We start from the raw sequence: 144179 nt of genomic DNA, 5'->3' as shown, positions 1-144179 counted from the left end.
TCTGCATCTCAGTGCTAGAGGTGTCACTACAGACACCCTGGTTTGAATCCAGGCTGTATCACAACCGGCTGTGATTGGGAGTCCCATAGGGTGGCGCACAACTGGCCCAGTGTCTTCTGGGTTTGGCCGGTGTAGGCCGTCATTGTAAATAAGAATTTGTTCTTAATTAACTTGCCTGGTTAAATAAATAAATTGCCCGTTCATTGTAGGATAGCAAATGGAGAATGCTGTAGTAAGTACAAGTTTTACAAATATGTACAGTTCATTTGGAAGGTATACAGACCACTTTACTGTTTCCATATTTTGTTAGCCTTACTCTAAAATATATTCAATTGTTCCCACATCAATCTAAACAAAATACCCCATAATGACAAAGCAAAAACAGGTTTTTAGAAATGTTAGCAAATTTATTCAAAATAAAAAACTGAAATATCACATTTACATAAGTATTCAGACCCTTTACTCAGTACTTTGTTGAAGCACCTTTGGCAGCAATTACAGCCTCGAGTCTTCTTTGGTATGACACTACAAGCTTGACACATCTGTATTAGGGGAGTTTCTCCCATTCTCTGCAGATCCTCTCAAGCTCTGTCAGGTTGGATGGGGTGCGTTGCTGCACAGCTATTTTCAGGTCTCTCCAGAGATGTTCGATCGGGTTCAAGTCTGGGCTCTGGCTGGGCCACTCAAGGACATTTAGATACCTCTCCCAAAGCCACTCCTGCATTGTCTTGGCTGTGTACTTAGGGTTGTTGTCCTGTTGGAAGGTGAACTTTCGCCCCAGTCTGAGGTCCTAAGTGCTCTGGAGCAGGTTTTCATCAAGGATCTCTCTGTACTTTGCTCCATTCATCTTTCCCTCGATCCTGACTAGTCTCCCAGTCCCTGCCACTGAAAAACATCCCCACAGCATGATGCTGCCACCAGCATGCTTCACCGTAGGGATGGTGCCAGGTTTCCTCCAAACGTGATGCTTGGCCTTCAGGCCAAAGAGTTCAATCTTGGTTTCATCAGACCAGAGAATCTTGTTTCTCATGGTCTGAGAGTCTTTAGGTACCTTTTGGCAAGTGGGCTTTCATGTGCCTTTTACTGAGGAGTACTCTACCACAAAGGCCTGCTTGGTGGAGTGCTGCAGAGATGGTTATCCTTCTGGAATGTTCTCCCACCTCCACAGAGGAACTCTGGAGCTCTGTCAGAGTGACCATCGGGTTCTTGGTCACCTCCCTGACCAAGGTCCTTCTCACCCAGATTGTTCAGTTTGGCCCTGGTCGGCCAAAGAATAATGGAAGCCACTGTGTTCTTATGGACCTTCAATGCTGCAGAATGTTTTTAGTACCCTTCCCCAGATCTGTGCCTCGACACAATCCTGTCTCGGAGCTCTACAGACAATTAATCCAACCTCATGGCTTGGTTTTTGCTCAGACATTCATTGTCAACCGTGGGACCTTATATTGACGGGTGCCTTTCCAAATCATGTCCAATCAATTGAATTTACCACAGGTGGACTCCAATCAAGTTGTAGAAACATCTCAAGGATGATCATTGGAAACAGGTTGCACCTGAGCGATTTTGAGCCTCATAGCAAAGGGTCTGAATACTTATGTAATTAAGTTATTTAAAAATAAAAATAAATATTTGTAATAAATTTGCTAAAAAAATAAAATCTAGAAATCTGATTTCGCTTTGTCATTATGGAGTATTGTGTGTAAATTGATGAGGAACATTTTTGGTTTAATCCGTTTTAGAATAAGACTGTAACGTAACAAAATGTGGAAAAAGTCAAGGGGTTTGAATACTTTCCGAATGCATTGTATATACAAAAACAAATAAGACTGACTGAGATGTCTTATTTAATGCCAATTATGTACCAAAACTATTTATTTCGAAGGAAAGATCAGCACAATATGTAATATCCCCCTGAAACAGCAGCATATAAATCCTCAGTTGAAGTGATCCTTGACACCAGTGTTGTGGCGCAATCCTATAACTCCCATGAGGCTGTAAATTACCCTGGCCTAGAACGGAGGCCACAATGCCTCCGGCTCTCAGGGATGACAAATAGCTCCCTCCGTCCAACAGATCACGCCTGACATTGAGCTCACCCTGATGCTCCTTTGTTCTAATAGGCCTTTTTGGAACCGTGAGATGTATTTCTCCAACTGCTTCTGATGATAAGGATGAAATAAAACAATAATAAATGTGTTGTAGCATTGGACGGCCCACTCTGTCTAACTAACTGAATTGGTAAGAAGAATAAGGAGACAGTCAAGCCTGCCAGGGCTCAACATCCAGTGTCTCATATCAAGTTAAAACCCTTCTGTCCCCTCACTCACTGAAAGCCATGTCCAAGTGGATTAGAACAGGGCAACTCAACCCCCCATGATCTTCCTGAAGCAACTGGACAACCCTCCATTAACTCCTCGTGATCCCTGAATCGTTCCAATATATAACTTGGAAAGTTACTTAGGCTAGTGGTTAAGAGCGTGGACCAGTAACCGAAAGGGAGCTGGTTCGACTCCCCAACGTGGAAGAATCTGCTGTTGTTTCCCTGAGTAAGGCATTTAATTGCCAGCAACTGCTCCCTGGGCACAGATGATGTCAGTTAGGTGTGGCAGCCCCTGCACCTCTTTAATTCAGAGGGGTTAGGTTAAATGTGGAAGATACATTTCAGTTGAATGCATTCAGTTGTGCAACTGAATAGGTATGTATCCCTTTTATCTAAACTATCATTGTAATGGAGCAGTGACCGTTTGATCACACCCCAAATGTTGTAAATATCACCCAAATAATGTAGTTTCTTACCCAGCATTGCATCATTATGTCTCCTGTCTATACATAAAGTAACACATAATGCAGAAAATAAGAGAAATCAACACAAAATATTAGCATAAACAGTAAACAGTTTTGTATTCCATAGTTTTATGTAATATAGAGCCCTTTAACCCCCTCAGGTCGACGTCCGCTTCCCCGCAGAAATCAAATTAGCATAATAAAAAAATCCCCGTTAAAATCTGTCAGTTTAGGCTGAAGATCAGTTTTTTTGCATTGGATGCTGCTGTCTCAATCCACCGCATTCGCCTATGTAACACTTCCGCTTCTCCAGTGAAAGGTGACAGTGCTAGAGCGGTGTTTGTCAGACCATGAGATATCCCAAAAATCGTCTGAACGGTTTGGCCCCTCTATGGAAATATGAGACTCTCACGAACACGATGGTGTTCTCCGTTTTGCTCCACCACCCCCGCAAGCGTCTTGGGACTCGTCTGAAGTAAGTACAGCCGAACTGCCAACTTCTGTCTGTAGTGTCCAAACCGTTTGGGCTACACACTAATATGACCCCTCTGTGTAAAGGTGAGACTCTCATGAACACGTATATGTCGGTTTCACTCTAGGACACCCACAGGCCTCGCAAGACTCGTCTGAAGGTCCCCCAGTACCAGTCCAAAAAATGTATGGTAGTCTATATGGAGACTGTTTAGTAAAAAAATAAGGGGTTAAATACATGTAAAAATATATATATAAATGATAATAATTCCTGGTCTTTCTTATATCTCAGAACAAGCTTCCTTTTGAGACTCTGTTGTTCCAGCTCTTATTCAATGTGTTTGTATGGGCTAAGGTAAAAAAATAATTGTTCATCAAATATTTTTTTTCTATATTTTTGGGACACTTCAAGGGGTCTTAAAATTCTAAATCAAATAGCAAAATGATCCTTGTTATGACCTTATTAAAACAGTTCCAACAATTCCGGCTTAGACAGGGCTTAGACTCTTATGGCCCTTTAAGGCTGTAATTTTGTTTTTCTGTAATTGATAAAATGTTCAGAGCCCATGGTATTGAGGGGATCAAGGGAGAGAAAGGGGGGAAAGAGAGGGAAGGAGAGAGAGAAAGAGATATAGAGAGGGAGGGAGAACGAGAGAGAGTACAAACTACGATGGGGTTCATTAAAACACAATTACATTAGAGAATGAAATCAATCTATCATGCATTAGATTTGCTGATCATACACAACTAATTCATATAAATGTTCCACATCTCCTTCTTGTTATTTTTAGAACGCTACATAAGTATTCCATGCAGCTCCAGTCAAATAAAGTTTCATCCACAGTTCAGTGGCTCAATGGACAACCATCTGGCCTCATTGTTGGTCATATATGCTTCATCTGAATCCTTGTCCCCTTTATGTTCAATAGCCTGATTTTCTGTTTTTTAATTAGGTGATGTTTACTGCAAAAATTAACACCATCCCAACACCAAATTGAGGTGATAGATTTCACAACTGAAAATAGACCAGTTCTTGGGAAAAGAGGGGTGAGAATTGGCAGGAAGCGGATGGTAGCATCCACTATGATGGAGCAGGAGTGGACAAGTTAATATTGATTCTCAGCAGCCTAGTTTAATTTGAGGCCAGATCCACAGACACATGGCAGATATGACCAGCTGGATGCTGAGGTTCCTGTGCACAGTAATAACCTTGGTAATATCCAAATTAAAAGCTTATTCAATTTGGTACCTGATGATTTGAAAGAAGTCATCTATTTTCATAATTCATAATCATTTTTAGTCTGTAGCAGCACACAGGCTTGATAATAGGGAATAGTTGCTAATGGTTACATTGTCAGTGAGATTACTGGCTAAAAAATAATGACTTAGAAAAATAGAGAGAATTACATTGTTGGTCCAAATAAGGGTTTGGGAGTATTATTGCTGTATAAAACAATCCAACAGGAGAAAACATGAAAGACAGGGCTTAGCTAGAATGACCACCGAGACTGGCAGTCATTGTCTTCACAGTTTCCCTGACCCCACCCCGTTATGTACCTTTTCCTCTACAGACACATGCAGACCCAGAGTCCAAATCCCTTTCAGACTCCTGTTGCTGTGGAGAAGAGCAGTGTTGCTGACTGCAGGCAGGCAGCCCTAAGTAATTCCTTTAACACTTCCACTGGGAAATGTAATTTTCCTGCCACCACATGGTCCCTGCATGCGGAAATTTACTAAAGGAGAACTCATCAGCCACCACATATGACAGCGCCTGTCTCTCAGGGAAGTCATAAACTAGCACAACAATTTATAATCAGAGCAGGCAATATGGAAAAGGCTGGTGGGGGGACGTGGAAGCCTAGCACAGGGAAACAGCAGGACAACACAGAGATAAAAACAATAGCAACACTGTTATCAGGTAACCTGGCACATTAATGGCACAATGGGCTCTATTTTCGGCTGGCGCTAAGAAGGTGCAAGTGTCAAACGTACGTTAGTTTGTAATTTCGTAATGTAAAAACTGCCGCACTGACATTTTACAGCCCTAAAGCCAGGTTCGGCAATTTATCTGTGTAACATCAGCTCGCTTGGGCTGAGGTGGGAGGGGTGGCAATATTTGAGGTGTGCCCTTAAAAACAAGCACAAAAGTGACAATTTCATGCAGTGCTAATGGGAAGTTTTAAGACCCACAAAAAGCAGGTCATAATGGTAACACAGTTGATAATGGATTTTAACAGCGGGAGCGCAGCCTATCCAGTCATGATGCAAAGTGCCCACATAAGGAGAAATTTGCCTTTTGTGCCAGTGAACCTAATATTTAGAAACATTTAAAAAACTGTTTAGTTTAATTTGATTCAAAACAAGCAATAGCCTCCCCTCCCCTTAATCAAGGCTGGTTTAGCAGCATCGTAGGTGTCTTTATCCTGGCCATTAGCCAAGTAGCATATGAATACAGGGGTTTTAAATGTACTGATAGTGCTTTGAAATATTTGAAGTTTTGCCCTCTTGCTTTTTCATTATACACAAATCACATACCTGCATACTTCATGCAGCGCCCCTCATCCGATTTCCAAAGACACACTACCTCTAAAGTCCAAACTATTCATTCCTCCTATAATGCCATATCAACGGCAGATTTTTATTTGAGAATCTGCCTTGAAATAGGCAAAGATACAATTGACAGGAGCCTATTATTTTGTATTGAGGTGAATGTTATACGTAAAGACATTTAGGCCTACATGTGCACACTGTGCCATGGAACGAGAGGAGCGATTTATGATATCATGCTTCTGACCCCATCCTATTTAGAAATATTGTTGTTTTAAAAAACAGATTGCTTGTTTTCCGTTTCATATCAAGCCCTCCATAGGCTACCCTTACCCTAGGCTACTAAGGCTGGTTCCATGAGTACGGTGCAATTGCGGCCCACAATTCGGGGAGGAGGCGGGGGACGATACCAACATGCAGGAACGCCCCTAATTGTGGGCCGCAATCACACACCATTTTGTTCAACAGCAAACGGTCATTCCATTTTTATGTTGGCCTTGCAAAGTAGCATATCCATAAAAGGCTGTTTATGCTAGAGATATCTGTTTTTTTTTGCATGGTCTGCATCTCAGTCCACCGCATCCGCCTATGTTGCAGTTCCGTATCTGCTGAGACATCCAGAAAATCGGTCTTCTCACAAAAACTTCTGTAGCATCCAAACCGTTTTGGCTACAAACTAATATGACCCTACTGTAGAAAGAGGAGACTCTCACGACCCCCACAATGTCACGGGACTCATCTAAAGGTAATCCATACAAATGAATGGAAGTATGGGGTTAAATATGTTTTGACTTGTTTCGATTCAGCCACGAGCATTAGTGAGGTTGGGCACTGATGTTGGGCGATTAAGCCTGGCTCGCAGTCTGCGTTCCAATTCATCCCAAAGGTGTTCAATCAAATCAAATCAAATGTTATTTGTCACATGCGCTGAATACAACAGTATTCAGTGATATGCTTAACCAACAATGCAGTTCAAGAAATAGTTACGAAGATATTTATTAAATAAACTAAAGTGAAAATAAATAAATAAATAAAATCAAAAAGTAACACAAGAAAATTACATAACAATAACAAAGCTATATATATAGGTGGTACCGGTACCGAGTCAATGTGCAATGTACAGGTTAGTCAAGGTAATTTGTAAAGTGACTATGCATGGATAGTAAACAGCGAGTATCGGCAGTGTAAAAACAAAGGGGGTTAATAGTCCGGGTGGATTAATTTTTCAGCAGTCTTATGGCTTGGGGGTAGAAGCTGTTAAGGAGCCTTTTGGTCCTATACTTGGCGCTCCTGGGCCGTACGCACCACCCTCTGTAGCTCCTTACGGTCAGATGCAGAGCAGTTGCCATACCAGGCAGTGTGCAGGCCAGTCAAGTTCTTCCACACCGATCTCGACAAACCATTTCTGTATGGACCTTGCTTTGTGCATGGTGGCATTGACATGCTGAAAGAGGAAAGTCATTCCCCAAGCTGTTGCCACAAAGTTGGAGGCACAGAATTGTCTAGAATGTCATTGTATGCTGTAGCGATAAGATTTGCCTGCACTGGAACTAAGGGGCCTAGCCCGAACCATGAAAAACAGCCCCAGACCAATAATCCTCCATAAAACGTTAGTTAGCACTATGCATTGGGGCAGGTAGCGATTTCCTGGCAAACGCCAAACTGAGATTTGTCTGACAGATGGTGATGCATGATTCACTCCAGAGAACGCGTTTCCACTGCTCCAATGGTGGCGAGCTTTACATCACTCCAGCCGACGCTTGGCATTGCGCATGGTGATCTTAGGCTTGTGTGCGGCTGCTCGGCCATGGAAACCCATTTCATGAAGCTCCCGACGATTCTTGTGCTGACATTGCTTCTAGAGGCAGTTTAGAACTCGGACAAACTATTTTTACGCGCTACGCACTTAAGCACTCAGCGGTCCCGTTCTGCCTACCACTTCATGGCTGAGCCTTTGTTGTAGACATTTCCACTTCACAATAACAGCACATACAGTTGATCGTGGCAGATCTAGCAGGGCAGAAATTTGACGAACTGCCTTGTTGGAAAGGTGGCATCCTATGATGAGGCCACGTTGAAAGTCAGTGAGCTCTTCAGTAAGGCCATTCTACTGCCAATGTTTGTCTACGGAGATTGCATGGCTGTCTGCTCGATTTTATATACCTGTCAGCAACGGGTGTGGCTGAAATAGCCAAATCCACTCATTTGAAGGGGTGTCCACGTAACATTATATAGTGTATGTACCCATTGATTCTAGAAGAATATAACGTGAAAATGCCTCATGAGTTTAGTTCAATTGGGTTCATCAGAACCCAAAATATAAGCTTGTTTTATGCCAATGTTTGTCAACAAAGTAAATGTAAACAAACACTCTAGCCTCAAAACATGGGTAAAAATATAATTTCAATATCATGGATGATTCTCCAGCCCCATGCCTCTCTTTTTTTGCCCCTTTAAATTATTTGGTCCAATAATGCAGTATCAAAGGTAGACCTAGGCTATATTTTGCTTATTAAGGATGTGCCTCACACATACAATACCATTTTTGGGAGCCTAGTATTTTTTATTAAGGAGAAGCGTGATGCGTTTTATGAAGGCAAGTCTTGGCTCGTTGAAGCCAATTACAACAATGTTGACTGCTAACACTCCAAACATTATTGAGCAAACGCTGGATTTCTTTGTTGAACTGTCGTTATTACACTTTACTGTAGCCTATGCTATTTAATCAACTGTAGTATCAATCCACAATGGATCAGGACAAGAATATTCCGTGCCCATGGCCGAATTGGAGTATATGATAAAGCAAAGACAATCAATAACCCACAGAACTTGCATGCAGTATTAAGGCATGAAGCGTGTTGATCGGCCAGTGAGTGGCCAAGCCCTCATCACACCTACTTGTTTATTCATCAAAACCCAGCCCTTTCAACCACCACCGGCTATTGCACTCATAATTCCAGCTGTGAAAATAGCAAAAATATTTCTGACACTCCCCAGACCTATAGTGCTACCGCCAGCGATTAGATTTAAAATGGTGTTAGGTTTGTTAAAGTAGTGTCAAAACCTTGTCTTCTTCCTCACTTGACAATCTGATTATCTCCTACGAAATACTACAAGAGGGGACTGAGTAGACAATCCCACAAACTTCCTCAGACGTGAATATATTCACCATGAGCCATCAAGCTTGTTGTTGTTGGAAGAAGTGTTTGTGTGTTCTTACATTCGATGGCTCTGATCTTTACAGTTGCCCCTCTCCTGGCTTTGACTCCGCTGTGAGTCATGGAAATGTCCTAGCCTTTCCAAAGCTGACACTGACCTCTGCTACTGACCTCTAAGCTAACCAAAGGAGCACACACAGCAGAGAGACTAAGACAGCAGTACTGTTATTTCTATCATCTGGAGCCTGTGAGCTACCATAGTTCTGCATGATGGCTTGTGTCAAAAACACTCAGGTCAGACATTGTTTCAAATATTTACTTGAACTGACTTTTTGTGAATTTAGTTTAAAGAGATAAGTAATTCCAATAGTTTAAACACGGAACAAAAAACTGTAAATGTTTTTTTAAACAGATACCATAGCTATTTCCAGAAGAATACCCGTGATAAACAGAAGTTGTTTTTACACAATGATTTATGACAATGACAAATGTAGCAAATGCATCTGTCCAAATCAAGACTGATATGGCCCAGTAAAAGAGGAGGAAAAGCCCACAGTTTATAACTTGGAGGGAGAGAATTATGTATCACTCGGAGAAAGCCAGCTGAGACAGAGTAGGCTTCATCAAACACTGGTCCTCTGAGCTGTTGTATTATAGGATCTCGTTGTGGAGGAGAATTGATTGCACATTCGTAATCACCGAGCAGTCACAGCAAAATTGCAGCTGCCAGGGTCATACTTCAGTCTCTACCTAACCATTCCTCTGATTTACACCACCACAGGGAAGAAAATTGGTCCATTGTAAAGCATATTGGGCTCTGTTTATTCATTCCAATCATTCCACTCCGTGAAACAAATGAGCACTAGACTAGGCCTATTTGCTAAAATCATCAGTGGACCAGGTCAATGACTTTCAAATATGGATCTTCAGCACAGGAGGTTGGTGGCAACTTAATTGGGGAGAACAGGCTCGTGGTAATGGCTGGAGCAGAATAAGTGGAATGGTATCAAACACATGGAAACCATGTGTTTGATGCCATTCCATTGACTCTATTTCAGCCATTATTATGAGCCGTTCTCCCCTCAGCAGCCTCCACTGATCTTCAGATACACAAGACGTTACAACATTTAAAAGTAGAGATGGTTGGCGGGTTCAGAGACTGATTGATACTGAACATGGGTTCTAATGTACAGTAATACTGGGTCCTTATGCCAACTCTCCTGTACACGGGTGACTAGTTTGCATGGAAACCATCTTCTATGGCTTGAAGACTGTGTGTGAATGGCAGTGCTGGTACCCACCTGTCCTGTGCTAATCAGTTGTATTGTCCACAGATCTGCCAGTTCCTCAGACTTCGCAGTCAAATACTGAAATATAGTCGCACCGTGTTGTAGAGGAAAGCACGGTTGGTTCACCCGCCTTTCAACAAGCCTTAGTAATACGCCTCATTACTTTCTATTGTATGTTTAACTGGCAGGTGATGCTGCAGACTCCTCTACTATTTTCACCAGAACTTGTAAAGGCTTGAGGACCTGATGATAGCAATATTTTGACAGACAATCATTATGTGAAATTTATCATTTTCTTTGCATGCCGTAGTTGCCTATTATGAATAGATTAACTTTCTGGGGTGTTTTCTCAGACACAGATTAATCCTAATCCTGGACTAAAAAGCGAGATCAATGGTGATTCTCCATTAAAAATGCTTTTTTTTTGTCCTGGATCAGGCTTAATCTGTGTCCTGGAAACCAGCCCTTTATTTCCAGAATTTACACTTTGTGAACAGTGACAGACACTTCACAGATTTACAGTCTCTATAGCGCCATTATATTCTTATACCATAACTTTGTTAAATAATCCAATCTAATTGGCTGAAGGGCATTCTATACAGTAGGTGTTCATTATCCACATGGTTACAAGAGATAGTAGTTTCAGCACAAAACGTTGAACATTTTGCAAAGCAATTGGCAGTTAATAGCTCAAACAATGGCTTATTTTGTTGGAAAGCATCTGCCAAATAAATAGCCTTGAAGTTGAATGTAATTGATCTCTGGCTCACTGTTCCTATAGCTTTCACTTGTACAGTTATTTTCCAACAACAACTGCATCTGTACACAAGCTGAACTGCCCTTCCTGACAACTGATGATATTTTTACCAGCTTGGTTGGACTGTACTCTCATTAATGACTCTGCCAGACATATGACCTTGAGACAGGCCCGACGACAACAACCTGTCCACATTCTCACTAGTCAAATAAAACAATAAGACGAGGGAGAAGCCAAACGCCATGATAACATTAGAGTCCTCTCCTCGGTCTAGTAGTCTGACTTTCAGAATTACTTTATTTTGCTGAAGTGTTTGACACAGCCAAGCCAGGACCAATGTCAACCCATATAATTCTAAAGTAATTATTCAAGCACTGTTCAATCAACCACCTGTGAGGAAGGCAGATCCATCCAGTGGAGCTGCATCAGCTTCACCTTTCAGTTTCAATGCAATCAGCATAACATCATTTATTAATGTGACATGGATTTTTGTGGGCCAACTCAAGCCATCTCGAATCTATGAATAACATCTACCACATTGCCTGTGGGTCTATTGGCTGGAATATTGGTTGACAGGATACTTTGCAATGCCCTCTGTTACCTCTGGCCTCTCTTCCTACAACTATAGATGGTGACACAGAAGACTGTGTCAAGCTGTTACAGTGAGAGGATGAGAGGTGGGAAGGAAATGGATCAAATGAGACAGAGAACCAACCAGTGTGCTGATAAGGTTGAAGACCACCAACAATTGAAGACCACCAACGTGTATGGTGTTGTGTACTGTGTTGTACAAAAATAAAATTAAGGTGTCATTATTTCAAACCAGTGAGCATTTAATAATCATAACTGTTTACATGTAGCATACAATGTTTGTGCTTCCTGATACAGCAAACCTTTGGATTGCCATCAATCTTTGTAAACCACAGACCGTAGTCAGAGGCTGAACATAATGAGCCAACATTTCACAATCAGGATGAATGGAGCAATGGTTATCTTTGGAAAATACATTATAAATGTCTCTTTGTGAAACATCATTTGTTCTAATTTCACTGCGAGATAACCTGACAATTGACACACAGACAAACAGATTACAATTGCCTCATGTTGACAAAATCATGTACCCTTCTGTCATTGGTGATTCTGTTCCTGATTAAACAATGGTTTAATTTTACCAGTGTACTAACTCTCTCGCATAGCACACAAGAATAGGACATAGGACGGAGTATAAATAGCATTATGTCTGGGAAAGCAATGGCATAATCAAGGCCATGGGAAAATAAATGGTAATACAACTGATAAGAGCTGTGATTACATTGATACATGCTTAAACTAAGAATAAAGTAAGCATGTGCTGAAGAAAGAAATATACCAGATGAGGACTTTGTTTGAGGGCTAGAACTAAATGATGGATCATGCCAAATCAGTTGGAAAATGTCTGTCTCACATGTCAGGAAACAATGTAAACTGTATGCAAATGAAAGCTTCCCCAGGAGATGAATGAGATTGTAAAACCAAAGCAATAATACCTTGATACAACAGGACAAGCAGCCTTAGGAAACCTCTGTATGAGCTTGTGCAGAGCTGAGCTCTCATTATCAAGCTAGAACAACCTACAATGTCTAAACAGTTTGATAATATCTTTCTGAAATTAAAAGTATTTATTTACATTTGTGATCCAACTAATACATGACTAATACATGCAGTATTGATATTGCACTTATGAATTCAGATTGTGTACAGGCCATATTGTTAATCATTATCATTACAAACATTGCATTGACTGACCATGACCACTGACTGACCATTCAAATAAAACATAAATAAATCTCTCTCCAGTTACATTGATCAGTAAAATGGAGATTAGAGAACATATTTGTCATGAGAGATTGAGGATGTGACATATATAGAATGAACCTTTAGCTCTGTGGGAACTTGATGAGATCTCAAGGGATATAGTCTGGACTCTGGATGTGAAATAGAAATGGCAACTTCTGTCTTGAATCCAATGGAGGCAGCTGGGAACATTGGTATTCATAACACAGTAAACATGGATGTGAATATCATTTGCCATACAAAGTTGCCAGGTTGATTACAGTCCACAATAACTGTACCACCATATTTGCTGTAAGCAACAGGTTCTTTCTTTGGAAATGATCTAGCTAAATGTCAGATTTTCTTTTTCTTTAAATTACATTTGTAACAAAAACATTAGTTAAATCCACAGAAGTCCACTCCAACAGACTTCCATCATGTGATCATAAAAAGCATGTCATTCTGTTTACATTTCTGTGGAAATTCTCCAGTAAATGGGTAGAATCTCAAAAATGCCCTGTCTAAAATAGAGCCATTGGGCGCGTTTGAGCGGATCACTTTTGTCAAGACGTTGACCATCGTCGGTCGCCACCTTTCAAAGTGTGTTGCATTATGGACAAAAAAAATGGTCCGACATCCGACTACTCGTCGACTGCATGAACTTTACAAAAATCATGTGATCAAAGGTCATGCAGATTCTGATGAAGTCACCTTCAAGTCGCTACCATGCAGCCATCACCTGCATTATTGGATGCACTATTTGTCAACCAATCATTAGAGTGTTTTTTAGGGACGGGCATTCCAAGTCTTTTCGATGAGCTGGATCTTTTAGATACTTTCACCTAAAAGAGTAGTTAATTTGGCTCCTACACGGGTCTTCGTTCAGTAGTGCATAGAAATGGATGAAAAAAACATGAAAAATGAGTCGCTCTCCTCACTACCTATTGTTCCTGCAGTGAGGAATTAACATCTTCACAGAATGTTTTTCTAATTTATCCACAGATAATCGTTGGATGGAGTTCAAAAAGCAGTAGTAGCAGTATGCAAATCAGGGAGCCAAATGAATGGCTCTTTTCCGGATGTTGACCAAAAAGATCCATTCAAAATGAGAAGTTGTTTTTTGTTTGACGCATGCGAACGTGGCCAAAAACGTGACTCAAACAGGAACCAACTTTGCCCCGATTCTGAAGCTACAAGGTATACAAATCATCTCTAACCAATAAATTGTACACACATTGTTTTCAGTTTGTGAGTGTGTGGTATGGGGTGATAGAAAAGTTTATTTCGACATTTATAAAGAAGCACTTTTATCAACAATGTTAACACTGCCGTGCTGATTTGAGGTTTGCTGTTGGAAAATCACTAGTGTCCCACTTTCGGCAGTCACAGATGCAGCTCCCCCGACTTCACTGACAATTTTTGTCTAGGCTTAATGCTCGAACACACCCATTGACATGAACACAGGGTTGATAGAGAGGACGTTTGTTTGAGGAAAGAGCGCCCTCTTCTGGTAAGTCAACTAATGGGCATACGTTACATTTATTCCGCATCTGCCACAAACAAGAAGTACATTTCCTGTAGGCTATCCGTTCTTTTATATCTCAGTGAGACAATCACATATTGTGTCGCTTAATTTACATTTCAGACAAGCCTACTCACATTACATAATACCCTGTATAGTGCACAGGTGACAGTCTCCCCTCAGTTTCTTTCACAACATTAGCACGAATCACTGTGAAATCCAGCACAATAGGTACGCTATGCATTATTTCTGTAAAACAAACATTTAAGATAGTCATGCTTTATCATCCACTGACATTAGTGCGCGCAGAAATAATATTGTCCACGGAAATGACCTCACACGAAATGGGCGCATGAATACCTGAAAGAAACGGTAAACACGGCTGGCTAGCTAGGTATTTTGTTTGTTTTTCCCCCTAGTTATTTAACCACATTGTTCAAATGGTAATATTGCTTTAGTTTCAACTAATCGAAAGTGAAAACAACGTAACTATTTTTCAACCGACTTGTAATTGCAGAAGACTGATATCGCAGAGCTGTGTTCATGTTAGCTAGCTACCTTGCTGCTACGTTCGAAACGTCTGTTTTTCGAGAGTTCTGCTACACAGCGTGCTTGTGTAATAATGACTCATGAACTAGCTAGGTAGTATATAGTATATAGCTAGACCATCTTTGGGTAGCTCTACCATTTGTCACGTGATGTCTGTTTATGTTGGTGTCGTGATGGGTATCAGAGAGGAATATCATAGGAATTCAATATAGCTAGTCATAAGAAGTCAATTATGTTATTCACTAGCTAGATAACTAGCTATTAACCTGGTGGTCTGTCACACTACTACTACCAGTGTAGTTCGTGATTTACATTCGTCTTGCTAGATCTTCAGATAGGCCTAATATAAGATTATAAATGGAAGAAGTATCTAGCATGATGTGTGCATGGGGTGTTAGCTAGCTAGTTATGCAACTGTAGCTACATGATTGTCTTTATTTTTCCCTTTCATGTTTCATCTCACCCAACCACATCAGCATGTGAAACATCATGGGAAGAGTGAGTATTAGCTAGTACTAGTGTGCCTAATGTGAGACAAGGAATAATCAGCAATGGCCGATGATGGGGAGCTGAACCAAATGGGGAGCCCCACCAGCTCATCTGGTCAATGTGGCCGCCAGACATATCGAAGTTGTGCCCATTCCCGCAGCCTGTTGGATGGGCTATTTGGCCTGAGGCAGGGTGGCATCCTGTTTGACGTAGTGCTCATGGTGGAGGGCAAGCCCCTCCAAGCCCATCGTATCCTCCTGGCTGCCGCATGTGACTACTTCAGGTAGGCCTGTCTGCCTGACACTACTTTCCATCTGCAAGACTTTAGTCAGTTCTCCCCTCGTCTTGCTTTGGGGAGAGGCTATTTCTCCCCTAACGATGCCTGTGTTTTCTCCAGAGGGATGTTTGCTGGAGGTCTCAGAGAGACGCAGCTGACAGAGATTCCAGTGCATGGGGTGACCTACACTGCCATGACCAAACTTCTGGACTTCATCTACACATCGGAGCTTGAGCTAGACCTGGACAACGTGCAGGAGGTCCTGCTTGCTGCCACTCTTGTACAGGTATGTTCTTTTTTTTGCATCCTTTGGATCAAAGTCATATATATGTCTTGGGCTGTATCCCCCGGTGACCTTTGGATTTAATATTTTGTAGATTGAGGAGGTTATTGGCTTTTGCTGTGACTTCCTCTTTTCCTGGCTGGATGACAGCAACATCTTGGAAGTTGACAAGCTGGCTGATGTGTATGGGCTGCAGCAGCTGGGGGCCAAGGTGCACTCCTACATCCTGAGGAACATTCAGACGTTCTCTCGCACAGAGGTGTACCGCCAGCTTCCCCCAGAGAAGGTTCTCAGTGTGCTGAGCAGTGACGAGCTGGAGGTCAGCTCAGAGAACGAGGTGTACGAGGCAGCTTTGCACTACCACTACAGCCCAGAGCAGGTGGAGACAGATCAGGTGTCCCTCCAGGTAAGGCCAGCCGGTTAGTCAGCCACTCGCTTTGAGACATTTGAGGCTGTTTGCCCATGGTACTGCCGTATATCAGAAGCAGTAAAAGAATGCATGCCCTCCGCTGGCAATTTTGTATTATATGAAAATTCAATAACTTTGAAAGCTGTGTCACGTTTGACCACCAGGCTTGTATAGATACATGGCTAGTGAATGGCACCATGATATCAGAGATGAACAAACTCAGATGGGCCTTTGTGTAGGGATGTGTGGAACAGACTGTTCTGCACCATTACTCATTCTCCCCCTCCCCCAGGACAATCTGAGGATGCTCGAGGCAGTGCGTTTCTGCCTCATGGACAAACAGGTGTTGCAGAGACTGTTTGGGCGGCTGAATCAGTGTCCACTGAAGGACTTTGTGGCAGCTGCACTGCGTTACCACGAGCAGGAGCTTTGGCAGCCCATCCTGCAGGGCCCCCTCACCCAGCCCCGTTCCAACTTCAACTGCATCCTTGGCTTCGGAGGTATGTTCTCCTCTGGCTCACTGACTGAGAACGAAGAATTGTTCCAGGTCTATCACCCTAGCTGGGGTGAGTGGAGGACACTCGCGGCTGCTCAGGCCCCCCGCATGTCCAACCAAGGTATCGCTGTGCTGAACAACTTTGTCTATCTGATTGGGGGAGACAAGAACACCAGCGGCTTTCGTGCAGAGACTCGCTGCTGGAGGTGAGACCCAATAGCATAGGCAGTTCCACTCTAACAGAGTATCGATCTGATCATTAGGCCTGCTGTCATGATCTACTGTGTGATTCTCTTAACTATCTACCATACAGAGCAGAATGCAGTGTCTAACAATGAAAGAAGCCACTGTATAGAAGTAAAACTGTATTCTGCCCTACTGAGCAAAAAGGCAAAAATAAAAAATAACTGCTCATAGTGTGGAGAAAAATGCTTTTATTTACCTTGGTTTCACAGTAACTTTATGCAGTTACTGCTAAAATGACCCCCATTTTCTCCAAAACACAATACAATAGAGGCAGGATACTTGTCCACCTGATTAAGCATGTATTTAAAGTAGCAAAAATGACTAACTCAATTTCAACCAAATGTGCAGTTACTGCCTTTTTGCTTGGTAGGGCAGTATAGGGGCGGCAGGTAGCCTAATGGTTAGAGTGTTGGGCAAGGTTGCTAGATTGAATCCCCAAGCTGACAAGGTAAAAGTCTGTCGTTCTGCCCCTGAACAAGGCAGTTAACCCAAGGCCGTCATTGTAAATAAGAATTTGTTCTTAACTGACTTGTCTAGTTAAATTAAAAAATATATATGAATTCCTATCATAAAAGAGTAGGCTACATGTATAAAAACAGACGGGTGTCAGCTCAAAATGCCATCTGACTGATAAGTTGTTCTGTGTTGAGTTCCCATGTAATTGAATTTGAACTCTAATTTCCTCAAAAAAGTGTTTACTGCTGACTTAATTTGTCCTTGTAACAGTCAGAAATCTTGTTTTTCTTTGGATTTAAATCACTGCAGTTGAAACTTTGCAATCATTTTGCATGACAAATATCACAAAAATGCACGTTCAAAATATTACTAATTGCCAATTAATTAGCATTCCTCTTTTTGCCATTAATTAGCATGTCCTCTTTTTGACATTTGACATGAATTAATGAAAAGACGTGATATTTGATCTCAAGCACTGTCTCCTCCTCTCAGATATGACCCTCGCCACAACATCTGGTGCTCCATCAAGCCCCTTCAGCAGCAGCATGCAGACCACTGTGTGTGTGTGCTGGACGGACACATCTACGCTATTGGGGGGCGCGACTACAGCAATGAACTGGAGTGTGTAGAACGCTACGACCCACACACCAACACCTGGGAATATGTGGCAGCCCTCAGGAGAGAGGTACAATCACGTCATAAAGAGCAAAACCTCTAAGTATGCACTCATATTGTCCATAAGAGGGTGCTAGATATTCACTGATATCTATTTGTCAGTGTATCAAAGTATGGAGGGAGAAGGGGATTTATGAGGAACCTTCCCTTGAGATAAACAACAAGTAGGACCAATTCACCATTTGTGAGAATGGTTTTCCTCCCTGAATGAGCTATTCTTGATATTCCGTGGCCCTTTGTTCTTATTTTTTTTATGTTGTGCCCATCCTATGCCTGAATACTAGTCTAGTCTTCCCTCTAGGTGTATGCACACGCCGGAGCAGTCTTGGATGGCAAGATGTACGTCACTTGTGGGCGGCGGGGAATGGCGTACCTGAGAGAGACCTACTGTTATGACCCCCAGCACAACCAGTGGGCAGCGTGTGCAGAGGGGCCGGTGGAGCGGGCATGGCATGGTATGGCTGCTGTCAATGGACGAGTCTATGTCATTGGTGGCAGCAATGATGAGCGCGGGTACCGCCGAGATGTTCTCCAGGTACCGTACCTCCACTTACCAATGGTATTCAAAGTGACTGAGCAACAGTTTGTAATGCAACAAAGGCTTAGATGTAAAGTAATGTACTAAGTTACTGGTCTCTTATCCAGGTGGCATGCTACAGCCCAGCAGATAACTCTTGGTCTGTGATGACTCCTCTACCAGCTGGTCATGGGGAGCCCGGTGTGGCAGTACTCGGCAGCCTCATCTACATACTAGGTGGGCGCTCTCATGACAAGAGCAACCGTATGAAATACGTGCACGTGTATAACACAGAGGCAGACCTCTGGGAGAGTGGGACAGCATTCGACGACCGTATCTCCGGCCTGGCAGCCTGCGTGGTCCTCCTCTCCCGTGCTGTGATTGATCAAGCCAAGAACTGGGAGCAGCGCACCAAGGCATCCTGGGAGGAGGTGGATTTGGACAACTCTGAGGACTGACTGACTGACGTGGTCCTGACTGTGGAGGAGGAGACTAGAGCGGTGTTCAGAGGTGGCATTGAACTGAATCTGAGGGGAATCTGTTATTTGCTGAATCTTTTATTTTGCATGCAAGGCTGAATGAATCCATGTGGTATTTCCCTAGCTTGTTTGATACAGTGGTGATGGGAGGGTAGTCTCTCCCTGCATGTTGACCACGCTGAGTGCCTCTGAACCAAAGTGTTAACAAAAACCTTTTGCCTCTTTCTCTTGTGTTGTTGCTCCAACATCTGTACTTCTGTAGGCCTTCTCCCGTCTTTGCAGCTTGCCCTCACTTTGACCTGAAGACGTTTCTGCGTGTGTGTCTGCCAGATTGACAGATTAAGGTGACTTTACCACTTTGGTCTATCACTGCTGTTCCCCCTTTATTTTATACAAAGAGGAGAAGAAAGAAATAGCCTTTTTTTGGAACACTTCCTCCACAAAATCATACAAATGTTTCACAGCTCTTCAACTTAACATTACACCCAGTTCAAATGAGGTACAGAGGGATATTCATTGACTATGCAATAATTTGATGAGGAGGAGTACTCGAAAGTGATCACGGTTAACAAAATCTATAATCTCATATTTAGTTTGACATTTTAGACCTAATAATAACCTTTGCTATTACAGTATCATTAGATATATAATATTTAATTTGTTTAATGTTGCACTTGTGAAGGAAACAGGCCATTCATTTGCCAGCTTGGAAACCGAAACTGTTTGTCTAGTTCTGTTGAGCCTGATTCATGGTTTATGTTCCAATATTGACCCTTATAACCACTGGTTATTACTATGATATCATGAGAATGGCATTTACTCATCATGCACTTAAAAGGAATAATGATTAATTTGTCTTATTTCCACACTGTGCCTTGTTTTCTCTGTTACACTTAAGACAGGGTTTCTTGTTTGGTTGGAAATGGGCCTTTAATAATGTGCCTCTTCTATCACAGTTTATCAAATTGTTGTTTATGAAAAAAGTCACTAATTGTTGACAGTGGATTTGAATAAAGATGTAGTAAACATGTGATTATACTACAGTTGGTATACATGAAATCATCCAGAATATTTTACCCTGCATCTCAGTAATAAAAATAAGATCATATTCTAAACCACAAGACAACCGTTTGACTATATATGTGACTTTTTACAGAGCAGCAAATAATTGTAGAGAATGATTTAGTGAATAATTACTACTAATTCATGTAGTAATCATTTATTTATTTGCAATTCCCTTTATGTCCAAAGGAATTCTTCTATATACTGAGATTTACATGGTATTGACCAGGCCTGAGTGGTTGTCTGTCCTCTCAACGTGGTTGTTGTTGCCTATATCCTTCATCCCTCCCAGTCTCAGCTAGTTCCTCTCCATTTGGTCCTATAGCCCATTGACTTTATGAAGCTTGACTGCTGCTTTCTTCTCCAAGGCTGTTTCATCTGCATCTGCAAACCCCCATCATCCCCCAGTCAGTGCCTCCCTCTTTATTTCACACTGTCATGCCAGTCCCTGGTGTGTCGTTTTGGTCTGCTGATGTGCCCTCTTGTTTTGGACATCCAGCTCAGCTCGCACAAACTGCTATGTTTTCATGGTGTCCATAAACAGCAATCTATTCATTCTGACACCACTGACCACCTGGGGAATAATGAAGACATATGTCACGTATTTGGCATTGTCAGAGAGAGCTGAGGCCTTTACACACTTTAGAGTTAAGGTCGATTTAGAGCTCTTTGCTTGTCCATTATCAGAGCTATTAAAATGCTGAAATTGCCCGGGTGATGCTGTCTTGAACAGTTTATGCAGAGTGGAATGTTGGACCTGAGTGTCTTGGGGGTTGTTACATAAGATAAGTGTTTGTGCTCTGAGCCCTGTCCTGTCCTACTGCTGGTGATGAAAGTGGAAGGTTGAGACAGACCTGGGGAGGCAGCTCTGCACAAAGGGTCCTGCTGACCATTTGACATCTGTCAGGGGAGGAAGTGGGCCGGGCCTAAGTCCAACCCCCAGAACATCACACTTCTCCACCCAGTTAGGTCATGTTGAGGAGCATGCATGGATGTAAACTATCTATCAGCACTAACATCAGCCTGTCTTCTGATTATCTCAGTCGACTATACAGCCCAGGGCATGTGTTCTGTATGACGGTTCATTGATAGCTGTTTGGCTGTAGAAATGGGCACAGTATTTAGATTATCGTCCAATAAGACAAGTGCCCTATCAGTTCTTTAACATCACAGATGTTGCTTGCTAATCTAATATTATTTGTAAAATGAGAACACTGGGGGAGTAATTCTTTGTGGAGATTTGGGTCACAGTTATGCAACACTAGGTCACTTCGTTTTCCACTGCACTCCCTATGAACTCTGGTTATTGAACCTAAAACATTGTGTATTTTGACTTCCAAGTTCATTTTCATCATGTTAAATCAATTTAGTATATTGAAGAGGTGTTCTTAAATCAGTATTTGTTTTTAATTCCAGTAGCTGTGCATACCCGTACTTATGTCTGTGGTACTTCTGATAGCCCTGTCCTGACAAAAAAAACACAAACAGGATATTGGGGGAGTTAAACTTTTTTTTTTTAATCTTCTTCCTGTATTGTCCTCAGTCAGCCATAGCCCAAACCATTTCCCACCCTCAAGTACCAACAGTCTGCTGACTCAGCGTCTCCTCCTAGAATAAAGGATGGGGAATGGAATATGCTCCTGGCATATCTCTACTAGACCAGAGAATAGATCAAATAATGTTGCAATTCGCTCCAAAGTGCTCTCACTTGGATTGGATCTCATTTGATAGCTGGGGCCCCAGCGATCTATGACTGTCCAGGATATTTTAATTTCATTACAGTGATCTTCTCTGCCACCACATTTCCCCCACATCAAATAATCAGTAATGACTGGGATGACTACTGTGACATGACTCACTGAGATGGGAGATCAATTCTAAAGTTAAATTGGGACCTTCTTTATACAGAACGTCCTCTATTCTTCTCCCGACACCAACACTGTCAGATAGGGTATACAACATGTGCATCATGTATCAGCTGGGTAGAGTGAGTGTTCATCAGGAGAGGGGCGGGAGAAAGGGAGCCAAAGATTTGCCCCACTAATGTCACAAAGAGCCTACTAATGAATTGAGCTGAGTAAAAGCCCTTGGCAGCATTGTCCCCTGGAGGAAGACTCCCACCCTCCCTCCCCCGCTTTACGGCAGTCATTAGCAGCTGACATCCGTGAAAAAGGGCCATCAGGCTGCTCTGTGCTTGCTGCTGTGAAAGGAAGCCAACTGCCCCCAATTTTCATGTTCTTAATGCTCGTTCAGAGGGAGAAAGATGACCGTGGCATGTTTTATTACGCAAGTGGGTAAACCTCAGCAGGTGAAGTCACTCCCCTGGCCAGAGGCACAATAGTGCAGGGTCTTTAATGCATGCTGAGCCAAGGGAAACCGGAGTGTGGTCCTCGTTAGGTCTCAAAGGTAAAATACAAACACCAGTGTAGGAACTATTGCTATGTGATTTTCAAAAGTGCAAAGACACAGATGAACAAGGTTATGGAGTGTGGATAACAGTGTACCATCCTTAATTCTATATCCTATCAACCTGGACTTGATTTTTGACCTCAAAATCTGACAGCAATAATCAAATCCGAGATAACTGTCATCCATTTTGACCTCAAAATCTGACAGCAATAATCAAATCCGAGATAACTGAACTCATAGAAAACAGCCAGTGGAACGTCCTGATATCCCAAGGGAGATTGATCAAGGCCCAGATTCAGTTCAAGGCGCGTTATTGCGCTATGACATACTTTTTTAAAGGTCATTTATGCTTGAGCCGACCTGCGCAGAGTTTACCATTAATGTGATCTCCACAAACGTTAAGGAAAATGCCTTTAAAAGTTGCGTTGACTGCTGTATTGTCATGCACTATAATGCACCAGGCCCCCCAAAAATGTATGCTTCATTAGCTTTGAAGTAAACAGTGAAAAACAGTTATAACTTGTTGATTTTCTTTTTATTCCATACAGATGACATTAACATATCAGTAAAGCAATTTATTACACACAAAATGTTTTTATTTTTTACAAAAATATTTACCAGGGAGAAACAAAATCCAAACATGAAATAAATAGACAATTCAGGAATAAACACACATTTCACTGGGAAGAACGCATACATTTTTCAGGCCTTAGGCCTAAAGCCAGCTGGGATATCAGACCAGTCCACACCACTACTCTGGCAAGTCATTCTGAAGTATATTGTCTCTGTTCCACTCCATTATTCTCTCTGCTGGTTGGCGTTTCTCCTGACCCAGGTCCTTCTCTTTCAGCCCCAGCATACGGTAGCATGGCCGTGTGCTCTGGATCAGCAGTCAGCAGGGTGTGGTGCTGGACTTGGGACAGAGGAAACACAGGTATGACGGCATAGTAGCATTTATGAGGTCTCGCTGAGTCACTTGTGAGACTGCAGTCCTTCTCTTTTGGGAGAAACTGAGGAAATTGTTTCACCAGCACGAGTAGGAGAAGAGTGGGTACTGGCTCCACTCAGCCACATTGCCATGGTGATATCCGTGGTGCACAGCCGGGGTACTGTAGTCAGAGGGCAGGTGGTGAGGGGGAGGGTACTGGACAGGGCTGGGGCCGCTCCACTGGCCCAGGGTCTGCTCGGCGCTGTAAGGAGTGTAAATGTGGTGGCTGAGGACCCCTGGCTTGCCTGCCTGGGCCATGTTGAGAACCCCTGTGTAGTCCTGGTGATGTCCTGCAGAGGGCTGGGGGCCACAGGGAGATGGTCCGATCTCATGGGTAGAGGGCTTGGAGGCCTCATGCTCTGGGACTGTGGCTACATCAGAGACTCTGGACTCAAAGCTGGCCCGTCCAGAACCCCCGTTGCTGCTGCCTACGCTGGAGGAGGGAGATGGAGACTTCCCGTATTCATGGAACCTGAGGAAAGAAGAGAAGGCAGGGTGGTGGTCAGTGTTATCTGCTTTGATGACAATGTGGCAGTGAGATATACAGCAGAATGAACATGACAGATAGCATGCTGTGCTGCCTACCTGTAAGGCTGGTATGAAGCTGGGGCTGGTACTAGCTGCTCTGCATTGTACATTTCTCTGGCGTCAGGTCCAGGGGGTGAATCTGTCCGGACGTGGTGGCCATGCTCCCTCTCAGGCCCCCAGGGGGAGTAGCGTTCCTCTTTCACCACTTCCTCCTCTTTGGTTTTGGGGAGTTCTGCCTGCTCTCCTTCGTATCCCTCAAATGATGACCTGCGGAAGTCTGAAAAACATACATGACATCAGACCCACTAAGCTCAGGGAATAACAATTTCTACATGAAGGGATGAGTAATTTGGTCACCAAGTGGTGAAATCCAATACCAGGAGGACTGTCCTCATCTGACTCTCTGCTTAGACAATCAATTTTCTTTGCTTTCTTCTCTGGGCAGGCTGGGTTTCTGTTAGCGCGCCTGCAGCGGGAAAGATAATAGGGCCGATCATCAGTGAACTTATATTCAAGACAAGCATATAATAGAACAATAGGTATAGTAACTATTCTACCTTTTTGTATTAGTTCCTTCGTCTCTAAAGCCTTTCGCAAATGGGTTGTGGTCGATTTTCAGCTTGGTTATCTAGGGGAGAAAGAGTTGCTTTAAACACATAGTGCCTTGTTACCAGATGCTTGCTTGGGGAAATAAAGGGTAGTGCCCTGCTCTGCCAGTGACTGCAGTGAGACTGACCTTAGTGTTCTGGTAAGCAGTGACGGAGGTGAAGGAGGTCTCAGGGAAGGTAAAGGTCTGGAATACACTCCAGCGTACACTGTACATGTCGTCTGCCTGGACAATGTGGAAGCGCGGGTGGTAGCGATGCATGGAGTGCAAAATGATCTGATAGAGATAGAGATGCAGTTAGTTTAGTCACTGGAACAATGACAACACTTAATATCAAAGTTAAATAATTTGCCAGTGCTCTATAGAAGAAGTCTATATCTATTATTACAGAGCTTGACAATGCCTTCTTACATGGCCATGTTGGTCTAGGGTGTTGTTGGTAAGCTTGAGCTTGAGGAAGGACACGGTCTGTTTCATCCAGTGGCTCCCAGGGGCTGGAGAGTCTGGATGCAGGTACGTCCGGCAAGGGGGTTGTGGCTCCGCTTTCCCAGCCACTTCCCATTTCTCTTTATTCCACTGGTAGGAGCCCAAGAAATTGAGTTAAAACATAAACAAAGTTTATCTGTCATACAAGGAGGGTGAGGTGATTTTCAGAGGATCCCTGCCTAACTTTAAGGAGGCTAAAAGAGAGAGTGATAGTTTGGCTTGCACCACCCACAGAGAGAAGGGGGAAAACAGCAGGGGATAGAACAACAGGAAGAGATAATGCCCTGTGATGTCCAATGTCAGAGGGGTGATGAGCAGAGGGTGGAGTGGAGCTGTATCTCGTCTGGAGATGCTGGCCATTAGAGAAAAGCTATCGCTAATGTCAAGATTGTTTTTTACAAGCCAGGGTTGTGTCATTTCTAAATGTAAAATTCTCCCTGATTTCAATGATTTTGCTCATGACAGACAATGGATATGTATTAAAGTGCAAACATGCTAAAGGTTCTTACCTTATACCTGAAACCATCCACAGGAACCATGTCAACCAGCAAGATGTACTTGGAACAAGGCATCAGCCCAGAAAGGTTGATTTTACAGTGTGGAAACATTCTCCTGTAAAATACAAGGATAATCATTATCATGACAGCCCACCAAAAAATGCTACTTCTTGAAGCATTTTCGATCAAGTACATTGTAATTGATCATGGCAGATAGAATTGGAAGTTGTGGTTATCTTACCTGCCCGGTTTAGTGATAATCATCTCTGTTCCAATTTCATGGAAAGACTTCCAGAGTTCTGGGTCCTCCAGAGTCATTCTGATGTTGCCTTGGTGATAGGCGTCGGGACCACCGGGAATAGAGGACGAGGGTGGAGCAATAAAGTTGGACTTCATGTCTAAGATGTAGATGTGGAAACCATCATTAAGACGCAGTCATAAACCAAAACTGATGGATGACTAGCTGAGCAAGATGAGAACTGAATATGCCGGGATAAAGAGGAACATTTCATATACCCAGAGTAGACTAAGAATACAACGCGAACTATTGATATAGACAATGAGAGCTTATGACTTGAATGTGTGATGTCCATTGGGAGTCCAAGGGAGGTTTGATGACAAAAAAAGAGCTTGAGGACCAACACTCACCTCTGATGGACTGCATTCTTTAGATGAGTTGGTGCAACAAGAAGAGGTGCGCCAAAAAATATCATGTATCAGTAAACTGGTTCAGTGATATCCAAAGTAGTTCACAGTCCCTCCTTGGTGCTGCACATCTGTCTTGGGCTTTCAGTATATTCCACTGGTGCCGGAAGCATAAATTGAGGGGTGGTAGGTCCAATAGTGTTCTAACAGCAATCACTTCGGGCACTCTAGAACTGTTCAACTGGAGGACAAGGTGTCCCTGACTTTTAAGGAGATCCCAGGGGTGGGAGTGGCCAGAAGAGAGAGCCATTCCCAGGCTTTGAAGTGGCACAATGATGAGTCAATGTCCCACTGTGATTGGAGGGTTGTGGAAATCAAAGGGACTTAACAGGGCCTTGATACCGTCTCCACAGGAAGGGGGACGGAGGAAATGCATTTTTATTAACTGCTAAGAGACTTTTAAACAAATATGGACGGGCTTCCCCACTGGAGAACGGGGCCTGCAGCGGCACCAAAATCTGTGTAAATATCATTCACACAGACGTAATCACACACAGAAAGTCCATTTAGTGTCCTCATGCAATGTGGTAAAATAGCCATTATAATTCATTTGACACAGTTAATACAAGTTCAGGGAAGTGAGATCAACCCTCACAAATATAACATTTGAGTCAGGGTTGCAAAGCTACTGATAAAATTAGGGTTGCAAAGCTACTGATAATTTTCCAGAATTATCAATAATAACAATAATTACTTCAGTAAAAAAAAAAAATCCATATATAGTATTCATTTTTGTATCTGTGTCCATATTGTCCATCAGTTTCTAGTAGATAGACCTTATGGTTCAAGAGAAAATAACCTAATAATTAAAAAAGCATCTAATCAACAATTATTATTTTGTGCATTATTGAAATTTTATGTGTATTATTTTTTATTTAACCTTTATTTAACTAGGCAAGTCAGTTAAGAACAAATTCTTATTTTACAATAACGGCCTACCCCGGCCTACCCCGGCCAAACCCTCCCCTAACCCGGACGATGCTGAGCCAATTGTACGCCGCCCTATGGGACTCCTGATCACGGCCAGTTGTTATCCAGCCCGGGATCGAACCAGGGTCTGTAGTGATGCCTCTAGCACTGAGATACCAAAACATAAAAAGGACATAACAATCCTTGAAAGATACCAAAATTCTGGTAGTTTACTGGTAAACTTTGAAAGTTTCCAGTAGTATATATATATATACACTGCTCAAAAAAATAAAGGGAACACTTAAACAACACAATGTAACTCCAAGTCAATCACACTTCTGTGAAATCAAACTGTCCACTTAGGAAGCAACACTGATTGACAATAAATTTCACATGCTGTTGTGCAAATGGAATAGACAAAAGGTGGAAATTATAGGCAATTAGCAAGACACCCCCAATAAAGGAGTGGTTCTGCAGGTGGTGACCACAGGCCACTTCTCAGTTCCTATGCTTCCTGGCTGATGTTTTGGTCACTTTTGAATGCTGGCGGTGCTTTCACTCAGGCAAGTGGCTCAGGTAGTGCAGCTCATCCAGGATGGCACATCAATGCGAGCTGTGGCAAGAAGGTTTGCTGTGTCTGTCAGCGTAGTGTCCAGAGCATGGAGGCGCTACCAGGAGACAGGCCAGTACATCAGGAGACGTGGAGGAGGCCGTAGGAGGGCAACAACCCAGCAGCAGGACCGCTACCTCCGCCTTTGTGCAAGGAGGAGCACTGCCAGAGCCCTGCAAAATGACCTCCAGCAGGCCACAAATGTGCAAATCAGTGTTGCTTCCTAAGTGGACAGTTTGATTTCACAGAAGTGTGATTGACTTGGAGTTACATTGTGTTGTTTAAGCGTTCCCTTTATTTTTTTGAGCAGTGTATATATACCCTCCCTTTGCAACCCTTGTCACATTCCTTAATTCATGTTTTTGCCAAACACCAGCCCAGACACTTTGTTTACTATAATGCTGAGGGATGGGGCTGGAGAAATTTAACCATTCTCAAATTCATAGTGACAGTTCATGAGATCAACATTATAGTTTTGAGCATATTTGAAGCTATATATTGCTTGTTAACAAAGACATTGTTTACAAATAATGTAGTAACCTTGTATTTTGGGTTTTGATGGGGTAAGACAGTTATATTCTTCCAAAATTAATGGGTATATATCATTGATTGAAATTACCATTGAACAGCAGTAACTATTGCTGAATGTAGCTTTAATTCCTTTTTTTTTATGAAGATCAAAATAGTCTGTTGAATGAACTTGTTCACTTTGAACTTGTGTGCTTCCGACAATAAAATGTAAGAAATGCTATCCCATCTTGAGTCACTCTTCCAACACAGTTATAACATAACTGTAAAATACACATGTGTCATACGTATATCATTTGCACTATTGGTTGAAACAATGACTTAATCTTGTCCAAACAGGGTCTCTGCCATGTCTCATTCTCCATCTGAGAAAGTGAGGAGTGTGTGAGGGACCAATAAACCTATAATGGTGTAATAACTTACAATAATACCGGTGTCTTTCTCCAGGTGAGTCTTACCTGGGGGTGAGCCAGGTTGGGTGTTGGGGCTGGAGGCAGTGCCCCGGGGTTGTGTATTGATCTGTCTAGACAGGACAATGCTCCGAATGATAATCTCATTAGGGCAGTTTCCCTTGCAGGCCACAGTTTCTCCATGCGGAGAGGCACTGTATGGGCCAGCAATTAACAGTCAGTTAGCACCACAGGGCCAAGACACCACAGCTTGAAAGAGACAGAGGCAGAGACAGAATGAAGGCTGGGCACAACCTCCCCTCCATTCCAAAGGAGCCCTCCCTTCCACAATCGCCATCTTCCAGGCAAATCCACAAGCGTCCATTGGCTATGTGTCCTCCTGCATTCACCTGTATTCACCTCTGTTACCACAGGCTAAACAAATGCAAAACATAGAACCATTCGCAGCACTTCAGCAGAGTTCCTCCTCATCTCCACTTCCTCTGGCACTTATAGTACCTCAAATACCCTCAATAGATCTACAAACATGTCTCACTCAGCTTTGTTCTACAAAACCAAGCAGTTTTCATACAGTCCCTATACAATTAGTCAGTCTCTCATTGTATGCTTATGTGTGCATATTGCATACAGTTCCTCCAGGGGTAGTATTGTATGGTCCAAGTTTCCATAGTATTATTGTGAGCCCAATTGTCTTTGTAATTTGCGTCTGTGAATCTGTATAAGCCTATCACAGGAGGTTGGTGGCACCTTAATTGGGAGGACGGGCTCGTGGTAATGGCTGGAGCAGAATCAGTGGAATGGTATCAAATACATCAAACACATAGTTTCCATGTGTTTGATTCCATTCCATTTACTCTGTTCCAGACATTATTATGAACTGTCCTCCCCTCAGCAGCCTCTACTGAAGCCTATGTTATCATGTGGGAGACCATACTGTAAGTATGGAACCCCATTTGTGAGAAATACTAGAATCATTCAAAATTGATCTTGATACCTTAAAAGGGCCATAAAGTTCCAAAGTTTCCTTTGGAAATGGCTGTACTAAACCTGGCAACTAGAGAAACATCCCTCTAAGGAATAGCAGTTAAACAGGCCACAGGAGAGGTTTACAACTAGAAAGCCTGGGCTGTGAGAATATTGACTGGCTAGTTTAAAGAGCTTATGTTGAGTCAGTGTATATTTCTCCCATTACACCAACAGACCCACTCAGAGAGACCTGCATTGGATTTTCACAGCACAGGTCCTCACGTTGACACTAAAAGGCTATTTTGGAGGGGGGAAAGACAGATGCCACATGCATAATTGGTTCCACCAATCCCCCTGCATAGAGGGCCAGCCTGCTAGTAGCACTCTGAGCTTTAGGAAGTGTGATGTGGTTTCACTCTCCTTATATGTGAAACCAATTGTTGCTGAGGAGTTATTAATCACAGGTTCAGTGTTGCTCTCCTCACTTTGTACTTCTGAGGACAAATGCATATTCCCAGGGCCTCTTGTGCCGTCTCCCTCTCGAGAGCTTTCCAGCAGGGGCTTACTACCAGTCACCCAGCATCAGTCCTATCAGAGCCACGTCATGAGCTATCAAAACAAGGATGGCGCAGCTCTTTGTGTGATTACAAGAGTGTGTCTATTTCAGGAAATGGAGAAGGGACCAATTTTGATGTGGAATATTTTAGGTAATCATGATTTAAAGGCTTACAGGGAAGGCTAATGTGAGCATGTCACTTTCAGAGCTAAGGTGTACATTTCAGTGGTGGCGGTGTCAATCCCATTACGCAGTGAAGATGGAGGTGATAGCCAGGTGTGATAGCCAGGCTGTTGTCCGTGGCAGAGGATACAGGCCAGTCAGGGTGGGTAACGTGGGTAACACATCAGGGGAATTGTGGCCTTGAAGACAATGACTGAGTTAAGAACTAGTGTAGCTAACTATAATCACAGTGAAGTGACCCAAATAGTTGTTATTCAATCTCTGAATGATTTCAATGAGTCAACACTGAAGCACTGGGTTGTAGATCTATGACAAAATATGTCAAACAACAAACATTCCCTTTATTCTCAACATAACGTATGAAAAGACCATCCCTAACATGATCTCTACACTGGATGTAATAAAGTTGTAGAAAGTAATACCATTGCCATAGCAGACATGGCATAGAGATTCAGAGAAGGCAAACAGTAATTTACAGTATATAAAAATGAACTCAAATCAAATTTTATTTGTCACATGCTCCAAATACAACAGGTGTAGACCTTACAGTTAAATGCTTACTCACAGGCCCTTAAACAACAATGTAGCTAAGAAAAATACCTACAAAAATAAAAAATAAAAGTAACAAAGAATTAAAGAGCAGCAGTAAAATAACAATAGCGAGGCTATATACAGGGGGCACCGGTTAGTCGAGGTAATATGTAGATGTAGGTAGAGTTATTAAAGTGACTATGCTCCAAGTGACTATGCTCAATCACCAAGTTTGTGTCAATAGAGCTAATGTTTCTTGGCTGTTCTCCAAGTCCGATGAGTCTACTAGGGCCCAACCTTCCTGCAAAGCATTGGTCCTCAGTGCGGTGTATGGCGGGGCCGCTGTCCAGGCCACTCTGTCTGCTCACTGATAACCTTTACCACTGATGCTCTACCTCCCAGGTGTCAGTCTCTGGCCATTTGTTTTAACTGTGCAGATCCCCTTGTGCTGAATAGTTAACAGCTGCCAATACACAGCCAGGCCCAAGGATCAGACGGCTATCCTCCAGCCCAATAAAGAGCCCCTGCAGTGGGCTGACGAGAAATCTCACACCTTTGGCCCACATTAACTATGCAGCATGCCCTTTTGATGCCTTAATTGGTTACTTTGAGGGGTTTGTATAGGTAGCAGTCGCTGGCTAAAGACAACCTGATATCAGTGGTGCTCCAATCCCTTCTGATTCAGCCTACATCACCTCAAACACTGGAAAGACTCACATTTGTTAAACCTGACATCAGGGCTATTACATAGTCATTTTGTGATTGTTGGCTGACAATTTCATCTCAAGTGCAGTTTAATGTTTCAGCTATAAACAATAACGACTATGATGTTCTTAATCAGTGAATCTTAAAGATGATTGCACAATAACACAGGATACATTCTCAAAGGATTACATTGATCTAACATAGTGACAACACTCCCTTTTTCTCTGCAAAACACTGAGCACAGAAGACAACTTTGTCAGAGGCACTTCGGAATTTGTTTAAAATGCAATGTTTTGGTGAATTACATTTGCATTCTTTAGATAAATACAGTAGATAATATACAGTCAGGCCCATAATTAGTCACCCTTGATATATTGTATGCTCATAACATTTGGGAAAATATATTATATTATAATAATACAATTGCTGAAAGAGATTTTGCTTCTGTTTTTCAACACCTAACCCACCACTACTGTGTATGGCCAAAGAGCTGTATTGTCATGTCATCTGAGCATAGCACCGGTTCCAATCCAAGTGCCAATGTCGTTAATCAAACTCCAGACGGTGCTATGGTCAGATGACATGAAAAACAAGCTTTTTTGGCCACGTACACACACCAGTAGTGGGTTTGACGTCGAAAAACGGAAGCATATGCAGAAAAGTACCTCATACATATGGTAAAATATGGTGGTGCATCTTTGATGTTATGGGGATATTTTGCTTCTACTGGTCCTGGGGTCTTTGTTAAGGTCAACGACATCATGAACTCTACCAAGTACCAGGACATTTTAGCCCAAACATGGTTGCATCTGTCAGGAGGCTGAAAATTGACCGCAAGTGAATCTTCCAGCAAGACAATAACCCCAAACACATATAAAAATCCATAAAGAAATGGTTAATTGATCATAAAAATCAACATTTTGCAATGGCCATCTGTCTCCGGACTTGAACCCCATTGGAAACCATGAACCCCATTGGAAACGAGTGGCGCAGCGGTCTAAAGCACTGCATCTCAGTGCAAGAGGCGTCACTACAGTTCCTGGTTTGAATCCAGGCTGTATCACATCCGGGCGTGATTGGGAGTCCCATAGGGCGACGCACAATTGGCCCAGTGTCGTACGGAGTAGGCCGTCATTGTAAATACAAATTTGTTCTTAACTGACTTAAATAAAGGTTAAATTTAAAAAAACGTTTGAGAAAAAGGCTGTTGTTTTCTTTGTAGGGTGCTAGAGTACTGAAAACAATATACTTTTAAACAAAATCTTCTCTGAGCAGTTGTATTAGTATAAAATAATATGTATACATTTTTTTGAGCATGCAATATAGCTCAATATTTGTATTATTTATTTTAATATTTTTTGCTAATTTTTATCAAGGGTGACAATTATGGACCGGGCTATAGGTAGGTACAGTTGAAGTCGGAAGTTTACATACACTTAGGTTGGAGTCATTAGGTTGGAGGATTTCAACAGCTCCACAAATTTCTTGTTAACAAACTATAGTTTTGGCAAGTCGGTTAGGACATCTACTTTGTGCATGACACAAGTAATTTTTCCAACAATTATTTACAGACAGGTTATTTCACTTATAATTCACAATCATAATTCCAGTGGGTCAGAAGTTTACATACACTAAATTGACTGTGCTTTTAAACAGCTTGGAAAATTCCAGAAAATGATGTCATGGCTTTAGTAGCTTCTGATAGGCTAATTGACATAATTTGAGTCAGTTGGAGGTGTACCTGTGGATGTATTTCAAGGCCTACCTTCAAAGTCAGTGCCTCTTTGCTTGAAATCATGGGAAAATCTAAAGAAATCAGCCAAGACCTGTTTTTTTTTGTTTTTTTTAGACCTCCACAAGTCATTCATCCTTGGGAGCAATTTCCAAACGCCTGAAGGTATCACGTTCATCTGTACAAACAATAGTACGCAAGTATAAACACCATGGGACCACGCAGCCGTCATACTGCTCAGGAAGGAGACGTGTTCTGTCTCCTAGAGATGAACGTACTTTGGTGCGAAAAGTGCAAATCAATCCCAGAACAACAGCAAAGGACCTTGTGAAGATGCTGGAGGAAACAGGTACAAAGTATCTATACCCACAGTAAAACGAGCCCTATGTCAGCACAATCTGAAGGCCGCTCAGCAATGAAGAAGCCACTGCTCCAAAACCGCCATAAAAATGCCACTGCACATGGGGACAAAGATCGTACTTTGTGGAGAAATGTCCTCTGGTCTGATGAAACAAAAATAGAACTGTTTGGCCATAATGACCATCATTATGTTTGGAGGAAAAGGGGGAGGCTTGCAAGCCGAACAACACCATCCCACCCGTGAAGCACGGGGGTGGCAGCATCATGTTGTGGGGGTGCTTTGCTGCAGGAGGGACTGGTGCACTTCACAAAATAGATGGCATCAGGATATATTCAATATATATATATATTGAAGCAACATCTAAAGACATCAGTCAGGAAGTTGAAGCTTGTTCGCAAATGGGTCTTCCAAATGGACAATGACCCCAAGCATACTTACAAAGTTCTGGCAAAATGGCTTAAGGACAACAAAGTCAAGGTATTGGAGTGGCCATCACAAAGCCCTGACCTCAATCCTGTAGAAACTTTGTGGGCAGAACTGAAAAAGTGTGTGCGAGCAAGGAGGCCTACAAACCTGACTCAGTTTCACCAGCTCTGTCAGGAGGAATGGGCCAAAATTCCCCAACTTATTTATTTATTATTATTTTACCTTTTATTTATACAGGTTTTTCTCATTGAGATAACATCTCTTTTCCAAGAGAGACCTGGTCCAATAGCAGCAGGGGGAACAACGTTTCAGACAAAACAACTTACATACACTAACACAACATTAAAGAAAACTATAAGCACACATACAATACAACAAAAACATTTTACATTTAAAGCACGAAAGTCTTGACAAAAAACAGCTGGCCTAAAAACAATTACACTCTTCTGTGATATATACATCGATCAAGTGTTTAAACTCCACCAACGAAACTAGATCATCAAATTTTAAAATGTTCAGGAGAGAATTCCAGGACCACAGAGCTAAGTAACTAAAACTATTTCTACCATGACCTGTTCCAATTTTTGGTACTGTTAGAAGCATAAGAGAATGGGACCGTAATTTATATTTATTTACCGACCTGACTAAAAAAGAACAGAGATAAAATGGCATTTTACCCAATATGGCCTTATAAATCAGTGTATACCAGTGTTTAAGCCTACGCAAGGTCAATGACGACCAGCCAACAGCGCTGTAGAGATCACAATGATGTGTTAGACGTTTCTGATTTGTAATGAACCTGAGGGCTGCATGATACACTGAATCAAGTGCTCTCGGGGTAGTGGCTGAGGCCTGCATATATATAACATCACTAAAATGTAAAACTGCCAGTAATGTACATTGTTCCAGCTTCTTCCTGGCCTCAAAAGAAAAACAAGCCTTATGCCGGTAATAAAAACCTATTTTCAGCTTGAGCTTCCTTATCAAGTTCTCTACATGCACAGTGAAGCTCAGCTTATCATCAATCCACACACCCAAATATTTGTACACTTTAACTTGCTCTATAGTATGTCCAGCCAATGTAGCAATGACATTAGTAACATGCCTGGCATTTGAAAATACCATGCATTTTGTTTTACCCGAATTTAGAACCAGCTTTAAATCATACAGATTCTGTTGTAGGATATTAAATGCTCTTTTGGCATTTTCAAAAGCTAAAGATAAACTACTACCACTTGAATAAAGAACAGTATCATCTGCATAAAAATTAACATCCGCTGTTTCAATAAGATCCCCAATGTTGTTGATATACAAAATGAACAACAGTGGGCCCCAAATAGAACCCTGTGGAACACCTTATTGTGGAAGGCTCCCCGATATGTTTGACCCAAGTTAAACAATTTAAAGGCAATGCTACCAGATACTAATTGAGTGTATGTAAACTTCTGACCCACTGGGAATGTGATGAAAGAAATAAAAGCTGAAATAAATCACTACTATTATTCTGACATTTCACATTCTTAAAATAAAGTGGTGATCCTAACTGACCTAAGACAGGGAATATTTACTCGGATTAAATGTCAGGAATTGTGAAAAACTGAGTTTAAATGTATTTGGCTAAGGTGTATGTAAACTTCCGACTTCAACTGTAGTTAACTTCTTCCTGTTGACAGACAAGACAGAAAAGACTGAACAAATCACTTACCAACCCCCTCTGCCCTAAGGCTTGGAGAAGAGAGATCTCAAAACGACAACTTAGGGGATGGGGATCACACATTTGGTTCACCTCATAAGAAAACAAACCTCAAATGTTGCTTTCCTGACAAAGGGGCAAATGACAAACTCACAGCACTTCATAAGAAACTTCTGGAAGTTGCTAATGAAGGCTAATGACTTCCCTCGTGTCAGAGACTTCACACTGAAGTGTACGAGCCCTTTGACTAAAATGTCAGAGAGAGACAGGGTGGTCTCAGCTAGAGGAGATTGTGGAGATAGAAAACATGATTGATACACAGGGGACATGTTGGTGGAAAGAGTGACACTTTGCCACAGGTTGTTTTGTTTAGGTCAAACTTGACTGGAATTGTAGTCTGTAGAACTAAATGACATTGAGGTTGTCTTGCCAATTGGTCTAGACTACTGTATACATACAGCTTTTGCAACCAATACATAACCATTACAGCTGCCAGAGGTTGAAGTTCAAACTAAATATGAAAATGTAAGTAATGGAAATAAGAGTTAAAGAGCAAAGACCAGGTATGAGTGTATCAAGTATATTTTTGTTGTGACATCTTTAATGTGGCAAGTCAATATGTAGAGAACAACTCCCCAGCCTGAGCTAAGGTTGAAGAGCAGAAGAAAAGCCTTGAACCCAAAGTCACCTTTCAGCCATTCTATATTCCCATAAGAAGCTCAGCAGTAGAAATACAAAACAGTATTTTACACCAAAAAATACAAACATCCATTTACAGGCAGTCAAGCAAGACTTGTTTGGGCAATGTCCTTTACAATTATTAATTCATAATTTCTTCCTTTTTAAAAAGTCTTGTTTTTGACAGTAAACATACAGTACATATCCTTCTTTTTATAGAAAACAATCTGTAAAAAACATTATATTGTCTTCTGTACAACTGACTAGCTATCCCCTTTCCGACTTTACTTTGAATTGAAACCTATTTACCAAAACTGATCCATCGAAGGCATTTTGTCTGAATTAGGAACATCCACACCTTCCCTTACAATGCCGGTGAATTCAGTTAATTAAGTGAAGCACAACTGATTAAGTTAAATTGAATTTGTTTCCTAAATTGACTAGAATGGAGATGTACTTGACCCCAATGCTAAATAAACACCCGAACCCTATAAGAGTTGCCTCATTGGAAAATATGTTTTAAGTGTGATGTACAAAAGCTAATTCAGGCTAATCCAAAACATCTCTCTGTCTATTATCCTGAGCAATGCTGGTGACAAGACCTCTTCCTGGTAAAGACTCCTCCAAGCTACAAATCCACACAGAAACAAAGGACAAAATCAAACGAGACTTGAAATAATACAGTGGAGTACAAAAATAGAACAAACAAAAGACGAATCAAAGACATCACACGTGAAAGTGCAAACATGTCCAATCTGCTACAGGTTATTAATAAGCTTTGGAGAAGTAGGTTCCTCAACATTGCGTTAGGAGGCCCATATAAAAGCCTGGTTTGCAGCTGATGGTCCTCAGTAAATCGTAGTGTCCATGAAATTACAGGTCACATACAAATGTGGGTTTCTTGCAGTTTAGGTTCTTATATCAATGTGTATGGACAAAAGTTGGCTGGCAACAGTCATATGTTGCCATGGCACATATGTTGAAGTACCTCAGTGTGGGATGTTGCATCCCACCAACAAGGATGTAGCTGCAGTTGAAATATAGTAAAAGCAGGCTGAATTTTTGTCCCCATTACTTGTGAAAGATGCATAATCACAGCCAAGGATGCCAATTGCATTGCAGGCTAAGAATGTGTCTGCATAGCAACAATCCACAAATTCTTACCATGTAACTTACAGTAAGTGTTGGTCATCATTCTACACCCTTTCCCATTTTCATGTGAAAGACTATGGAGACCGTCGCTACCTGGCAGGTGTGATGAGTGTAAAATGGCACTTTGCTAAATTGTTGTTGAACTAAAAACATCCCCAGTCATCCACAGTGTGACTTTCTAGAGCTTTTTCCCATTCAATACAAGATAGACTGCACCAACACAGAGACACTAGCTGCAGTGACATGTACCATTCCATTGTTTCAAGACAAGGTGGAAGGGTTGGTGGTAGTCAGGTCTAGCTCAAATGAGCAGCCTGGGTTTGTTCACTCTTGTAGCTGTGAGAAGGGGACAAGGGGGTGGGGGGGGGGCACAGCTGGTCAGTAGCTCAGATGTCCATGTAATCATCCTCCTCATCCCCATCGTCTGATTCACTCTCCAGAGAGGATTCCTGGCTGGAGGTCTCCTGCACCTCCAGGGCTGGCTGGCTCAGCGTCTCCTTCTTCACTGTGGCCGCCGACTGGGAGGACAGGATCACGTTCTGCACAGGGGATAGGAACAGGAACAGGGGACAAAGAACAGGAGGGGTTTAGTCTGATTGACAGACAGATTAACAGACAGCGTGAAAAGATAGAAAGTGGCCAGAGATAGATCAATTGATGGAATCGATAGAAGGGGAAAGAGAGAGGAAGCGGGAAAGTACCTTGAGTCTCTGCTTGGTTTCCTCTGAGATACTTCCTTTGGGGGAGAGCAGGGTGGGTGTAGGCGGGGTGACGGTAATTTCCGGGGGGAACTTGGTGACGGTGGAGGGGATGAAGAGCTTTGGCATGTTGGGGGGGATGCGGGAGCGGACACGACTGGGGTCCAACATCTTAGACTGCTCACTGCTGCCATACAGCTGCTGGTCTGAACATTAGAGATATAGAAACATTATGAGAACTTCTAACAAGAATCCTCTCCTCCACTTACTAGAATTCTTACTTTCCCGCTTGGTATTTCCTGGTTGTAAATGTTCTTACCTGAGCAGGGTTGTGTGGTACTACAGGAAGCAGGCTCGTCATGGTGCCAGCCTGCAGCCTCCTGCCCTGGGGACACAGTGGCCAGCTTCATCTGTTGGCAAAGATGAGACTCCTGCTGTCTGTAGGACAGTCCCTCTGCGGGCTCCTCAAGTTCATCTGGAGAAACAGCCACGTCACATGACCTGGCTGGGTCACAATCCATACATCATCCAAACACACCAGCATAGAGAAGAAAGACAAGATGACAGGTTCTCACTCATACTTCTGGGGTTAGCAGAATAATCAATTTCAGACTGATTTAATATGCAGTGCACTATACTATAACAACAATGTTTGTAATGACCAACATTAACATGAGCTTACTGGAACATAAATGTCATTTCTATACACAAACACTGGTTTCAAATATTGTTCCAGGCTGCCATAACAGACCCCACAATGAACGCTGGAGGCAGATAGGATATATGAGGGAGGGTAATGCCTCAGCCTACCTGCCTGTGAGAATAACATCCCCATGTGGCAACGTACAATAGCAGCACTGACAGCAAATACAATAATCCCACTCCCTCTCTACCGAAACTCTTCATTCAGGTTGCCTGGGAAACCATTGGTAGATTGCAGTGCCAAGCTGCCCGATGCTGAGCACTGATCTCCTTAACCTCATGTATGTGTGTGTGTGTGTGGATGATATCCTTCTTGAATCCTTAAATATTTCATGTACTCAACAATCAGGATTGTAAACTAAAGAGGCTTGACACAGTTGTGTCATACAGAAACAATGCATCATCAGGAGAACAGTGTTCCAAGTTAAAGACAAATCATTATTTTATACTCTTCCATCTGTAAGTGTCAACAGATGTACTATGTACTAGGGAGACATAAGTGACTTACTAAAACAGAAACCATTCAACCAGTTCATAGTGTACAGTAGTTACGTAACACAGCTCTGAGTGGCCAAGTGTGCCCCCTGCTGGCTGTCTATATAATTACAGCAAGAGAGAGCAGCTTAGACAGTCTCATTTATCCTTCTCCCCTAGAGCAGCAGGTACCACGCAGGGAATCATCAACTGCAGATACAGCACAGTGAACACAACCAGTTTGCAGCGAAATTACTACGGGTGTTACAAATCAATTCACATTACACTATTCTCCAAAGAGGAACTACGCAATTGTATTTAAAATGTTTGATGATCATGTCCTCTTTGTAGCAGCATACTTTAAACTGCTTTAGAGTGTTTTCAAACAGAACAGGCAGTTTCACTGCTGTGCATTGTGAAATGTACTGAGATGAGGAGGGATGAAACTGACCTGTTTGGGGGTTGAAGGCCATAGTTGAAGCAGGGTGGATGGGCAGGGGGGCTCTCCTGTGCTGGGGCTGCTCGTGGGAGCCGCTGGCTGGAGGTCTGGGCACCTTGCCCAGGGGCTCGTACTGGAGTTTGGCTTGGCTGTCCTGGATCTGGATGGACAGAGGGTGGCAGGCAGTGTGGCTGAGCAAGACCGGGGTTGGCAGAGAGGCAGGGAAGAAGATGTCGTGGTTATCCTTAGTGTACTTGGGTGTTGTCGGGGCATCACCGGCAGACTGAGAAAGATAAAGACAGAGTGTGGTAATAAGGAGAGGAGCGCCTGACCTTGAGTGCCCATCTGCAGTAGAATCTTCTTTCCTCTGTACAGATACTGTAGATAGAGCGCAGATAGAACACTGAGAAATGCATATCTGCTTCCCTGGAGGGAAAATGTCCCAGACATAGAACCACCGTAGAAATAGGTTGAGTCATCATAGCTGATACCATCTCACTGTTTACACAGTCAGATGGTACTATTACGCTGGCTTTATGCTAGAGCAGTGTCCTGTGGAGGTCTTACTTCTCTGTGTTGCCAGAAGACACCGACCCTACCGGGTCTGAACACAATCATGGTTACATTAAGACACCGTGGAGCCGGTGCGAGACATGGGTCCGAAAACATACCTCAATGCAGGGATGGAACATGCCACGTTACTCCAAATTGTACCTTCTCAATGCATCAATGTAGATAAAGGTAACATTTGAAGTACAGTGGCATATCCCATCCCTGCACTGAAGTACGTTTTCCGACCCATATCTCATGCCGGCTCCAAGGTGTCTTAAAGTAACCATGATTACGTTGTGTCCCCAGTGCAGCTCAGTGTAAATGGTCGGTATCTTCTGGCATGTTTTGAGGACCACTCATAAACACAAGAGCTGCACAAACAACCTGTGACAACAGCCGCCCTGCTCTCACAACTGCTGTCATGGCAACCAGGAAGAACACAGCCAATGGCAAACGGCATGAATACAGATTCTGTTCAGTTTTCCCTCTGAAATAGGAGAGCATTGAACTGAATACCATATCTTCTTTTAAAAGTAGCCGAATAGGAGGGAGACATTGGATAACTGGGAAGGAGGAATTAGAGGCAGGGCACTGATAATGATATACAGAAGTATATAATAGTATCATGACTTATTTCCAAGTTGTGGCAATGTGACTACCAAGCACGGCCGTAGCTACATATCAAGTTGAAGGCCGACCGGACTAAATTATCCTTATCACTGCGATTTAAAAATAATCGGTTCAAGGGCATACACTGAGTGTACAAAACATTAGGAACACCTGCTCTTTCTATGACATACAGTTTCCCGTGTGTATCAAGAATGGTCAACCACCCAAAGGACGTCCAGCCAATTTGACAACTGTGGGAAACATGGGAGTCAACATGGGCCAGCACACTGTTGAACGAGTCCATACCCCAAAGAATTGAGGCTGTTCTGAGGGCAAAATGGGGGTACAACAACGCAATATTAGGAGGGTGTTCCTAATATTTTGTACACTCAGTGTACATCTGGTGTATTAGAAGCAATTAAATTGTTTACGACACAATACATACACATACAAACGACAGCATGCAGACGCATTCAAACATCCACAACATCACCACTGCCCAGACCTGCCTGCTCACACCCACATCTCCAGTGCCCGCATCACTCTCTGCCACATGGCCACAAACTGCACCATTTAGTGTCTCTCCATCGCCCACGCATTTTCAACATTTAGATAATAAAGCATTTGACCTATACATAGTGTTAACGATGGCGGATTGGTTGATTTCCAGTTATCTATCTATGTTTTTTTCAAGATGATTGACGAGAAAAGTATCATCCAACCCATCGGGTATCTCACTGCACCCTCATATGCCATGTCTTGAAATATGCCATGTCTTGAAATACGCAGACAGACGGATTAAAAAGTACATTTACATTGTAATACTTCTGACAGCCAACTTTCTAGCTCCGCTCATAACTTTTGGACTTTATAACATTCCCAGAAGGCATGGATTATTGAGTCATTGCTAGTTTTACACTTAAGACATGGCTGCCATTGTGCTGTAGAATTTGTGAATTTTGTCTCTTGTAAAATCAATTATATACATTAGTTTATACTGGATTAAGTGTGAATTTTCAATAACTGTAGTTTGTAAGTTATGTTCCAACATTCCCTCCATCTTGTGCCAATATCAGTTATTTTTTGTCTTGGTTCCAATAGTTTATATTTTTTCGAAGAGATTGTCAGTTGGATAGGCTCTCTGCAAGGTTTTGTATATCTTACCTATTACATGAATATCCTTTCTCTGACTCAAATATGATTCCCTTAAGATTGCTCTGATGTCGAAAAGATTTCACATCGAAATTGTGATATAAAACATTTAAGTTGCATGTACTTGAAAATATGTACCTTGATCAGTCCAAAATTGATTTTTAATTCTTTAATTGAAATAAATGTATTTCCTATTACCAAGTCATTTACTGTTTCTATGCCTTTAGTTTTCCATGTGGACCAATTTATCCGTGAATTCTGAAAAGATATCCAAAGATTGTTCCATAGGGTTGTGCTTTTAGGGAGTGATATTGGTTCCTGTAGAATAACGTGTCATTTTCTTCCATATTGTTATAGTGTTGTTAACTATTAAGCTGTTAATGTTTTTAGCTTTATCCTTTGAAAATAGACACGTGAAAACATTCTGGGGATGAGCATGCACATGTTGCTCCTCTCTTTAGTGCAAGTAAAAGCCTTAGCGAGCTGATACAATTCCAAGTCTGGAAGGTTAAAACCACCCTCAGACTTAGGAAGATGTAAAACTTTCCTTTTTATTTTATGAGTTTTATTTGCCAATATTAAGTCTTATGACCGAGTATACTTTTTAAAGAATATCTTCGGTGGGGGTAATTGGTAATACCAAGAACAAATATAAAACTTTGCGAGCCAAGCCATTCTGAAGAGCTTTATTCTACCTGTAAGATTTATGGGAAGATTGTTCCATTTAATTAGATCTGCTTTCATATTGTTGAGTAATGGGATAAAGTTATTTTTATATATTTGTTGTCACTTATTAAGCATCCTAAGTATTTAATATTTTTGTGGTCCATTTAAAGGATTGCTGTAGATTAGTTATTATTTTTCTTATTGCCATTATTTAGTTTTATTTGTAATTTGTAATTTTTTTTTGTATTCAGAATTATTTTTTTTAGCAAGGGGTGCATCGAGTTTTCAATATTGGTCAGGTATATCAGGAGATCATCTGCAAATAAGTTTAGGTTATATTCATGTTTACCAATACTGATACCTGTTACGTTTGGATCCTCTAATTATTTCTGCAAGCGGTTAAATTGCCAGTGCAAACAGGAGGGGTCAGAAAGGACAACCCTGTCTTGTGCCCCTTTTTAAAGCAATTTCATCAGATGTATTATTTGTGTATATTTCTTCTTTAGGACATTTATATAATATGTTTTATTTATTTATTATTTCAGCTGGAAAGTTGAAAGCTTTATAATTTTTGAATAGAAAAGGCCATTCAAGATGTTCAAAAGCCTTTTCGGCATCAACAGCCATTATTGATAAATCTATATCTCATTTCTTAGCGTATTGTATTAAACTGAAACATGTTCTTGTATTCGTTTGGGTCCATTCTTAATAAACCCTTTTTGAATTATATGTATCAGGTTTTTATTTTTTTAATTTCTCCTTTATTTAACCAGGTTGGCCAGTTGAGAACAAGTTCTCATTTACAACTGCCACTTGGGCAAGATCAAGCAAAGTGGTGCGACAAAAACAACAACACAGAGTTACACAAAAAGAAACGTACAGTCAATAACACAAAAAAAAAGAAAAATAGAAAAATCTATGTAGTGTGTGCAAATGTAGAAGAGGCGGGTTGCAGGAGAGTATGTTCAGTCCGTAGATGGAAAATTAGATAAAAAAATATATACAAAGAAAATGATATATACAAGGGACGGACAAGACAATCAAAACAGACATCCCACTGCTACGCCATCTTGGAGGTCTGGTAAGACTTTTGCCATTGTATTGCTTACGAGCTTTACAATAACTTCATTGTGACAATTTATTAAACTGGGTCTGTAAGCAGCAGGGGACTCTCCAGATGTTCCTGGTTTTATTATAACTGAAATAACTGTTTGATACATGGAACTAGGAAGCACTGAACTGAGTGACATGTGTGCTGTCATTTGTGTAAATAGGGGCACTACTTTGTCCCAAAATATTAAATAGAATTCTATGGGAAAGCCGTCCATTCCTGGGGCTTTTTTCCCACGCAAATCTTTTAACAGTGTCTAATATTTGTTTTTGGGTGATCTCCGTTATTCTTTTTTGTCAACTGATAATTTCTTAAGGGTTGTTGAGTCTAAGAAGGCTGTAGGATCAGTCAAACGGTTGTTTAATTCTGATTTATATAGATTTTCATAGAACCTTTTAAAATGGTCAATACTCATGTATACTCTGTGAATAACTTTAATTACAGGTGCATACTACTAGACGATGGAAACTGCATGAAGCAAGCTCAGCCTTATTTGTTCTATTGTCCAATTGCAGTTGTTCCCCCCTTTTAGTCTCAAATTCATATGAACAAGTGCAGGGTTTCTGTAATTCGACGGGTCATTCATCCTCCATAGGGTCTCAAGTTGGAAACCTCATAGCCCACTGAGTGTTTTACAATGTTATGTTTGTAAACTGTCCCATAGACATCTAAATGTCCTTTCACTATTTACAGGAGATCAGCTATTTTTTTTTGTATCTTATTTTACCAGGTAAGTTGACTGAGAACATTCTCATTTACAGCAGGGGGATGAATGAGCCAATTGGATGCTGGGGATGATTAGGTGGCCAGATTGGGAATTTAGGCAGGACACCCCAACTCTTACGATAAGTGCCATGGGATCTGTAGTAACCAGAGGCAGGACACCCATTTAACGTCCCATCCAAAAGACAACACCTTACACAAGGAAATGTCCCCAATCACCACCCTGGGATATATTTTTTTTAACCAGAGGAAAGAGTGCCTCCTACTGGCCCTCCAACAACACTTCTCAGCAGCATCTGGTCTCCCACCCAAGGACCAACCAGGAGCTACCCTGCTTAGCTTCATAGGCAAGCCAGCAGTGGGATGCAGGGTGAATCAGAACCATGCTACGAGGCTGAACAAGAATTGGTCCACTACACCAGGGTACAGAGAGGGATGAGACACCTTCACTGAGTCTACACCTTCACATTTCACAGTCATTCCCTATTTTCTTCACACATTATATATCATCCTGTAAAATAAAGTACATTTTGTGCATGCTCTCTTTTCTTTATCTTTACATTAGTAAATGTTGCATTAGATATACATTTTAGGTTGACTTGATGAAAGATTATTCATATCCCTTTTGGTTTTGTTGTTCATACTTGCTGTAGTCTGATATTTTGGGGCCAGACTATGATCTATTAATGTTTAGGGTACTTCATGTTCATGCATTGCCATAAATTAGGGGGCAGCGAGGAAACTTACCAGAATTGAACATACAGTTCATTTTACCTTCATTTAAGTAGACAAGTCAGTTAAGAACAAATTCTTATTTACAATGACAGCCTAGGAACAGTGGGTTAACTGCCTTGTTCTGGGCAGAACGACAGATTTTTACCTTATCAGCTCGGGGATTCGATCTTGCAACCTTTCGGTTACTAGTCTAACCACTAGGCTACCTGCCGCCCAGTTCACATCATTGCCCTACTATGTAAACAGAGGACATTCTGAAAAGGAAAATGAATAACTTCAGTGGGGTAAGGAAATGTTCAGCCTATAACTAGTTGGTTATAAATTAACACATACATTTGATTAGCTAGACGATTTTGAGTTGATAGCAAGCTAGCTGGTAATTAGCTGGCTGGCTTTCTATGGGCTGAACAATGCTAGGTAACATTAGTTGCAACTTTTTTTTTTCATTAGTTGCTACTTGCTAGCCGCAAGATCGTAATGTTTAACAGGTTGCAGTTGTCTAATATGTCACTCGTTTTAGTATAGACAAGTTGTTATAATGTTTTGAAAATGTGTGTGATGATTTGTGTGCTCTATTCATGTTAGCAGCAAACGATGCCCAAACTCCGAAGGGTTGTGCTAGCTACTGTGTGTGTTTGCTTATCCTGGAAGTGCTGGCTTGAAGCGGAAGGGCTGGGACGGTCCTATGTAAAACAATAGATCCTGATTCATTCAACCTTGAAGTCTGAGGGCACAGTCTCTTCCTTATCGTCACTTCGTGCCGACACATCGAAGCAGCCGTTCCAGAACTCAAGTCAAGGACGTAGAGAGGCTAGTGTTAACAAGACTATGCAGTACCGCGGTCGACCTTAAACTTCCGTGGCTTCAATGAGAGGGGACAGGGGCCCTGACCTCAAGGGGGCCCCCATTGATTTTGTTAGTCACTCTCACTCAGATATCATATTAACATGGCATAAGTCATGGCAAAATGTGTAGAATTGCAGGAAATTAGCTATAAAACTTCAACAACAAAAAGTTTTGCAAAGCAAACTTTTGTTAATATAATACCTTTTCTGCAAACAGATCCCTCTGTACTTATTAAATTATAGTTTTTAATCCCAGTGCAGAGTTAATGTGTAGCAGATAGTTGTATAGCTAATAGGCTGTGTTTGTTGATCAACTGTGGTGAATGAAGCAACCAATGTGATAATGGCTGCAATACTTGTTTCTTTTTTTTGCTGTTTTCCAAATAGCATTTTATAGATTTTAAATTGTTTAGAAATGCAGTAAATGAGCATTCAACTTTCCTAAAAGCCCAGAACTCAGTAAAACTCAGACCCTGGCTACAAGGTTGCCACAAAACAACGGTTAGTCTGGATAAGTCAGCTGATCTACTGATAACATAGCTCACCACAATGGTATTTTCTTCTCAGGATCCCACCGCAGGGATTTCTAGTCAAATCCTGCTCTGAGTCATTAATAACGAGGCTCCCTGGGGGATTCAACAAACAAACCAACCAACCCTCCAAACTCCAACTGCAATAGACCCACCACACAGCACAGCTCAACACAGACCAACAGCAGCAACTCCTACAGGTTTCCACCACTAGCTGTAAAGCTTCTTATATCAGCAATTATACATAAAAACATTGGAACAAAATAAAGACCCTTTGCTCTGAGAAAAAGTACCTGAGAGCATTGCAGCAGACTCCGTGTAGCCTAGTTCGTTTCCACCATTCGTTGTGTATCATATGAAGACTGCTTACAGCCAGACTGGTTTCAAAGTCAGATTCAGACCATGGATGGTCCCTTCTGCAATTACTGAGATGGGGTTTGAAAGCAGCTTATCAGTTCTGTGTAGGTCATCTCCTGTTCTGATCATCTTTTTATTATTATCACATTTTAATGAAATTGCCTCTCTAAATAAGTTCGAGGGCTATCATTGTTTCTTCGAGAGCCGAAGCTCCATATTATTCCTTGACTTAGTCTGTGAATGCAGCAGGTGGCACTGAAGTGTTTGAGATATGACCGGACTTCTTGGTAAGGAGGGCATAACTCTGAGCAGAGTACTAATGAGACAATGGTCAGAGGTACAGGTGAGGGAAAACAATGGACGGACACAAAATACCCCCTCACAAATTTGTTCAAATAAGTCCAAAGTAAATTAAATGGCAGAAACGGCAAGATATTATAATGAATCCTCTCAAAACACGACTAGCAGATCCTCCCACCCACACGAGTAACGCCCAGGTCCCTGCAGGGGAGTTACTTAGCCTTATGCCAACCTCTTCCCAGGTGTGAACTCGGACTCAACAAAGAGCCTAGATGTACAATAACAACTTCTGTACTTTAAAAGGTGCTATACATAGATTATTTTTTTAATTGTAATTACATAAAATGTCAATATATCTGCAGTTAACTCGGGCTCTCGAGTGGCGCAGTGGTCCCAGACACGGCATCTCAATGCAAGAGGCGTCACTATAGTCCCTGGTTTGAATCCAGGCTGTATTGTATCTGGCCATGAGTGGGAGTCCCATAGGGTGGCGCACAACTGGTCCAGCGTTGTCTGGGTTTGGATGGGGTAGGCTGTCATTGTAAATAATAATTTGTTCATAACTGACTTGCCTAGTTAATAAAATAAAAAATAGTGGAATGATTGTGTTTCACAGTATTACAGTGTTGTGATATTCGCCAATTGATTTCTCCGGCCGGAGCGGCATCTGAAAACAAGCACTGAATAGTGTAGGGAATCATTGAACCATCTAAATTGCTGTGAAATATCTTGCAATAGGCTGCATTCTAACAAAATCTTATCCTATTTCCGCGTAACATGTCGGAGACTTACGCTTGACCCTTTATTTTCAGTTTTGGTCCATCAGCTTCAAATATATTTTTGGGTTATTGAAAATATATTTCACAGCGATGTAGATGGTACAAGGATTCCCTACATTATTCAGTGCTTGTTTTCTCACAAACTGAAATTGAGCGAACAGCGTAGCATTTTATCTACCAGGAAAAGACAAAGCGAATGCCACTAGATAATACTGCCACAAAGTCAGAACAGCTTTCCCATTTTGACAAGAGATGACTCTCCAGCGGGAGAAATCAATAGGCAAATATCACAGCCAATCACAACACTGGCAGGTAAGTAATACTGTGAAATATCATTCCACTATTACTGCAGATAGATATTTTATGAAATTACAATGCAGAAATAAAAATAAATCCTGTGTAGCACCTTTTAAAATGACAAAATTAACACCCCCACATGCCAAATGTGGGTAGATTTTGGCATTGGCGGGTAAAATATTTTACCAGCCACGTTGGCGGTTGGTCAGAGCTCCACAATTCGAGCATTTGTGAATAAAAATAGTCAAGTATTATCACATTTATAGTAAAATAAATGCTGGAGAAGCTGTTCTCAAAAGTATTTCTGACGTTTTGTTTTATAGCTGGTGAATGAATCGCACAGTCAAAGAACTACGAATCCTATATAGCCCAGCATCCCCCTTCCCCCTTGCGCTGCAACACTGCCTGGATGGGGTCTATACTCAGGTGAAGAAATAAGTGAAAGATACAATTTTAGAAGTGCACAAGCATAAAAGTTGGTCTAATTTACTTGAAACGAAAGTCTACTAAAGTGAGACTTTGTCCTTGTGTTTCTTGGCTATTTACACTGTTTTGTTTAGCAGCTAGGTTGTTTTTCTATGTTTGAGTTTCAACTGCTAGGGAAGAGAAGACAACGCTGCTACTAGTCCTGTGGTCACCAACCTAGTCGATCGCCAAACATTTATGTAAAAACAATAATGCCTTGTGTCCTATATTTTTTATTCGTCTCGAGCTGTTGGCATTAGGTGCATCCGATTCATGCGCCGGAGAGGCAAACTGTTGCCATTTTGAACAATTTCATGTGTCTGAAGGTACAAACTCTGCCTTCCCTGCGTGCCCAGAGAGCAAATCAACTGCACTATAGGTCTACCGCTGGCCAATCGGATGGTTCAGATCACCGTGTCTGCAGTAATTTAGAAGGCATAAAAGAAAGCAACAGAAAAATTGATACTGTGAGATTTCAAAACGTTTAAAACCATCACTAGAGTGAAACTGTCAAGGAATACAGAAAATATCTGTTTTTATTTATTTAACCAGGCAATTCAATTAAGAACCAATTTTTATTTACAATGACGGCCAAACCCAGCCACCGCCCTATGGGACTCCCAATCAAGGCCAGATGTGATTCAGCCTGGATTTGAACCAGGGACTGTAGTGATGCCTATTTCAATGAGATGCAGTGCCTTAGACCGCTGCACCACTCAGGAGCCCAGTGAGTTGATCTTTTTAAGTTATAAACTCTGCACTGTCAACACTTTGTATTCAACACTTTTATAAGCCATGAAATGTGCATTCTTCCTATTTCCACTCAGCTCTACAACAAGCAGTGCAGCAGTAATGAATGAGTAGGCAAGTGTATTTATAGGCTTGCGTTGCTGTTATTATTAGCAGTTTGGTTATTTTTTAATATCGAGGAATATTTCACTTTCTCTGTTCATAGGAGTAACAACATTTTAGCATTAAATAAAGCAGTGCGACAAGTTTCCCCATCAGCTGGAAGACGGTGTCCCTTTTTGGTCAGTGTCAGTGGAGGAAAGGGAGAGCGGAGGGATGTTGAGGGGTGGACCCTCACTCTGCTGCTCTCTCCCTCCGCTGAGACTGACCATCAGATGCAGACACCATCAGCCCAGTAAAATAAAAAGCTAATTATTTAAATGTATGCTCACTCAGCTGTGCCGCACAAGTAATACAACAATGGATCTATTACCAGTGTGATCATATAGCCTACCTCAAATTTCAAAATATAATTTCAAAAAAATGTCCGGAACAATGCATCGGCAGGGCAATTCAAGCAAAGCGAATATGCGGTGATAATGTATTGGGTCTATAGCTTACTGCACAATCTTCATTGCTACAGTACTGTTTTTAAAATGGTTAATGTTGCATATGCTTATGTTTAAAAAAAATCTGAGCAGTAGATCTCAGCTTGCAATTTGACTCAGAAAAGGTTGGTGACAGGCACAAACATGACTAGTCACGCTACCACGGTAACTTCCCGCCCTTTCAATGTATTTTTTTATTTAACTAGGCAAGTCAGTTTAGAACAATTCTTATTTACAATGACGGCCTAGGAACAGTGGATTAACTGCCTTGTTCAGGGGCAGAACGACAGATTTGTACCTTGTAAGCTCGGGGATTTGCTCTAGCAACCTATCTACCGCCCATAAACAGGCAGGTGAACATTTTTGTCTCATCTGTGATATTTTGGTTAAAAGACTCGGGTCACAAAAAATGTAATTAAACAATATACCACATTAGTCACTGCTTACTAGTAATACATGTAATTGTTTTAGAAACATGTTGATCAGTTTGTGTGTTTTGGCTGGTACAAAATCTGAGTGTCTGGTAGATATTGAAATCTATTGTGTTTTCCTTTGAATTAAGACCTAGACAGCCAGGTGAGGGGAGTTTTTTACTAATTCATGACTTAATTAATCAATCAAGTACAAGGGAGGAGCGAAAATCTGCAGACACTCGGCCCTCCGTGGAATGATTTTGACACGTGATCTAGGGCAAGGTTTCCCAAACTCGGTCCTGTGGGTCCGTTTTGTTTTTTGGCCTAGCACTACACAGCTGATTCAAATAGTTAAAGCTTGATAATGAGTTGGTTATTTGAATCAGCTGTGTAGTGCTAGGGAAGGAAAAAAAAGTGCACCCAGCGGTGGCCCCCCAAGACTGAGTTTGGGAAACCCTGATCTAGGGGATGCTAGGCTACGTTGTAGGAATCTTCCGTCTCAGGTGTAAACAGGTGACAGGGAGTAGGTTGCAGTGAGCAGAGGATCACACAGAACAGTCATTTTCTGCTCTGCTGTATTATCCCTTCCAAATCATAACCACTAGAATAGTGACTAGACCTTGAATACAAACGATAATGTCAATTAGGTCTAAACATGGAGAAGTGAGAAGAAACCCATGGGTAACCTGGATGTGGTGTGATAAATGGGACAAACTGATTACAGCGGACCTCATGCACACTTATGAAACCCTCCTGCTTGGATCCAGCATCAAAATCGTATCTACATCATGACTTGTAATGCACACGCATACACTGAGCTTTTATAAGGCCATGAGTCATGACCACAATCCTCATCTGTATAAATTATGCTAAATAACTCAATTGCGAGCTATGGTAACCTACCCATCGTTTTCTCCCTCCAGTATAGTGTGGTTTACGTCACCACGACAACAGGATGAGAGATGCCGGATGCGGAGGCAGGGGTGTGGGGGGGGAAAAAATCAGTGACTGCCACAGACAGAAAAATAACTGATGATTTTATAAAGAATGTGAGAGATGAACACAAAGCTCAGCTGTGATGATTATAGGTTAGGGTTAGCATCACACCTAACAAAGCTATTATAATGGCCTTTTTTCTAGTTTCACGTTGGATATAACTTTCATCTTAATGAATTGAAAATCACTGTTGTGTCTAGAGTTTCTGCATCTGGCTGCAGAAGAAACTTGTGTTAAACTTTCCCCATAGAATTCAATGTAGCATTGCCTTTCATGTGCAAATAAGCAATGCTGTGCATACCAATGAAATATACAGTTCAAACCAATAAAAATTTCTGCAAAGTGTGAAGACGAAGAGGACAAAAGGGAATATTCTTACTGCACCTGAGGTTATTTTAAGCACTGGCAGGTTGGTACAGAGAAGACTTCAAAAGCCCTGGGATTTACCCAGCTAGTCCAGTGGCTGAGAACACTGCTCATCTTACTACAGACAGAGACTGCATGTTAATGGGCCACACTGTCTCACGTGCTCTTTGAAAAGGGAGAAGAATGCCAGTGAGTCCATTAGGAAACTCAATACTCTGATCTAGTTGACTTCTTCTGCAGTCAGTCACTGCTGCGCTGCTCACCCATGTAGCTCTGCAGGCATCAAAATCAAACAGTACAGCACCCAAATAATAAGGGCAAACAGAACTAGCACATCTCCCTCAGTTAGGCTACAGTGCTAAACAAGGTTACAGTGAAAGGGTCCAAACAACTGTCGCCTTGTGTCATCAAATCATCTTTGTTATTACTACAGACGTCTTTCCTATACAGCAAGTCACTAGCAGTCAGACATTCCCAGTAGTGTATTATTTGGTTTGGCTAAAGTAATTGAAACTCAACTGACACATATTCAAACATGTGCTTTGAAAACAATGGAAAGGGGTCAAAAGATAAGTTACAGCAGGCTTAGGGGAAAAGAGTGAAATGGCATGGAATGTGCACTGCAAACAGAGTAGAGGAACAGACATGCTTTAACATCTAGAAATAAACAAACATGCATCAAAATGATTAAGTATTTATTTAAAAACGGTTTGTTTCCAGATAGCAAAGAGGAGGTGATAGAACAGAATATGTCATGATTAACAATCACTGAATCAATGCTGTTCCAATATTTATTGAGTACTGTATCATTCACCCAGGGCATCTATCCATGGCTGGCAAGTAGAGCTGCACAATTCATCAAATTCACATCGAAATTGCAATATTGACAACTGCAATATTTAAGGTTGAGCGGTATCCAGATGTTCATCTTAGTAAGGCAAGATGGCGCCAACAGAGATGGTCGCCTCGCTTCGCGTTCTTAGGAAACTATGCAGTATTTTTTACTTGTTAGATATTACTGTACGGTCGGAACTAGAAGCACAAGCATTTCACTACACTCGCATTAACATCTGCTAACCATGTGTATGTGACCAATAAAATTTGATACTGTCATACCGTTTCTGTACCATACCGGGGTAAACAGTATTACCCAATGTGCACACAAGGGGTGATATGTTTTGATGCAAAAAAACGATTTATCTTGATACAGGAGGGGATTGAATGTATTTGCTGTAACCATTTTGATTTCGACATCTAGCCACTTAGCTAGCAAGTTAGCAAACCAAATGCATAGCTGTAGCCCTGAGATGGATATAATCTTAGATTTCTTATATACTAAAAAATAAATAAACGCAACATGCATCAATTTCAAAGATTTTACTGAGTTACAGTTCTATCGATCTATGGATTTTACATGACTGGGAATACAAATATGCATCTGTTGGTCACAGATACCTTAAATAAAAAGTAGGGGCATGAAAACAGAAAACCAGTCAATATCTGGTGTGACCACCATTTGCCTCATGCAGCGTGATATCTCCTTCGCATAGAGTTGATCAGGCTGTTTGTGGCATGTGGAATGTTATCCCACTCCTCTTCAATGTCTGTGTGAAGTTGCTGGATATTGGTGGGAACTGGAACACACGGTCGTATGCGTCGAGCCAGAGCATGCCAAACATGCTTAAATGCGTGACATGTCTGGTGAATACAGTGCATTCGGAAAGTATTCAGACCTTGACATTTTCCACATTGTTACCTTACAGCCTTATTCTAAAATGTATTAAATTCATGTTTTCCCCTAATCAATCTACACACCATAACGACAAAGCGAAAAGAGTTGACATTTTTTTGCTAATTTATTCAAAATAAAAAACAGAAATACTTTTACATAAGTAATCAGACCCTTTGCTATGAGACTCGGAAATTGAGCTTAGGTGCATCCTGTTTCCATCAATCATACTTTAGATGTTTCTACAACTTGGAGTCCGCCTGTGGTGAATTTAGTTGATTGGACATTATTTTGAAAGGCACACACCTGTCTATATAAGGTCCCACAGTTGACAGTGCATGTCAGAGCAAGCCATGAGGTAAAAGGAATTGTCCGTAGAGCTCAGAGACAAGATTGTATCGAGGCACAGATCTGGGGAAGGGTACCAAACAATGTCTGCAGCATTGAAGGTCCCCAAGAACACAGTGGCCTCCATCATTCTTAAATGACCAACTGGCAAGTGTTTTCACTGACATTTTCAGTCTAATACCAACATGTTTCAAGCAGACCACCATAGTCCCTGTGCCCAAGAACACTAAGGTAACCTGCCTAAATGACTACCGACCTGTAGCACTCACGTCTGTAGCCATGAAGTGCTTTAAAAGGCTGGTCATAGCTTACATGATCACCATTATCCCAGAAACCCTAGACCCACTCCAATTTGCATACCGCACCAACAGATCCACAGATGATGCCATCTCTATTGCACTACACACTTCCCTTTCCCACCTGGACAAAAGGAACACCTTTGTGAAAATGCTATTCATTGACTACAGCTCAGTGTTCAACACCATAGTGCCCTCAAAGCTCATCAATAAGATAAGGACCCTGGGACTAAACACCTCCCTCTGCAACTGGATCCTGGACTTCCTGACGGGCCGCCCCCAGGTGATAAGGGTAGGTAACAACACATCCGCCACGCTGATCCGCAACACGGGGCCCCTCAGGGGTGCGTGCTCAGTCCCCTCCTGTACTCCCTGTTCACTCATGACTGCACGGCCAGGCACGACTCCAACACCATCATTAGGTTTGCCGATGACAACAGTGGTAGGCCTGATCACCGACAACGATGAGACAGCCTATAGGGAGGAGGTCAGAGACCTGACCGTGTGGTGCAAGGATAACAACCTCTCCCTCAGTGTGATCAAGACAAAGGAGGTGATTGTGGCCATCAGGAAAAGGAGCACCGAGCACGCCCCCATTCTCATCGACGGGGCTGTAGTGGAGCAGGTTGAGAGCTTCAAGTTCCTTGGCGTCCACATCACCAACAAACTAACATGGTCCAAGCACACCAAGACAGTCGTGAAGAGGGAACGACAAAACCTATTCCCCTCAGGAGACTGAAAAGACTTGGCATGGGTCCTCAAAAGGTTTTACAGCTGCACCATCGAGAGCATCCTGACGGGTTGCATCACTGCCTGGTATGGCAACTGCTCGGCCTCCGACCGCAAGGCACTACAGAGGGTAGTGCGTACGGCCCAGTACATCACCGGGGACAAGCTTCCTGCCATCCAGGAGCTCTATACCAGGCGGTGTCAGAGGAAGGCCCTAAAAATTGTCAAAGACTCCAGCTACCCTAGTCATAGACTGTGGTCTCTGCTATCGCACGGCAAGCGGAACCGGAGCGCCATGTCTAGGCCAAGAGGCTTCTAAACAGCTTCTACCCCCAAGCCACAAGACTCCTGAAAAGCTAATCAAATGGCTACCCAGACTATTTGCATTGCTGCCCCCCCCCCCCCCCCCCCCCCCCCAAATTACACCGGTACCCCCTGCACATTGACTCTGTACTGGTACCCCTGTATATATCCCCGCTATTGTTATTTACTGCTGCTCTTTAATTATTTGTTATTCTTATCTCATACTTTTTAGGGATTTTCTTAAAACTGAATTGTTAGTTAAGGGCTTGTAAGCATTTTATGAAACCAAGATTGAACTCTTTGGCCTGAATGCCAAGCGTTACGTCTGGAGGGAACCTGGCACCATCCCTGTGGGGATGTTTTTCAGCGGCAAGGACCGGGAGACTAGTCAGGATCGAGGGACAGATGAACGGAGCAAAGTACAGAGAGATCCTTGATGACACCTACTCCAGAGCGCTCAGGACCTCAGACTGGGGCGAAGGTTGAGAGGATCTGCAGAGAAAAATGGGAGAAACTCCCCAAATACAGGTGTGCCAAGCTTGTAACGTCATCCTCAAGAAGACTTGAGGCTGTAATCTCTGCCAAAGGTGCTTCAACAAAGTACTGAGTAAAGGGTCTGAATACTTGTGTAAAAGTTACATTTCAGTTTATGAGGTACTGTGTGTAGATTGATGAGGAAAACCTTTTTTTTTTAAATCAATTTTAGAATAAGGCCGTAACATAACAAAATGTGGAAAAATTCAAGGGGTCTGAATACTTTCCGAACGCACTGTATATGCAGGCCAGGAAGAACTGGGACATTTTCAGCTTCCAGGAATTGTGTACAGATCCTTGCAACATGGGGCCGTGCATTATCATGCTGAAACATGAAGTGATGTTGACGGATAAATGGCACGACAATGGGCCTCAGGATCTATTCCCGGTATCTTTGTGCATTCAAATCACCATCGATAAAACTCAAATGTGTTCGTTGTCCTTAGCTTGCGCCTGCACATACCATAACACCACCGCCACCATAAGGAACTTTGTTCACAATGTTGACATCAGCAAACCGCTCGCCCACAAGACACCATACACATGGTCTGCGGTTGTGAGGCCGGTTGGATGTACTGCCAAATTCTCTTAAACGATTTGAGGCGGCTTATGGTAGAGAAATGAATATGAAATTATTTGGCAACAGCTCTGGTGGAAGTTCCTGCAGTCAACAGGGAGCGTGCAACTGGCATGCTGACTGCAAGAATGACAACCAGAGCTCTTGCCAGAGAATTTAATGTTCATTTCTCTCCAATAAGTCGCCTCCTGGCTCCCCAGTGGGTGGGGCTGGCTCCCAAGTGGGTAGGCTGCGCCCCTGCCCAGTCATGTGGAATCCATAGATTGGGGCCTAATGCATGCATTTCTATTGACTGATTTCTTTAAATGAACTGTAAATTGTTGCATGTTGTGTATATTTTTGTTCAGTGTAGTTTTACAGACAAAAAATACCTTTGTGTTGGAGTGGTGTGGGCGTACCCCAACAACAGATAGGTGTGAGCGTATACCGGTCATAAATAATATGAACGCAAGTAGACCACTGATTGGCCAGATCATTTAGATCTTAACATCTCGTGGATGGGAAAGACAAGAGGCAATGAACCTGAAGTTTCATTTGAATTGTGTGACTTCTCCACACATCCCTCGAATAGCTTCAATCAAAGCCCAGATGTATAAATGAGAGGTCCTGGCTTTGGACGACGTCTCCAGTCAGATGAACAGATGAGAATATGATATCTGGGGCAGATCTATTTGTGCAAAGTGCTTTGATTCAACTCCTGGGATGTGATATACACTCAGTGGCTAGTTTATTAGGTACACCCATCTAGTACCGGGTCGTACCCCTCATTGCCTCCAGAACAGCCTGAATTCTTTGTAGCATGAATTCTACAATGTGTGGCGTTCAAATGCTGCTCAATTGGTATCAAGGGACCTAACGTGTGCCAGGAAAACACTCACCACACCATTCCACTACCGCCACCAGCCTGTACCATTGACACCAGGCAGGATGGGTCCATGGACTCCCGCTGCTTACGCCAAATCTGGACTCAGGATCAGGATCCAGGAATTTGTTGAACCAGGCAATGTTTTTCCACTCCTTAAATTGTCCAGTGTTGGTAATTGTGTGCCCACTAGAGCCGCTTCTTCTTGTTTTTAGTTGATAGGAGTGGAACCTGTTGTGGTCGTCTGCTGCAATAGCCCATCCGTGACAAGGACCGACGAGTTGTGTGTTCCGAAATGTTGTGCTGAACACCATTGTTGTACTGCGCAGTTTTTGGCCCGCCTATTAGCTTGCACGATTCTTGCCATTCTCCTTCAACCTCTCATCAACGAGCTGTTTTCGCCCACAGGACTGCCACTGACTGGATGCTTTTTGTTTGTCATATCATTCTCGGTAAACCCTAGACACTGTCGTGCGTGAAAAGCCCAGAAGGCCGGCCGTTTCTGAGATCCTGGAACCAGCGCGCCTGGCACCAACAATCATACCACGCTCAAAGTCGCTTAGGTCACTCGTTTTGTCCATTCTAACGTTCAATCGAACAGTAACTGAATGCCTCAATGCCTGTCTGCCTGCTTTATATAGCAAGCCACGGCCACGTGACTCACTGTCTGTTGGAGCAAACCATTTTCATGAACGGGGGTGGTATACCTAATAAACTGGCCACTGAGTGTATGTACCACAGGAGGTTGGTGGCACCTTAATTGGGGAGGTCTTTTGATGCCATTCCATTTGCTCCGTTCCAGCCATTATTATGAGCCGTCCTCCTCTCAGCAGTCTCCACTGGTATGTACATATTGAATGTTTACATTTGTGAGTGTTGTATTTGTATGGGGTCCATGTAGGTGTAGGGTATATGCATGAAATGTAATGTACTTCGTGTTGATGTGTATGTGCACTGTGTTTGTGGCCCAGGTCATCCCCCATACCTGTCGTTGTGCTGACGTGGCCATCTGTATCTGGCAGAACTTCACGGCTTGGTCCAGCGCCACGTCCTCATCCACCTGTCCACACCATGCGGGAAGAGAAGAGAACAGAGACAATCAGAGCAGAGCAACACACCGTTTACACAGCCACCTTAGCACCACTGATGCTGCTCTGGGCAGCTAACAGACATGGAAAAAGGCCTTTCTCAGAGTGAATGTGGCCGTGGCAACAGGAGGCGGCGGCCCTCATTAGGCCTCTCTCTGTGAAGGCTGGCTGCTCTCTATCTGCCAAACTGTAGATGTCTGTGTGAGAGTCAGGAAGCCACATGAAAGTTAGCCTCCAGGTTCACCTCTCCCTCAGACACGCTATACTATTATGTGGTGGTGTGGTGGTAAACGCTGTTTGGTTCTGCATTGACCACACGCAGTAGGTGGAACCCTATAGGTTGTAACATGCTGCTGCCACAGGAAATGGCCTGTGGAATGAGTCTAGGGCTGTGACAGTCATGACATTTTGTCAAGCGGTAACTGTCATGCAAATAACTGCCAGTCTCACGGTCATTGACGTTAATTAATATAAACCAGTTTAGCGTTGCTGGGCGTCCACCCATAGCCTACAAGCCACTGATGCAGACCTTTGGAACATCTACAATTTAAGAAGTCGAAAAAAATCTAGAATGAATACAGCCTACACCATCAATAAATCCATTGTCTCTTTTAGGCAGGTCTAAAGAAACAACCTATGATATGAAGAACATTTTACCTATTTCAGAAGAACAGAATAGCATATTCTGAGTAATCCTTACGTTAAGCCCTGATCTGGCTATGCCATATGGCTGAGGGCTACACTAGTTAATTTACACTAGTTAATTACAAGATTTGCTTATAATTCCTGTGGCATTATTTTATAGTACGAAGACTACAATTGAAGATAGCTGAATAAAATGGAAAGGATATTTTTCCCAAAATGATTTCTGAGGGACACATGCGGCTATTGTGTTGAGCGGTTAACAAATATATATGCTGTATGCTTAATTTAGTTATTTATGCAACTTTAGTTGTGATACAAACCTTAGGATATATTAGAAATTAAAACATGTAGCCTAAGGCTGCATGATGTAACTAATGACAATTTGAAAAAAGTTGCATGAAAGGAATGCGCTCGCTCTGCTTCTTGCACAGGCTGCACACACTTCATCAGTCTCTCATTCACAATTTGACAAGTACATCAGACTCATCTGAATTAATTCTGGTCTTTACATATAGCCTACTAATATGTGTGGAATTATTTTTGATTGATGTCATCCATAGCCTGCACTTAAATAGTGAATGGAGGTTACGTTTTTAATATGCCAGGTAGGCTACACCGGTTGTAAAGTGGATGAATGTGCTTAATTTTAAGAATGAATAAATAAATAAATATAGCAGCATGCGAAAGCTGGAATCCTCTTTTAAATAATGTCAAGTCAAAACTCTGTTTTCATACGCGATTGCGCAATGGCTGGGCTTATAAGAACACGTTTCACTGGGCTCTGTGCTCTCCAACCCTGTTCCAGGGACCCTAGGCCTATAGGCTACGCTAAGAGTTATTTGGCCACTTTAGTTGTCATAAGAAAAACGTATCAACATATATTAGGCCTTTGCTACATGATGCATGAAAGTTTAAAAAAATGCATTGATATAGTGATGATATTCTTACCCATCAGACTATTTTCGATTTAATCGTGCCTTTACAAACAGTGCATTAGGAAAGTTCAGACCTCGACTTTATCCACATTTTGTTACGTTACAGCCTTATTCTGAAATGGATTAAATAGTTGATTATTCCCTTATCAATCTACACACAATACCCCATAATGACAATGCAAAAACAGGTTTAGACATTTTTGCAAATGTATTAAAAATAAACTTAAGTACTCAGACCCTTTACGCAGTACTTTGTTGAAGCATGTTTGGCAGCGATTTCAGCCTCGTGTCTTCTTGTGTATGACGCTACAAGCTTGGCACACCTGTATTTGGGGAGTTTCTTCAATTCTTCTCTCCAGATCCTCTCAAGCTCTGTCAGGTTGGATGGGGAGTATTGCTGCACAGCTATTTTCAGGTCTTTCCAGAGATGTTCAATTGGGTTCAAGTCCGGGCTCTGGCTGGGCAACTCAAGGACATTCAGAGACTTGTCCAGAAGCCACTCCTGCGTTGTCTTGGATGTGTGCTTAGGGTCGTTGTCCCGTTGGAAGGTGAACCTTCGCCCCAGTCTGAGGTCCTCTGGAGCAGGTTTCCATCAAGGATCTCTGTACTTAGCTCTGTTCATCTTTCCCTCAATCTTGACTAGTCTCCCAGTCCCTGCCGCCGAAAAACATCTCCACAGGATGATGCTGCCACCACCATGCTTCACTGTAGGGATGGTGGCAGATTTCCTCCAGACGTGACGCTTGGCATTCAGGCCAAAGAGTTCAATCTTGGTTTCATCAGACCAGAGAATCTGGTGTTTGTAAATGTTTGTCAAGGTCAGAGTCCTTTAGGTGCCTTTTGGCAAACTCCAAGTGGGCTGTCATGTGCCTTTAACTGAGGAGTGGCTTCCGTCTGGCCACTACCATAAAGGCATGATTTGGTGGAATGCTGCAGAGATGGTTGTCCGCCTGGAAGGTTCTCCCATCTCCACAGAGGAACTCTGGAGCTCTGTCAGAGTGACCATCGGGTTCTTGGTCACCTCCCTGACCAAGGCCCTTCTTCCCCGATTGCTCAGTTTGGCCAGGCGGCCAGCTCTAGAAAGACTCTTGGTGGTTCATTTAAGAATGATGGAGGCCACTGTGTTCTTGGGGACCTTCAATGCTGCAGAAATGTTTTGGTACCCTTCCCCAGATCTGTGCCTCAACACAATCCTGTCTCTGAGCTCTACGGACAATTCCTTGGAGCTCATGGCTTGGTTTTTGCTCTGACATGCACTGTCAACTGTGGGACCTTATATAGACAAATGTGTGACTTTCAAAATCATGTCCAATCAACTGAATTTACCACAGGTGGACTCTAATCAAGTTGTAGAAACATCAAGGATGATCAATGGAAACAGGATGCTCAATTTAAAGTCTCATAGCCAAGGGTCTGAATACATACGTAAATAATGTACAGTTGAAGTCAGAAGTTTACATACACTTAGGTTGGAGTCATTAAAATTCGTTTTTCAACCACTCCACAAATTTCTTGTCAACAAAAACTATAGCTTTGGCAAGTTGGTTAGGACATCTACTTTGTGCATGACACAAGTCATTTTTCCATCAATTGTTTACAGACAGATTATTTCACTTTAATTCACTGTATATTAATTCCAGTGGGTCAGAAGTTTGCATACACTAAGTTGACTGTGCCTTTAAACTGCTTGGAAAAATTATGTAATGGCTTTAGTAGCTTCTGATAGGTTAATTGACATCATTTGAGTCAATTGGAGGTGTACCTGTGGATGTATTTCAAGGCCTACCTTCAAACTCAGTGCCTCTTTGCTTGACATCATGGGAGAATCAAAAGAAATCAGCCAAGACCTCAGAAAAAAATTGTAGACCTCCACAAGTCTGGTTCATCCTTGGGAGCAATTTCCAAGCGCCTGAAGGTACCACGTTCATCTGTACAAACAATAGTACGCAAGTATAAACACCATGGGAGCACGCAGCCGTCATACAGCTCAGGAAGGAGACGCGTTCTGTCTCCTAGAGATGAACGTACTTTGGTGCGAAAAGTGCAAATCAATCCCAGAACAACAGCAAAGGACCTTGTGAAGATACTGGAGGAAACAGGTACAAAAGTATCTATATCCACAGCAAAACAAGTCCTATATCGACATAACCTGAAAGGCCGCTCAGCAAGGAAGAAGCCACTGCTCCAAAACCACCATAAAAAAGTCAGACTACGGTTTGCAACTGCACATGGGAACAAAGATCGTACTTTTTGGAGAAATGTCCTCTGGTCTGACGAAACAAAAATAGAACTGTTTGGTCATAATGACCATCGTTATGTTTGGAGGAAAAAGGGTGATGCTTGCAAGCCAAAGAACACCATCCCAACCGTGAAGAACGGGGGTGGCAGCATCATGTTGTGGGGGTGCTTTGCTGCAGGAGGGACTGGTGCACTTCACAAAATAGATGGCATCATGAGGGAGGAAAATTATGTGGATATTTTGAAGCAACATCTCAAGACATCAGTCAGGAAGTTAAAGCTTGGTCGCAAATGGGTCTTCCAAATGGACAATGACCCCAAGCATACTTCCAAAGTTGTGACAAAATGGCTTAAGGACAACAAAGTCAAGGTATTGGAGTGGCCATCACAAAGCCCTGACCTCAATCCTATAGAAAATTTGTGGGCAGAACTGAAAAAGTGTGTGCGAGCAAGGAGGCCTACAAACCTGACTCAGTTACATCAGCTCTGTCAGGAGGAATGGGCCAAAATTCACCCAACTTATTGTGGGAAGCTTGTGGAAGGCTACCCTTAAACGTTTGACCGAAGTTAAACAATTTAAAGTCAATGCTTCCAAATACTAATTGAGTGTATGTAAAACTTCAGACCCACTGTGTATGTGATGAAAGAAAGAAATAATTCTCTACTATTTTGACATTTCACATTCCTAAAATAAAGTGGTGATCCTAACTGACCTAAGACAGGGATTTTTTTACTAGGAGTTAATGTCAGGAATTGTGAAAAACTCAGTTTAAATGTATTTGGCTAAGGCGTATGTAAACTTCCGACTTCAACTGTATCTGTAAAAAAGTTTTTATAAATTAGCAATATTTAACAAAAAATGTTTCACTTTGTCATTGTGGGGTACAGTGTGTAGATTGACGAGGAAAAAATGTATTTAATCAATTTTAGAAAAAGGCTGTAACGTAACAAAATGTGGAAAAAGTCAAGGGGTCTGAATACCAAATGCACTGTACACTAAATAATATTTATAACAAATTTGTTTTGACTTATCATGCACCTGTTGGAACAGTGGCAGGGGGAAAAAAGACGTAATCCGTATGCACTTGAATAGCTAATGTAGCACGCTTTTCCCGCGGTTCATTTTCATGCCAGCCAAGTAGGCTACTCAGGTTGTGAACCAATGTTCTTAATATTAGGAAAGTTGAGAAATAAATATACTAGACCTAGTCTATAGAAAGCTCATGGAATCCTCTTTTTAATAGAGGCCATCAAAACTTTGTTTTCTCACGCAATTGCATAGGCTATATATATGGGCTTATAGGAACACTTCTTTAATTCCATGCATCAACCAGCTATGATGATCTAGCTCTCGTTGCGGAACAGGTGATCCTATTCCGCTCAAACTCTGAATAACATGGCTCTCATGAAGGGCATTGATGTCATAGTGATTAGAGGGATAATAGAGCGCTGAGTACCAGGCCATTAGTGACTGGCTGTTAGCAAGTTTGGTAGGCTACTAATGTCCAGTGGCATCAGAATGCAGTTTTGGAGAAGCCTAGTTACCGTGACTCAACAGTCACATGGAATTTGACTGCGGTCATGACTCGTGACTACCGGTGTGGCGGTAATACGGTCACCGTAACAGCCCTAGGAATGACTTGGCAGACCTGGGGGCCAAAGACTGGGAGGACTGCAAGAGGCAGCACTCTGAGACAGAGGTTGGTTACACTGGAGAGCTGTCATTTTGGATACGTTTTAGAGGAAGTCCCTCCCCTAGCATGGTAGAGTGGAGGAGTGGGCTAATCGAGAACTTTCCTTCTTCTGAAGTAGCATAACAGACCTATGAGGGCTTGCCTGGGCACAAACATGTCAGATTAGAGCTGAGCCAAAGCTAACTAAAACTTTTGACAACCTGCCAACTGCTCTTGCTCTGTACTTTATATTCATGGCAGAGGAACATGGCTATTGGCTACATCACTGAACTGTAAAACAGATCCAATGACATGAAACAAAACTGCTGTGCTGCACAAAAGCCTTGTGGAATTGGGTTAGAAGCTAACTTCTAAGAGATGGCTTGTATTTGGAAAGTGAGAAGCAAGGTGAAGAATTTGGCACTAATACTGTAATTTCGCTTCACTAAAAACATGTTAGGGAAAAGCATGTAGTGTCACTGACTCAACTGTACTAAGAAAGTTGTGTCAAGGCTTGCTCACTTTGTTCAGGAGATATGTAAGCCCTATTAGAGTGTGTCAGAAGGCACACTGTCACGTTACCCCTTTCCAGCCACAGGAGAAAAAAGTAGTTTTCCTTTGTCGCAAAACATGGGAAGCAAATCTCAGCCAAAGTCTCAGCACACTTTCCAATGGTTTCAATATTATTAACTTGCAAAATAGCATCCGTCAGTGTGCGTGTGAGAGAGAGAAGAGATAGAAGTGACACTGAATGAAGCTAAATAGAGCAAGGGTTGTAGTAGCTTGCCATCTCCCTCTCTTCAGCCTAGTCGTGGCCCCTCCATCCTCTGTTGCCTCCCACTCCATCTCTGTGGCTTGACACATAGCCAATGTCATACCAGGTTCCCCGCGGTCAGCATTGATCACTAGCTATGCGTCTAGAGGCTGATGAGAGCTGTGCTCAAACAACACCCTCAATGCCAGCCAACAGCAAAGGAGAAGTTGGCTCAGATGCAATACATAAAGTAACTAATCCCTCTATTATTTGATCAGTTCTGCTATGCAAGTGGAAGAAATTATTAAATTAAATCAACATTCCGGTTACAGTGCTGCAATAGAAATGTCCCTTTTTGCTCAGTCTATCAAACTGAATCTCAAGAACTAGTAGGGTACCTACTTTACACAACAGTGTCAGTTCTAGGTAACAGAAGTCCAAACTGAATCCGAAGTTTACGTTTAGCTTCAGAGTCAGTGAGCGGGCAAGAACATAAGACTGCTTCTACACAAGCAGTGCACTAGAAAGAGTCCCAATCACAATGCACAAAATCATTTTGCTGTTTTGACAAACCAAAGTAAATAAAATGCACAACCTTCACCTTTCAAACAGGCAACGGTTGTCTCAGAAAAACAGGAAACCAGTAATTTAGTCAGTGAGCAATAAATCTGTGTTATCTGCTGGAAAGACAGAAATAATAAATGGGTAATTCTCTCTGTCTGAATCCACGGAAGCCATTATACTGGGCCACGTAATACAGAAGACCTTTCATCGGAAATGATCAAATCCATCACTGTTGGAAAATAAGACATTTAGTATAATTGACATTTAGAATAATAAACACTTTGTACAGTTCCCTATTAGCTAGGTCAGGATTCACAAAATGTAATGAAAACACCAATTAAATTTAGGGTGAGATGTCCTAATGCTTATAATTACTTATTTTACATTTTTAGTCACTTAGCAAACGCTCGTATACAGAGCAATTTACAGGAGCAATTAGGGTTAAGTGCCTTGCTCAAGAGCACAGGCAGATTTTTTCACCTAGTCGGCTTGGGGATTCAAACCAGCGACCTTTCAGTTGCATTATGATTATACTTATGATTATGAGCTGTAAATATTAATAGTGCTATTTGTGTTAATATCTTAGTTAATACATGTAGCACTGTGAAGATGATTAGGCTAAAAGTGGTCTCGTGTGCTATTTGGTTCCTTATGACAGTATTTTATAGCAGTTGCATGAGTAGGGAAAGTCCCCTCTGTGTTTCAGGTCTCTTTGCTAAATCAATATCAAGAGGGATTTCCCAAACCCATTTCCTTTTTCAGTGAGTATATATTATGTGTGCATGACATGGCACAGTTATAAATCAATTGTTGATGGGAGAGAGAAATGTGGCTGTAAACGTGAAGGTAAACAGGGGAGTTTGCTCCAATAACTCATAAAAGTACAGCATACCTGCTTGATGAGCATGTATGTCTCTGACATTATCTTCTCAATGCGCCCCAGGTCGTAGGTCATGACCTTCTGTCCCTGCTGCCACACCCGGTAGGCATCCAGCAGAAGAGTTTCGCCTGACTCCACGTCATCCAGGAGCTTCCTCTTCCTGCTGGGCCTGCATAGCGCCCCCTGGGCTAGTCCCTGCTCTGCTCCGCTGGCTAACACTGGGCCCTTAGCTACCGGGCACTGGAGCTGCTGCTGTCTGGAGCTGATGCTCAGGTCCTCCAGAGAAAGCTCCGGTGCGCGGCTGCTCTCAGCTACTTTCTCCCCAGGCACCAGAACAGTTCTGGGGGACTCAGTGTCTGGTTGGCTGCCCTGAGAGTCTGTGGTCTTGGAGGGACACCCCCAGTGGCCAGCATCCAGCTCCATGGGCTCCTCTGGCCCTGCTCTGGCCCACTCGCCCACAGCAGCCTCCACCTTCCCAGATGGAGTTCTCTGCTGCTGATCCCCCCTGTTTCTGTCTGTGGCCAGCAGGGCTGGCTGTGTCTGAGGGGTCTCCCGGGACCCAGAGTCAGGGCCTGGGGCAGTGACCTGGGGTTCCTCAGTGAGCTCAGGCTTCTTATGCAATGCATGACTGCTGTCCTCTGCACTGGGCCTGTTGGACGTGTCCGTGGTTGTCATTTCCCCCATGGAGGGCGCAGGCACTTTGGAAGGCTTCTCCGACACCTGAGAAAGAACAGAGCCCGTCACAACACAAGCAAGAGCATGCTGAAACTATAAACTACGGAGCTGCTTTCAGCTCCTCTCCAAGTGTGTAGAGTGCTTTGATTGCATACCCCTGTGAGTTTGTTCAGATTGTCCTCCAGGACTTTTACAGCTAGGAAAAATGCTCTCTGGGCCAAAACCTGACGATCCACATCCCGCAAATACTTCCTTTAAGACATGACAGAGAGAAAGGAAAGAGAAGAAGAACAAATTCACACAAAAACACTAGAACAAATGGTTGCCATGAAAAACTGAGAGAAACATGGTTGAGTCATGAGAGATCCTTACTTTCCCTGGTCAGGGGTTCTCTGGAGCATGAAAGAGTCTTTGATCAGTGTGTCGTGGTCCTTCAGCTGAGACAGCACCTCCAGCAAGAGGACGATGGATCGGTTCATATGAGATGCAAAACTGCCAGGGCGATCAATCTCATCCACTGGAATATGCCAGATGCCCTGAAGCAGGAAGGAGGGGAAGAAGAGGGGGAGGAGGAAAAGGAGGAGCAGAAGAGGCAACAGTTCACTAACACTGTTTGGTATTAGCGTGTCATGGAGACCGGCTTATGTATGACCTCACCTGTCAGGCTAACTAGAGTTCTGTTTCAAAACATATTTTCCATTAACACATTCACAAGGCCAACAGATCCCTGACATGAGCCCCACTGGTGGGTTTTCAGTATAATTAAAAAAGTGCAAAAGCTCAACTGAAAAGTGAATGTACCTGATATTTTTGGTACATACATGGGGATTTATTTTACACAGACTGATAGTGAAGGAGGGCAAGAGAAAGGGAGAGAGGGATAAAGAAGTGTGACGGTATATTGTTTTAGGCAATATATTAGCCACCAAACCTCTCCATGTATGAGCCAAGATCTGCAGTGCCAGTTTCAAGATAATGAATAATTTTTTTAACCAGTTAGGCCAGTTGAGAACAAGTTCTCATTTACAACTGCGACCTGGCCAAGATAAAGCAAAGCGACACAAACAACAGAGTTACACAAACAAACGTACAGTCAATAACATAGCTTAATGTGAGTCTGGAAGGAGAGTTTACAGTCTAACCAGACACCTAGGTATTTGTAGTTGGCAACATATTCTAAGTCAGAACCGTCCAGAGTAGTGATGCTAGTCACTACGGGCGGGTGCGGGCAACAATCAGTTGAAGAGCATGCATTTAGTTTTACTAGCATTTAAAAGCAGTTGGAGGCCACGGAAGGAGTGTTGTATGGCATTGAAGCTCGTTTGGAGGTTTGTTAACACAGTGTCCAAAGAAGGGCCAGATGTATACAGAATGGTGTCGTCTGCGTAGAGGTGGATCAGAGAATCACCAGCAGCAAGAGCAACATCATTGATATACAGAGAAACGAGTCGGCCCGAGAATTGAACCGTGGCACCCCCATAAAGACTGCCAGAGGTCCGGACAACAGGCCCTCCGATTTGACACACTGAACTCTATGTGAGAAGTAGTTGGTGAACCAGACGAGGCAGTCATTTGAGAAACCAAGGCTGTTGAGTCTGCCGATAAGAATGCGATGATTGACAGAGTCGAAAGCCTTGGCCAGGTCGATGAAGACGGCTGCACAGTACGTCTTTTATCGATGGTGGTTATGATATCGTTTAGGACCTTGAGCGTGGCTGAGGTGCACCCATAACCAGCTCGGAAACCAGATTGCCTAATGGAGAAGGTACGGTGGGATTCGAAATGGTCGGTGATCTGTTTGTTAACTTGGCTTTCAAAGATTTTAGAAAGGCAGGGCAGGATGGATATAGGTCTATAACAGTTTGGGGTGATGAGCTGTTGGCCGGGGTAGGGGTAGTCAGGTGGAAAGCATGGCCAGCCGTAGAAAAATGCTTATTGAAATGATCGATTATCGTAGATTTATCAGTGGTAGCCTCAGTGCAGTGGGCAGCTGGGAGGAGGTGCTCTTATTCTCCATGGACTTTACAGTGTCCCAAAACTTTTTGGAATTAGTGCTACAGGATGCAAATTTCTGTCTAAAAAAAGCTAGCCTTAGCTTTCCTAACTGACTGAGTATATTGGTTCCTGACTTCCCTGAAAAGTTGCATATCGCGGGGGCTATTTGATGCTAATGCAGAACGCCACAGGATGATTTTGTGCTGGTCAAGGGCAGTCAAGTCTGGGGTGAACCAAGGGCTATATCTGTTCTTAGTACTACATTTTTTGAATGGGGCATGCTTATTTAAGATGGCAAGGAAAGCACTTTTGAATTAGTGCAGGTGAGAGGAAAGTAATGGCAACAGCTAAATGCGTGCTCATTTTACTCACGCAACACAGAGAACACTGATCACGTGCATGGGTCCTTTAATAAATAAACACATTTTTTAACATAGAGAATTATGAAGCAAACATTCTGGCATGCTGGCAGAGGACCATGTTTAAATATCCTTTAGGACCAGGGGTGAAAGTAATGTGGTCCGGTGTCCCGGAAAAATAAATAGTGGGGGTACACCGTACTGGTAAAACATGAGCCCATTACAATAACGAAAACAGAATGTCAATTTAAAAATATAAAAACTACTACACCACTATTTATAATTACCGCATGAAAAACAGGTGGTATAGCCTACACTCCAAAATGCGATGTGGTTTGACAAGAACACTGACATTTTGCCAAGGCAGAGCTGAGTGGCCGAGACGTTGTGGACTAATGACAATCGGCAAATGTCATTACACTTTTTGGTATGTTGTGTAACAGAGGTCTCTTTCCATTCATTACTGTTTGGAGGCTGGAAATGTTGCGAGTAGATGAACGTGCCCGGGTAGCCTAGTAAAGGAGCCATTTGAAATGACGGTTTGACAAGCACATGCACACAAAGAAGGTCCCATACCGGGAAGAAATTCATTCTACTTTCACCCCTGCTAAGGTCTATAGGTAATGGCATGCACAAACCTGAATAAACTCTGAGTTTAGGTGTTATTACAGAGAAACAATAGGTTCTTTCATGTATTCATTGGACACGGGCTGGAGGACAGGGTAATTGGGATATTTTGTGCTGCACATCGACCTGAGACATACCCCACACAAGTGTGTCGCCAGTGATTTATGTTAATGTAAGCCCTAGTGTAATAATTATGTTTCCACGTCAGGAGTGTGACACTACAGACTTGGAGCGAGCAGAATCTACAACCTCTGCATCATCAAGACAGTTGCTTTGTGAAAAGGTGTTAAAGATCACAGTTAGCAATTGTTATGTAAATGAAAGCTGAAAAGTACCAAGTGCCTTGGTCAGCCGGAGCCATGGCCCAGAGAGACACGGCTGCCAGCGGTGTAAATCTCAAATGGAAACTCGCCACAGTATTTCTTTGTGTGTATGTAGCATGTGCACAGCTTAATGCTACTGCAGACTCCTTCAGGCACTGGGCTGCTAATAGGGCTGACACCAGCAAACAATTAACAGGGGAAAAAAATTGACAAACCCACTGGAAAGAAAGAGAAAAAGGAGGTGAAAAGAAGGCAAGAGGAATTAATTTGCTCCAAAACTGGAATTGGAAGATGGGAGCCCTAATGAGAAAACAGAAAGAGTTGCTGTAGGGAGAGACAGTGCCTGAAGAGTGGAGGTGGGGGTGGACTGGGGGCTGACTTCAGGCAGGCATATCAGATCCCGCCCCAGGCAAGCAGCCTCATTAGCGGTGTGTTCTGTCTGGGTTCAGGTTGGTTCGGGGAACCAGAGAGCAACAGCACATCAAACACACATTGACTTTTTAATTTCAATATCTCTGAAGGATTGGTAAGTCTTCAGAGCACGAGGAGTATCACAGGTAACGATCAATCAGATCTGAACACACGTTATCATGTGACAGCATATGTGACGACCAAAAAACCCGGTGCACACGTCATGCCAGCAGGTGTGTACATGCAAGGTTCGGTGCTCCACAGCAGAGCTGACTATGTGAGCTGAGCACAGATTATGGTCTATGTGCAATTTTTAAAAAAAAAACACTTTGCAATGAGCAGCTTAGAGGTGTATGCGAAAGGGAGGAGAAGCTGGGAATATCATGATGAAACAAAAACACATGATATGCCTCCACAGAAGCAACTGGCCCGCCCCTACACCTGGGATCCTCTTCCTCATCCTACCAAACAGGTCCACATTGTCTGTTGACATTTTCACAGCCTTTGGTGAGAAGCCAGGCAGGAAAGAAATGCTAAACATAACAGACTTATGAAATTAAATTGCATTCCTGAGTCAGTCTGCCTCGTGCAGTCAAGAGACAAAAGCCATTTATCAATATTAATGAACATCCTTCAATAATGATCAGGACAATCTGGATGAAATAGGACAGGCGATGTGATGTGATACTTTTGTAGATCAGAGCTCTGCTGGATGGATGTATGTGGACACCTCTTCAAATGAGTGGATTTAACTAATTCAGTCACACCCGTTGCTAACAGGTGCATAAAATTGAGCACAGACATAAAATCTCCATTTACAAACATTGGCAGTAGAATGGCCCGTAGGGAAGGGCTCAGTGACCTTCAACGTGGCACCGTCATAGGATGCTACCGAGTGGCGCAGCAGTCTAAGGTACTGCATCTCGGTGCTAGAGGCGTCACTACAGACCCTGGTTCGATTTCAGGCTGTATCACAACCGGCCGTGATTGGGAGTCCCATAGGGCGACACACAATTGGCCCAGCGTCGTCCGGGTTAGGGCTTGGCCGTCATTGTAAATAAGAATTTGTTCTTAACTGACTGGCCTAATTAAAGGTTAAATCAAATAAAAAAATGACACCTTTCCAACAAGTCAGTTTGTAAAATTTCTGCCCCGCTGGAGCTTCCCCGGTCAACTGCAGGTGCTGTTATTGCGAAGTGGAAACGTCTAGGAGCAACAATAGCTCAGCCGCAAAATGGTAGGCCACACAAGCTCACAGAATAGGTGCTGAAGTGCGTAGCGCATAAAAATTGTCTGTCCTTGATTGCAACACTCACTACTCTGGAAGCAACGTCAGCACAAGAACTGTTCGTCAGGAGCTTCATGAAATGGGTTTCCATTGCCAAGCAGCCGTACACAAGCCTAAGATCACCGTGCGCAATGTCAAGCATCGGCTAGAGTGGTGTAAAGCTCACCACCATTGGACTCTGTGGAGCAGTGGAAATGCATTCTCTGGAGTGATGAATCATGCTTCACCATCTGGCAGTTCGACGAACGAATCAGGGTTTGGCGGATGCCAGGAGAACGCCACCTGCCCGAATGCATAGTGCCAACTGTAAAGTTTGGTGGAGGAGGAATAATGGTCTGGTGCCGTTTTTCTTGGTTCGAGTTAGGCCCCTTAGTTCCAGTGAAGGGAAATCTAAACGCTACAGCATACAATGACATTCTAGACAATTCTGTGCTACCAACTTTGTGGCAACAGTTTGGGAAAACCCTTTCCTGTTTCAGCATGTGTAACGGATGTGAAATGGCTAGCTAGTTAGCGGGTACGCGCTAATAGCGTTTCAATCAGTTACGTCACTTGCTCTGAAACCTAGAAGTAGTGTTGCCCCTTGCTCTGCAAGAGCCGTGGCCTTTGTGGAGCGATGGGTAACGATGCTTCGTGGGCGACCGTTGTTGATGTGTGCAGAGGGTCCCTGGTTCGCGCCCGTGTCGGGGCGAGGGGACGTACTAAAGTTATACTGTTACATTGATGCTGTTGACCCGGATCACTGGTTGCTGCGGAAAAGGAGGAGGTTGAAAGGGGGGTGAGTGTAACGGATGTGAAATGGCTAGCTAGTTAGCGGGTAAGCGCTAATAGCGTTTCAATCAGTTACGTCACTTGTTCTGAAACCTAGAAGTAGTGTTGCCCCTTGCTCTGCAAGGGCCGCGGCCTTTGTGGAGCGATGGGTAACGACGCTTCGTGGGTGACTGTTGTTGATATGTGCAGAGGGTCCCTGGTTCGAGCCCGGGTATGGGCGAGGGGACGGACTAAAGTTATACTGTTACACATGACAATGCCCCCGTGCACAAAGCGAGGTTCATACAGAAATGGTTTCGAGCCCGGTGTTGAAGAACTTGACTGGCCTGCACAGAGCCCTGACCTCAACCCCATCGAACACCTTTGGGATGAATTGGAACGCAGACTGTGAGCCGGGCCTAATCTCCTGACATCCATGCACAACCTCATTAATGCTTGTGGCTGAATGGAAGCAAGCCCCCGCAGCAATGTTCCAACATCTAGTGGAAATCCTCCCAAGAAGAATGGAGGCTGATCTAGCAGCAAAGGAGGGTTTGGAATGAATTTGGAATGAGACAGGTGTCCACATACTTTTGACCATGTAGTGTATGTTATTTGTGCTGGGAATTGCCAGGGACCTCACGATACGATATCACAATACTTAGGTGGCGATACAATATGTATTGTGATTCTCACGATTCCATATGTATTGCTATATACAAGAGACGATGAAAAAAATAGTTTTGATTAGTCAGGGGGAACAAAAGCACTGAAAACATGTTGGCTCACTATTTAAAAAGATGAGAATGAAAAATACCTGAGTTTTGGCGCAGGTACAGCCAACTAGCAGTAGCTAACGCTACAAAAAAAAATGCTACAAATCGATACTTGAGAGTCAAATACCCATATAATATATGTTACTGTATTGATTTCCCCCTCCATCACTATATGGTATGTAGTGCAATCAGGTAGAGCTTTAAAAGGGCATGTTGCACAATATATTTCCACAAATCTAAAAACATATTGATGATATTCAATATAAATGGTCTTTATGCAAAAGTTTATATAAAAAATATATTCTACACTTCTATTTTCACAATTTGAATTACATTTATCAAAAACTCATATACCAACAATACATTGCGGCTTTGATGTCAAAGAGGGAACGGCCAGCACTGCAATACTGTTTACCGGCATGCATGTTTGGCCGAAATGCGAGAAGATGGGAAGAATGTGTGACTGCTTCTTGAAGATGAGGCGGGCAGACTGGGTCAGGGGAACCCATGGCGTTTCAGTTATATGCAGGGTTCACTTTGTCCCAAATGATTAAGATGGCTACCAACAGTGGAAGTGGCTCCAAAATGGCTATGGTCCAAATGTGAAGTAGACAGCCCTCGGCCCTCAACCCTTGAAGGACGTTTTACATCGTCACATCAGAGTGTACCTTAAATGTCCCTTTCCCAAGTGAGGGAGAGTGATGATCGGAGAGGCAACGTCCTTGGTGGAAATCTTGGAAGTTGAGCCTAAAAACAACCAACCTAAAGCTATTGATGTACCTAGCAAGCTAACGTAGCCATCACTCCTGTCAGGTATCTAGCTACAGCCATAGCTGGCTAGCTAGTTTCATAGTTTAGTCATTTATTCCAATACATTTCCCAAATCCCCCAAAATGTGTTTAGGAAGCTACCTAGCTACGTTTTATAGGCTCCTCACTATCAGTCTGAGCCACTGAGCGTCATATTCCCATTTGCCACTGCTAAAATCAGTCATTATTTTTTTTTTTTACTAGCATGTTGATAAAATGTTATACTTTGTGGCCACCGGAGTTTGACACGTGATTACAGTTTGCATTGAATTGTCGGTCGTACCAAACCCGCAAGTGATCAAAGTTGCTCATTCGCTCTCGAGCTAAATCAAGGGCCGAGGGGGCAACTTTTGTGAATTTGACTGCCACTTAAGATGGCAATCAAACTGCATCCGGTTTCGACGGGGATTCCCCCAAGGGAAAGTGGAGGGCGAGAGCTGATGGGGTGAAAATAACGAGATTGAACCGCAGCCCATGAAGCGGAGGTTAAAAAACGGTTCTGTTCCCACAGTCAATGTAGGCTCCAAGTCCAGTGACAGCACTGGTGTTACAACAGCTCGAGGGCGGGCGGCTTCGGTGAATCAGGTGGGTAGGTACTAGTGCCCAAAGACTTTTGTCATGTTGCTAGTAGATGATTTAAAAAAACAACGTTTAAAAAAAACATAGCCAGCTATCTAAGTTCACCCGGCCATGCAAAACCAACTGGCCCACTCACACAGAGCTTGCATGGTGTTTGGGGATGGAATAAACTAGCTAGATAGCAAGCAAGAAACAAAAACTCCAACAGAATACTAAACCAAATAAAATGGTCAAATACCAATTTTATTAAATGTCATTGTTTAATTCAAGTTATGTTTTTATTTTGGCTGAACTGCCTGATCTTCATTGGCTGATATAACTTGCAGAATATCGTAATAGCCCATGTTTGTGTTAACCATTATACCTGGATTTACTGCTGCTAGTAGTAGCACTAGCGGTTAGCATGTAGCTAGCTATAAATACCATCGGCCAACAACAGAGTTTTAGCCAGTTTGGTTATAGACATTCAATGTATACTATGGATGGCAACGGTTTATCTTGATTTTGTTTAACAGTACGGGAAATGCTGATGTGCTGAACTGCTAATAAGTAATGTGTTTCAACGCTGATAAGGGTTAGCTAGTAGAGGTAAACCAGGGGTGTAAAAGCGGCTATGCTAATACAGAATAAAGAAATCACAGGATATGGTCAGATGATAAATTGGCTCTTTTTCTTTTACAAAAAAAAAACTCAGACTCAATACGTGGGTTTTCACCGTCTTGTAGACATTGTCTTCACTCCTGCTCGTGTAGTGCTCCTCTTTACATCACATTTACGAACGCTTTTCAAAATTCAGATAAAATATAAAAAATACAAATGCAAAGTGATAGAGTTGTGATAGAGAAGTGAGAGAGTTGTATTGGGACTTTTAGTTAGAAGGATCAAACAAATCAGAATGTTTAACAGCAACCTAAGTCTGCAATCTTCCCTTTAAACTTTCAATGCACAGTTTACCAAATGCACAGTTTACCAAGTCTAGGACTAGTATGGCTGGTGAGGGGGTGAGCCGGGCTCTGCTCACTTGGATAAACAGATCTAAGGGGGGTGGGGGGGGGAGAGTTCCCCCATGGGCACAGTAAATCTGTTTAGGCAGATGTGAAGCCATGGCTTTGCACAGATTATGCTGTAGCACAACAGATAAAGCAGATATACAATGATTTTGAAGCATCTTTTTTAGGTGGAAAAGTGAGGGAAAATTTGAGCTTTGGCTTGGAACATGGAACATAACGTTAATGTGTCACTCAGGCATCAAGAGTGGGGTAGAGTTTCAAATTTGAGAAAAAGATCCTTAAAATAATGTATTTGTCCTATAGATTTCTTATTAAAATGTGACACGTTTAAGGAAGCATTTGATTTTTAAAATTTAATATCAAAATGTGGTTTTGGGCAGAAATGCATTCTGGACCATGTGAACTTTCATGCGACTTAATAACAAACTTGTTTGCCATCTGTAAATACGAATAATATTGTGAAATGACGAGCCTAGTTGGTTTAGCCACGTAAAAAGACAGGAACCTTCCCGCTAGCCATGACTGGCTGAGATAATGGATGGGCTGGCCATGCCGAGAGAGGAGTTGGGATTGGTCTGCCATGTAGCATGCTTCTCAAATCAAATCACATTTTATTGGTCACATACACATGGTTAGCAGATGTTATTGCGAGTGTAGCGAAATGCTTCTGCTCAACATGAGCTGCTTGGTATGTGTAGATAATCCTTGCTACCGCAGCTTTTTTGAAAGATATAACGTTAGCCATGTAGAACTGCAAAACCGAGGCTACTGCTCACAACAACATTGCTGCCCTGAATTTATCGACAAATATCAGTGGGAAAAAGTTGTTGGACTACTTTCTGCACAAGGTCAGTGTCAACCCGAGTGAGTTGACACAACATGGGCCAAACAAGCTGTACAAGTAAAATGGAGTTAAAGGGGTTCCAGCTAGCTAACATTGAACCTAGTTTGATTGATACTACTGCATTTCATACATGGTGGCTAGCTATGACAATCCATTTTTATTGCTAGTAGTATGGGTTGTGATTATGCCTGGTTCATTGTTTAGCTAGTTAGCTACATGTCTTAACAACAGACTCCACTTCGCTAGATGATTCCGTGACCCATCAAGTTAGCCAGGTGTGTCTGGGGGTGATTACGGCCATCTATTGTATTTCATGAACATGTGTACATGTCTAGACAATAGTGACCCATCCACTTAGCTAGACGTGGCTGGGTGGTGGCTATAGCATTTCTTTCACATGACCCATTCATTTAGACAAGTGTGTCTGGGTAAGCATCATCTAATCATTATAAAAATATTTTTATCTGGACACTTAATAGTTTTTTATATTGCTACTATGTAAATATGTAAATAACCATTTCACCTTTACACCTTCTGTATCCTCTGCATGTGACAAATACACTTAATTTTATTTGATATAGTGTGTTTACCAGAGACTGTAATGTGAAGAACAACATGATCTGCACCAAAGTCACATTAGAATATAGGCCAAGGTGGCCAAGTGTATTTTATCTGGAGTTTTTCCTTATTGTAGGCTTCTACTTTCACCACTTTTAGTCTTGAAGTCTTTGGTTGTTTACTACACTACCTTACTCACTCTGTTTAGCAGATGGCCTCACATGGGTGGGGCTAAGGTTTAAGAGGGTGTGAACTAGGGCTGTACAAAAAAAAACATTGTCGACCGAAAGTAGTCTGTATTTTTCCATATGTAGACACATCCTATGTGTTTTAATTAGGGATGCACCGATATGACATTTTTGGCCAATTTTCTTTGCCAAAAAACCCGATACCGATATTTACAATTTTAGCGGCCTTTTAAACACTCTAGTACAGTTAAATAGTTGAGACACACACACAACAAAGTTATTTTGTTGGCATTTACATATGTCCCCATTACCAGTAAAACATAATCAAAACCTATTTCTTTCACTTACTTGCTGTGCTGTTTCGTTGTTCAGTCGTTTCATTCTCAACCAGGATTTCATCAGCACATTTTCGTGGAACAGTTTCTTCTATTGCCATTTCCAACGATGTAAAAATAGCCTACATAAATCCAACAAATAAAAACCATTGCAGCCAGCAGGTAGAAAATATCCTGATAAAAATAAATATCCTATAAATCACATTGGCTACGCATGGCCTGTCTGCAACGGACTTGAAACATTGTATCAACTATTAACTTGGGTCCGGCCCAAAGCTCACGCTAGCGAACTTTATTGTATAAAATATTCTGGGCCCTCAAGAGTTTCCTGTACCAGTGAGCCTGTGACAGATACAACTGTAGGCTATTTGCGCAAGGGATGAGAAGCAGTGCTTAAGATGGGCAGGAGCTCACTGGAGCTGAGTACCGGCACCTCCTATAGAATATTAGCTCAAAAGTATTATGGACTCCTGCACCTAAATATAAATACTACTAGCACCCAAAATGAGTACCGGAACCTATTTCAGTCCAAGCCAAGCACCAATAAGAAATAAAATCAGGTAGGCCTATTTTATTACATTTCCACTGGATCAGACCATGACATTTATCCTTTTCAAGGTAAGTGGTTATCGAAAGGAGAGAGCCGGAAAGATTTTACAAAAACATTGAGGAACTGTCATTCTCAATGGATGTAAAAACAGACTGTTTGTCATTGGAGGTGAAGAAAACATTACTTTAGTGGTGGTGCGTTAAGTCAATCAGAAATACTTTGATAGCCTATAGTCCTACTTCTATGCGTAAGGTGCGCAAGGAATAATTTAGCAAGATGAGACATAATCGAGGTGGTCTTGTTTGTGCGCCTGTTGATGTTGATGAATCCTCCTTGGTAGAAGTGAAAACAAATATTTGACTCAAATGAATTACAACCAGTTTCAAAAATGAAATCATATGCCGCACCGCTGATTATCAACATGACATTTTTCTTCTTCTAATGGAAGTCAAGATTTGCTACTTATTTGTTGCTCTCTGCGGCAATTGTTTACAAGCTGTTCAGGGGTAAATGTTGTATTGTTCTCACGGTCTGTGAGAGATGGAGATGCGTTTACACCCCTGGCCCACGCACAACACAAGCTCTATCACAGGGAATTCACAATGTATCATTTGATCAGGCATTAAACATCGCAACATAATAATGACTGCATCAATAATTCAGGCAGACACGAAAGAATTTGCCTTCTGCTTATGTTTTGTCCCTGGCAGCCAACCTTGGAGCTAGAATCCTTAGTTGCTACATCATATATATATATATATATACACATACACACACACAGTGGGGAGAACAAGTATTTGATACACTGCCGATTTTGCAGGTTTTCCTACTTACGAAGCATGTAGAGGTCTGTAATTTTTATCATAGGTACACTTCAACTGTGAGAGACGGAATCTATAACAAAAATCCAGAAAATCACATTGTATGATTTTTAAGTAATTAATTTGCATTTTATTGCATGACATAAGTATTTGATACATCAGAAAAGCAGAACTTAATATTTGGTACAGAAACCTTTGTTTGCAATTACAGAGATCATACGTTTCCTGTAGTTCTTGACCAGGTTTGCACACACTGCAGCAGGGATTTTGGCCCACTCCTCCATACAGACCTTCTCTAGATCCTTCAGGTTTCGGGGCTGTCGCTGGGCAATACAGACTTTCAGCTCCCTCCAAAGATTTTCTATTGGGTACAGGTCTGGAGACTGGCTAGGCCACTCCAGGACCTTGAGATGCTTCTTACGGAGCCACTCCTTAGTTGCCCTGGCTGTGTGTTTCGGGTTGTTGTCATGCTGGAAGACCCAGCCACGACCCATCTTCAATGCTCTTACTGAGGGAAGGAGGTTGTTGGCCAAGATCTCGCGATACATGGCCCCATCCATCCTCCCCTCAATATGGTGCAGTCGTTCTGTCCCCTTTGCAGAAAGGCATCCCCAAAGAATGATGTTTCCACCTCCATGCTTCACGGTTGGGATGGTGTTCTTGGGGTTGTACTCATCCTTCTTCTTCCTCCAAACACGGCAAGTGGAGTTTAGACCAAAAAGCTCTATTTTCGTCTCATCAGACCACATGACCTTCTCCCATTCCTCCTCTGGATCATCCAGATGGTCATTGGCAAACTTCAGACGGGCCTGGACATGCGCTGGCTTGAGCAGGGGGACCTTGCGTGCGCTGCAGGATTTTAATCCATGACGGCGTAGTGTGTTACTAATGGTTTTCTTTGAGACTGTGGTCCCAGCTCTCTTCAGGTCATTGACCAGGTCCTGCCGTGTAGTTCTGGGCTGATCCCTCACCTTCCTCATGATCATTGATGCCCCACGAGTTGAGATCTTGCATGGAGCCCCAGACCGAGGGTGATTGACCGTCATCTTGAACTTCTTCCATTTTCGAATAATTGCGCCAACAGTTGTTGCCTTCTCACCAAGCTGCTTGCCTATTGTCCTGTAGCCCATCACAGCCTTGTGTAGGTCTACAATTTTATCCCTGATGTCCTTACACAGCTCTCTGGTCTTGGCCATTGTGGAGAGGTTGGAGTCTGTATGATTGAGTGTGTGGACAGGTGTCTTTTATACAGGTAACGAGTTCAAACAGGTGCAGTTAATACAGGTAATGAGTGGAGAACAGGAGGGCTTCTTAAAGAAAAACTAACAGGTCTGTGAGAGCTGGAATTCTTACTGGTTGGTAGGTGATCAAATACTTATGTCATGCAATAAAATGCAAATTAATTACTTAAAAATCATACAATGTGATTTTCTGGATTTTTGTTTTAGATTCTGTCTCTCACAATTGAAGTGTACCTATGATAAAAATTACAGACCTCTACATGCTTTGTAAGTAGGAAGTATCAAATACTTGTTCTCCCCACTGTATATGTATGTATATGTGTGTGTATGTATGTGTGTGTGTATATATATATATATATATATATATATATATATATATACACACACACTGCTCAAAAAAATAAAGGGAACACTTAAACAACACAATGTAACTCCAAGTCAATCATACTTCTGTGAAATCAAACTGTCCACTTAGGAAGCAACACTGATTGACAATAAATTTCACATGCTGTTGTGCAAATGGAATAGACAACAGGTGGAAATTATAGGCAATTAGCAAGACACCCCCAATAAAGGAGTGGTTCTGCAGGTGGTGACCACAGACCACTTCTCAGTTCCTATGCTTCCTGGCTGATGTTTTGGTCACTTTTGAATGCTGGCGGTGCTTTCACTCTAGTGGTAGCATGAGACGGAGTCTACAACCCACACAAGTGGCTCAGGTAGTGCAGTTCATCCAGGATGGCACATCAATGCGAGCTGTGGCAAGAAGGTTTGCTGTGTCTGTCAGCGTAGTGTCCAGAGCATGGAGGCGCTACCAGGAGACAGGCCAGTACATCAGGAGACGTGGAGGAGGCCGTAGGAGGGCAACAACCCAGCAGCAGGACCGCTACCTCCGCCTTTGTGCAAGGAGGAGCAGGTGGAGCACTGCCAGAGCCCTGCAAAATGACCTCCAGCAGGCCACAAATGTGCATGTGTCTGCTCAAACGGTCAGAAACAGACTCCATGCGGGTGGTATGAGGGCCCGACGTCCACAGGTGGGGGTTGTGCTTACAGCCCAACACCGTGCAGGACGTTTGGCATTTGCCAGAGAACACCAAGATTGGCAAATTCGCCACTGGCGCCCTGTGCTCTTCACAGATGAAAGCAGGTTCACACTGAGCACATGAGCACATGTGACAGACGTGACAGAGTCTGGAGACGCCGTGGAGAAGTTCTGCTGCCTGCAACATCCTCCAGCATGACCGGTTTGGCGGTGGGTCAGTCATGGTGTGGGGTGGCATTTCTTTGGGGGGCCGCACAGCCCTCCATGTGCTCGCCAGAGGTAGCCTGACTGCCATTAGGTACCGAGATGAGATCCTCAGACCCCTTGTGAGACCCTATGCTGGTGCGGTTGGCCCTGGGTTCCTCCTAATGCAAGACAATGCTAGACCATATGTGGCTGGAGTGTGTCAGCAGTTCCTGCAAGAGGAAGGCATTGATGCTATAGACTGGCCCGCCCGTTCCCCAGACCTGAATCCAATTGAGCACATCTGGGACATCATGTCTTGCTCCATCCACCAACGCCACGTTGCACCACAGACTGTCCAGGAGTTGGCGGATGCTTTAGTCCAGGTCTGGGAGGAGATCCCTCAGGAGACCATCCGCCACCTCATCAGGAGCATGCCCAGGCGTTGTAGGGAGGTCATACAGGCACGTGGAGGCCACACACACTACTGAGCCTCATTTTGACTTGTTTTAAGGACATTACATCAAAGTTGGATCAGCCTGTAGTGTGGTTTTCCACTTTAATTTTGAGTGTGACTCCAAATCCAGACCTCCATGGGTTGATAAATTGGATTTCCATTGATAATTTTTGTGTGATTTTGTTGTCAGCACATTCAACTATGTAAAGAAAAAAGTATTTAATAAGAATATTTCATTCATTCAGATCTAGGATGTGTTATTTTAGTGTTCCCTTTATTTTTTTGAGCAGTGTACACACACACACACACACACACACATTTACATACATATACACACACATTAATTCTTGAAGAATATAACTTATAAATGCCTCATGAGCTTAGTTCAACTGTTGTACCCCATAACCCAAAATATAAGCTTGTTATACTCCAATGTTTGCAAACAAAGTAAATGTAAACAAACACTGTATAGCCTCAAAACATGGTTAAAACTATAACTTTGCTATCGTGGATGGTCAGTCCTTGCATACATGGTCAGTCCTTCCATCCCTCAGCTTTTGACCAAAACACAGGCAGGGTAACCGCTTTGTTAGTGCGTCAATTCCAGATTTAAATTCCAGATTTAAGAAGATAGATAAAACAAGAAAATGAAAGACAGACCGTTAAAGGTCTATTCTCCCTTGATGCTAGGAGTCAAAGCATGCATAGATCAGCCTGGCCCACACCAACCCTCCTCTCAGATGGAACCGCTCTACCCCTCCCTGCCTGGGACTCTCAATCCACAATACCACACTATGTTATAGTGTAGCAGGTAGCCTATCAAATAACACCACCACTGTGATGCAAGAGACCATATTCATCTCCATAGTGGGACCATGCTTTTCAGAGTCGTCCGGGATTGATCATGTTTCCTGAGGAGGCTAGTTATGCCTCATGTGTGTTACATTACCATGGGTTACACTACCAATCAATTAAGTCAGTAGAAGCCTACAATATCAAAATGAATAGTCTAATTCATAACCCTCTCAATAAATATTACAGCCAACTACTGTTCAGTCATTTTTGCAATCATTGTCCGTCCCCTCCACGATAAAATCGTGGATCCATCTCCGTACACTAGCACGTTCGTCACACGCAATATCTCAGATTTTGACTAAATTTGGGTGAATGATGCATCTTGCCATAGAGACCCGGCATTTACAAAATTACACTGATTGGCCAGCTTGTGGTGCAATAACAAGCAATTGAGAATGCTAACCTTGAAAGCTCACGCCCCTAACACCGTTTGACCTAAAGACATGACATTATGTACATAGGCCCCTTGTCACGTTCCTGACCTGTTTTCCATTGTTTTTGTATGTGTTTAGTTGGTCAGGGCGTGAGTTGGGGTGGGCATTCTATGTTATGTGTTTCTATGTTGGGTTAAATGTGTTGCCTGATATGGTTCTCAATTAGAGGCAGGTGTTTGACGTTTCCTCTGATTGAGAACCATATTAAGGTAGGCTGTTCTCACTGTTTGTTTGTGGGTGATTGTCGCTGTGTCTGTGTTTTGTTGCACCACACGGTACTGTCTCGTTCGTTCATTCGTTTTCCCTGTTCGTGCGTTCTTCGTTTTATGTAGTTCTCATGTTCAGGTCTGTTTAACGTCGTTTGTTGTTTTATAGTTTATTCAAGTGTATTTCGTGTCAGTGTTCGTCTTGCCAATTAAATTCATTATGTATTCATCACCCGCTGCGCCTTGGTCCACTCAATCACCACAAGACGACCGTTACAGAATCACCCACCAACGAAGGATCAAGCAGCGGGTTAACGGGCAGCAGCAACAGCGCAAGAAGGAGGAATGGACATGGGAGGAAGTTTTGGACGGCAAGGGTTGCTACACATGGGAGGAGATCCTGGCTGGAAGAGATCGCCTCCCATGGGAACAGCTGGAGGCAGTTAGGAGAGCAGAGGCAACCGGAGAGAGGAACCGGCGTTATGAGGGTACGCGGCTAGCACGGAAGCCTGTGAGTCAAGCCCAAAAATTTCTTGGGGGGGGGCTACAAGGGAGTGTGGCGAAGTCAGGTAGGAGACCTGCGCCAACTCCCCGAGCTTACCGTGGAGAGCGAGAGTACGGGCAGACACCGTGTTATGCGGTAAAGCGCACGGTCTCTCCTGTACGTGTGCTTAGCCCGGTGCGGGTTATTCCACCTCCCCGCACTGGCAGGGCTAGATTGAGTATTGAGCCGGATGTCATGAAGCCAGCCCAACGCATCTGGCCACCAGTGCGTCTCCTCGGGCCGGCATACATGGCACCAGCCTTACGCATGGTGTCCCCGGTTCGCCTACATAGCCCAGTGCGGGTTATTCCACCTCCCTGCACTGGTCGGGCTACGGGGAGCATACAACCAGGTAAGGTTGGGCAGGCTCAGTGCTCAAGGGAGCCAGTACGCCTGCATGGTCTGGTATATCCGGCGCCACCTCCCCGCCCCAGCCCAGTACCACCAGTGCTTACACCACGCACCAGGCTTCCTGTGCGTCTCCAGAGCCCTGTTCCTCCTCCACGCACTAGCCCTGTGGTGCGTGTCTCCAGCCCATTACCACCAGTGCCGGCACCACGCACCAGGCCTCCTGTGCGTCTCCAGAGCCCTGTTCCTCCTCCACGCACTAGCCCTATGGTGCGTGTCTCCAGCCCATTACCACCAGTGCCTACACCACGCACCAAGCCTCCTGTGCGCCTCCAGAGTCCTGTGCGTCCTGTTGCTGCTCCCCGCACTAGCCTGAAGGTGCGTGTCCTTAGCCCGGTACCTCCAGTTCCGGCACCACGCACCAGGCCTACAGTGTGCCTCAGCCGGCCAGAGTCTGCCGTCTGCCCAGCGGCGCCTGAACTGCCCGTCTGCCCAACGCCGTCTGAACTGCCCGTCTGCCCAACGCCGTCTGAGCTGTCCGTCTGCCCAGCGCCGCCTGAACTGCCCGTCTGTCCTGAGCATTCAAAGCCGCCCGTCTGTACTGAGCCTTCAAAGCCGCCCGTCTGTCCTGAGCCTTCAGAGCCGTCCGCCAGACAGGAGCCGCTAGAGCCGTCCGCCAGACAGGAGCAGCCAGAGCCTTCCGCCAGACAGGAGCAGCCAGAGCCTTCCGCCAGACAGGAGCAGCCAGAGCCTTCCGCCAGACAGGAGCAGCCAGAGCCTTCCGCCAGACAGGAGCAGCCAGAGCCGCCAGCCAGCCATGAGCAGCCAGAGCCGCCAGCCAGCCATGAGCAGCCAGAGCCGCCAGCCAGCCATGAGCAGCCAGAGCCGCCAGCCAGCCATGAGCAGCCAGAGCCGCCAGCCAGCCATGAGCAGCCAGAGCCGCCAGCCAGCCATGAGCAGCCAGAGCCGCCAGCCAGCCAGGATCCGCCAGAGCCGCCAGCCAGCCAGGATCCGCCAGAGCCAGCCAGCCAGGATCCGCCAGAGCCAGCCAGTCCGGTGCTGCCCCTCAGTCCGGAGCTGCCCCTCAGTCCGGAGCTGCCCCTCAGTCCGGAGCTGCCCCTCAGTCCGGAGCTGCCCCTCATTCCGGTGTTGCCCCTTAGTCCGGTGGGGTTAATTTGGAGGGTGGCCATTTGGAGGAGGCTACGGAAGCGGGGATTGACTATGGTGGGGTGGGGACCACGTCCGGAGCCGCCACCGTGGACAGATGCCCACCCAGACCCTCCCCTAGACTTTGGTTGTGCGCCCGGAGTTCGCACCTTGAGGGGGGGGTTCTGTCACGTTCCTGACCTGTTTTCCATTGTTTTTGTATGTGTTTAGTTGGTCAGGGCGTGAGTTGGGGTGGGCATTCTATGTTATGTGTTTCTATGTTGGGTTAAATGTGTTGCCTGATATGGTTCTCAATTAGAGGCAGGTGTTTGACGTTTCCTCTGATTGAGAACCATATTAAGGTAGGCTGTTCTCACTGTTTGTTTGTGGGTGATTGTCGCTGTGTCTGTGTTTTGTTGCACCACACGGTACTGTCTCGTTCGTTCATTCGTTTTCCCTGTTCGTGCGTTCTTCGTTATGTAGTTCTCATGTTCAGGTCTGTTTAACGTCGTTTGTTGTTTTATAGTTTATTCAAGTGTATTTCGTGTCAGTGTTCGTCTTGCCAATTAAATTCATTATGTATTCATCACCCGCTGCGCCTTGGTCCACTCAATCACCACAAGACGACCGTTACACCCCTCTCTTCACAAGGAACACATTTGCCTCAAGGACACATTAGGTGGATTTTCGGCCATTTTGAGAAAAACTTTTAAAATGCTACTCTGGCAGCGAATGACCGACCTGCACGAAACTTGCTACGTGGTCATCAATGGACAAAGGTCTCAATGCAATATTTTCCAGACTAGTACCTGAAACAACATGGCCGCTATTGACCAATAAACATTCACGTTGGCGTGTTCTGGCACATAAATGCATATAAAACCAGTAAAGGATATTCTTATAGTAACACAATTTGGTACATGTTGCAAACACTGTCAAGACATGTGCAAGAACATTGACCACCCGGTGGCGCTATAACAGGCACATGTTTATCTCTTGATCTGTTTGACTCAGTGACGAAATTTGTGGGATAGTAGTCTAGCTAACCTACACAATATCTCAGACCCACTGGCCTGATTTTGAGGGAAATTTGGGTGAATGAATGAGTCTTGCCATAGAGAGCCGCCATTTACAAAATTACACTGATTGGCCTAAGGGGGGTGCTGCATTATTCGTGGGGGACGACATGTTTGTTGCCTTGTTTGGCTTTTATTTTCTGCTTGTTGAGTACCTCCCCTCCACTCACTCCCTCCCCAGCTCCCCTCACTCCCCCTAGCCAAGCCATAACCCATTAATCCCCTCCACATGCCTACTTTATGATGTCAGAACACATCACCTCAGGCTCAAACAAACATCTCACATCGTTAGCTCCTATCAAACCTTCACACCCTGCAGAACAGCAAAACCAACAGTTAGGGGGAAACACTGAAATAGCAACAGGAAATTACTTTTACTACGCGCTTTCTTACAATGAGTTTTCCATATCACTCCATCAATATTTTCTTTATCACTCTCTCTCTCTGTACAACACCATGCTATTCTTGAGAAAAGACATGCGTAGAGTAAGCAATCTCTGTTGCAAGCAGGGGGCTCAACACAACTCTTCCTCCTTCTCCATAGGCCAACTCAAATGACTCACCCCCCCATGCCTTGTAGAATTACTACACTAACTCTACAAACTGTGGAAGAATTCCACTCACATAAACAAGAATATACAACCATGTGCGCTTTCCCCAGTAAACAGAGAGAGTGAGAAAGAAAGAGAGCGAGAGAAAAGGCACGAAACGAGAGAGAGAGAGACACACTCACCATCACCAACGAAAGCTACTCCACTCGTGTCTGTGTGTATTCTTTTGGATGGTTTCCTGCTGGCTGTAGCAGCACCAGAGCCCCTGGCAGCCCCCCCCCCACCCACCCACCCACAGAGCAACTCACACTCAGATAGCGGGGGGTGGATTGTAGGCAGGCGCTGGGGCTGCGAAAGCTGCAGGAGAGAGCAGGAGAGAAGAAGAGCTGTGCACGGCAGAGCTGGAGAAGGAGAGGAGGAGGGCAGCCGCCTGGACGAGGAGAGGAGAAACGGTGCTGGCGTCAGGGCCCAGAGACTCAGCATGCCAGTGACAGACGGGCTGACTCGCTCCTCTCTCTTTTTCAAACCATGCCATCTCAAAACATAAACACCCACGCACTCTCTCTCCCCTGACCCCAGCCTGCTAGGGTTCTTTCCCTCCACTCGCACTCTATACACATCCTAGTGCCCACCCCTTTAGACTGTACCCATCCAATCAGAGACAGGTCGACTTACTCCCACCCATAAGCACACACCCACACAATACACAAACAGAAGGGAGAGAGAGCACTGAGGAAAGAGAGCAAGAGCAACAGGGAGAGGGAGGAAGAGCGCTAGTGAGAGCAGCAACAAGGAGGGGTATAGCACGCTCACGCAACAGCAAGAGAGCAACAGGAAAAGAGAGCGAGGAAGAGTAAGATGGAGCTGTAGGCGGGAGGATAGAGAAGGAGTAAGTAAAGAGAGGAATGAGTGTGTAGGCCAATACAAACGAATGCACACATCTGCAGGACTAAAAAGAAAGCATGCCTGCATCAGGAGGGTACTAGTGGCCACAAGGCCAGTGTAACACAGTAGCACACTAACAAGCCTCGCCTCCTCCCCTTCCTCTCGATCTCCTGCTGGCCCACAAACATGCTATGGAAACTAGTGATGTGCCGTTCGTAGAGAAGAAACATGACATGTTTAAGAACTGATTATGGATTGCATGGTGCAAGAATGAACGCATTTAATTGATTATTTAATGTTATATCATGGATACATCTTTGTAGAACCAAAACATACACACAGCCTTTGCTCAACAAACTAACTCGAGAACTAATTGTTTTGGGTGCTGCAGTTTGAACGATATTGTGCTCATCACCCTCACCGCAGTCAAGCAATGCATTCCGCCAAATGTTGTTAACAATCTAGTCCGGTTGCAGCCACAACTAGACGCCATTTCAAGATGTATCAAGAAATAGTCTTAGTTGTATGCCTATAAATCAATAAAATGTACATTGTTTGAAGCACACTTCTACAAGTCAGTCACAAATGACAGCTCCATTAAGCCCCTTATGGTGAACAACATGTGAACAAGACTCTTGCGTTTTCAGTTCATCCTTCGCTGGTAAGGGGTCCTGTGTGCTCTGGGCATTACGGAATCAACTGAACAAAATTTGTCAAAAGATTTGTTCTTTTGACTGAACGAGTCGAAAAGATCAGAGTCAGTAAAAAGAGAGTCGAACTTCCATCACTAATGCAAACACCTTGTTTTTCCTGCTTCCTGTTGTTAGTGTTAAAAAAACATACAAATCTGCTGACATGAGCTCTCCAGCAGGGAGGGTAGACAGACGGTATTGCAGAGGAGTAACTGCTACAATGCCAGATAGGACCTCAGAGAAAGAACCACATCAAAATAGTCCATATATTACAACATATTCCTCGGCCTTCACACTTCTCCCCCCCTGCCTGCTCACACCAGCTAGTTCTCCTAGGCTAACAAAACATACCCAACGTTCTACTACTGTACAAAAGCAATCTGAAAAATTAACACTATAGTTTATACAAGTACTGGGCTCAAGAACTCGTTTTTTATAGCCACAAACACACTTAGCTAGCATCTCGGTGCAATGAAGACAACGGTTTAAAGTGAGGATAAAAGCCACAAGATTTATTTAAAATGTTAAAGACTAGAAAACAATGTAATTCCTCTGAATTAGGATCCAGTAAGATGACATCCATTTTGTCTGGAGCTTGCAGTAGAGTGCATGTGTGGGCGGATGAATATGTAAGCACATACGTGTGGGGGCAACACCATGCCTTAGCAAGCACACTGACTCTGCAGGATCACAGAGCAAATCAGAGCAGTAAGCCCTGCACAGTACAGCAGAGCACAGCCTGAGGGAGCAGACCAGAGGACTGACGCCTTTATTACTGGGCAATTCCACAATAACAGAGTGATGCTGAAACTCAGATTCTTCCCTTTAAAATGCATGCCAAACAAAAACCAATGACGGCAAAGTTAAACAAACCATAAAACTCTACGCACAAGGAAAATTGTTAAGTAGTCCTTGTGCATAGAGTTGTATGGTTTAACTTTGCGATCATTGGTTTTTGTTTGGCATGCATTTTAAAGGGAAGAATCTGAGTCGGGATTGTGTCTAGGCACAGATCTGGGGAAGGGTACCAAAAAAATGTGTGCAGCATTGAAGCTCCCCAAGAACACGTTAGCCTACATCATTGTAAAATGGAAGAAGTTTGGAACCACCAAGACTTCCTAGAGCTGGCCGTCTCTGCAGCACTCCACCAATCAGGCCTTTATGGTAGTGGCCAGACGGAGGCCACTCCTCAGTCAAAAGGCACATGGGGCAAAGGGGTCACTTTCCAACAGGACAACGACCCTAAGCACACAGCCAAGACAACGCAGGAGAGACTTCGGGACAAGTCTGGGGGGCGATTTGATCAATTTTATAATAAGGCTGTAACAAAATGTGGAAGTCAAGGGGTCTGAATACTTTTAGAATGCACTGTAGGTTATATCTACAGGTACCTGACAAAATAAAGGAAACATCAACAGTGTCTTAATAGGGCGTTGGGCCACCACAAGCCAAAACAGCTTCAATGCTCCTTGGCATAGATTCTACAAGTTGCTGGAACTCTATTGGAGAGATGAAACACCATTCTTCTACGAGAAATTCCATCATATGGTGTTTTGTTGATGGTGGTGGAAAACGCTGTCTCAGGCACCACTCCAGAATGTCCTATATGAGTTTTCAATTGGGTTGCGATCTGGTACCTGAGACGGACATTCACTGACCACTCGTGCCAAGTGGATGGGGCCATTATCATCCTATGAGGGCATAGACATGGTAGCCAAAATAATATCCTGCCCAGCATTTTTATACTTGAACCTAAGCATGATGGTATGTTAAGTGCTTAATTACCTGTGTGGAAGCACCTGTTTTCAATACACTTTGTATTCCTCATTTACATTATTTTGGCAGTTGCCTTTATATCTATGCCATATCTAATCAATCATATTATTGTCCATCTACAGCTGTGTTTCCACTGGGGATTCATTGTCATGGTTGATTTATTTGTAGCCTAATATCATGTTTCAATGTACAAAGAAGACATGGAAATTACAGCGTGGAAATCACACAAAAATACAACAAAAGTAGAAAAAATGTCATGATTGATTGAAACGCTCAACTAGAAACAAATTATTCTCTTCTATGTTGATATCCCTAAAATGAGACATTAACATTACCAGTCCGTTCAAATTAAACCTGTTCAGTTACGGCATTAAAACATTATTCGATGAACAACATTTGGAATTGGTGCAACAGGATTATTGTGCTGACATGATCAGTTATTAGAAGGCTTACCAGTCAAACAGAAACCTTGGCATTGATCAGCGCAATAAATTATGCAACAGTCACTCCCAACTGAGCTGGAACATGTCAAAACAGCAGAATATGGGTTAGGCTACACTTAATGGTGGCCCAGTTGATAACACACCAGCCGAACTCAGAGGAAAACTAGGCCAGTCAGACCTACATTACACTATAGGACAGAGTGACCTACAGAAAACTCATTTCAGGTGGCCTGGCCACCCACTGAAGACCAAGTCCCATCATGTAGCCTACCATCTCATGTCTGATCTAGCCACACTGTACTGTAGGCCTATGCTATCATTTCCCATCCAGTCATTTGGCCATTCTGTCACTGAGGGACCACAGAACAGCAATGACTGTCCCCTCTGTCTGCCACAAAAGGCACAACACATATTACCGACAATTTACATTTACATTTAAGTCATTTAGCAGACGCTCTTATCCAGAGCGACTTACAAATTGGTGCATTCACCTTATGATATCCAGTGGAACAGCCACTTTACAATAGTGCATCTAAATCTTTTAAGGGGGGGGGGGGGGGGGGTTAGAAGGATTACTTTATCCTATCCTAGGTATTCCTTGAAGAGGTGGGGTTTCAGGTGTCTCCGGAAGGTGGTGATTGACTCTGCTGACCTGGCGTCGTGAGGGAGTTTGTTCCACCATTGGGGTGCCAGAGCAGCGAACAGTTTTGACTGGGCTGAGCGGGAACTGTACTTCCTCAGTGGTAGGGAGGCGAGCAGGCCAGAGGTGGATGAACGCAGTGCCCTTGTTTGGGTGTAGGGCCTGATCAGAGCCTGAAGGTACGGAGGTGCCGTTCCCCTCACAGCTCCGTAGGCAAGCACCATGGTCTTGTAGCGGATGCGAGCTTCAACTGGAAGCCAGTGGAGAGAGCGGAGGAGCGGGGTGACGTGAGAGAACTTGGGAAGGTTGAACACCAGACGGGCTGCGGCGTTCTGGATGAGTTGTAGGGGTTTAATGGCACAGGCAGGGAGCCCAGCCAACAGCGAGTTGCAGTAATCCAGACGGGAGATGACAAGTGCCTGGATTAGGACCTGCGCCGCTTCCTGTGTGAGGCAGGGTCGTACTCTGCGAATGTTGTAGAGCATGAACCTACAGGAACGGGCCACCGCCTTGATGTTAGTTGAGAACGACAGGGTGTTGTCCAGGATCACGCCAAGGTTCTTAGCGCTCTGGGAGGAGGACACAATGGAGTTGTCAACCGTGATGGCGAGATCATGGAACGGGCAGTCCTTCCCCGGGAGGAAGAGCAGCTCCGTCTTGCCGAGGTTCAGCTTGAGGTGGTGATCCGTCATCCACACTGATATGTCTGCCAGACATGCAGAGATGCGATTCGCCACCTGGTTATCAGAAGGGGGAAAGGAGAAGATTAATTGTGTGTCGTCTGCATAGCAATGATAGGAGAGACCATGTGAGGTTATGACAGAGCCAAGTGACTTGGTGTATAGCGAGAATAGGAGAGGGCCTAGAACAGAGCCCTGGGGGACACCAGTGGTGAGAGCACGTGGTGCGGAGACAGATTCTCGCCACGCCACCTGGTAGGAGCGACCTGTCAGGTAGGACGCAATCCAAGCGTGGGCCGCGCCGGAGATGCCCAACTCGGAGAGGGTGGAGAGGAGGATCTGATGGTTCACAGTATCAAAGGCAGCCGATAGGTCTAGAAGGATGAGAGCAGAGGAGAGAGACTTAGCTTTAGCAGTGCGGAGCGCCTCCGTGACACAGAGAAGAGCAGTCTCAGTTGAATGATTAGTCTTGAAACCTGACTGATTTGGATCAAGAAGGTCATTCTGAGAGAGATAGCAGGAGAGCTGGCCAAGGACGGCACGTTCAAGAGTTTTGGAGAGAAAAGAAAGAAGGGATACTGGTCTGTAGTTGTTGACATCGGAGGGATCGAGTGTAGGTTTTTTCAGAAGGGGTGCAACTCTCGCTCTCTTGAAGACGGAAGGGACGTGGCCAGCGGTCAAGGATGAGTTGATGAGCGAGGTGAGGTAAGGGAGAAGGTCTCCGGAAATGGTCTGGAGAAGAGAGGAGGGGATAGGGTCAAGCGGGCAGGTTGTTGGGCGGCCGGCCGTCACAAGACGCGAGATTTCATCTGGGGAGAGAGGGGAGAAAGAGGTCAAAGCACAGGGTAGGGCAGTGTGAGCAGAACCAGCGGTGTCGTTTGACTTAGCAAACGAGGATCGGATGTCGTCGACCTTCTTTTCAAAATGGTTGACGAAGTCATCCGCAGAGAGGGAGGAGGGGGGGGGGGGAGGAGGAGGATTCAGGAGGGAGGAGAAGGTGGCAAAGAGCTTCCTAGGGTTAGAGGCAGATGCTTGGAATTTAGAGTGGTAGAAAGTGGCTTTAGCAGCAGAGACAGAAGAGGAAAATGTAGAGAGGAGGGAGTGAAAGGATGCCAGGTCCGCATGGAGGCGAGTTCTCCTCCATTTCCGCTCGGCTGCCCGGAGCCCTGTTCTGTGAGCTCGCAATGAGTCGTCGAGCCACGGAGCAGGAGGGGAGGACCGAGCCGGCCTGGAGGATAGGGGACATAGAGAGTCAAAGGATGCAGAAAGGGAGGAGAGGAGGGTTGAGGAGGCAGAATCGGGAGATAGGTTGGAGAAGGTTTGAGCAGAGGGAAGAGATGATAGGATGGAAGAGGAGAGAGTAGCGGGGGAGAGAGAGCGAAGGTTGGGACGGCGCGATACCATCCGAGTAGGGGCAGAGTGGGAAGTGTTGGATGAGAGCGAGAGGGAAAAGGATACAAGGTAGTGGTCGGAGACTTGGAGGGGAGTTGCAATGAGATTAGACAATGATTGATCTGTCGGTCAGACTCGAGGTTCAGTGATACTACTGGGCAGGCCATGTCAGACAACAGCTGTAGGGTGGCTCGCCTGCTTATTTTCATGATTGAGGAGTGTCTGGCAAATTGAGCACCCCCCCACCCACACACAGTTCCCAACAACAAGAGTGTGGCACCCTGAGCTGACAACTGTGCAGCGTGGCTTTCAGAATCTTATTTTGGCTACAATTAGTATTTCAGGGTGAGGTTTATTGTGCCCTTTAATAAAAGAGTGACTGTCAGTGACTGTAACACTCAGTTTGCCAGGCAGGGTAGCTTGCTGAGTCCAGATGCAGCCAGGGCTGTGCTGCATGCTCCCTCCATCAGCCTAAGCATGACTTTCACACACTGTTCTCAACAGCTTTATGGAGAGGATACCACAGCCGAGGTCCCTCCTACTACACCAGCTCAACGCAAGATACCAAAATAAGACCAAACCCTAATTTAACATAACTCTTTAGACTTCACAATAAACATTGCTTGTGTGTCAATAGGATCTTGCATGAAAGTTCAAATTGGACATGCAGATTTAAAAATAGGATTCGGACAAATGTCTTCCTCTCCCATAATAAGGCTACGACGTGACAACAAAAATCTAACATGACGAAAATGTAGCTACCACATATCCATTTCATGATGCACACTTTAGAGAAGCACTAATAGCTGCTTCCATGGGGCTTTCATTCAAGTCAATTTGAAAGGAGGTTCAGTGTCTTCAGAAAGTATTCATACTCCTTGACTCATTCCACATCTTGTTGTGTGTTACAGCCTGAATTCAAATAGGATTAAATATATGTTTTTCCCCTCACCCATCTACACACAATGACGAAGTGAAAACATGTTTTTTTACATTTTAGCAAATGTATTGAAAATGAAATATAGACATCTAATTTACAAAAGTATTCACACCCCTGAGTCAATACTTCGGCAGTGATTACAGCTGTGAGTCTTTCTGGGTACGTCTCTAAGAGCTTTCCACAACTGGATTGTGCAACATTTGCCCATTATTATTTTCAAAATTCTTAAAGTTCTGTGAAATTGGTTGTTGATCATTTCTAGACAACCAGTTTCAGGCCTTGCAATAGCTTTAAGTACACTGAACACGACATGTAAAGTGTTGGTCCCATGTTTCATGATCTGAAATAAAACATCCCAGAAATGTTCCACATGCACAAAAAGCATATTTCTCTAAAATGTGGTGCACAAACTTGTTTTCATCCCTGGAAGTGAGCATTTTTCCTTATATCAAGAAGCTGATTAAACAGCATGATCATTACACAGGTGTACCTTGTGCTGGGGACAATAAAAGGCCACTAAAATGTACAGTTTTGTCACACAACACAATGCCACAGATGTCTCAAGTTGAGGGAGCGTGCAATTGGCATGCAGACTGCAGGAATGTCCACCAGAGCTGTTGCCAGAGAATTTAATGTAAATGTATATACCATAAGCCGCTTCCAACATCGTTTTAGAGAATTTGGTAGTATGTCCAACCGGCCTCACAACCGCAAACCATGTGTAACGACGCCAGCCCAGGACCTCCACATCCAGCTTCTTCACCTGCGACTTCAGTGGGCAAATGCGCACTTTCGATGGCCACTGGCATGCTGGAGAAGTGTGCTCTTCACAGATGAATCCCGGTATCAACTTTACTGAGCAGATGGCAGATGTGTGGGAGAGCGGTTTGCTGATGTCAACGCTGTGAACAGTGCCCCATGGTGGCGGTAGGGTTATGACATGGGCAGGCATAAGCTACGGACAACGAACACATATGCATTTTATCAATGGCAATTTGAATGCACAGAGATACCGTGACGAGATCCTGAGGCCCACTGTCGTGCCATCACCTCATGTTTCAGAATGATAATGCACAGCCACATGTCACAATGGCCTGTGCACAATTCCTGGAAGATGAAAATGTCCCAGTTCTTCCATGGTCTGCATACTCACCAGACATGTCACCCATTGAGCATGTTTGGGATGCTCTGGGTCGACCTGTACGACAGCGTGTTCCAGTTCCCGCCAAAATCCAGCAACTTCGCACAGCCATTGAAGAGGAGTGGGACAACATTCCACAGGCCACAATCAACAACCTTATCAACTCTATGCCAAGGAGATGTGTTGCGCTGTATGAGGGAAATGGTGGTCACTGGTTCAAAAATAAGGTTAAACATTATTATTGCACACAGAGTCCATGCAACTTATTATGCAACTTGTTTAGCAAATGTTCACTGCTGAACTTATTATGGCTTGCCATAACAAAGATGTTAAATACTTATTGACTCAAGACATTTTAGCTTTTCATTTTTAATTAATTTGTAAAAATGTCAAAAACCTAATTCCACTTTGACAAAAACTCTCAATTTACTAAATTCAGGCTGTAACACCAAAATGTGGAAAAAGTCAAGGGGTGTGAATACTTTCTGAAGGCACTGTAAATTACTGGTGTGGGGAAGAGATGACCACAGTCATCTCTTCTACAGATCCCCCACAGACCTAATCATCCTACCAGGCACACAATACAGCAAGCCCTCCCTCCACATGGGCTTACATTCATGACAGTGCTACCTAGGATTCCACAATTAGGCTAAAAGCAACCATACCACAGCATGCTAAAAAAAACTTGCTGCATGGATCACTGGGAATAAAAAGAGTTGCAGCATGGGGAAATATCTTATAGGACTACAACAAATGTAATGAGATGGTGGACACGGAGTATGTCATTCCCAAAAGTACGCTTTTTATTTTCAAGATTTAAACAACTGATGCGATGTTAGAATGTCTCAGTTCTCCCTCCATTGTTTTAGCCATTAATAAGGGTCTCTTGGTGCAGTATGTTATTGCTATAAGTCGAGGAGGAAGTCTATTGGATGACATGCCAAATGAATGAGGAACTTGAACTCTAACCATTTCCTTCCAATCATTTACTTCTGATTTGATGTGAAATTGTTGTTATTCACTTTTGAGTTCTCAATATTCAAAATAACTTTTCACTTTCCAATTGTAAAATAAGGTCACAACTCAGGATGAATATTTTCCTGATAGCGGGAATAATTCACATTTATCCCTAGAGTCCCGGGAAATAATGCAAAAATCAGAAGTGCTCATTTAAAGCGTTTAAAACCAAGATATGGTCACTACGCCAGGGTTCTCCCCAAATAAGATTGTCGCTGCGCCACATTGCCGTCTTGGCTGCTCTCCACTATGTAAAAAGACTTCACAGCAAGTGAAACTGATATTTAGTAATGATAGCCAATGACATTGTTGTGAATTGAAAAACAGGCCGTGTCACTCAGAGCGTTATCATGTTCCTCAATTAATTCAGCACATTTCAGCAGTAGGCCATCTCGAAACACCCCGAGTAGGCCATAGCGTTGTCGAATCATAGACTTTGCAACGGCAATAAAACAAGAGTCAAATGACCAAAATTACTAAGCTTGCTAGATAACCTCCAACAAATGACAGAATATCCCCTATTTGGCTAAATTGAGTTGATTATACAGATAGCAGGTCAGCTCATGAATAACAGGGACATGGAGAGGAAATCGTTTAAATAGCAAGGTATCTTAACCTCACTGGTGTAGGGGGCAGTATTTTCACGTCCGGATGAAAAGCGTGCCCAGAGTAAACTGCCTGTTACTCAGGCCCAGAGGCTAGGATATGCATATTATTAGTAGATTTGGATAGAAAACACTCTGAAGTTTCTAAAACTGTTTGAATAATGTCTGAGTATAACAGAACTCGTATGGCAGGCGAAAACCTGAGAAATCCAACCAGGAAGTGGGCAATCTGAGGTTTGTAGTTTTTCAAGTGATTGCCTATCCAATATACTGTGTCTATGGGGTCAGATTGCACTTCCTAAGGCTTACACTAGATGTCAACAGTCTTTAGAACGTTGTTTCAGACTTCTACTATGAAGGGGGAGCGAATAAGAGCTGTTTGAATCAGGGGTCTGGCACATTATTGAAGATTTGGAACATTATTGAAGATTTATGTTAAAAACATCCTAAAGATTGATTCAATACATCGTTTGACATGTTCCTACGGACTGTAACGGAACTGACTTTGTCTGCACCTAGTGATCACGCCCCGTGAATTTTGATTACTGGACTAAACGCGCGAACAAAAAGGAGGTATTTGGACATAAATGATGGACATTATCGAACAAAACAAACATTTATTGTGGAACTGGGATTCCTGGGAGTGCATTCTGATGAAGATCAAAGGTAAGTGAATATTTATAATGCTATTTCTGACTTCTGTTGACTACACAACATGGCGGATATCTGTTTGGGTTGTTTTGGTCTCTGAGCGCTGTACTCAGATTATTGCATGGTGTGCTTTTTCCGTAAAGTTTTTTTGAAATCTGACACAGCGGTTGCATTACGGAGAAGTGGATCTAAAATTCCATGCATAACAGTTGTATCTTTTAGCAATGTTTATTATGAGTATTTCTGTAAATTGATGTGGCTCTCTGCAAAATCACCAGATGTTTTGGAACTACTGAACATAACGCGCCAATGTAAACTAAGATTTTTGGATATAAATATGAACTTTACCGAACAAAACATACATGTATTGTGTAACATGAAGTCCTATGAGTATCATCTGATGAAGATCAAAGGTTAATGATTAATTTTCTCTATTTCTGCTTTTTGTGACTCCTCTCTTTGGCTGGAAAAATGGCTGTGTTTTTCGGTGACTTGGCTCTGACCTAACATAATCGTTTGGTGTGCTTTCGTCGTAAAGCCTTTTTGAAAATCGGACACTGTGGCTGGATTTACAACAAGTGTATCTTTAAAAATGGTGTAAAATACTTAAAAATGGTGTATCTTTAAAAATGGTGTAGAATTTTAATTATGGGATTTCTGTTTGAGGAATTTTAACTATGGGATTTCTGTTGTTTTGAATTTGGCACCCTGCAGTTTCACTGGCTGTTGACGAGGTGAGACGCTACCGTCCCACATACCCTAGTGAGGTTAAAGGGTATTAAAGTCTAGTACTGTAATATATATATATATGTTGTATAACTTTTTTTTTGTATGTGTATAAAAACATTCTGGCATGGTTAAATATTGCACTGTAAAATTGTTTTAACATGTTTAAAAGGTCTGTACTAAATATTTAGAATTAAATAAAGGGTTTTAAAAATGTATCTCACCTTTAACGAATGGAATCTCAGTTTTTCTCTAAGTGTGTGTGTCTCAGAGAAAGGCTTCAGGAAAGACGTGTGTGTGCGTGTGCGGGTGTGTGTGTTTCAAAACAATGGGGTTTTCGGGGGTGTGTGTCTAGACAATTATGCTTGAAACAATTCAACATTAAGGGGTCATTAGCATAAGGCTCTCAAAACAGGAGTTTTACCCCGAGGATGTGGGGGGGATCAAAAGTCAATCCCACCAACCAGCATAGAAAAGGTTTAAAAACAATGTTTTATTCTAAACAATACCAACACTAGGGGTCATTTGCACACAGGTTGTCTCCACACAAAAAAAACAGTCAACAACAAACAATCCCCCAGGTCTGTAAACAATCCCCCATTCCATACATTAGGACACAGCTGCTCATCTGAAAAGTATTTTCCAGCCTTTCTGCAAGCCTATACACATGGAGAATTTTGAAGGTGAGGATTTGGAATTAATATATTAGATTTTGTGTGCGTTAGGTAGTTTGTGGGAAATGTTTGATATTACTGCACTGTTTGAAACTCTAATATTAAACAGTTGTTATATATGGTTTTTACAGATATTCTAAAAGGGGTGGACATCGAATTTTCAGGTATGTTTTTATGTCAATTGTATGTATTTTTTTAAAGTTCAAATGTATATATTTCGTATAAATATATTTTAATATTACTTAAAAAAACGTCTATAGGACACCCGACATTTACACAGCTGCTACCGGGAATAATTGATTTGGATCATCCAACATTAGATGATGAAACAGAGGTGCAAACAGCGGCCGGTTCTTCTTTACGCAGCCCGTCACCATCAAGCTATTTTCAACGTAAGTCCAAAAATAAAATACGTAATAATATTTATACATTAAAACAAAAAGTGTGAAGACTATTTTAAAAAGCTAATCTTGTGTTTACAGCGGACAGAACCCCAACAAGAATACCTGAAGCATTATGGACTACCGCTGAACGACTTCGGGGGTGCTGAAACAGATGATATTCTACCTTTCTGTACAAACGGCTTGACCATAACTCCAAACAACCCAAGAAGCGCCGTTTTAACACAGCTACATACCCCCTGGAACCTACAGCCAATCGCTACATAATCTAGCATTTACGGCGCATCGCAATACTTTGGCACAAGTGCACAGCGCAGAATCACCACGGCCCGAGAAGGAGACGATGTGTTGATGTTTGAGGCAGCCAAACAGCTTGATACAGCCAATTCTGAGGTAGAAATAGATCGAGATATGTTTCTCACAGCCTTTTACAGGGCTCTAAAAGCCAGAGAGGTTCAGCTACACACACGTATGGTTGCTTTACTAAAGCGTCAATAGAGTTAAGATCTATCCTTCTGGCATAGAACAATTCCCCGCTTGTTAAACAACAATCTGATTAAAAAACACCCAAACAAGCGCTAAAAACCCTGTATGTAACATGGATCCTTCTAGAATACCACCAGAACTCATATCCTTAATTAACCAAATGAATGAGAGCACAACATCTTCAACACCGTCCCACACACACACACACACACACACACACACAAACCTCCTTTAACTCCTATGTCCGAGGAGGCTGAGCAACCACACGTTTTTGAGGAATCGGAAAATTGTGTAATAAATCAGTGGCGATGGTATTGATAGAAGTGTTCGTGTTGTGTACCGAAATAAATTCAGCAATAGAGATTAGACAGCTTTTTAATTTCACATGGATGAATCAGAACCTTGATTATGCAGTTTATGTGATGATCTTGGATACTCTGAATGAACTTTTAGAAAGTGCTACAGATTGTCAAACCTCGTGATGTCTTACAACTTGAAATTTGTGAAGATATAGTGTTTTGCATACTCTTGTTTTATCCAATGGCGAAGCAGATTTTGAAAAATGTATAGCCCTCCCGGGATGACTTGGATAAATTAGATTGAACATCACTGCTGATAGGACCCTAGAGCTCATTGTACAAATCGTACGTCAACCCCTAGGCGGAAGGGGTCAGAGAAGGAAACTTGATAGTCTCGTGCAATCAGAAATCATAAACAACAAAAGGGCATCTCATAAACATTCACAATCCTGGTAATCAGTTATGCTTTGCAATAGGCCTAGCACATTTACTCAACCCTGGATGTACTGATCTAGAGGCTTTACAAAAGGCTAGGGAGCTCCAAAATGCCGTCGGTCTAGGTATACAGGAGGCTGTGGCTTTCTCGGACAGTCAAATTTGAAAATTTTCTGAACATCAAGATTGTGGTTTTGTACCATAGTAGAGCTAATTCAGCTCTCTTGAAATTCCAGAACAACCCACAACCTCATCCTCAGATTCTGTACTTTAATGTGCAAAACGGCCATTATTATGCTATTACCAACATCATAGTGTTTTTAGGAGCGCCATGTCATACAGGCTACACCCGAAAGAGGGGGCACACTTGTCATTATAACTGTTCAGTATGTCTGGATGAAACTTGTCCGATGCAACCCTTAAACCTAACACCCTGTGTGGATTGTCAGCGCACATGTCGTTCGGCCTACTGCTATGAAAAACACAAAATTGAAACATGGCACCGCAAGGCATTTAAATCTGTAAGCAGTTGTGACATTAACAAGAAATGTCCAAAATGCCATTACAATCTTAAAATAGACAGCCCTAAACCTCACGTGTGTGGAATCATACATTACAGATTGGGCAAAGGGCCTTTGAAAAGCAGAGACGCTGAGGTGGTTCAAGAAGTGCCACACGAGTGTTATATTCAGCCCTTGGCTGAAGATGAACATTCAGAGAAACATGTGTTTTATGATTTTGAGACTAATCAGCAATCAGGGGTTCATTTGCCTATTTTTGTATCTACCATGACTTTCAAGGGTGGTGGTTGGCAGAGGGACCCAATTGTGCACTACTCTTTCTAAAACACTTCAGAAAACCCCAGTACAGAAACTTCACGTTTATAGCTCACAATTCTAGAGCCTCTATCTTATTTTGAACCCCTTGATACAAGGCGTTGCACCCAGTGTCATAGCGCAAGGTAGTACAATCTTGTGTTTTGTAGACCCCGCCTTCAACCAGAGATACATTGACAGTTTAAGTTTCTTACCCATGAGATTGGCTCAAATGCCTGAGGCCTTGGGTTTTGAAAACTCTGTGAAAGGTTGGTTTCCTCATTTCTTCACATCAGAGGAGAATCTACATTATATTGGATCTTATGAGACAGTATGTCATAACACCTTTGATTTCCATAAAGAGATGGAGTCATACTGTGACAATGACGTGGTTATACTTTGTGACGGATGCCTCAGATTCAGAGAAGAGGTAATCAAAGATGCCGGCATTGACCCCTGGAGTTGTACAACTATTGCATCAGCATGCATGAAAACCTATGGTACACACTTTTTACCTCCAGCATCTATAGCTATTCCATCGCCTGACAACAATTCAAGTCATACTCTAGCGGGTCCATTCAATGGTTGGAGTACTTGGCCCAGGATAAAAACATTTTTATTCAACATGCTTTGAATAGTAGGGAGAAGGCTGTTGGGCCGTATCACGTAGATGGAGACACAGATTGACGGTGTTGAGACAGTGTTTGAGTACAACGGTTGTTTCTTCCACGGTTGTAAATCTTGCTTTGTGCCCCAGGCCATGTGTGTCCTAACCCAAAATACTTTTGGGGATATGTACCAGGAGTTCCAAGACAAATTGGAATCTTTACAGGCTACTTATGGGTTGAAAGTGAATGTGATGTGGGAACATGAGTGGACAGAACTCAAAAATAACTCAAAAAGCTTTGACACACCAGAACCCTTGGAACCCCGACAGGCCTTGTATGGAGGTCGTACCAATGTTTTGACATTACGGTATGTAGCGCAACCCGACAATAGGATGTAGATTTTACATCCCTTTATCCTCATGTAATGAGTTCCTCTTGCTATCCTATGGGTCATCCTGAAATTATTCACCGTGACTTTGACTTACCCCAAAACTATTTTGGTCTGATTAAAGCAACGGTTTACCTCAGAGAGAATACAGTAGACGGCACACGTCAAACGTGTGATTTATGACCCTACTTGATGGGTCAGGTGTGTATGCCCATATATGGGCATCCTGCAGGACATCCTGCCTTCCATTCTCACGGTAGGGGGAGGGTGTTTATTTAACCAGATAGTGCATCTGTTCCTTTGAAGCTGTCATGATGATTGATGTGTAGGGACCTCGTTGAACTGGGGGATGTGTTTGAACATTTCAAAGAGTATGGCCCCCCCCGTTGTAGTGACCTTAGGGCTGTTGTCTATGAAACAGGAATGTCCGGGGTTATTGGAGGGCAGACGCATTATAAATAAACCCCAGAACACCAAACAAGCGACCACGATAAACCACTAAAGAAATTAAACATGGATTTTGTGATCAGTGACTCACACGTGATGACCGTAACAGAAGCAGGACATCGGTTGAAACAGAGAAAGGTCCGAGTATAAAGCATCAATATACGATGCGCCAAAAAAACAGTTTCTAAATATGTATAGAATCCAAATACCGCCCGCAACTGCGCTGATAGATCAAGTGATGTCTAATGGACAGCTATGGGGTTCTGTTTGATTACCCGGCCTGTAGACAAACTCTATACCGTAGCCGAAGGAGAAGAATATACAGACCAGACTTTAGAAGTGGACTACAGGCTTGAAGACTGGCAGGTGTTTTGCAAGGTGGTGTGTCCCGAACTGAGAGTTATCACAAAGGGGTATAGCTTGTTCACGGGCTACGAGACCCGTTGGGAAGGTGCCCCTGACTCCTCAGGAAGAATATTTCACAGGGTGAAAATACAAAGAAAGAATGGACTTCCATGTGGGTGCGTGGAATTCTATATCAGCAACGAGAAAATCCTCAACGAAAACAGTGACTGGGGATTTTAGGTTGCGTATGCTTATTCCTTGTAAAAGTTGTGATATAATGGAATTGAAAATGTTAGTTAGTGGATGCTCTTTTTGTACAGAGCCAACAATGGCAGAGCATTGTTCGGCTAAGCAAGTGCATGATATATACGAATCCTAAGGATTATGATTCAAAGGAACCCCAAGAAGGTTCATCCTCAGAAGGGTCATCCCCCGAAGAAAACTAAGTACGCGGCTGCTACGTGAACCACGCCCCGATACCAAAAGAATGGTTCAACAATAAAAGAGGTGACCATAAAGCCACCGGTTCATCATATACCATGGATATTCATATACCATACCAGGACTCCGATACGTCATGGGTACCAGCCCCTAAGGACTCCATGCCTCACAGCCCTCCATTCTACTCCCCCCAGGCAAGCCGCCCGACATGTACACCGCCTGAGGATGTGTTTGATGTGGTGGTCAGTACTATTTTTGTGGACACCATTAAGGCCTCTAGCCGCACTTTTAGACGTGGTGATTGGAGTATAGAAGAGAAAAATGCATCGGTTGTGAGATCAATCACCCCAGCCAACGACGACATCCGTGTTTATATGACCCACCCCGGTACTACTTCAACCATTTTGAGGAGCTGGTGAAAAGACTGGTCCAGCCGCTTTATACCTTTGATGGTCAGAGCCCTGGAGTCTATAGGTCTTGTGCCATCTATTCCCAGAGTTTACGGGGTAACTTTCCTACATGAACTGAAGGAGGTGATCTACATCCACGAGAAACTCAAAGAAATCCGGCACACACTGGTGGACGACAACAAATACAAGGAAGCTTTGGTGGATGATGTGGTGACTTTCTGGCTCAATAAACCCCAAGAGAACGAGTAATAATTAATATTTTTTATTTAGATGTAAAGCAATGAGTAACTATATGCAAACGATGTTAGAGAGAATAAATACATGTTTTATTTTGAACTTACAAATGTTATGCAGCAAATTATTGAAAATAAAGTGAACAATGTATCATTCTACACAACCCACAATACATGGGCTAATGCAGAGCGTGTGCTAAAAATGGAGCGAAACATGACATACGGGCAAGAGTCTACAATGGACACAACTGGTATCCTGTCTTGTGGATGACTCTGAAGAATTAGAAACATCCTTGTCTAAGATTTTACTTTATTTGTTTGAAACACCATTTAAATTGTAACATGTATCATATTTGTTGTTTATATACTTATAACGGATGTGTGCGTTTTAAAAATTCAGAGATACAAGCCTGTAAATGTAAACCAAGTATACAAGGTGTTGCATGCATGGGTCGTTGAGAAAACAGGGACTAATATCCTGCTACATACCCTGAAATTGTCTGTATACGTAATACTTGATGTTTGCAAAAATAAAAATGAAAAGTTGTCGTTATTTGAAAGGGGCTCATTAATGTTATTGTACATCAGAGAGGCAAGAAGGATGGCGGAGCAGATGTTGAAAAACATTTATTATACCCCCCTCTAACCCAGGGTCTTATGGGGGGAAGGAGCGGTTCCAGAGAGCTATAGCCGAAGAAACAGGTAGCAGGTTAGGCGTTGCTCAAGTGAATGAATGGCTAGCAGAGCAGGATGCTTACACTCTGCATAAACAAATTCTACCCATGCCTTGTCCCAGTTTCAGGTAGATCTGTGACATGCAGGCCCTTGCAGATAAAAATGATGGAAATCGCTACATGCTAACAGTTATAGACATTTTCTCTAAAATAGTAAGGGTCTTAAAAAAAATGATTGGGGCAGAGGTGACCCGGGCCTTTGACCATCTTAAAAGAAGGAGGAGCACGCAAGAAAGTGCAGACTGACGGCGGAAAATAATTTTTTAATAATACTTTTCAGAAACTCATGAAAATGCAGAATATCGTACATTTCGCTACAGGTTCGGATTTGAAAGCTTCAGTTGTGGAACGCTTTAACAGAACTTTGAAGGAGAGGATGTGGAAATACTTTACAGCTCACAACAGATATATCGATATAGTTCAAGATTTAGTAAAGGGTTACAACTACCATAAGAGTATACGGATGAAGCCCTCCGAGGTCTCTTATGAAAACTCTTTAAAAATCTGTATGGTTTGTTCCCCCTTCGCCGTAAGAAAATAATTGATTTTAAATTCATAGTGGGGGACTTGGTGCGTATATCCAAGTTGAGGGGTGTTTTCGACAAAAAATATGAGCAATGTTACAGCGATGAGTTGTTCACAGTTACCGAATGTCTACCACGCATACCCCCTGTCTACAAGTTAAAAGATTATGACGGGGAGCTTATAGAGGGATCTTTTTATGAGAAGGAACTACAGAAGGTACAGATGGGTAAAGACAAAGTCTTTCACATGGAGGAGATTCTGGATCAAAAGAGAGAAAAATGTAAAAATGGGTGTTGGTCCGTTGGAAAAACTGGCCCCAAAAGTTCAACAGTTGGGTATTAGAGCACGATGTGGTGGAGGCAGCGGGGGTTAACTTAAACCCTCATGCATGATAAAAAACACCATCATTCGAGTGTACACAGAAGTGCATCATGGAACACAATGGATTTTACCTGACTCTCCCCAGTAATGCGTCTGCACATATATATATATATATATGAATAACCAAAGTTCGAATTATACAACCAATTTTCCAAAGCCTATAGAGTTATCAGAGGCCTGGGAAGTAGGTCTCAGCGAGATTACATACCCCCATAGTTGGTATAATATCAAGGATAAGGACCGTGATTTTTATTGCAAAAGGATCTCGGAACCCCCGCCTGACTTTGCCATGCTATCAGTCATTGTTTAAAAACAATATTAACAAACTAACAACCAGGACTAGTGCATAGTAATGTTAGCCAGGTGAGCCAGCCAGGGTAGCAGAACCTTGATGGCGGAGCTGGCTTGGTGAACTGTGGAACTTACAATGAACAGGTTTGTCTTGTTCCCCTCATAGAAAAGTCCTCTTGCTGGCATATGCTTCAGCTGTTGCCATGGGACACTGCTTCCTAGCAACACATCACGTTGGTACCGCAGATTCTGTGAAAACAAAAAATGATCAGAAAACGTAGGGGATGCCCCTCAAGAGAGACCACAAACACAAGACAAAGAAAAAGGTGAAAATGTTACATCATACCACAAGCTTCATTGAATCAATCATTTTCAGATGCATCATCCACTACAGTACCTAACATCACTGTATTGTTACCTTGTTCTGTCATAGCAGCTCCAATGGCCATTAACTGTAGTTTAACAGTACAAAGTGACTGTAGCTGAAGTCAATTTGTTGACATGCAAGGGGTACTCCTTTTAAATCAGCACTGATGTTTTTATTAGATAGTGGAGAGGTTGGGTTAGGCAGAGGAATGGCCATTCAGATAGAACATATCGCTGACAAGACATTTCCACCACTGCCTTTTTTGAAAAGCTGGCCAACTCTAGCCACAATGTGAAGCTGTAAAAACCCAGTGCCAAATGATCGGAGATTACAGGCCCTCCTGTCAATCCCTGACTTCCTTAATGAGTCTCACACTGACGGTCCCAGCCAATGCAGGTTTAGCCTAACTGTTTCTGGGAGCAAAAGACATGCAGAGGCTTTAGTAGAAGGGTGCAGTTCACCCTCGTACAACTGTGATTCTCCCACAGGGCCACATCATAGTGTTATTTTCAGTGTTTCAATAATGTATCATAGCAATAAAGTTGGTCCAGGCATTTGGCATCTCTCCTGGACCAGCTATCAGGAAAGATCAGCAGACATCTCTGTTTCAGCAGGGAAGGCCTTGTACATTAAGTTCCATACCAAAGTCAAGTGATGTGGACAGATGTAAATGATCATATTTAATGACAAATTTATGAAAGCCATCAAATTTTTAAAGGTTCTGCACAAAGAAATCAGAGGTAGGCTATTTAATTTCTCAACTATCCATCCACCACACATTCATGTTACAATAGGGCAATTCAACGTAACAGGGTGATGCTGAGACTCAGATTTTTCACTTAAAAATGTAAACCAAACAAAAACCAATGATTGCAAAGTTTAAAAAAATAAATGACTCTGCATCACTTTCTTACCGTGGAATTTGCCCAATAATAACCCATATCCTGAATTTAGAATTAGCTGAGAAACGTACGATAACATTAGCTTGTAATTCAAACCCCAGAAGAAGTAGGATTTGTAGTGAAAAACAAACAGGTTTGTCACTTATTAACCAAGAGGGCTATAGACCTGAACAGCCACAATGCTGCCACTGGTCTGTAACGCTGAGCAGTGGGTAGTTACTTGACAATTTAGCAGAACAGCTCAACTCCTTGTTTTCATTCAACTCCAAAAGGAAATGTAATACAGAACCAATTATTTCACTTACCTTTAGGACATACTCACTTCTTAAAACAGGTGCAAGCTCTGTGATTGAGATTCTTCATCCATTTTTGTCAAGCCTAAAACACTGGGGCAGTAAACTACAGCCAGTCAGGGGCCCAGGTCAGTCTACCTGACTGAAAGAATCCTAACCTAAACATGAAAAGCATGCTCTGACAACAGCTACATAACCGTCTCAATAGGTTCATAAAGAGAACAGTTCACTAATCTGTTATCAATGACCAAAACTCTGCCCTGGAAATTGGTTAACCCAACCTCATTGAATTGGGATCAGCAGTCCCATAGAAGGGTCTGACTGGCAAAGTGCTGACTGTAGGGCGTCACGACACTAAACAGTCTCGCTGTGCCAAACCTGGCTGAGAGAGCACTGTGCTGCTGCCACCCACACACACACCTCTGCACACAGAGCCTTGTGTCCAATGCACACTCTGCTGTTTCAGCACCTACTGTACTATACAGTCACATTAACCCCACAGGCAAACTAGCACAATTGATAAGAGGAAGTCAGAGTCCAAGCCAAACAAACTACAGACATACAATTCTTAGAAAAACACCATCTATTTGAATACCAATATACCATACCTGAGGAAATGGTGTAAACTAGATTCATGGTTTCAGATCTGAGGGTTTTAAATGTCAACGTTAATTGCAGGAAATGCCACTGATGATAAGAGTAGGGGTGAATATTCCTGTCAAAACATTCTGTGAATGAATGTTAGCGAACCATGCATGATATGGAGGGAGGGTGGACAAACTAACCGGTTGGGTCTTGCCGTTGATGTAGAAGGCCAGACGGTAGAGGCTCTTGTCGTGCTGAGGGAAGCAGCTCAGGCAGAGGAAGACACTACGGACACACATGTCCACCAGCATGCGGAAATGCTCAGTGGGGAGGGCCTTTGGCACCTCGACCATCTCTGGAGGGGGATCTGGCCACCTAGTGTAGCAGCTCCTCCAATCGCTTGTAGGAGTATGGGGGGGGGGGCTGGTGAGAGGACGAGGCCTTTGGTCAGGTGGATGGAACAGGCAGTGGATGAGAGCAGGGATCTATGGTTGGCTTTTAGCGCATCAGCCTCAGGTACTGTCACTGACATGGTGTCTACTACTTCTTGGTCCTCCAGCAAGATTACGGTCCCGTCCTCGTTGCTTTTCCCCCCCCACGTGAACCTTGAGGAATTCAGGGTTTAAAGAGGAGATTATCAAACATTAACATGATCCATTCTCAATATGTCCTACCCTCTCTAAAACACAACATTTATTGACTTCCACAATATCACTAAAGAACATCCCATTTAGGAAATAATAAAGCTGGTGGTCGGGTAGAATGCATTTCCATTACTGCATTTCAGGATAAAACAAACAAAATCCACCTATGTCTTCAACTGTAGGCTGGCCCTCCTTGATGGGGGTGATGTTCTCAGATGAAGAGGCACTGCCCTTCCCAGACTGAAGCTTAACATGGCTACTGTCCTGGGAGCTGGCGGGGTCTGTGAAGGCATCCTGGGTGGAGTTGGAGTCCGACAGCGTCACCACCACGCTGTCCTGACTGCGCTCTGCCAGGAGTCACAAACACAGGTCATGTGGCCAACTCTGAGCCTGGCCTGGGTGCCAGTCACACCCATGGCCCATCCTCTGGGTTCTCAAGGGATCAAACACAAAGCTGTTAAGGTTACCATTCAGGAATAAAATAGGTATGTGGATCCCAAGAATGAAAGGAGGTAAGTGTGTATAGTAGTGTAAATTCTCTATACACATCAGGATCATCAGCAGGAGAGCCATTCTAGTAATCATACAAACATAAAAGCACTAGACCTTAGTCAGCACCCAAGCCAATGAAAAACTAGGTGCCTGCCTTCTTCCTAAGCACATTGTGCAACCTCAGCAAGAAGATGCAGTCCTCTGCAGACAATAATCAAATTAGCAGGAGGGAAACAGTTCTATGAAAGGAGCTCTGGGGACTTGTTAAAGGCCTCCTGTAATTAGCCCAAAAATGTAGCCAATAGAGGTGTTGCAAGAAGGATTGCCCCTTAAAAAAAAAAGTGTGGGGTAGTGACCAAGTTGTGAACATTGTGGAACTCATTTCGGGACACCTTTACATTGAATAATTGTTTCCCCTAAAATTGTGCATATCACTAATGTCCTGAAGATGGATATAAGAGCAGTTTGTGGGAGGGACTTAAGTTCAGTACAATTCAGGGATGCCAGCCACATTGGACACCTGGGAATCATGTCAAGTTCTGGGGTGACTTAAAAGATATCGGGAGTTTGTTTTAAAACACCAACAAAAAAAAGCTACATTCCTGATTTGACAATAGTACGCCTCGTAATTGCTGACTGTTACCATGACGTGTTTTAAACAGGCATTAAGCAAGAAGGGCTTGGCACCCACTGGCAAACCTGCCTGCAAAAGGTGGTTCATTTCTGCCATCTAGCTCAAAGGATGTGTGCCAATGAGGTGCCAAACACATTCTGACTGATTTGGCGTTATATCATCATATCAACTGAACACAATTTCAATGAAAACACAGTAACTATGGCATAGTTTTCAAATACAATCAAATAGGTTAAGATCTTTGTTGCAAACGTAAGCCAACACCAAAACACAAGTCAAATAGTAGCCCACGGTCCAAATTACACGGCACACCATTCAGTGGATCGTTTGAGAGAGGACTGAATTTGTCCAGTGACAGCATTATTCCTTGGGATCTACATGCATATAAAACGACAAAGCAAGTGGCAGAAACAAGCAGGCAGGAACGAATCCGGAAAGGGTGACAGAAAAACTGGCAACATGGGTAATATGGCTGCAGTATTCAGACATTCAAGCTAGACAGGGCATAGGGGGAAAACAAAATGCCAAAGGCTGTTTTTAACAGTATAGTGGAAAGATATTTTGCAAAGCCATTTGTAATGAATGGTCAGTTTACATTCAATATACACAACAGCATTTATTTAATGACATCGTTTCACTTGTGGCAAATATTTGTGTTCACCCTTGACGTCTTTGCAACAATGTAAACAATACACAATGCTGCTGTGAATATAATTTCAGTTATGGGACATACTGGAGAAAAGGTAACCGGAGCCAATTGTACATTACTGTATGTAGCCCTATGCTTCTATAAGGGAAAAGCTACTAAGAATACTGCTTCATACATTGCATTTCAGCTTTTTTCAGGAACATATTAGGCAAATCTGGCCTCATTTCCTACTAAGTTTGAACTGACACACAAACACACTTATTTGTACAGTGTTATTACATGATTGCTTCCCCTCTGTAAAATATGCTCTTAAAAATGGTTCATAAATTGGGAGAAAAAGGTAAGAGTAAACTGCTTGTGTCCCTCATCACACTACTATCATGCAATGTTAAGTGCTAAAATGTAGAGCTAAGTTGCATCAGTGCATTAACTGATATCATATTGTGTTGGTAATTCATTTTGAAAAGCTACCTCTTTTATACTGAAGGATTTGTAACCCTGCTCTTATATTGTCTGTCAATATCGTCTATATTTGGACAGTATAGGTCTAGCAAAGTAGAAGAATTTAAATGACTCTTTACAAGGTGAGTGATTCACCCCACTCTGGTATTTTAAAACAGGACATTAATGTGTACTCTAAATGCAGCCCCTTCTCCACCCCTCCCTACTGTTCCAACTGACAGGTAACACTCAAGCAGCACTGCAAAACAAGCACTAGACTTTGGTTTAGTAATGAAACTGCACACAGTGAGAGGCATATTACAGAAACCAGTTCTTTGTCCCTCGTTCAGTTAAAAGTGTCAGAATAGCTACCAAACGTTCCTTGACACATAATATTTATATCAAGACAAACTTGGGACAAGTAAACTGCCTCCCTCTATAAGTGTCCTGTCAGTGTGACAAAATCTTCAATTCAGCTCAGTCGTTTCAAGTGAACCTGTAGTGAGATGTCATTGCCAGAACAATGCAGCAACTGTTCCCTGGGATCAGGTAAAACCTCTCAATGGAAGCCTGGCTGTGTCTTGCCTGTGGCTCTGTGTTGGTCATATGAGTCTAGAGTCAACACACTAAAAGCCTGCTGTGTCCAGAATAGAGCTATCTTTTACTGGCCATTACCCCCTTTTAAAAGACACCACATCTTATAGAGAACATATCGATATCCAAGTCTAAAGCGATAGCCAGCAAGCTTGCATTCTTTTCTAAAATAATTGCCCTGCTATGATTTGATGAGTAAGAATAGTCATCAGAAAAACCTGATGAAATCAATAGCTAAAAAAGGTCCAGTGCATCCGGTTTTATCTCAATATCAAATCATTTCTGGGTAACAATTAAGTATCTTACTGTGATCAATTCAAATGAGAAACAAAAATAGCTTTGTAGCAAAGAGCAATTTCTCAAGCAAGAATGCTGCTAGCACCGTCCAGGAGTGGTCTAAAAAGGGAGGGGAAAACTGAAAGTGAACTGTTATTGGCAGAGAGGTTTGGAACTCTTTCTTATTGGCAGGCCACCAAAATAGGCTGAAATTGCAGGCTCTTTTTAAACAACTCACACTAAAAAAGGAAATTATCACAATTTCCCATTATTATTCCCAACTCATGGAGCTCCCGAGAGGCGTCACTACAGACCCTGGTTCGATTCCAGGCTGTATCACAACCAGCCGTGATTGGGAGTCCCATAGGTCGGCGCACAATTGGCCCAGCGTCGTCCGGGTTTGGCCAGGGTAGGCCGTCATTGTAAATAAGAATTTGTTCTTAACTGACTTGCCTAGTTAAATAAAATAAATAAGAAAAAGAGTGTGGGTATATATATATATATATAAAACAGGAAAATCAAGTTGACTGCATTGGTCTTTAAAATTAGAAGCTAAAATCAAAACTTTATCAAATCAAAAGCCAAGAACACCTATTCTCAATCTAAATGGCTTCATAAGAGGTGATGAGAACCGTCACTCTCCTCACCCCAACCTGGGCTTGAACCAGGGACCCTCCGCACACAGCAACAAGTCATCATCTAAGCATTGTTACCTTTCGCTCCACAGCCCTTGCAGAGCAAGGGAAACAACTACTTCAAGGTCTCAGAGCGAATGACATCACCGATTGAAATGCCACTAGCGCGCACTGCTAACTAGCTAGCCATTTCACACATGGAGACAAGCGCTGCTGAAGTTACAATAGAAAACAATGATGTCATCAAAAGGAGAAGCAAGGGAAATGGGAAAGGAAAAGAGGGTGACCAGCACAAACTTCTATATATTAACACACAGGCCAGGACACCCTCTGCCAAACGCTACCTTCACACCTCTGTTTGCCTAAACTAAATGCTGTTGCATTTTTATAGAGCAGTAAAACAATATCCAAATAACCTGAGATGCCATATTGACCATTTCCCCATGATATCCCAATCACCCAGTGCTAATGGAGTCATTACTGGAACCAGAGCCATTATCATCATAGTGATTATCCTTCTAACCAACACTACTCCCCAGCGAAGAATGGGCCCAACCCCAGAGGCCCAGAGTCTAGGACTGGGACTGTACCATCAGCCTGTAGCTCCTCCTCATACTGTTTCCTCGTCTGCCGCCGCCGGAGGCTGTTACGTTTGGTCTGCCGCCGCCGGAGGCTGTTACGTTTGGTCTGCCGCCGCCGGAGGCTGTTACGTTTGGTCTGCTGCTGCCGCCGCCGGAGGGTGTTACGTTTGGTCTGCTGCTGCCGCCGCCGGAGGGTGTTACGTTTGGTCTGCTGCTGCTGCAGGGTGTTACGTTTGGTGTAATCGTGGTCGATCGGAGTGTCCGTGTAAGGTGGAGACGTCAGACCTGCGGCGTTGGATGACACAGCGCAGTGGGAGTCCTCGTCCATCATGGAGAGGGTTATCTCCCTGAGGTGAGAGGGGGTGGGGAGAAAACAAAAGGTTGGGCCAGAGGGGGGGAATTTCATGTGTTTCCTTTTGGTTTGTAGTCGAGTCACAGAATGAGCTTTATAAGAAAGAGCATAGATCCCAGGCTAAGGTCCCTCACTTTGTTGGACCTGGGCCTGCCCTTCTCTTCCCCCCTGGCAAAGGGTCCAGTGGCCACCTCAGCCAGGATGTTGAAGAAGATCATGCTCCAGGTCCAGTTCCTCAGACTCCAGCAGCTTGAGAGTTGCGCTCAGATGGAAGTACAGCTAGGGGGAGAGAGATGCCAGAGAGTCACACAGCTTTAATAGAGTTATACTCTCTCTATATATCTATTATTGAACAAAAGACTAGACCTAGAAACCCTTTGGTTTAAAACATGTGTACCTCCAAGGCCTCCATAGACAAGTCAGGGGAATTGTGATAGTGTATCTGGCAGCCTCCTTGTGCAGATAATGTGCTGCCTGCATGGGAAGAGAAAGAGACGAGAGAGCATCAGATCCTCATCTGATGGCTGTTACTAACACAGGATGAAAAGCTGGTTGCCATGGTCAATATCTTTCAATGGTCAAATGTCAGCCTTTAATGTACTGGAAAAACAAACAGATATATAGTGATTCTAGTGTAAGCTATAGAATGGAGCTATAGAATGGAAGTACTGGGTCTGGAGAGGTGAATAAGCAGTGAAGGTAACAGGGAAACACATACAGACAGAGCTGCTTCATCGGACCTCTGACTTTCCAGTTTCCATATAACTCACATCCCCTTCCCCCTCTTCCACTGTACTGACCTCCATGAAGATTTCTGCTCCATTGAGCCCTAGGGCTCCCCTGTCTGTATAAATCTAGTCTGCAAGGCAGACCTATGAATCACTTGAGTCCACAGATCGTTTCCCCTGCTGTGCACCTGTTTGTAGAGCTGGATGTATTCCCGGGGTGGCTGCTTGCATTTCTCAGCCATCTTCCCCAGCATGTAGTGAATGAACCACTCTTCCTCTGCCCCCTCACACCGAGACGCCCCCTGGAAACACGTCTCCAGCATGGTCTCTCTCCTCCATCTGAAATACACACACACACTATAACCGCTACTGTCAACAGTGAGTTCTCTCTATTAGACAGTTCAATTTACTGAACAATGAATTCACACACAGCATGACCAGAAGTGACATCCATTAAGTTTAGAAAAGTAGAACACAAAACAGTGCATGAGTATTCTATACACTGGTTGTCCACTGCACTGGTTTGATGACCTCGGAGGGAAGCTCGCTCCTCCACTGTTTGAGTTGGCGCGAGGTGAAGGAGTACAGGGTGTAGGACATGGTGCCGTACTCGATCCACAGAGCCAGGTTGGTGCTGTCCATCTCCAAGGGCCCTCTTAAAGCAGTGCTTCCACATGGGGCCATCGCTCTTCAGTTCGTTGCAGTTTATCTTGTCCTGGATGGGGCCATCGCTCTTCCGTTCAAGAGTTTAACTTGTCCTGGATGTGGCTGGCCCTCGCCAGAGCCATGCCAGCCCACGAGTCACCCCCATCCCCCCAACACACACACAGCATTGAGCATGCCAAGGAAATGTCATTTTCTTCATGACATGAAATTCACTTGTAAGGTAAAATACTTCAAACAACTCAAGGTAATATGAGTATCTTAAAAAGCACAACCACAATTACATTTGACTTGTTTTTTTCCTGACCTGTTTTGACACTGACCTGTTTGGATGTCATGCACATAGAACTTAATGGCCTTGGACTGCTCCTTGTTCTCAAAGTACTAGTCAGCCAGGAGGTAGGAGATCTCATTGACAACAGGGGGTGCTGGAGCACCCCTCTCAGGAAGGCAATGTACCGGCTCCTGGGTGGGAACATAACGACTGGATGATCTACTATGCTGCTACTGTCAGGTCTGACAGCAGTCTTACAGATTCAACTAGAATCTGATACATATAGCGATCCTCTCTAATCCTGATTTGAGATGATGGGTCCTGACTAGTACTCCCAAGTCTCCCATTTAGATCAATGTGTGATTTATAAAGGTTTCAGCTATTGTGTGCAGGTGCATTCAATTTGTAAATCAGACATGTAACTGCCAAAATAAAAGGAAATAAGGGATGCAAAGTATATTGAAAGCTTCCAAACAGCTGTGGTTCCTGAGTTAATTAAGCAATTAACATCCCATAATGCTTAGGGTCATGTATGTCAGGACCCGGTGTGAGAAACAGTCACTAATAGGTCGGCAGAACCCAGAAGATGAGGCAGACACAGCAGTACTAGAGACGGTGGTTTAATCAAGGTAAAAGATCTTCAGGCAAAAATATAAATCCACAACGTCAAAAGTAAAGCCAAGAGAAAAAAATTGATATCCTCCAAAATACAAAGGAAATCCACAAAGTGGTGAGAACAGCAGGGAAAAAACAAACCTAAAAAGACTAATCAAAAATAAACAAGAACAAAACCAGAGTACCTCTGGAAAATCCAACAAGAGAAATATATGTTCACAGCATGGCTGGGGCTGGGTGCTAACATACAAACACAGAGCAAAGAACTGAGAGACACTAATGGTTTAAATACCTACAAGGAAATGAGGCACAGGTGAAAACAATAACTAGAAGGGAAAAAAACAAAAGGTTCAAAAAGGCGCAATGGGGACATCTAGTGACCAAAACCTGAATAGTCCTGGCCAAAACCTGACAGAATCCCCCTCCTAGGAACGGCTCCTGACGTTCCTACCAGCCTTCTCAGGGTGGAGGGCCCTGAACTGACGAATGAGGTCAGGGTCCAGTATGTCTTTGGCAGGAACCCAGGAGCGCTCCTCGGGACCGTAGCCTTCCCAGTCCACCAGATACTGCCAGGACCGCTGCACCCGGCGGGAATCCAGTATCTGATGGACGGTATAAGCCGACTGGCCTCCGATGACACGGGGCGGAGGGGGAGGTCTGCCTGCCGGGATAAGGGGAGAAAAAACAACAGGTTTTAATAAAGAAATGTGAAACGTGGGATTAATCTTAAGGGATCTGGGTAAGTGCAGGCGAAAAGTAACGGGGTTCACTCTCCTGGCAACCTTAAAGGGACCGATGAATTTCTGGGACAGCTTGCGAGACTCCACCCGTAGCGGTAAATTCTTAGTTGAGAGCCATACTCTCTGACCGAGGCGCAGGGTAGGCCCGGGACGGCGACGTCTGTTGGCTTGTTGTTGGTACCGCTGTGAGGAACGCAGAAGACTAAGACGGGCCTTCTTCCACGTAAGCCGACAGCGTCTGATGAACCTCAAGGCTGAAGGCACTCTGACTTCTGCCTCCTGGTCCGGGAACAATGGAGGAGCATAGCCAAACTGACACTCGTGCGGGGACATACCAGTGGAGGAGGAGCACAAAGTGTTGTGCGCGTACTCGGCCCAAACCATGAAGGACGACCATGTGGATGGGTTGTTGGAGACCATACATCTGAGGGTGGTTTCCAGCTCTTGATTCATCCTCTCGGTTTGGCCGTTGGACTCCGGATGGTACCCTGAAGATATAGGGGCCACTGCCAGTCTGAGTTGGCAGAAGGCCTTCCAAAACCTTGAGGCGAACTGGGGACCTCTGTCGGAAACCATATCTTGCGGAATGCCGAAGACTCGGAACACATGGTTAATCACCAACTCAGCCGTTTCCTTGGCAGAAGGTAATTTAGTCAAGGGGACGAACCTGGCCGCCTTAGAAAACCTGTCGATGATGACTAGGATAGTAGTATTACCATGGGACGGAGGAAGGCCAGTAATAAAGTCCAATGAGATATGGGACCAGGGTCGGTGGGGAATAGATAAAGGGTGAAGGAGTCCTTGAGGGCGGAGGTGAGAAGATTTGCCCTGGCAGCACACGGGACAGGCCTTGACGAAAGTGGCAACGTCTTCTTTTATGGTGGGCCACCAGAACTTACGCTGGATAAACTCCAAGGTGCGACCTACGCCCGGGTGACAGGTGAGGCGAGAGGAGTGCCCCCACAGAAGGACCTGGGTCCTCGCTGCCTTGGGAACAAACAACCGATTGGCAGGACCTCCTTTAGGACCCGGTTCGATGGCTTGAGCTCGTTTCACTGTATCCTCAACTTGCCACGAGATCGGAGCCACGATCTTAGCTGCAGGAAGGACAGGCATGTCAGTATCTTCTCGAATGGCAGGAGCGTAGACTCGTGACAAGGCGTCCGGTTTGAGATTCTTCGACCCGGGTCTATAGGTGAGGATAAACTGGAATCGATTGAAGAAAAGAGACCATTGAGGTTGTCTGGAGTTCAACCGCTTCGCCTGCTGGATATACTCCAGATTTTTGTGGTCCGTAAGCACTTGAAACGGTTGAGAAGCCCCCTCGAGCCAGTGTCTCCATTCCTTCAATGCCATCTTAACCGCTAGGAGTTCACGATCCCCCACATCGTAGTTCCTCTCGGCCGGGGTAAGCCGGTGAGAGAAGAAGGCGCAAGGGTGAAGCCTCTTGTCTTCACCCCTCTGAGACAGGACAGCTCCAACACCAACCTCTGATGCGTCTACCTCCACCACAAAAGGTTCCTCCGCCGTCGGTAGTGTCAGGATGGGAGCAGAGAGGATGCGCTGCTTGAGTCCTTGGAAGGCCATCTCAGCTTCTTCTCCCCACAGAAACCTTGCGTTGCCACCCTTGGTTAAAGCTGAGAGAGGGGCTGCCAGCAAGCTGAAGTTCTTGATGAACTTGCGGTAAAAGTTAGTGAAGCCCAGGAAACGCTGAACTTCCTTAACGGACTTGGGGGTGGGCCAATCCGCTACCGCCCCTACCTTCCTGGGGTCCATCTGGACTCGACCGGGTTCCACTACAAATCCCAGGAATTGTACTCGGGAGGAATGGAATTCACATTTTTCCGGCTTAACGTACAAATGGCTGTCAAGGAGGCGTTTGAGTACTTGTCTGACATGCTTAGTGTGTTCTTGAAGGGAGCTAGAAAAGATGAGGATGTCATCCAAGTAAACAAACACGAAGATGTTCAGCATATCCCTAAGCACATCGTTTATGAGCGCTTGGAACACAGCCGGGGCGTTGGTCAGGCCGAAGGGCATCACCAAGTATTCGTAGTGACCAGTAGGCGTGTTGAAAGCGGTCTTCCACTCGTCACCGGGTCTGATCCGCACAAGATGGTATGCGTTCCGCAGGTCAAGCTTAGTGAAGACAACTGCTTCCTGGAGCAGCTCAAAGGCTGTGGCCATAAGGGGTAGCGGGTAGCGGTTACGGACGGTTATGGCATTGAGTCCCCGGTAGTCGATGCAAGGACGTAATCCACCGTCTTTTTTGGCCACAAAGAAAAACCCTGCTCCCGCCGGCGAGGTGGATGGACGCATGAGGCCTGCTGCCAGAGCCTCCTTGATGTAGGTATCCATAGCAGCTCGTTCGGGAGGAGATAGGGAAAAGATCCGACCCCTGGGAGGGCAGGTGCCCGGAAACAGGTCGATGGGGCAATCGTAAGGTCTATGGGGTGGTAGTCTGGTGGCCCTCTGTTTGCTAAATACCGGTTTGAGGTCATGGTAACACTCGGGAACTCGGGACAGGTCGATGGATTCTTGAGACTCGGGAGGGGAACTCGGGAAGATACAAGTGGCTTGGCACGTAGGACCCCACTGCTTGATAGTGCCCACAGACCAGTCGATGTGAGGGTTATGGCTGTGAAGCCAGGGGTATCCAAGGACGAGAGGGAACTCGGAACAGGAGATCAGATGAAAGTTCATCACTTCCTGGTGTTGGGAAACTGAAAGTCGCAAGGGGGTAGTGACACGAGTGACAAGTCCAGATCCCAAAGGGCTTCCATCCAACGTAGTAACCCTTATGGGGTCACTTAGAGGTTCAGAGGGAACGCCATTCTCCTTCGCCCAGACACCATCCATGAAGTTACCTGCGGCCCCAGAGTCTACCAAGGCTTGAAGAGGAAGCTCGTGGTTGTCCCAGGAAAGGGTAACTGGAATGAGCAGGCGGGAGTTGGATGGATGGGAGGAGGTTATGTTTCCCGTTACAGTCCTCCCAGGCCTGCACGGGAGAGTGCGTTTCCCTGGAGCCCGGGACACGTGGAGCGGAAATGGCCCGGTTTGCCGCAATATAGACAGCATCGCTCCCTCATCCGGCGGTCTCTCTCAGCCTGGGAGATGCATCCAACCTGCATGGGTTCTGGTGGAGCCAGCGAGGATAAAGGTGGAGACTCGGAGCTGGAACCGATAGGAGCTAGGGTGAGAGGTCTACGGTTGAGTTCTCTCTCTCTCAGACGCTGGTCTATGCGCGAGGCCAACTTGATAAGGGACTCGAGGTTGTCCGGTGGTTCCCGAGTGGCCAGTTCATCTTGGATGGTGTCGGAAAGACCCTTCAAAAAGCACGCTGTGAGCGCCTCGTCGTTCCAGCCACTCGCTGCTGCCACCGTGCGGAACTGGATGGCATAGTCCGTCACGCTGCGCCGTCCTTGGCGGAGAGTCAGGAGCTGTTTGGCTGAGTCAGGGCCGCTGGTAGGACCTTGAAACACTCGCTTGAATTCTTCAGCAAAGGTAGAGTAGCTGGCACAGCAGGGACTTTGGGCATCCCACACAGCAGTAGCCCAGGCTAGGGCTTTTTCCGACAACAGGGTGATGATATATGCTATCTTGGACCGGTCGGTGGGAAACGACGAGGGTTGCAGCTCGAAGGAGAGAGAACATTGGGTGAAAAACCCCTTACAAACACTCGGATCACCTGAGAACCGTTGGGGAGGTGGCAGACGAGGTTCAGCCAGGGGGTTAACTTGAATCTGATGTACTGGAGCAGACGCGGTTGCCGGGGAAAGTCGATCAGAAATCTGCTTTATGGAAGTCAGCATCTCCGACAGAAGTTGAGAATATCTAGCCATTAAGGCCTCTTGCTGAACCAGAGCAGCTTCGTGACGTTGGACAGTCCCCTCGTGGTGGGACAGCATTGAAAAAAAATCCTGGGTACTGGCTGCCTCTGGGTTCATTTTAATGGCTCTGTGTTTCTGTCAGGACCCGGTGTGAGAAACAGTCACTAATAGTCGGCAGAACCCAGAAGATGAGGCAGACACAGCAGTACTAGAGACGGTGGTTTAATCAAGGTAAAAGATCTTCAGGCAAAAATATAAATCCACAACGTCAAAAGTAAAGCCAAGAGAAAAAATGGATATCCTCCAAAATACAAAGGAAATCCACAAAGTGGTAAGAACAGCAGGGAAAAAACAAACCTCAAAAGACTAATAAAAAATAAACAAGAACAAAACCAGAGTACCTCTGGAAAATCCAACAAGAGAAATATATGTTCACAGCATGGCTGGGGCTGGGTGCTAACATACAAACACAGAGCAAAGAACTGAGGGACACTAATGGTTTAAATACCTACAAGGAAATGAGGCACAGGTGAAAACAATAACTAGAAGGGGAAAAAAACAAAAGGTTCAAAAAGGCGCAATGGGGACATCTAGTGACCAAAACCAGAATAGTCCTGGCCAAAACCTGACAATGTATAAAAACAATGCCCAGTTGCCCATTATTCTGGCTACCATGGGTAGAAGAGATCTCAGTGCGGGGTCTCAAAAGGAGCATAGGGGGTTTAAAGTGTGTAGGTGTCAGTCAAACCAACTGAACACTTATGGAAGATTCTGGAACGGCACCTGTGACAGTGTTTTCCACCACCATCAACAAAACACCAAATTATGTAATTTCTTGTGGAAGAATGGTGTCGCATCCCTCCAATAGAGTTCCATACACTAGTAGAATATATGCCAAGGTGCATTGAAGCTGTTTTGGCGGCTTGTAGTGGCCCAACGCCTTATTAAGACACTATGTTGGTGTTTCCTTTATTTTGGCAGTTACCTATATATTTCAATGCATAATGATTTGTACAGTGTCATCACCTATAATGAATGGTCATAACGTGATGTATAGGCCTAAACAGCAGGGTTATGGTCAATTCCAATAAATTCACTCATGAAGTGAAGAATTTACATAGAAATCAATTCAAATTTCAACAATCTTTAAGTTACGGAATTGGAATGAGACTTCTGAGTGTTTGAATTGGAAATTGAAATAGTTAAAAAAGTCATCTTTGGAATTCAATATTTGTACAGTTCACAGTCAATGGAATTAATGCACAAAAACGGACCTCTGGATATGTTTAAAAATCATTTCAATTTGTATTACTATATTTCTAGTATCGCTAGGCTATCTAAACAGTGACATAATCGGCCTGAAAGCCTGAGGGAATTTGGATTTGTGGATAATATTGAATTGGGAATTGAATTCAGAGTGACCTGGAATTTAAATTGAATTTACAGGTAGAGGGAATTTAATTCTAATAGAATTTAAGGAATTAACCCCAAATCTGCTAAACAGTTCTACATGACATGTAAAGTCAGGCTGTGGCTACATCCAGTCAATTAGCATTTGTGACTCATAAATGCCCTGCACTGACCTTTAAAGGTGGTGAGGGTAGGTAGCAACACATCTGCCACGCTGATTCTCAACACTGGAGCCCCCCAGGGGTGCGTGCTCAGTCCCCTCCCGTACTCCCTGTTCACCCACGACTGCATGGCCAGGCACAACTCCAACACCATCATTAAGTTTGCATACGACACAACAGTGGTAGGCCTGATCACCGACAACGACGAGACAGCCTATAGGGAAGAGGTCAGAGACCTAGCCGGGTGGTGCCAGAATAACAACCTATCCCTCAACGTAAACAAGACTAAGGAGATGATTGTGGACTACAGGAAAAGGAGCACCGAGCACGCCCCCATTCTCATCGACGGGTCTGTAGTGGAGCAGATTGAGAGCTTCAAGTTCCTTGGTGTCCACAACAACAAACTAGAATGGTCCAAACACGCCAAGACAGTCGTGAAGAGGGCACGACAAAGCCTATTCCCCATCAGGACACTAAAAAGATTTGGCATGGGTCCTGAGATCCTCAAAAGGTTCTACAGCTGCAACATCGAGAGCATCCTGACTGGTTGCATCACTGCCTGGTACGGCAATTGCTCGGCCTCCGACCGCAAGGCCCTCCAGAGTGTAGTGCATATGGCCCAGTACATCACAGGGGCTAAGCTGCCTGCCATCAGGACCTCTATGCCAGGCAGTGTTAGAGGAAGGCCCTAAATATTGTCAACAACCCCAGCCACCCCAGTCATAGACTGTTCTCTCTACTACCGCATGGCAAGCGGTACCGGAGTGCCAAGTCTAGGACAAAAAGGCTTCTCAACAGTTTTTACCCCCAATCAGACTCCTGAACAGGTAATCAAATGGCTACCCGAACTATCTGCATTGTGTTCCCCTCCACCCCTCTTTTACGCTGCTGCTACTCTCTGTTTATCATATATGCATAATCACTTTAACTATACATTCATGTACATACTACCTCAATTGGCCCGACCAACCAGTGCTAACATTGGCTACTCGGGCTATCTGCATTGTGTCCCGCCACCCGCCAACCCCTCTTTACACTACTGCTACTCTCTGTTCATCATATATGCATAGTCACTTTAACCATCGCTACACGTACATACTACCTCAATCAGCCCGACTAACCGGTGTCTGTATGTAGCCTTGCTACTTTTATAGCCTCGCTACTTTTATAGCCTCGCTGCTGTTATTTTTCACTGTCTGTTGTTTTTATTTCTTTACTTATCTATTGTTCACCGAATACCTTTTTTGCACTATTGGTTAAGTAAGCATTTCACTGTAAGGTCCACACCTGTTGTATTCGGCGCACGTGACAAATAAACTTTGATTTGATTCCAGCCGTGCCCTCGGTGTAGGCTGACACCTCATCCATAGTGAGGATGGGAGTGTCACTGTAGGACACAATGCCAGAGATCCTCTTCAGCAGGTTAGCCAGGTCAGCAGACACCGTGCTTATCTTGTAGCTATCAAACTGAGGCACTCTTGGGCTTAAAGTACTGGAACATGAAGAGGGCGTGGCTCCAAAGGAGTTCCACCTGCTCTCCATAGAAAAACACAGTTAGTTATGATGATAAGCAAAACATTTATAGTGTACTGTTAAAAAAATCCTAGTACTAACGCACGCATGCACACACACTTTTTAAAACTCGCCACCAAAGAGTTTGCCCTAAGATTCAACTCTTCCTAAGTGAAACCCTGGTGATTCCCTCTAGCATGATAAGAGACTAACAGCACAGGCTGGTACATTCTGATGCAGAGGCAGTCAGATAATTAATCTCATTCAAACTCCCTGAAAGTGAATCAATTGCTTTCTTCCTCCTGTATTGACCTGCTCGAGTGGAGTTCCTGGGTCGTATGACTCAGTGGACCAACCAGTAGTTAATTAGTCGGGGGACTGCATTCATTAACTAATGAACCTTGTCCCTTTGGAACAGAGTCTATTCATCATGCAATTACAGCGTATCACAGTTACACTACAAGCCAATCCCAGTGCGTAAACAACCTAATGTGAAATTGACCGCCACCTAGTGGCCAGTTGAACACACTACATGATCTCTATTAGCTAATCCTCAGAAATGTGAATGGCATTGAAAGATTGACAGTCAGTAATATGACATTAAGAGGGTTGGGTGTTTGACCTGTTGAGCAGAGTGCTCCTCTTGATAGCGGGCCATGATCTTCTTGCTGGGGTAAGCATACAGGCAGCAGAGGCACTGCTCCAAGCCCATCTCCATCTCCTCTTTGTAGGGATGAGTATCCTCCGCTTTAGAGGGAGACCGCTCTTTCTCCAGAACACGAACCTGAACCATGAACATGAAGACAACAATGAGGTTAGTTCTATCCTGATTAAACTTTGACAAATACTTTGAAAGACATTAGAAACTAATTAAAACCATATCATAGGAAAACAAAAACAGAGAATTGACTGAGCTGACGGAGGATGTCCACACAATCTCAGCTCTGTTGACCGACTCACATAGCACCTGAACAGAGCTCCATCTGAGTTGCAGCACCAGGAGCGGTGGCCCAGGTACTCGCCGTGTTGAGCAGCATCAGGGAGGAGGGCAGAATGGGGGTGTTAGAGTTATCTGAAGAGAGTCACAGGAAACAGCAAGACATTTTAGGGCTTCCAGCATAGATTTAAATAGGGCATTATAGCAGTTATGAACAGGATGGACTTCACCACCACATACACATACACACATATATATACAGTGGGGCAAAAAAGTATTTAGTCAGCCACCAATTGTGCAAGTTCTCCCACTTAAAAAGATGAGAGAGGCCTGTAATTTTCATCATAGGTACACTTCAACTATGACAGACAAAATGAGAAAAAAAATCCAGAAAATCACATTGTAGGATTTTTTATGAATTTATTAGCAAATTATGGTGGAAAATAAGTATTTGGTCACCTACAAACAAGCAAGATTTCTGGCTCTCACAGACCTGTAACTTCTTCTTTAAGAGGCTCCTCTGTCCTCCACTCGTTACCTGTATTAATGGCACCTGTTTGAACTTGTTATCAGTATAAAATACACCTGTCCACAACCTCAAACAGTCACACTCCAAACTCCACTATGGCCAAGACCAAAGAGCTGTCAAAGGACACCAGAAACAAAATTGTAGACCTGCACCAGGCTGGGAAGACTGAATCTGCAATAGGTAAGCAGCTTGGTTTGAAGAAATCAACTGTGGGAGCAATTATTAGGAAATGGAAGACATACAAGACCACTGATAATCTCCCTCGATCTGGGGCTCCACGCAAGATCTCACCCCGTGGGGTCAAAATGATCACAAGAACGGTGAGCAAAAATCCCAGAACCACACGGGGGGACCTAGTGAATGACCTGCAGAGAGCTGGGACCAAAGTAACAAAGCCTACCATCAGTAACACACTACGCCGCCAGGGACTCAAATCCTGCAGTGCCAGACGTGTCCCCCTGCTTAAGCCAGTACATGTCCAGGCCTGTCTGAAGTTTGCTAGAGAGCATTTGGATGATCCAGAAAAAGATTGGGAGAATGTCATATGGTCAGATGAAACCAAAATATAACTTTTGGGGAAAAACTCAACTCGTCGTGTTTGGAGGACAAAGAATGCTGAGTTGCATCCAAAGAACACCATACCTACTGTGAAGCATGGGGGTGGAAACATCATGCTTTGGGGCTGTTTTTCTGCAAAGGGACCAGGACGACTGATCCGTGTAAAGGACAGAATGAATGGGGCCATGTATCGTGAGATTTTGAGTGAAAACCTCCTTCCATCAGCAAGGGCATTGAAGATGAAACGTGGCTGGGTCTTTCAGCACGACAATGATCCCAAACACACCGCCCGGGCAACGAAGGAGTGGCTTCGTAAGAAGCATTTCAAGGTCCTGGAGTGGCCTAGCCAGTCTCCAGATCTCAACCCCATAGAAAATCTTTGGAGGAAGTTGAAAGTCCGTGTTGCCCAGCAACAGCCCCAAAACATCACTGCTCTAGAGGAGATGTGCATGGAGGAATGGGCCAAAATACCAGCAACAGTGTGTGAAAACCTTGTGAAGACTTACAGAAAACGTTTGACCTCTGTCATTGCCAACAAAGGATATATAACAAAGTATTGAGATACACTTTTGTTATTGACCAAATACTTATTTTCCACCATAATTTGCAAATAAATTCATAAAAACTCCTACAATGTGATTTTCTGGATTTTTTTTTCTCATTTTGTCTGTCATAGTTGAAGTGTACCTATGATGAAAATTACAGGCCTCTCTCATCTTTTTAAGTGGGAGAACTTGCACAATTGGTGGCTGACTAAATACTTTTTTGCCCCACTGTATATATACACACACAAGTATGTGGACACCCCTTCAAATTAGTTGATTCAGCTATTTCAGCCACACCCGTTACTGACAGATATATAAAATCAAGCACACAGCCATGCAATCTTCATAGACAAACATTGGCAGTATAATGGCCTTACTGGAAAACTCAGTGACTTTCTAACAAGCCACCTTCCCAACAAGTCAGTTTGTCAAATTTCTGTCCTGCTAGAGCTGCACCGGTCCACTGTGCTGTGGACTGGTGCAGTGCTGTGTTATTGTGAAGTGGAAACATCTAGGAGCAGCAACGGCTAAGCCACGAAGTGGTAGGTCACACAAGCTCACAGAACGGGACCGGCAAGTGATGAAGCACGTAGCGCTTAAAAATCATCTGATGTCAGGTTGCAACACTCACTACAAATTCCAAACTACCGTTGGAAGCAACTTCAGCACAATAACTGTTCATCGGGAGCTTCATGAAATGGGTTTCTATGGCCGAGCAGCCGCACACAAGCCTAAGATCATCATACACAATGCCAAGCGTCAGCTGGAGTGGTGTAAAGTTCGCCGCCATTGGACTCTGGAGCAGTGGAAACGCGTTCTCTGAAGTGATAAAGTGCATTGGAGAGGTTGTACCTACTGTGAATATTAAAACCTACCCTAACCAGAAACCGTGGATAGATGGCGGAATTCACACAAAACAAAGCGCGAACCACCGCATTTAACCATGGAAAGATGACTGGGAATATGGCTGAATATAAACAGTGTAGTTATTCCCTCCGCAAGGCAATCAAACAAGCAAAATGTCGGTAAAGGGACAAAGTGGAGTTGCAATTCAACGGCCCAGACACGAGATGTATGTGGCAGGGTTTACAGGCAATTAAAGACTACAAAAAGAAAACCAGCCATGTCAGACACAGACGTCTTGCTTCCAGACAAACTAAACACCTTCTTTGCCCGCTTTGAGGATAATAGTGCCACCGACGCGGCCCACTACCAAGGACTGCAGGCCCCCCCCTCTCCTTCTCCATGGCCAACATGAGTAAGACATTTCAACGTGTTAACCCTCGCAAGGCTGCCGGCCCAGACGGCATCCCTAGCTGCGTCCTCAGAGCATGTGCAGACCAACTGGCTGGTGTGTTTATAGACATATTCAATCGCTCCCTATCCCAGTCTGCTGTCCCCACATGCTTCAAGATGGCCACCATTGTTCCTATACCCAAGAAAGCAAAGGTAACTGAACTAGATGACTATCACCCCGTAGCACTCACTTGTCATCATGAAGTGCTTTGAGGCTAGTTAAGGATCATATCACCTCTACCTTACCTGACAACCTAGACCCACTTCAATTTGCTTACTGCCCCAATAGATCCACAGAAAAGGCAATCGCCATCACACTGCCCTATCCCATCTGGACAAGAGGAATACCCATGTAAGAATGCTGTTCATTGACTACAGCTCAGCATTCAACACCATGGTACCCTCCAAGCTCATCATTAAGCTTGAGGCCCTGGGTCTCAACCTCGACCTGTGCAATTGGGTCCTGGACTTTGACGGGCCGCCCCCAGGTGGTGAAGGTAGGAAACAACACCACTTCGCTGATCCTCAACACTGGGGCCCCACAAGGGTGTGTGCTCAGCCCCCTCCTGTATTCCCTGTTCACCCATGACTGCGTGGCCATGCACGCCTCCAACTCAATCATCAAGTTTGCAGGCGACACAACAGTAGTGGGCTTGATTACCAACAATGACGAGACAGCCTACAGGGAGGTGGGTGAGGGCACTCGGAGTGTGGTGTCAGGAAAACTCAACGTCAACAAAACAAAGGAGATGATGGTGGACTTCAGGAAACAGCAGAGGGATCACCCCCCCTATCCACATCGACGGGACAGCAGTGGAGAAAGTGGAACGTTTTAAGTTCCTCGGCGTACACATCACAGACAAACTGAAATGGTCCACCCACACAGACAGTGTGGAAAAGAAGGTGCAACAGCGCCTATTCAACCTCAGGAGGTTGAAGAAATTTGGCTTGTCACCTAAAACCCTCAAACTTTTACAGATGCACAATTGAGAGCATCCTGTCGGGCTGCCTGGTACGGCAACTACACCGCCCTCACCTGCAAGGCTCCTCAGAGGGTGGTGCGGTCTGCACAACAAATCACCGAGGGCAAACTACCTGCCCTCCAGGACACCTACAGCACCCGATATCACAGGAAGGCCAAAAAGATCATCACGGACAACAATCACCCAAGCCACTGCCTGTTCACCCCGCTACCATCCAGAAGGCGAGGTCAGTAAAGGTGCATCAAAGCTGGGACCGAGACTGAAAAACAGCTTCTATCTCAAGGCCATCAGACTGTTAAACAGCCATCACTAACACAGAGATGCTGCTGCCTACATACAAACTCAAATCATTGGCCACTTTAGTAAATGGATCACTAGTCACTTTATACAATGCACTCTAAATAATTCCACTTTAATACTGTTTACACATCTTACATTACTCATCTCATATGTATATACTGTATTTTATACCATCTATTGCATCTTGCCTATGCCGCTCGGTCATCGCTCATCCATATATTTCTATGTACATATTCTTATTCCATCCCTTTAGATTTGTGGTTATTAGATAGTTGTTGTGGAATTGTTAGATTACTTGTTAGATATTACTGCACTGTCGGAATTAGAAGCACAAGCATTTCGCTACACTCGCATTAACATCTGCTAACCATGTTTATGTGACCAATAACATTTGATTTGATTATTTTTAATCACGCTTCACCATCTAAAAGTCTGATCGACGAATCTGGGTTTGGCGGATGCCAGGAGTACACTACCTGCCCCAATAAATAGTGCCACCTGTAAAGTTTAAAATGGTCTGGGGCTGTTTTTCCATGGTTCGGACTAGGCCCCTTAGTTCCAGTGAAGGGAAATCTTAACCCGACAGCATACAATGACATTGTAGACGATTTTGTGCTTTCAACTTTGTGGCAACAGTTTGGGGAAGGCCTTTCCTGTTTCAGCATGACATTGCCCCTGTGCACAAAGCGAGGTTCATACAGAAATGGTTTGTCGAGATCGGTGAAGAACAACTTGACTAGCCTGCACAGAGCCTTAACCTCAACCCCCAACGAACACCTTTGGGATGAATTGGAATTCCGACTGTGAGCCAGGCTAATCGCTCAACATCAGTGCCCGAACTCACTAATGCTCGTGGCTGAATGGAAGCAAGTCCCTGTAGCAATGTTCAAACATCTCGTGGAAAGCCTTCCCAGAAGAGTGGAGGCTGTTATGTCAGCAAAGGCGGGACCAACTCCATATTAATGCCCATGATTTTGTAATGAGATGTTCGTTGAGCAGTGTCCACATACTTTTGGTCATGTAATGTACCTTCATCATCCCCTACAAATATATGTGCTGGCGAAGCAGGCAGTTGAAGGCAGCCTCCTCGTGCTTGATGCTGTGGTGCAGGAGAATCCAGGGCAGGGCTGAGCTGGACACAGCACACATTTATATATCATTTTCTGTTTCCAAACACACTCTGTGTCTACCAGGTATATTAGTGTGAGTGTTGACCCGGATGAGGTTGTTGGCCATGCTGGTGTAGTGGTTGACGTTGCTCAGGAGCTGAGGGTCCTCTGTGAAGCAGACCTCGAAGCCTCCCAGCAGCGTTGTGATGGTAGAGAACCACTCCTCCTTTGCCGTGTGAGAGCTGACTGGGACAGAGTTGAGCTGCTGCAGGGCTTCATTCAGGGCAACCTCGGTGCACTCCAGACACTGGCGGTAGTCCTTCAGTTTCAACAGGGAGTTCTGGGGCAGAGATGCCAAGAAAAGAGGAAAAATGTAATCATGGTACATATTGTACATTTAATACTGCTTTCCTACGTTGGTACTACACTGATTAGTAGTGACGGCCATGCCTCAAAGAGAAAGACTTGTTGAAACTAAAAGAACCATATAAAGACAAATACTACAGTACATCTACAAAATGATCTATTGCTGTATTAATCCAGAAGGTAAACTGCAGCAGCAGCTGGACAAACTCCAGAGGCTTGACCCGCCCAGAGCCATAGCTGAGGGTGGGCTGCAGCAGCCGCGCCACAGACTCATAGTCCCTAGACTCAGATGCTGGATCTCCGCCAGGGACTGACAACGCTCCAGAGACACCAGCTTCTTATCAATCTGTCCATGCAATGGGGAGAAGGGAACGCTTTCTGATGAACCAGACAACTCAAAACCACACGCTCTAATGGGATGGTTGAGGGCCAAGTGCATGTTATTCAAATAGACTATTTGTGCTATAGTTTTACTGTTCAGCCCTTCCACTGACCTCCTCCACCAAGATGGCTGCATCTGTACGCAGGTTGGGCAGGTAGATGGTGTACCTTTCCTCCTCTGTGGTCCGTGCGTGAATCTCTGCAGCATGCCTACACACACATCATAGCTCTCCAGGGCCTGGTCCAGGTCTCCCTGTGAGATGACACAAGCCTTCAAAGCACGTCTTAGGTTATGGATTACATATGTCAATAGAAATGTAGATCAGATTGATTTGTCTTAATCATTGAAACCAATATGTGAGATGTATAAAGAAAGAGATCAACTCAGTATCATACTAGAAACAAATATTCAAGTGTTATGGTAAATAGTCAAGGAAACATGGGTAAATTATGTTGCAGGATGAATGTGAAGGTTACTTGCAGGGCCAAGAAGCATGCCTTGAAAAAGGAAACACGCACCACCACAGCCACCCAGTTCTCCTCAAACAGGTTCCCCAGCTGTAACAGGTCCCCCTCAGAGTGCTGCCCTGGGAACTCTGCATCACACCCAACACTGCTCTCGCCCCCACTGCACTTTCTTGGGGACCCTTCACAATAAAAACACAGAAAGGAATATACCAATATGGTTCATGTAAAAGAAAGAAACCAACAGAAAACTGTATTTCATAAAGAATACCAAAGTACAGCAATGTGTTTGACACGTACCATTCTTGCCTTTGCTGTGAGACCACTGCTCCAACTGAAGCTCCAGACATGATAGGCTCATCAGCGACATTTCCTGCATAAAGCACCAATCACAACTCTTTTACAGACAGCTTGACATTCGCATTAGGTGGAATGTAAAAAACACAGGCAGAGATGTAAGTTTTTCAAATAAAAACACTGTCAATAAAGTAATAAATCAGAAGAGTCAGAATAGATGTCCTATACCCATTTGTGTTGATTACTGCAGTTGCGGAGTAGAGGGTTGGGCAGGCCACTACTGTGCTTCCTCCAACTATGATACACCTCCTGCACCACTGCAGTCAGCCCACGAGGCCACTCCTCCATGAACCTCTGACCCACCGCTTTCAGATAGCGCATCGTCATCTCTAATATCCCACCGTTGCTCATATTATTGAGCAGGAGATATCCTGTTGTTCTGGGGATGAGGAAAGAGTAAGACAATGTAAATCCCATGAGATGTTTGACATCCGACTCTACATTTCAGTCAGAGAATTGTGTAAATGTTGCAGATGGGGATCTGTGAAACACTTGCGCTGCTGAATAGCTAGCTTTTCAGAGGGACGAATGGGTAAGACGCCTCAGGAGGGCGATTACATGATGCAGTTTGTGAGGCAGAGGTCCTGGGTTCGAGCCTCAGTATAAACCGAATCAGGAGAAAGCTGTACTCACTAAGCAAGCAGCGTGACCTCATTTACATAAGACATGTACCCGATTCCATATATTCAGTAGTCTGAAAGGCATGCAGCTTTTGCCATGGAGCAGCTGGAAGTCCAGCTTGATTTCACACTGGGCCTCCAGGTTACTCAGGCTCTCGTCATCATCCTCAAGGTCAAACTTCTTCAGTCTGAGTGGAACGGAAGAGCCTAGTTATTATCCAATAAGAATATATACTTGCAATGTGTTGATAGTTTCCCCTTGAGGTTTCATGACAATACCTGGATGGTAGGTATTTGAACAGCAGCTCCTGGAAGTCGATCTTCTCCTCCTTGCACTTGGTGTTTATGACCCGACCAGAGCGGCACTTGGCAGTGTCTCCTCTCAGGGGCCTCCTTTTCAGTGAGCGAGGTTTCCATAGCTGTGAGGGCAATAAAACGCATTATCAGAATATACAATAACCAGTCAATTTGATGTTGTCTAAATGGTTTCATGCTTGCAAATCAATGGAATTGACATGCTAAATTAGATGAAAAGAAGGTATTGACCAACACTGTAGTCTGTGTGATCTGAACCAGAGGGCTGGGACAGTGCTGATGGCTCAGGGACAGGGAGTGGAGGCAGGGAGATGCTGGGGATGGTCTGGATCTCACTGACAGGAGGAGGGCAGGGCTCAGGAGGCAAGGCCTGGAGGCAGTTGGGGTTGCGCTACTGGGACAGGTTGATCCTGCGGCCCAGGCTTGGGCATGGCGGCTCACAGGTGGTCTGATGTCTGTACATGGCAAGGAGGCTCTCTCCCATATTCTTCCACCTGAGAATAAGTCCAAAATGCTTTTCGTCAATTAAAACAATGCATTCTTACCCTTAAATCACAATGAACAGCAAGCACGTCAACTGCAAAAAAACAAATACATGTTTGAATATTAACAGCAACTGTCTCCCCTGAAACTACAAGGGGGGGGGGGGGGGGGAAATGTGAAGACTCACGAGAAACAGAGGATAGTTTGTACCAGCACCAGGTCTGAGTTCCTGGGCAGAGAGAGCCTGTCTCCACCGTCACAGATCCATCGCCTCCTCCACAATGGCCTGGGTCTCCTCCACATAGTGAATGAACATGTCACTGCAGATGGAGTATGAGCTCAAGATCAAGACCATGTGGACGGTTGTATGATAGCACACATTTATGATAAGTAGACTAGTGTGTAGAAGTAGGGCCGTATCACTTCAGTAACATTTGCACAGAGTCCCTCTTCAAACAAGGCTGCTCTTCAAAGATCTTCTCCTTCAACACCAGTCCTTTGGTGTAACAATGATCCTTTTCCAGGGCTTTGCTGATGAAATACAAACCGCCTGGAAAATATTATGATAGATAATTCGACCATGAAGGCCTGATTCACGCAGTCTCCTCTGAATAGTTGCCGTTGAGATGTGTCTGTTACTTGAACTCTGTGAAGCATTTATTTGGGCTGCAATTTCTGAGGCTGGTAACTCTAATTAACTTATCCTCTGCAGCAGAGGTAACTCTGGGTCTTCCTTTCCTGTGGCCGTCCTCATGAGAGCCAGTTTCATCATAGCGCTTGATGGTTTTTCTGACTGCATATGAAGAAACTTTAAAAGTTCTTGAAATTTAAAGCAATGATAGACTGTCGTTTCTCTTTGCTTATTTGAGCTGTTCTTGTCATAATATGATATTTTACCAAATAGGCCTATCATCTGTATACCCCCCCCCCCCCCCCCCCCACTTTGTCACAACACAACTGATTAGCTCAAACTCATTAAGGAAAGAAATTCCACAAATTAACTTTTTAAGGCCCAAGTGTTAATTGAAATGCATTCCAGGTGACTACCTCATGAAGCTGGTTGAGAGAATGCCAAGGGTGTGCAAAGCTGTCATCAAGGTAAAGGCTAGCTACTTTGAAGAATCTCAAATAAAATATATTTTGATTTTATTTACACTTTTTTTGGCTACTACATGATTCCATATGTGTTATTTCATAGTTTTGATGTCTTCACTATTATTCTACAATGTAGAAAATAGTAAAAAAAATAAAGAAAAACCCTGAGGTGTGGTGTGTCCAAACTTTAGACTGGTACTGTATGTCCTTGTACCGATTATTTGTAAGTTAGTCATATGACATAGTCTACATGCAGAAAGTAAACCACCTAGTGGGTCAATTTCCACAACAACTAAGAGCATTGAAGCGCGAGCCTTAACTTCTCCACTTTGTTGGTGCGCTGGCTACAATGCTGTGAACAGCGTGAAGCGAACCCATGCATATGCGCAGATACTGTGTGTGACTGTGTAAAAGCTAAGTCTTGCATCTCGCTCATCTCAATAACTATAATGATAATAATAATAATATTTATTTAACTAGCTGAGTCAATTTTTTTAATCGCACACAGAAGTTATGAGGATAATTTAGTAGCCTGTGACATCAGTGATCTTTAGGTCGGAAAGTCGGAGCACTAGGAAGATGGCCGAGTTTCCGAGTTGAATGACCTTTCAAAGCAATTTTTCCCAGTCAGAGCTCGTTTTTCCAAGGTCCCAGTTGTCTTGAACACACTGAAGTCGGTTGCCGCAAGTTCCAAGTTGTCTTGAAGTTGAATGTGGCACAAGTCTACATAAATCTCCCATTAGATGCCACCTTAACCAACTTCCTGGGCTTCAAATGCACTATTGATGTAGCGTTCACCTCATGTCGGAAACTGTGTGCGAGTTCAAATTAACGTAAGTTATTTGCGTAGAGCTTCCTATTCGCTGATTCTGGTACCTCCCAAGTGGGAAACTCGGGATCCGACTCTTCCAACTAGGTTAACAAGTCGGACATTTCAGAGTTTCCGACACGACGTGAACGCAGCATTATTATTCATATTATTCATATTATTTTATTTATTTCACCTTTATTTAACCAGGTAGGCAAGTTGAGAACAAGTTCTCATTTACAATTGCGACCTGGCCAAGATAAAGCAAAGCAGTTTGACACATACAACAACACAGAGTTACACATGGAGTAAAACAAACATACAGTCAGTAATACAGTAGAAAAATAAGTCTATATACAATGTGAGCAAATGAGGTGAGATAAGGGAGGTAAAAGGTAAAAAAAGGCCATGGTGGCGAGGTAAATACAATATAGCAAGTAAAACACTGGAATGGTAGATTTGCAGTGGAAGAATGTGCAAAGTAGAGATAGAAATAATGGGGTGCAAAGGAGCAAAATAAATAAATAAATACAGTAGGGGGGGAGGTAGTTGTTTGGGCTAAATTATAGATGGGCTATGTACAGGTGCAGTAATCTGTGAGCTGCTCTGACAGCTGGTGCTTAAAGCTAGTGAGGGAGATAAGTGTTATATACTGTATATAATATAATATATAATAATATAATATATAAGATAATGTGTTATATACTGTAGGAATGAATGGTGTCACGTGATCGATGGCTTTGTCCATTCATTTATACAGTCATTGTGATAATCCTATGAATCAGGGTAGCTAGCGATACCCTGAACGAATTGCCGCGTTCAAATCTCAGACTTCTGACTTCAGTGCATTCAAGATAACTGGGAACTGAAGAAAAAAAAACAGCTCATCCAACTTGGAATTCCAAGTCGGAAACTCTGGTATCTTTCTAGAGCTCCGACTTGAAGATCACTGATGTCATGATTTGACCCCCCAAAAATATGTGCTTTCAAGACAAATGGGAACTCAGGGGGAAAAATAGTGCTTGTGGTGCGTTCAAGACATCTGGGAACGAGGGCAAATCATGACGTCAGTGATCTTCAGGTCGAAAAGTCTGAGCTCTAGAAACAGGCCCGAGTTCCCGAGTTGGAATTCCAAGTTGGGTGACCATTCAAAACGATTTTTCCCAGTCGCACCTCATTTTCTTCAGAGTTCACAGTTGTCTTGAACGCACTGAAGTCAGGGAATTCCGAGTTCCCAGTTGTTTTGAACGCTGCATTTCCAGACAAATGGGAACTCAGGAAGCCTTTGGTCATATCATTATGTTAGTGATCTTTAGGTCAGAAAGTAGGAACTCTAAAAAGGAAGTGTGTGTTTCCAACTTGGAATTCCGAATAGGATGACCATAAAAAAAAAGCGCCAATCATAATATCTGATATTCCGTTGATTGCACGCCATTGGTGCACGCTCTCTGCTCTCTTTCCGTCACTTCGTTCAGACCCCGGCGCGTGTTGGCTTGCAAAACGAGTTTACCTAAAACAGAGACGGGTATCTCTGCCCCATTGTTACCAGCTAGTTAACACAGCCACAAAGTCAAAACCTAATTCTACAATTTCTCTTCAACATCTATGTGTACGTACGTGTCTTATCGTGCGTAGTCTGTGCCGTGTGTGTGTCTCTTCACAGTCCCTGTTGTTCCATAAGGTGTATTTTTATCTGTTAAAAAAAATATATATATATATACTTATACTGCTTGCATCAGTTACCTGATGGGGAATATAGTTCCATGTAGCCATGGCTCTATGTAGTACTGTGTGCCTCCCATAGTCTGTTCTTGACTTGGGGATTGTGAAGAGACCTTTGGTGGCATGTCTTGTGGGGTATGCATGGGTGTCTGAGCTGTGTGCTAGTAGTTTAAACAGACACCTTGGTGCATTAAGCATGTCAACCCTTCTTACAAAAACAAGTAGTGGTGAAGTCAATATCTCCACTTTGAGCCATGAGAGATTTACATGCATATTATTAATGTTAGCTCTCCGTGTACATTTAAGGGCAAGCCGTGCTGCCCTGTTCTGAGCCAATTGTAATTTTTTGGTGTCCCTCTTTGTGGCACCAGACCACATGACTGAACAATAATCCAGATGCGACAAAACTAGGGCCTGTAGGACCTGCCTTGTTGATAGTGTTGTTAAAAAGGCAGAGCAGCACTTTATTATGGACAGACTTCTCCCCATCTTAGCTACTGTAGTATGTGTTGACCATGACAGTTTACAATCCTGGCATTATTACCAGTGGTGCAAGTTTTTTTGGTCATCTGTACTTTACACTACTATTTATATTGTACTTTTTACTCCGTACATTTTCCCTGACACCCAAAGTACTTGTTACAGTTCGAATGCTTAGCAGGACAGGAAAATGGTCCAATTCACACACATATCAAGAGAGCATCCCTGGTCATCCCTGCTGCCTTTGATATGGTGGACTCACTAAACACAAATGCTTAATTTGTAAATTATGGCTGAGTGTTGGACTGTGCCCCTGGCTATCCATAACTTAAAATAACAAGAAAACCGTGCCGTCTGGTTTGCTCAATATAAGGAATGTGAAATGATTTATACTTTTACTTTTGATACTTAAGTAAGCTTTATTTACTCAAGTAGTATTTTACTGTGTGCACTATCACTTTTACTTGAGTAATTTTCTATTAAGGTATCTTTACTTTAACTCAAGTATGACAATTGGGTACTTTTTCCACCACTGGTTATTATTTAGGTAGTGTGAAGTGTAGCACAGATAATTTTCTACCAACCTTTACTTCGCTATACAAAGTATGTCTTCTAATCTTTCATGGCTAGTTGCAGGTGGTTCGTTTAAATTTAGAACATTTTATGTTATTAAATTAAATCAAATATTTGCTCCATGACGTAGTCAAACAATGTGTAAGCCGCCATCTTGTCTATTTCAAATCTTCTCATAGATTGAGAACGGTGAATGTCATTCAACGTGACGCTTGATTTCTGAGTTGCACTCATGACATGCAGCACTTTGGGGTGGACACCCTCCTGTCTCAATCAATAAGAGATTAAGATTTGAAATAGACAAGATGGCGGCGTACACATTGTTGGATTACTTCATGGAGCAAAACATGTATTTAATTACATTGAGCTGAGCCCAGCTTAATGCTGATTGGTTAATTGTTTTATAATTGTTTTATCAAGGGTGGCCAAATACTTGCTGGCATCAATCAATCAAATGCTATGGCCTCAAGATGTTATACTCTTTTGGGCCAGACAGCATCAGATACATGGGCTACACATACTAGGACAGAGGTGCGCTGTTTCCCTCGCTCAGATGATTTCTAACCCTAACCCTAATTGGCGTAAAAACAAAGAGGGAGACGAAAGAGAAATTAATGATTTTATCATTTGTATTTTTTTTATTGGTCAAATATTTGGGGAAGCCTGGCTTCCCTTGGCACACATGAATACACGCCACTGTTGGTCAGCATGTTAGTCTTGAATGATGCATGCCAAGATATACCAGAGGTAAGGGCTGTTTGTGGTTGATTTGCATCCACACAAGTCAAACGGGGTTCACCAGTATGAACAAAATCGCAAACTGCTTTTTTTGTTCAAGCCCTCAATAACTGTTGTCCGCTAATGATGATAATCTCTTTGCATCTGCCAATTTATTGGCTGTCCAGTATCCAGATGACCTTTCCCCAGAGCTTCCTATACAGTTAATTTCTTTCCATAATGTGTTGAGGCAGGCAACAGAACTGCTGTATTTGAAGCACCACTCCCTTCTGCCCAGTTTCCCTTATATTGCCATGGCAATCGAGTCGTTTTTACCATCCCTGTAACTGTCGCTTCTGCGGGAAGATCATTTTCTATACTAAAACTCATAAAGAACTATAGAAGCATTAAAGCCGATTCATGGTCAATCTGGCATCTGTATTGGCCGTACAGCATTTACTGCGATGTGGCCTCTGCAGAAGTAAGAGCATTCATACTAATTGCGCGTTGCAGAGCAGAGCTGTTTTGAAAGAAGTGAGTTTGTGCTTATACAGGACATACTGCCCCCACCTACAGTCAAACAATTATGTCAATGCGTAGCTATACAGAGCATTTGTAACAATATTTGGGAGTGGCACGGCGATGTGGTACGGAGCTTGATTTGGCCAACACAAGCCTCTGGAGGCTCCGTAATTGCGTCACACCCTCCGTATGGAGCCTCTGTATCACATTCCAGATCAAGCATAAATCGGCTTTTAGGCTCTTGGTCTGATATGTGCTTTTAAACACCTGAGTAAGCTCAACTCATTGCACTGGCGCCGTCGTAGCCTTGACCACGGCATTTGTTCACCGATATCCCCTTACTTTCAATCAGTTTATTTTTTTATTTTTCAAGGCCTGAGGCACTTTTTCAGTCAAGAAACAAACACGTAGCTTCCTAGTACATATGGAAATGAATAAGCTTTATGAAAGAGTTTTTGGGGTGTTACTGTCAAAATGATTTATAAAAATAAAATATCATTACATTCACAACTCTAGCTTGTCTTCATAAAGCTTCCCCAAGCTGTGTCCACTGTGTGTAGAGATTGTTTGGCGTGTTTGAGAGGTGGCCTGGTATATCTAGTGCCTATTCTGAATACCCAGATACAGGAAAATTCATGTTGTTTATATTAATAATACATTTTCACAAAAATATCATTACATTCCCAACTTTAAATTGTCTTCATAAAGCTTCCTCAAGACATTAACTTTAAATATATATTAGTAAGAAGTCTGTGAAAGCTGGTATGATACAGTATATCTTGTCTAGTCTGAGTAGCCAAAATCCATGTTTTTAGATGATTAAACCATTTGCACACGAATACCATTGCTGTCACAACTTTACATTTTGTTCAAAAGACTTCCCCAACCTGTGACCATCATGTAGAGATTGCATTAGATTGATTTGGAGTCTGTGAGAGGTGTTTTTTCTAGGCTAGAGTCTGAGTAGCCAGATAAGTGGGATTTTCCTCTGTGACACCAGTGTAGCAAATTCAGGCGATAGCCCAAATAGGTTTGAACCCATAAACGTGCACCTGTGAGTCCAGTAGTGCTGTCATTATAAAGCCTGCACTAAGGACTACATATAATGACAAAGGTTTCTAATACTGATACAAATGTTGAGCAAAAGATACATTGATACAAGAATGAGGTTCTCTGCAATGCTCTGGACTCTTACCCAGCAGTATGGGAGTGGCAAAATGGTGCAGTGCTGAGTCATTGTTGGCAAAAGTACTTGCTCCCTCAATTGCCAGCGCTGTAGTTTCAAGCCTCTGCACTGCAGTCACCTGATGCATTGCTATAGTTTGTTTTTAGGGCTAAAAGTAACATTTCCTACTCATCCTGTTTCAGTAAGACAGACATGCTTCACAGCAAAATTTACATTTTGTCGTTACAGACTGACCTCATTGCCTTCCCTCTCTCTCCACTGGTTATCCCCGCCCCTTACATCTGTCTCTTTTCCTCTCACCCTATCTCTCAATCCCTTTCTTAACAGCTCAGACTTGGCTGGCTGGCGCTGTCATTGATCCCTGCTGTCAGTGCTTTAAAAAAAGGTTTGCGTCACAGTCATTACAGCACTATAAAAGCCACGGTGATGCAGATCCCACTGTGCAGTCGACCCAGCAACTCCATCAAACATAGAGCTGCCTGTTTCACGAGTCATGAGTTCCATTGGTTACGACCCTTACTATCCTTCCTCTTCCCACAAGAGGAGGGTGACGCTGCGCAGTGGAGGGTATGGAGGCAGTGCAGGAGGAATGACATCCAGGTCGGTGTATTCCAGCCTCTCTGCCCCCCTCTCATCCCATGGGTCATCCCGGCTGCATTACCCAACATACAGCCGTAGCTCCTCCATGCTGCTATCTGCCTCTGGCTCTGCTGCCACTGCTGAACTGGACATAAGCCAGGCGGTGCAGGTCAGCACTGAGTTCAAGGCCGTGCGGACGCAGGAGAAAGCCCAGCTGCAGGAGCTGAACGACCGCTTTGCCAGTTTCATTGAGCGCGTCCACGAGCTGGAACAGCAGAACAGGCTGCTGGATGCTGAACTGCTGATCCTCAGGCAGAAGCATGGCGAGCCCTCCCACCTCAGGTCCCTATATGAGCACGAGATCCGCCAGCTCCGTGCTGCTGTGGAGGAGGCCCGCGATGAGAAACAGGCTGCTCAGAACCACAGGGACCAGATGGAGGAGGTGTTGCAGAGTCTACAGGGCCGTTATGAAGAGGAGGTAGTCAGCAGAGAAGAGGTAGAAGGCCGTCTGATGGATGCAAGGAAGAGGGCAGATGAGGCTGCTTTGGGCCGTGTTGAGCTGGAGAAAAGGACAGAGACACTGCTGGATGAGTTGGCCTTCCTGAAACGTCTCCATGAGGGGGAGATAGCGGAGCTGCAGGCCCAGGTGCAGTACAATGCCCAGGTGTCAGTGGAGATGGAAGTGGCCAAGCCAGACCTGTCCGCAGCCCTCCGAGACATCCGTGTCCAGTATGAGAAACTGGCACACCGCAACCTCCAGTCAGCCGAGGAATGGTTCCGCAGCAAGGTGAGTGTGATGACAGAAGGCACCGCCCGCAACACAGACAACGTTCGCAGTGCCAAAGACGAGGCCGGGGAGTACCGGCGCCTGATCAAAACACGGAACCTGGAGATTGAAGCATGCCGTGGGATGAACCAGTCCCTGGAGAATCAGCTACAAGAGGTGGAGGAGAAACAGAGTGCTGAGATCGCAGCCCTACAGGTCAGTGCCAGAGCAGCATGAATGAAAAATGTAACCTGTCTAAATATCTGCATTAGTATAAGTAGTGTAGCAGACTCTGCTGAACCTAATCCTTCAGACAAATGCGCACAATGAATATTCTACAGAAATGCTGCGTAATGCATCCTTACACCAACAAAGTAAGTTCTGGCCTATAGAATACGTTGTTTGGTCATGATGTTTGGAAAAACTTTTACATATATCAGATATATTCCACAATAAACACCTCATTAATCATATTAATGATCTCTCCAAAATAGGAATCAATTGGCCAGCTGGAGGACGAGTTGAGGACAACTAAGAATGAAATGGCTAGGTACCTGAAGGACTATCAAGACCTCTTGAACGTTAAGATGGCTCTGGACATCGAGATAGCAGCTTACAGGTCTGTAACTCGTAAAATTAGACATGCATATTGTGTCTACTTCACAGAGAGGAACTTCTTGCAGAAGTTTGTAATTATACCATTACTATATGATCATAGATTGGATTATATGTGTTTTACAGTAACACAAATTTAACTGAGTGCCAACCAGGGCCATCTCTTGTGATCTATGTATCTATTCTGTTTCCAGGAAGCTGCTTGAAGGGGAGGAGAATCGCTTCAGTGCTGGAGGACCAGGGGAAATGTCCAGTGTCTACTCCCAAAGCCTGAGTGTTGCCCCATCCTACAACCGCCCCATGTTTTCCATGCAGTCCAGCCTGAGCTCTGCTGCTCCCTACCTACGCATGTACAGCTCATCATTCTCCTCTGCGGATGAGATTATAGCTGCCAGTCAAGCACAGCCTGCTGAGTCAAGTCCTCAGGAAGAAGAGGAGGAAGAAGAGGGGGAAGAAGAGGAGAAGGGAGTCGAGGAAGCAGAGGAAGAGGAAGAAGAGCAAAAAGCAGGTCCGTGTTGTCTAGAGTTTGAATGAATGTGATTTCACTTCTTTTTTTTTAAGGTTTTGAATTGTCACATTCAGTGTTTACAACGGTTAACAACTAATCACATTGTCTCTACAGGTGACAATGGAGATACGGAGAAAGAGGAAGCAGGGGAGCCTAAAGAAAATGGAGAAGATGAAAGCCAAGAAGGAGGAGATGGAGTGGAGGATGGAGCCACTGAAACAGAAGAAGGGGATGATAAGGGAGAAGCGGAAGAAAGCAAAAAGGAAGTAGAAGTGGCAGAAGAAAAAGAGAAGCCAAAAGACCAAAATATTTAAATCAAGAATGAATGACACATTGATTGTTCCCTATCGAGGTGCTCTATAAATAGATCAGTTCAGTACAATCAATCAGGAAACCACTGTATATACAGCAGAGGCCTTTATGTTTGAGTTCAAATAAACAGTATGGCTGTACACTGAGTGAAGCAGAGCATGAGAGTGTATGCATGTGTGTGCCTGCAAGGTGCTCTTCAGAACAATAAAAAGCAAATACCTGTATATGAAATACATCAAAATAAATTCAATATGATTGCTTAATTATTGGGTGCGAAAAACAAGAGAGAGCATGTGTGGAGTTTTGTAAGCAAATACTGTATTGTATTAGCCTGTGAAATATTTGTTTGAAAAACCTATGTGCTTTTCTGTCACCACAATATGCCTATAAGAACACCTTTGTGTTCAATACTTGATTTGAAATGCCTTAGACCAAATCTTCTTAGTGGGATCCATGATGTAGAGTACTGAACACAAATAAAGACATGAAACATGAATTGCTGGTATTATTGTACTACTCAATTCACTACACTTATGAAGTTACTACTCATTTT

General features: G+C 43.7%; 4 protein-coding genes and 1 pseudogene across 9 annotated transcripts; 2 read left to right on the top strand and 3 right to left on the bottom strand.

The window, feature by feature from the left end:
* The first annotated feature begins 14464 nt into the window (after positions 1-14464).
* klhl22 (kelch-like family member 22) lies at positions 14465-20337 on the top strand. 4 transcript variants are annotated; one of them, XM_039013436.1, is made up of 8 exons: positions 14465-14571; positions 15366-15661; positions 15776-15941; positions 16033-16344; positions 16640-17049; positions 18038-18230; positions 18522-18755; positions 18866-20337. In XM_039013436.1, exons 2-8 carry the CDS (start codon positions 15441-15443, stop codon positions 19193-19195), a joined length of 1866 nt encoding a protein of 621 aa, XP_038869364.1. In that variant the 5' UTR covers positions 14465-14571; positions 15366-15440; the 3' UTR covers positions 19196-20337. The 4 variants fall into 4 exon arrangements, with proteins under 4 accessions (XP_038869364.1, XP_038869363.1, XP_038869362.1 ...); XM_039013435.1 differs by lacking the exon at positions 14465-14571 and adding an exon at positions 14613-14712; XM_039013434.1 differs by lacking the exon at positions 14465-14571 and adding an exon at positions 14625-14734.
* A 3374-nt stretch (positions 20338-23711) lies between these two features.
* tbx16 (T-box transcription factor 16) lies at positions 23712-26457 on the bottom strand. The gene is made up of 9 exons (XM_039012798.1): positions 26442-26457; positions 26035-26191; positions 25806-25908; positions 25222-25386; positions 24940-25086; positions 24761-24831; positions 24581-24669; positions 24261-24480; positions 23712-24147 (listed from the first exon to the last, which is right to left on the bottom strand). The coding sequence occupies exons 1-9, from the start codon at positions 26455-26457 to the stop codon at positions 23712-23714; spliced, it is 1404 nt and encodes a 467-aa protein (XP_038868726.1).
* A 10335-nt stretch (positions 26458-36792) lies between these two features.
* On the bottom strand, positions 36793-92099 carry LOC120063210 (calcineurin-binding protein cabin-1-like). Of its 2 annotated transcripts, none has more exons than XM_039013431.1 (9): positions 92069-92099; positions 67687-67850; positions 67470-67566; positions 66652-67359; positions 58848-58922; positions 40264-40534; positions 38956-39141; positions 38640-38842; positions 36793-38477 (listed from the first exon to the last, which is right to left on the bottom strand). In XM_039013431.1, exons 1-9 carry the CDS (start codon positions 92096-92098, stop codon positions 38325-38327), a joined length of 1887 nt encoding a protein of 628 aa, XP_038869359.1. In that variant the 5' UTR covers position 92099; the 3' UTR covers positions 36793-38324. The 2 variants fall into 2 exon arrangements, with proteins under 2 accessions (XP_038869359.1, XP_038869360.1); XM_039013432.1 differs by lacking the exon at positions 92069-92099 and adding an exon at positions 87803-87890.
* Positions 92100-93497: 1398 nt separating this feature from the next.
* On the bottom strand, positions 93498-140973 carry LOC120062864 (annotated as a pseudogene).
* Positions 140974-141339: 366 nt separating this feature from the next.
* LOC120062736 (neurofilament light polypeptide-like) lies at positions 141340-143685 on the top strand. Of its 2 annotated transcripts, XM_039012797.1 has the most exons (5): positions 141340-142407; positions 142686-142810; positions 143001-143080; positions 143195-143314; positions 143441-143685. In XM_039012797.1, the coding sequence occupies exons 1-5, from the start codon at positions 141340-141342 to the stop codon at positions 143626-143628; spliced, it is 1581 nt and encodes a 526-aa protein (XP_038868725.1). In that variant the 3' UTR covers positions 143629-143685. The 2 variants fall into 2 exon arrangements, with proteins under 2 accessions (XP_038868725.1, XP_038868724.1); XM_039012796.1 differs by having other exon boundaries at positions 143001-143314.
* Positions 143686-144179: the final 494 nt, after the last annotated feature.

This window comes from Salvelinus namaycush, chromosome 18 (genome assembly GCF_016432855.1).
Source record: "Salvelinus namaycush isolate Seneca chromosome 18, SaNama_1.0, whole genome shotgun sequence".
Classification (NCBI taxonomy): Eukaryota; Metazoa; Chordata; class Actinopteri; order Salmoniformes; family Salmonidae; genus Salvelinus; species Salvelinus namaycush.
The sequence above is the reverse complement of the archived record's forward strand: the minus strand, read 5'-3'. Positions and strand labels throughout refer to the sequence as shown.

What these genes read in the sequence shown, in the direction of transcription:
- tbx16 (XM_039012798.1), bottom strand. An exon ending in CCCTAGACCAACATGGCCAT is followed by an intron (nt 25,087 to 25,221) that starts GTAAGAAGGCAT and finishes TATCTCTATCAG; the next exon opens with ATCATTTTGCACTCCATGCA. An exon ending in AGATGAGGACAGTCCTCCTG is followed by an intron (nt 24,481 to 24,580) that starts GTATTGGATTTC and finishes TATGTTTTTCAG; the next exon opens with ACTTCCGCAGGTCATCATTT.
- klhl22 (XM_039013436.1), top strand. Translation starts at nt 15,441, where the DNA reads ATGGCCGATGATGGGGAGCTGAACCAAATGGGGAGCCCCACCAGCTCA. An exon ending in GCCGCATGTGACTACTTCAG is followed by an intron (nt 15,662 to 15,775) that starts GTAGGCCTGTCT and finishes TGTTTTCTCCAG; the next exon opens with AGGGATGTTTGCTGGAGGTC. An exon ending in CAGATCAGGTGTCCCTCCAG is followed by an intron (nt 16,345 to 16,639) that starts GTAAGGCCAGCC and finishes CCCCTCCCCCAG; the next exon opens with GACAATCTGAGGATGCTCGA.
- LOC120062736 (XM_039012796.1), top strand. Translation starts at nt 141,340, where the DNA reads ATGAGTTCCATTGGTTACGACCCTTACTATCCTTCCTCTTCCCACAAG. An exon ending in ATCGAGATAGCAGCTTACAG is followed by an intron (nt 142,811 to 143,000) that starts GTCTGTAACTCG and finishes TTCTGTTTCCAG; the next exon opens with GAAGCTGCTTGAAGGGGAGG. An exon ending in GGAAGAAGAGCAAAAAGCAG is followed by an intron (nt 143,315 to 143,440) that starts GTCCGTGTTGTC and finishes GTGACAATGGAG; the next exon opens with ATACGGAGAAAGAGGAAGCA.
- LOC120063210 (XM_039013431.1), bottom strand. Translation starts at nt 92,098, where the DNA reads ATGGTGGAACAAACTCCCTCACGACGCCAG. An exon ending in AAACTCCCTCACGACGCCAG is followed by an intron (nt 67,851 to 92,068) that starts GTCAGCAGAGTC and finishes TTCCTGCTTCAG; the next exon opens with GGCATCTGGCATATTCCAGT. An exon ending in TACCACACAACCCTGCTCAG is followed by an intron (nt 38,843 to 38,955) that starts GTAAGAACATTT and finishes TCTAATGTTCAG; the next exon opens with ACCAGCAGCTGTATGGCAGC.